Raw genomic sequence first — 128,484 nt, 5'->3', positions numbered from 1 at the left:
TCTTTCTTTCAAACTATTCGCCATTTCCCGCGTTAGCGAGGTAGCGTTAAGAACAGAGAACTGGGCCTTTGAGGGAGTATCCTCACCTGGCCCCCTTCTCTGTTCCTTCTTTTGGAAAAATGAAAAAAAAAACAATGAGAGGGGAGGATTCCCAGCCCCCCGCTCCCTCCCCTTTTAGTCGCCTTCTACGACACGCAGGGAATACTTCCCACGTATTCCCTGCGTGTTGTAAAAGGCGACTGAAAGGGAAGGGATCGGGGGGCTGGAAATCCTCCCCTCTCATTTTTGATTTTCCAAAGGAAGGAACAGAGAAGGGGGCCAAGTGGGGATTTCCCTCAAAGGCTCAGTCCTCTGTTCCTAAAGCTATCTCGCTACCGCGGGAAATGGCGAATAGTATAAAATATATATATATATATATATATATATATATATATATATATATATATATATATATATATATATAAAGAATACTTCCCACGTATTCCCTGCGTGTCGTAGAAGGCGACGAAAAGGGAAGGGAGCGAGAGGCTGGAAATCCACCCCTCATTTTTTTTTTTTCCAAAAGAAGAAACAGAGAAAGGGGCCAGGTGAGGATATTCCCTCAAAGGCCCAGTCCTCATCCTCTGTTCTTAACGCTACCTCGCTAATGCGGGAAATGGCGATTAGTATTAAAAAAAAAAGATATATATACATGGTAGAGGATGTGTGGATCAGGTGTTTGCTTTGAGGAATGTATGTGAGAAATACTTAGTAAAACAAATGGATTTGTATGTAGCATTTATGGATCTGGAGAAGGCATATGATAGAGTTGATAGAGATGCTCTGTGGAAGGTATTAAGAATATATGGTGTGGGAGGCATGTTGTTAGAAGCAGTGAAAAGTTTTTATCGAGGATGTAAGGCATGTGTACGTGTAGGAAGAGAGGAAAGTGATTGGTTCTCAGTGAATGTAGGTTTGCGGCAGGGGTGTGTGATGTCTCCATGGTTGTTTAATTTGTTTATGGATGGGGTTGTTAGGGAGGTGAATGCAAGAGTTTTGGAAAGAGGGGCAAGTATGAAGTCTGTTGTGGATGAGAGAGCTTGGGAAGTGAGTCAGTTGTTAACTGATGATACACCGCTGGTGGCTGATTCATGTGAGAAACTGCAGAAGCTGGTGACTGACTTTGGTAAAGTGTGTGAAAGAAGAAAGTTAAGAGTAAATGTGAATAAGAGCAAGGTTATTAGGTACAGTAGGGTTGAGGGTCAAGTCAATTGGGAGGTAAGTTTGAATGGAGAAAAACTGGAGGAAGTAAAGTGTTTTAGATATCTGGGAGTGGATCTGGCAGCGGATGGAACCATGGAAGCGGAAGTGAATCATAGGGTGGGGGAGGGGTCGAAAATCCTGGGAGCCTTGAAGAATGTGTGGAAGTCGAGAACATTATCTCGGAAAGCAAAAATGGGTATGTTTGAAGGAAGAGTGGTTCCAACTATGTTGTAAGGTTGCGAGGCGTGGGCTATGGATAGAGTTGTGCGCAGGAGGGTGGATGTGCTGGAAATGAGATGTTTGAGGAAAATGTGTGTTGTGAGGTGGTTTGATCGAGTAAGTAATGTAAGGGTAAGAGAGATGTGTGGAAATAAAAATAGCGTGGGTGAGAGAGCAGAAGAGGGTGTTTTGAAATGGTTTGGAGACATGGAGAAAATGAGTGAGGAAAGATTGACCAAGAGGATATATGTGTCGGAGGTGGAGGGAACGAGGAGAAGTGGGGGACCAAATTGGAGGTGGAAAGATGGAGTGAAAAAGATTTTGAGTGATCGGGGCCTGAACATGCATGATGGTGAAAGGACGGCAAGGAATAGAGTGAATTGGATCGATGTGGTATACCGGGGTTGACGTGCTGTCAGTGGATTGAATCAGGGCATGTGAAGCGTCTGGGGTAAACCATGGAAAGTTGTGTGGGGCCTGGATGTGGAAAGGGAGCTGTGGTTTCGGGCATTATTGCATGACAGCTAGAGACTGAGTGTGAACGAATGGGGCCTTTGTTGTCTTTTCCTAGCGCTACCTCGCACACATGAGGGGGGAGGGGGATGGTATTCCATGTGTGGCGAGGTGGCGATGGAAATGAATAAAGGCAAGCAGTGTGAATTGTGTGTATGGGTATATATGTATGTGTCTGTGTGTGTATATATATGTGTACATTGAGATGTATAGGTATGTATATTTGCGTGTGTGGACGTGTATGTATATACATGTGTATGGGGGTGGGTTGGGCCATTTCTTTCGTCTGGTTCCTTGCGCTACCTTGCAAACGCGGGAGACAGCGACAAAGCAAAATAGAAAAATAAATAATAATTCATAAATCAGATATACAATCATCGAGGAAACATGGAGAATGACTGGACGTTTAGCATCTGACGTGTGAAGAAAGAGGAAATACGTAGAATATTTAGAGAGAGAGAGAGAGAGAGAGAGAGAGAGAGAGAGAGAGAGAGAGAGAGAGAGATGTGGGTTGGTTTATTTCCTGTGTTGTCACTTGGCGGTTCTCAAGCATTGTATCCATACAACGCTAGACACTCAACTTGACTTGTTGATTCCTATTGTCAATTAATTGTTACTTGTATTTTCAAAGTATATCTATTGATATTAAATTTTTTTGCTGTGAGTGTCATGTTGTATATGAACAATGAACAATTGATGAAAATGTTGTAAATTGTGGTAACATCTGTCATCCGTTCACTTGTTTTTCAAATTGTGTCCTGGACAGATTATGTACAATATATATCCTCTGATGTATATATGTATAATATACAGTACATATGTACTTTGTTGTAAATATCCTCTGATGTATATATGTGTTATGTACAGTACATTCATACTTTGTTGTAAATATCCTCTGATGTATATATGTGTTATGTACAGTACATATATACTTTGTTGTAAATATCCTCTGATGTATATATGTGTTATGTACAGTACATTCATACTTTGTTGTAAATATCCTCTGATGTATATATGTGTTATGTACAGTACATTCATACTTTGTTGTAAATATCCTCTGATGTATATATGTGTTATGTACAGTACATATATACTTTGTTGTAAATATCCTCTGATGTATATATGTGTTATGTACAGTACATTCATACTTTGTTGTAAATATCCTCTGATGTATATATGTGTTATGTACAGTACATTCATACTTTGTTGTAAATATCCTCTGATGTATATATGTGTTATGTACAGTACATTCATACTTTGTTGTAAATATCCTCTGATGTATATATGTGTTATGTACAGTACATATATACTTTGTTGTAAATATCCTCTGATGTATATATGTGTTATGTACAGTACATTCATACTTTGTTGTAAATATCCTCTGATGTATATATGTGTTATGTACAGTACATTCATACTTTGTTGTAAATATCCTCTGATGTATATATGTGTTATGTACAGTACATATATACTTTGTTGTAAATATCCTCTGATGTATATATGTGTTATGTACAGTACATTCATACTTTGTTGTAAATATCCTCTGATGTATATATGTAACCATAATATCATAACTACATCTCACACAACATTTGTTGTCTTTACATGGTCACATTGCATCACAATAGCGGCTTGACTCAGGCCCAACCGCCACACCCCACCTCATCTTCCTCTCTGGATTAATAATAATGATAATTATCATTTTTTTATCAATAGAAAAGATTCAGTTATTGACATTCATCATTCCTGTTCCACTTTAATAACGACTCATAATTTCAGGAAGTCTTTTTAGAGTAACTTTCCTATTCATTCCAATCTTCGTATTTTGCAAAACATGTAAACTTATGTAACAGTGACTTGAGCTGGATATGACATCCAAGATCATGTCATGAACATGTCATACTATCTATCTATTAGATGATGACACCCAAGATCATGTCATGAACATGTCATACTATCTATCTATTAGATGATGACATCCAAGATCATGTCATGAACATGTCATACTATCTATCTATTAGATGATGACATCCAAGATCATGTCATGAACATGTCATACTATCTATCTATTAGATGATGACACCCAAGATCATGTCATGAACATGTCATACTATCTATCTATTAGATGATGACATCCAAGATGAACATATGTCATACCATCTATCTCCTAGATCAGTGTAACGTATAATGTTCAATAATAGTGGAAGGAAGAAGTGATTTGGTCATAAACTCGATTGTTTTATAACTTGTTCTTATGATGAGATGGTCTTGCCTGACCAACAACCAAACCTGGTTAGGTTAGCCCTCATCCTCTACTACTGCCTTCCTAACCTAATCTATCAGCATGTCAGTCATTTCTAAGGTTATCAGCATATCAGTGACTCCTGAGTTTATCAGCATATCAGTGACTCCTGAGTTTATCAGCATATTAGTCATTTCTAAGGTTATCAGCATGTCAGTCATTTCTAAGGTTATCAGCATGTCAGTCATTTCTAAGGTTATCAGCATGTCAGTCACTCCTGAGTTTATCAGCATGTCAGTCATTTCTAAGGTTATCAGCATGTCAGTGACTCCTGAGTTTATCAGCATGTCAGTCATTTCTAAGGTTATCAGCATATTAGTCATTTCTAAGGTTATCAGCATGTCAGTCATTTCTAAGGTTATCAGCATGTCAGTCATTTCTAAGGTTATCAGCATGTCAGTCACTCCTGAGTTTATCAGCATGTCAGTCATTTCTAAGGTTATCAGCATGTCAGTGACTCCTGAGTTTATCAGCATATCAGTCATTTCTAAGGTTATCAGCATATCAGTCATTTCTGAGTTTATCAGCATATCAGTCATTTCTGAGTTTATCAGCATGTCAGTCATTTCTGAGTTTATCAGCATGTCAGTCATTTCTGAGTTTATCAGCATGTCAGTCATTTCTGAGTTTATCAGCATATTAGTCATTTCTAAGGTTATCAGCATATCAGTCATTTCTGAGTTTATCAGCATATTAGTCATTTCTAAGGTTATCAGCATATCAGTCATTTCTGAGTTTATCAGCATATCAGTCATTTCTAAGGTTATCAGCATGTCAGTCATTTCTGAGTTTATCAGCATATCAGTCATTTCTGAGTTTATCAGCATGTCAGTCATTTCTGAGTTTATCAGCATATCAGTCATTTCTGAGTTTATCAGCATATTAGTCATTTCTAAGGTTGTCAGCATATCAGTCATTTCTGAGTTTATCAGCATGTCAGTCATTTCTGAGTTTATCAGCATATTAGTCATTTCTAAGGTTGTCAGCATATCAGTCATTTCTGAGTTTATCAGCATATCAGTCATTTCTGAGTTTATCAGCATGTCAGTCATTTCTGAGTTTATCAGCATGTCAGTCATTTCTGAGTTTATCAGCATATTAGTCATTTCTAAGGTTATCAGCATGTCAGTCATTTCTGAGTTTATCAGCATGTCAGTCATTTCTGAGTTTATCAGCATATCAGTCATTTCTAAGGTTATCAGCATGTCAGTCATTTCTGAGTTTATCAGCATGTCAGTCATTTCTAAGGTTATCAGCATGTCAGTCATTTCTAAGGTTATCAGCATATCAGTCATTTCTGAGGTTATCAGCATGTCAGTCATTTCTAAGGTTATCAGCATGTCAGTCATTTCTGAGGTTATCAGCATGTCAGTCATTTCTGAGGTTATCAGCATGTCAGTCATTTCTAAGGTTATCAGCATGTCAGTCATTTCTGAGGTTATCAGCATATCAGTCATTTCTAAGGTTATCAGCATGTCAGTCACTCCTGAATTTGTCAGCATGTCAGTCACTTTCATATTATAATTTCATTGCAACAATTTTGTTCATCGTTTTTATTGCTTAAAGAAAAATAATTTATTTGTCGTCATATGCACATAGATATACATATACATATTTGTAGTCATATATATATATATATATATATATATATATATATATATATATATATATATATATATATATATATATATATATATATATATATATTATCCCTGGGGATAGGGGATTAAGAATACTTCCCACGTATTCCCTGCGTGTCGTAGAAGGCGACTAAAAGGGGAGGGAGCGGGGGGCTGGAAATCCTCCCCTCTCGTTTTTTTTTTAATTTTCCACAAAAAGGAACAGAGGAGGGGGCCAGGTGAGGATATTCTGAAAAAGGCCCAGTCCTCTGTTCTTAACGCTACCTCGCTAACGCGGGAAATGGCGAATAGTTTGAAAAAAAAAAAAAAAATATATATATATATATATATATATATATATATATATATATATATATACACACAAGTACATATTCATGCTTGCTGCTTTCATCCATTCCGTCGCCATATATATAACAAGTATCGATTTGTAGCTGATATTCTGCTTCAAGGGAAGTTTTTCGTTGGTGTTATATAAGTTGAGAATTTGTAAATAGTATGAGAAATTGTGGGTAATAAGTTTCCTTGTTCTCTTTGATGTATATCATTATCATGATCATCATGAGACATCATTGTTTTAATGTGTAACTCTAGTGTGAGCCAGAAGGACTCAAGGACAAGTTCATACAAGACAAAGTGCATGGCGCGCGCGCGCGCGCTCCTCCACCTCTGTTGTCAAATGTTATCGTCACAAAATAGATTTATATTGTTGTGTGTTTAACATACTCTTACACAATAATCCAAAACTTTAACTTAATGAATATACTGAACATATAATTATATGCCATATTTAGAGGTATTTGTCGTATTTGGAAGTATTTGTCAAGAAATATATTATTTGAATGAGTGAATTTGAGAACGTTTCTGGTACACTGCCCAGTAAACTAGGCCACGTGGTATTTGATCTTACACTTTGCCATTGACATCCTTTATAATCACTTGACATACTTAAAGAATAATACAGACACTAGAAATATTTTATATTATGTCATTACATTTATTTTGTCATGTAACAATTATGTAAATAGTCAGTTATTGTTGGCGGCGGAATACATTGTTGTTGCGTCATGTTTCCCGCCAGGCCAGGTCCTCCTTCCCGCCAACATTCAATGGTTGATATCCAGCAGCGGCAGCAGCAACTATTACTTCACTCTCCCTCTCTGGTGACTCCCTCAACTTAGAAGGTCATTTTCAAGCAGCTGGCAATGCCTTACAACGTCCTCTCAGAGAAAGTCAACAACATCACCGTCCAGGATAAAGAGAATGAGGTGAGTAGTCACCTTGTGGTGTACTCCAACTGCCTTATTGTCTACTACATGACATCACATGACCTGCTTCCTCTTAAATCACCAAGAATACTTTATATATATATATATATATATATATATATATATATATATATATATATATATATATATATATATATATATATATTGTGCTACAATCTGTGAAACTCGTAAATGTACATACATTTTGTTAGGTAGAGTTAACATAACGTAGGTAAATAATTTTCTTTATATTTAATGTTATTTACTTGTAAGTGAGTCACAAGAGTTACTTCTAATGTGCTATAAATACAGCCACCACGGGAGACTTGCTCCTACCAACCACTCAACATTTTCTTATTGCTTCAAGCTCCATCTGATTCTTTATGTACATCACCATGTACACTTACGTGCATGACTATGTACACTTACGTGCATGACTATGTACACTTATGTGCATGACTGTGTACACTTATATGCATGACTGTGTACACTTATGTACATGACTATTTACACTTGTGTGCATGACTATGCACACTTTTGTGCATGACCATGTATACTTATATGCATGGCATGTACACTTTCGTAACACGATGAAAATATTGCTATTATATCAAGTAAAAGTGTTTCTTGTGAGGCTTAGCTAGTTAGTTAGTTAATTAGTTAGTTTTAGGTTAAATTTAGCTCCATGGGAAGATACCAGTTTTCTGTGTTCGGTTAGGAGATGTACCCAACCTATCCTCTATAAGTTATCCTAGCCAAGATAAACCCAACCTATCCTCTATAAGTTATCCTAGCCAAGATAAACCCAACCTATCCTCTATAAGTTATCCTAGCCAAGATAAACCCAACCTATCTATAAGTTATCCTAGCCAAGATAAACCCAACCTATCCTCTATAAGTTATCCTAGCCAAGATAAACCCAACCTATCTATAAGTTACCCTAGCCAAGATAAAGCCAACCCATCCTCTGTAAGTTATCCTAGCCAAGATAAACCCAACCTATCCTCTATAAGTTATCCTAGCCAAGGCAAACCCAACCTATCCTCTATAAGTTATCCTAGCCAAGATAAACCCAACCTATCTATAAGTTATCCTAGCCAAGATAAACCCAACCTATCCTCTATGTTATCCTAGCCAAGATAAACCCAACCTATCCTCTATAAGTTATCCTAGCCAAGATAAACCCAACCTATCCTCTATAAGTTATCCTAGCCTAGATAAACCCAACCCATTATAACTTATCCTTGCCTAGATAAACCCAACACATTATAAGTTATCCTACCTAAGTTAAGCCCAACCTATCCTCTATAAGTTATCCTAGCCAAGATAAAGCCAACCCATCCTCTGTAAGTTATCCTAGCCAAGATAAACCCAACCTGTCCTCTATAAGTTATTCTAGTCAAGATAAACCCAACCTATCCTCTATCAGTTAACCTAGCCAAGACAGTCCCAACCTGTCCTCTAAGTTAACCTAACCAAGACAAACCCTACCTATCCTGTATATTATGTACAAGATAACCTAGCAAAGACAATCCCAGTGTATCCTATATTATATATAAGCAAAAATAACCAAAAAAAATGCTGTATGCTCCATTTTATTTCTTATTTTCAGAATATTACCCGAGTTATAGAAAGTCATGGAACAGCTTAATGATGTTGTTTTAGTTATTACTGACTGTGATACTTAGGTTTGTTGCAATTTTAATGTTCTGAAGTGGCTTCATGAACAGTACAGTTAGATGCTTGCATTAGAACTCCCACTTCAGTTGACTGTGTATGTCAAATAAATTTTTTCCATTTTCTCAAGTTTCACAACATTAACTTAATTATGAGTCAGTTTTAGTTACGCATTACTGATAGCTTCAAATATTGATTTTATTTTGCGGTACTAGTATAATATTTGGAGAAAAATGTAATGTGGAGCAGCTGCTGTCATACACAATAGGACATGGATTATGTATGCTTATTTGTGTGTCATGACGGATGGTAGGTGAGACTTGGAGATTCTGTTGATTTTACGTGTGTTACTTACTGTAATTAAATCCACATATTTCCTGATGTGATAAATGAAAGTACTCGTATTCATTTTCTTTTTCCAGTGGTGATATATATATTTTATTATACTTTTTTATTTTGCTTTGTCATTGTCTCCCGCTTTTGCGAGGGAGCGCAAGGAAACAGACAAAAGAACAGCCCCGTCCACCCACACACACATGTATATACATACACGTCCACACACGCAAACATACATACCTATACATCTCAATGTACACATGTATATACACACGCAGACATATACATATAAACACGTGTACATAATTCGTACTGTCTGCCTTTATTTATTCCCATTGCCACCTCGCCACACATGGAATAACAACCCCCCCTCCCCCCCTCATGTGTGCGAGGTAGCGCTAGGAAAAGACAACAAAGGCCCCATTCGTTCACGCTCAGTCTCTAGCTGTCATGTAATAATGCACCGAAACCACAGCTCCCTTTCCACATCCAGACCCCACAGAACTTTCCATGGTTTACCCCAGACGCTTCACATGCCCTGGTTCAATCCATTGACAGCACGTTGACCCCGGTATACCACATCGTTCCAATTCACTCTGTTCCTTGCATGCCTTTCACCCTCCTGCATATTCAGGCCCCGATCACTCAAAATCTTTTTCACTCCATCTTTCCACTTCCAATTTGGTCCCCCACTTCTCCTCGTTCCCTCCTCCTCTGACACATATATCCTCTTGGTCAATGTTTCCTCACTCATTCTCTCCATGTGACCAAACCATTTCAAAACACCCTCTTCTGCTCTCTCAACCACCCTTTTTATTTCCACACATCTCTTACCCTTACATTACTTACTCGATCAAACCACCTCACACCACATATTGTCCTCAAACATCTCATTTCCAGCACATCCACCCTCCTGCGCACAACTCTATCCATAGCCCACGCCTCGCAACCATACAATATTGTTGGAACCGCTATTCCTTCAAACATACCCATTTTTGTTTTCCGAGATAATGTTCTCGACTTCCACACATTCTTCAAGACTCCCGGAATTTTCGCCCCCTCCCCCACCCTGTGATTCACTTCCGCTTCCATGGTTCCATCTGCTGCCAGATCCACTCCCAGATATCTAAAACACTTTACTTCCTCCAGTTTTTCTCCATTCAAACTTCCCTCCCAATTTACTTGACCCTCACCCCTACTGTACCTAATAACCTTGCTCTTATTCACATTTACTCTTAACTTTCTTCTTTCACACACTTTACCAAACTCAGTCACCAGCTTCTGCAGTTTCTCACATGAATCAGCCACCAGCACTGTATCATCAGCGAACAACAACTGACTCACTTTCCAAGCTCTCTCATCCACAACAGAGTGCATACTTGCCCCTTTTTCCAAAACTTGCATTCTTCTCCCTAACAACCCCATCCATAAACAAATTAAACAACCATGGAGACATCACACACCCCTGCCACAAACCTACATTCACTGAAAACCAATCACTTTCCTCTCTTCCTACACGTACACATGCCTTACATCCTCGATAAAAACTTTTCACTGCTTCTAACAACATGCCTCCCACACCATATATTCTTAATACCTTCCACAGAGCATCTCTATCAACTCTATCATATGCCTTCTCCAGACCGATAAATGCTACATACAAATCCATTTGCTTTTCTAAGTAATTCTCACATACATTCTTCAAAGCAAACACCTGATCCACACATCCTCTACCACTTCTGAAACCACACTGCTCCATCCAAACCTGCTGCCTTGCCGGCTTTCATCTTCCGTAAAGCTTTTACTGCCTCTTCTCTGTTTACCAAGTCATTTTCCCTAACCCTCTCACTTTGCACACCACCTCGAACGAAACACCCTATATCTGCCACTCTATCATCAAACACATTCAACAAACCTTCAAAATACTCACTCCATCTCCTTCTCACATCACCACTACTTGTTATCACCTCCCATTAGCCCCCTTCATTGAATTTCCCATTTGTTCCCTTGTCTTATACACGTTACCTCCTTCCAAAACATCTTTTTATTCTCTAAAATTTAATGATACTCTCTCACCCCAACTCTCATTTGCCCTCTTTTTCACCTCTTGCACCTTTCTCTTGACCTCCTGCCTCTTTCTTTTATACATCTCCCACTCATTTGCATTACTTCCCTGCAAAAATTATCCAAATGCCTCTCTCTGCTTTCACTAATAATCTTACTTCTTCATCCCACCACTCACTACCCTTTCTAATCAACCCACCTCCCACGCTTCTCATGCCACAAGCATCTTTTGCGCAAGCCATCACTGCTTCCCTAAATACATCCCATTCCTCCTCCACTCCCCTTACCTCCTTTGTTCTCACCTTTTTCCATTCTGTACTCAGTCTCTCCTGGTACTTCCTCACACAAGTCTCCTTCCCAAGCCCACTTACTCTCACCACTCTCTTCACCCCAACCTTCTCTCTTCTTTTCTGAAAACCCCTACAAATCTTCACCTTCACCTCCACAAGATAATGATCAGACATCCTTCCAGTTGCACCTCTAAGCACATTAACATCCAAAAGTCTCTCTTTCGCATGCCTATCAATTAACTCGTAATCCAATAACGCTGTGGCCATCTCTCCTACTTACATATGTATACTTATGTATATCTTGCTTTTTAAACCAGGTATTCCCAATCACCAGTCCTTTTTCGACATAAATCTACAAGCTCTTCACCATTTCCATTTCCAACACTGAACACCCCATGTATACCAATTATTCCCTCAACTCCCACATTACTCACCTTTGCATTCAAATCACCCATCATTATAACCTGGTCTTATAGATCAAAACCACTAACACACTCATTTAGCTGCTCCCAAAACACTTGCCTCTCATGATCTTTCTTCTCATGCCCAGGTGCCTATGCACCAATAATCACCCACCTCTCTCCATCAACTTTCAGTTTTACCCATATCAATCTAGAGTTTACTTTCTTACACTATCACATACTCCCACAACTCCTGTTTCAGGAGTAGTGCTACTCCTTCCCTTGCTCTTGTCCTCTCTAACCCCTGACTTTACTCCCAAGACATTCCCAAACCACTCTTCCCCTTTACCCATGAGCTTCGTTTCACTCGGAGGCAAAACATCCAGGTTCCTTTCGTCAAACATACTACCTATCTCTCCTTTTTTCTCATCTTGCTTACATCCTCACACATTTAGACACCCCAATCTAAGCCTTCGAGGAGGATGAGCACTTTTCCCCTTTTAGAAAGTTAAAATACTAGGAGGGGAGGGTTTCTGGCCCCCCGCTCCCGTCCCCTTTAGTGGCCTTTTACAACACGTGAGGAATACGTGGGAAGTATTCTTTCTCCCCTATCCCCATATATTAAGAATATATGGTGTGGGAGGCAAGTTGCTAGAAGCAGTGAAAAGTTTTTATCGAGGATGTAAGGTATGTGTACGTGTAGCAAGAGAGGAAAGTGATTGGTTCTCAGTGAATGTAGATTTGTGGCAGGGGTGTGTGATGTCTCCATGGTTGTTTAATTTGTTTATGGATGGGGTTGTTAGGGAGGTGAATGCAAAAGTTTTAGAAAGAGGGGCAAGTATGCAGTCTGTTGTGGATGAGAGAGCTTGGGAAGTGAGACAGTTGTTGTTTGCTGATGATACAGCACTGGTGGCTGATTCATGTGAGAAATTGCAGGAGCTGGTGACTGAGTTTGGTAAAGTGTGTGAAAAGAAGAAAGCTGAGAGTAAGTGTGAATAAGAGCAAGGTTATTAGGTACAGTAGGGTTGAGGGTCAAGTCAATTGGGAGGTAAGTTTGAATGGAGAAAAACTGGAGGAAGTGAAGTGTTTTAGATATCTGGGAGTGGATTTGGCAGTGGATGGAACCATGGAAGTGGAAGTGTATCATTGAGCGTGGGAGGGGTCGAAAATTCTGGGAGCGTTGGAGAATATGTGGAAGTCAAGAACATTATCTAGGAAAGCAAAAATGGGTATGTTTGAAGGAATAGTGGTTCCAACAATGTTATATGGTTGCAAGGCATGGGCTATGGGTAGAGTTGTGCGGAGGAGGGTGGATGTGCTGGAAATGAGATGTTTGAGGACAATATGTGGTGTGACGTGGTTTGATTGAGTAAGTAATAATAGGGTAAGAGAGATGTGCGGTAATAAAAAGAGTGTGGTTGAGAGAGCAGAAGATGGTGTTTTGAAATGGTTTGGTCACATGGAGAGAATGAGTGAGGAAAGATTGACCAAGAGGATATATGTGTCAGAGGTGCAGGGAATGAGAAGTGGGAGACCGAATTGGAGGTGGAAAGATGGAGTGAAGGAGATTTTGAGTGATCAGGGCCTAAACATGCAGGAGGGTGAAAGGCGTGCAAGGAATAGTGTGAATTGGAACGATTTGGTATACCGGGGTGGAGGTGCTGTCAATGGATTGAACCAGGGCATGTGAAGCGTCTGGGGTAAACCATGGAAAGTTCTGTAGGGCCTGGATGTGGAAAGGGAGCTTTGCTTTCGGTGCATTATTACATGACAGCTAGAGACTGCGTGTGAACGAATGGGGCCTTTGTTGTCTTTTCCTAGAGCTACCTCACTCACATGAGGGGGGAGGGGGTTGTTATTCTATGTGTGGCGAGGTGGCGATGGGAATGAATAAAGGCAGACAGAATGAATTATGTACATGTGTATATATGTATGTCTCTGTGTGTATATATATGTATACGTTGAGATGTATAGGTATGTATATTTGCATGTGTGGACGTGTATGTATATACATGTGTATGGGGTGGGTTGGGCCATTCTTTCGTCTGTTTCCCTGCACTACATCGCTAATGCAGGAGACAGACACAAAGCAAAATATAAATGAAAATTAATGAATATATATTAAGAGTAAATGTGAATAAGAGCAAGGTTATTAGGTACAGTAGGGTTGAGGGTCAAGTCAATTGGGAGGTGAATTTGAATGGAGAAAAACTGGAGGAAGTGAAGTGTTTTAGATATCTGGGAGTGGATCTGGCAGCGGATGGAACCATGGAAGCGGAAGTGGATCATAGGGTGGGGGAGGGGGCGAAAATCCTGGGGGCCTTGAAGAATGTGTGGAAGTCGAGAACATTATCTCGGAAAGCAAAAATGGGTATGTTTGAAGGAATAGTGGTTCCAACAATGTTGTATGGTTGCGAGGCGTGGGCTATGGATAGAGTTGTGCGCAGGAGGGTGGATGTGCTGGAAATGAGATGTTTGAGGACAATGTGTGGTGTGAGGTGGTTTGATCGAGTGAGTAACGTAAGGGTAAGAGAGATGTGTGGAAATAAGAGCGTGGTTGAGAGAGCAGAAGAGGGTGTTTTGAAGTGGTTTGGGCACATGGAGAGGATGAGTGAGGAAAGATTGACCAAGAAGATATATGTGTCGTAGGTGGAGGGAACAAGGAGAAGAGGGAGACCAAATTGGAGGTGGAAAGATGGAGTGAAAAAGATTTTGTGTGATCGGGGCCTGAACATGCAGGAGGGTGAAAGGAGGGCAAGGAATAGAGTGAATTGGAGCGATGTGGTATAACGGGGTTGACGTGCTGCCAGTGGATTGAAGCAAGGCATGTGAAGCGTCTGGGGTAAACCATGGAAAGCTGTGTAGGTATGTATATTTGCGTGTGTGGACGTATGTATATACATGTGTATGGGGGGGGGTTGGGCCATTTCTTTCGTCTGTTTCCTTGCGCTACCTCGCAAACGCGAGAGACAGCGACAAAGTATAATAAAAAAATATAATATATATATATATATAATCCCTGGGGATAGGGGTGAAAGAATACTTCCCACGCATTCCTCGCGTGATCGAGTAAGTAACGTAAGGGTAAGAGAGATGTGTGGAAATAAAAAAAAGAGCGTGAGAGGGTGAAGGCATGTACAGAGTATCAGATTGGGGAAGATCAGTGTGGTTTCAAACCACCTCACACCACATATTGTCCTCAAACATCTCATTTCCAGCACATCCACCCTCCTGCGCACAACTCTATCCATAGCCCACGCCTCGCAACCATAGAACCTAGTTGGAACCACTATTCCTTCGAACATACCCAATTTTGCTTTCCGAGATAATGTTCTCGACTTCCACACATTCTTCAAGGCTCCCAGAATTTTCGCCCCCTCCCCCACCCTATGATCCACTTCCGCTTCCATGGTTCCATCCGCTGCCAGATCCACTCCCAGATATCTAAAACACTTTATTTCCTCCAGTTTTTCTCCATTCAAACTTACCTCCCAATTGACTTGACCCTCAACCCTACTGTACCTAATAACGTTGCTCTTATTCACAGTTACTCTTAACTTTCTTCTTTCACACACTTTACCAAACTCAGTCACCAGCTTCTGCAGTTTCTCACATGAATCAGCCACCAGCGCTGTATCATCAGCGAACAACAACAGACTTCATACTTGCCCCTCTTTCCAAAACTCTTGCATTCACCTCCCTAACAACCCCATCCATAAACAAATTAAACAACCATGGAGACATCACACAACCCTGCCGCAAACCTACATTCACTGAGAACCAATCACTTTCCTCTCTTCCTACACGTACACATGCCTTACATCCTCGATAAAAACTTTTCACTGCTTCTAACAACTTGCCTCCCGCACCATATATTTTTAATACCTTCCACAGAGCATCTCTATCAACTCTATCATATGCCTTCTCCAGATCCATAAATGCTACATACAAATCCATTTGCTTTTCTAAGTATTTCTCACATACATTCTTCAAAGCAAATACCTGATCCACACATCCTCTACCACTTCTGAAACCACACTGCTCTTCCCCAATCTGATGCTCTGTACATGCCTTCACCCTCTCAATCAATACCCTCCCATATAATTTACCAGGAATACTCAACAAACTTATACCTCTGTAATTTGAGCACTCACTCTTATCCCCTTTGCCTTTGTACAATGGCACTATGCACGCATTCCGCCAATCCTCAGGCACCTCACCATGAGTCATACATACACTGAATAACCTTACCAACCAGTCAATAATACAGTCACCCCCTTTCATCTTCTGCAAAACTTTTACTACCTCTTCTCTGTTTACCAAATCATTTTCCCTAACCCTCTCACTTTGCACTCCACCTCGACCAAAACACCCTATATCTGCCACTCTATCATCAAAATCATTCAACAAACCTTCAATATACTCACTCCATCTCCTTCTCACATCACCACTACTTGTTATCACCTCCCCATTTGCGCCCATATATATATCCCTGGGGATAGGGGAGAAAGAATACTTCCCACACATTCCTCACGTGTTGTAGGAGGTAACTAAAGGGGACAGGAGTGGGGGGCTGGAAACTCTCCCCTCCTTGTATTTTAACTTTCTAAAAGGGGAAAGAGAAGGAGTCATGCAGTGAGTGCTCATCCTCCTTGAAGGCTCAGATTGGGGTGTATAAATGTGTTTGTATGTAATCAAGATGAGTAAAAAGGAAAGATAAGTAGTATGTTTGAGGAAAGGAACCTGGATGTTTTGGCTCTGAGTGAAACGAAGCTCATGGGTAATGAGGAAAGGAACCTGGATGTTTTGGCTCTGAGTGAAGTGAAGCTCATGGGTAATGAGGAAAGGAACCTGGATGTTTTGGCTCTGAGTCAAACGAAGCTCACGGGTAAAGGGGAAGAGTGGTTTGGGAATGTCTTGTGAGTAAAGTCAGGGCTTAGTGAGAGGACAAGAGCAAGGGAAGGAGTAGCGCTACTCCTGAAACAAGAGTGGGGGGAGTATGTGATAAAGTGTAAGAAAGTACACTCTAGATTGATATAGGTAAAACTGAAAGTGGATGGAGAGAGACGGGTGATTATTGATACATATATACCTGGGCATGACAAGAAAGATCATGAGAGGCAAGTGTTTTAGGAACAACTGAGTGTGTTAGTAGTTTTGATGCATGACACCAGGCGATCGTGATGGATGATTTGAATGCAAAGGTGAGTAATGTGGCAGTTGAGGGAATAATTGGTATACATAGGGTGTTTAGTGTTGTAAATGGAAATGGTGAAGAGCTTGTAGATTTATGTGCTGAAAAAGGACTGGTGATTGGGAATTCCTGGTCTATGAAGAGAGATATACATAAGTATACGTATGTAAGTAGGAGAGATGGCCAGAGAGCGTTATTGGATTACTCGTTGATTGATAGGCGCGTGCGAAAGAGAATTTCGGATGTTAATGTGCTGAGAGGTGCAACTGGAGGGATGTTTGATTATTATCTTGAGGTGAAGATGAAGATTTGTAGAGGTTTTCAGAAAAAAAGAGAGAATGTTAGGGTGAAAAGAGTGGTGAGAGTAAGTGAGCTTGGGATGGAGACTTGTGTGAGGAAGTATCAAGAGAGACTGAGTACAGAATGGAAAAAGGTCGGAACAAAGGATGTAAGGGGAGTGGGGGAGAAATGGGATGTATTTAGGGAAGCAGTGATGGCTTGCGCAAAAGATACTTGTGGCGTGAGAAGCGTGGGAGGTGGGTAGATTAGAAAGGGTAGTGAGTGGTAGGATGAAGAAGTAAGATTATTAGGGAAAGAGAAGAGAGGCATATGGACGATTTTTACTGGGAAAAAATGGAATTGACTGGGAGATGTATAAAAGAAAGAGGCAGGAGGTCAAGAGAAAGGTGCAAGAGGCGAAAAAGAGGGCAAATGAGAGTTAGGGTGAGAAAGTATCATAAAATTTTAGAGAGAATAAAAAGTTGTTTTGGAAGGAGGTAAATAAAGTGCGTAAGACGAGGAAACAAATGGGAACTTCAGTAAAAGGGTCAAATGGGGAAGTGATAACAAGTAGAGGTGATGTGAGAAGGAAATGAAGTGAGTATTTTGAAGGTTTGTTGAATGTGTTTGCTGATAGAGTGGCAGATATAGGGTGTTTTGGTCGAGGTGGTGTGCAAAGTGAGAGGGTTAGGGAAAATGATTTGGTAAATAGAGAAGAGGTAGTAAAAGCTTTGTGGAAGACAGCTGGTTTGGGTGGTATTGCAGTGGAATTTATTAAAAAGGGGGGTGACTGTATTGTTGACTGGTTGGTAAGGTTATTCAGTGTATGTATGACTCATGGTGAGGTGCCTGAGGATTGGTGTAATGCGTGCATAGTGCCATTGTACGAAGGCAAAGGGGATAAAAGTGAGTACTCAGATTTCAGAGGTATAAGTTTGTTGAGTATTCCTGGTAAATTATATGGGAGGGTATTGATTGAGAGGGTGAAGGCATGTACAGAGCATCAGATTGGGGAAGAGCAGTGTGGTTTCAGAAGAGGTAGAGGATGTGTGGATCAGGTGTTTGCTTTGAAGAATGTATGTGAGAAATACTTAGGAAAGCAGATAGATTTGTATGTAGCATTTATGGATCTGGAGGAGGCATATGATAAGAGTTGATAGAGATGCTCTGTGGAAGGTTGAGAAATACTTAGGAAAGCAGATAGATTTGTATGTAGCATTTATGGATCTGGAGGAGGCATATGATAAGAGTTGATAGAGTTGCTCTGTGGAAGGTATTAAGAATATATGGTGTGGAAAGTAAGTTGTTAGAAGCAGTGAAAAGTTTTTATTGAGGATTTAAGGCATGTGTACGTGTTGGAAGAGAGCAAAGTGATTGGTTCTCAGTGAATGTAGGTTTGTGGCAGGGGTGTGTGATATCTCCATGGTTGTTTAATTTGTTTATGGATGGGGTTGTTAGGGAGGTGAATGCAAGAGTTTTGGAAAGAGGGGCAAGTATGCAGTCTGTTGTGGATGAGAGAGCTTGGGAAGTGAGCCAGTTGTGTTCGCTGATGATACAGTGCTGGTGGCTGATTCATGTGAGAAACTGGAGAAGCTGGTGGCTGTGTTTGGTAAAGTGTGTAAAAGAAGAAAGCTGAGAGTAAATGTGAATAAGAGCAAGGTTATTAGGTACAGTAGGGTTGAGGGACAAGTCATTTGGGAGGTAAGATTGAATAGAGAAAAACTTGAGGAAGTAAAGTGTTTTAGATATGTGGGAGTGGACTTGGCAGTGGATGGAACCATGGAAGCGGAAGTGAATCATAGGGTGGGGGAGGGGGCGAACGTTCTTTGAGTGTTGAAGAATGTGTGGAAGTCGAGAACATTATCTTGGAAAGCAAAAATGGGTATGTTTGAAGGAATAATGTTTCCAACAATGTTGTATGGTTGCGAGGCGTGGGCTATGGATAGAGTTGTGCGGAGGTGGGTAGATGTGCTGGAAATGAGTTGTTTGAGGACAATATGTGGTGTGAGGTGGTTTGATCGAGTAAGTAATGTAAGGGTAAGAGAGATGTGTGGTAATAAAAAGAGTGTGGTTGAGAGAGCAGAAGAGGGTGTTTTGAAATGGTTGGTCCTTGGACAGAATGAGTGAGGAAAGATTGACCAAGAGGATATATGTGTCAGAGGTGGAGGGAACGAGGCTAAGTGGGAGACCAAATTGGAGGTGGAAAGATGGAGTGAAGGAGATTTTGAGTGATTGGGGCCTGAACATGCAGGAGGGTGAAAGGCATGCAAGGAATAGATTGAACTGGAATGCTGTGGTATACTGTGGTTGACGTGCTGTCAATGGATTGAACCAGAGCATGTAAAGTGTCTGGGGTAAACCATCGAAAGTTTTGTGGGGCCTGGATGTGGAAAGGGAGCTGTGGTTTCGGTGCATTATATATGGCAGCTAGAGACTGAGTGTGAACGAATGTGGCCTTTGTTGTCTTTTCCTAGTGCTACCTCGCGCACATGCTGGGGTAGGGGATTGCCATTTCATATGTGGCGAGGTGGCGACAGGAATGAATAAGGGGAGACAGTGTGAATTATATACATGTGTATATATGTATATGTCTGTGTGTATATATATATGTATATGTTGAGATCCATAAATCCATGTAGCATTTATGGATCTGGAGAAGGCATATGATAGAGTTGATAGAGATGCTCTGTGGAAGGTATTAAGAATATATGGTGTGGGAGGCAAGTTGTTAGAAGCAGTGAAAAGTTTTTATCGAGGATGTAAGGCATGTGTACGTGTAGGAAGAGAGGAAAGTGATTGGTTCTCAGTGAATGTAGGTTTGCGGCAGGGGTGTGTGATGTCTCCATGGTTGTTTAATTTGTTTATGGATGGGGTTGTTAGGGAGGTAAATGCAAGAGTTTTGGAAAGAGGGGCAAGTATGAAGTCTGTTGGGGATGAGAGAGCTTGGGAAGTGAGTCAGTTGTTGTTCGCTGATGATACAGCGCTGGTGGCTGATTCATGTGAGAAACTGCAGAAGCTGGTGACTGAGTTTGGTAAAGTGTGTGAAAGAAGAAAGTTAAGAGTAAATGTGGATAAGAGCAAGGTTATTAGGTACAGTAGGGTTGAGGGTCAATTCAATTGGGAGGTGAGTTTGAATGGAGAAAAACTGGAGGAAGTGAAGTGTTTTAGATATCTGGGAGTGGATCTGGCAGCGGATGGAACCATGGAAGCGGAAGTGGATCATAGGGTGGGGGAGGGGGCGAAAATTCTGGGAGCCTTGAAGAATGTGTGGAAGTCGAGAACATTATCTCGGAAAGCAAAAATGGGTATGTTTGAAGGAATAGTGGTTCCAACAATGTTGTATGGTTGCGAGGCGTGGACTATGGATAGAGTTGTGCACAGGAGGATGGATGTGCTGGAAATGAGATGTTTGAGGACAATGTGTGGTGTGAGGTGGTTTGATCGAGTAAGTAACGTAAGGGTAAGAGAGATGTGTGGAAATAAAAAGAGCGTGGTTGAGAGAGCAGAAGAGGGTGTTTTGAAATGGTTTGGTCACCTGGAGAGAATGAGTGAGGAAAGATTGACCAAGAGGCTATATGTGTCGGAGGTGGAGGGAACGAGGAGAAGAGGGAGACCAAATTGGAGTTGGAAAGATGGAGTGAAAAAGATTTTGTGTGATCGGGGCCTGAACATGCAGGAGGGTGAAAGGAGGGCAAAGAATAGAGTGAATTGGAGCGATGTGGTATACCGGGGTTGACGTGCTGTCAGTGGATTGAATCAAGGCATGTGTATGGGGGTGGGTTGGGCCATTTCTTTCGTCTGTTTCCTTGCACTACCTCGCAAACGCGGGAGACAGCGACAAAGCCAAAAAAAAAAAAAAAAATATGTTGAGATATATAGGTATGTATTTGTGCGTGTGTGGACGTGCATATATATACGTGTATGTGGGTTGGTTGGGCCATTGTTTCGTGTGTTTCCTTGCGCTACTTTGCTATCGCGGGAGAGAGCGACAAAGTATGATATATGAAATATGAATAAGATATTTATTTATTTATTTTGCTTTGTCGCTGTCTCCCGCGTTTGCGAGGTAGCGCAAGGAAACAGATGAAAGAAATGGCCCAACCCACCCTCATACACAATGTATACACACACATGTCCACACATGCAAATATACATACCTATACATCTCAATGTACACATATATATACATACACAGACACATACATATATACCCATTCACACAATTCACACTGTCTGCCCCCATTCACTCCCATCGCCACCTCGCCACACATGGAATACCATCCCCCTCCCCCCCTCATGTGTGCGAGGTAGCACTAGGAAAAGACAACATAGGCCCCATTCGTTCACACTCAGTCTCTAGCTGCCGCGCAATAATGCCCGAAACCACAGCTCCCTTTCCACATCCAGGCCCCACACAACTTTCCATGGTTTACCCCAGACGCTTCACATACCCTGATTCAATCCACTGACAGCACGTCAACCCCGGTATACCACATCGATCCAATTCACTCTATTCCTTGCCCTCCTTTCACCCTCCTGCATGTTCAGGCCCCGATCACACAAAATCTTTTTCACTCCATCTTTCCACCTACAATTTGGTCTCCCACTTCTCCTCGTTCCCTCCACCTTCGACACATATATCCTCTTGGTCAATCTTTCCTCACTCATTCTCTCCATGTGCCCAAACCATTTCAAAACACCCTCTTCTGCTCTCTCAACCACGCTTTTTTTTTTTTCCACACATCTGTCTTGCCTTTTCATTACTTACTAGATCAAACTGCCTCACACCACATATTATCCTCAAACATCTCATTTCCAACACATCCATACCCCTCTGCACAACTCTACCTATAGCCCATGCCTTGGAACCATATAACATTGTTGGAACCACTATTCCTTCAAACACATATTATTGCTTTTTGAAATAATGTTCTTGCCTTCCACACATTTTTCAACGCTCCCAAAACTTTTGCCCCCTTCCCCACCCTGTGACTCACTTCCGCTTCCATGGTTCCATCTGCTGCGAAATCCACTCCTAGATATGTAAAACACTTCACTTCCTCCATTTTTTTTCCATTCAAACTGACCTCCCAACTGATTTGTTCCTCCACCCTACTGAACCTAATAACCGTGTTCTTATTCACATTTACTCGCTGATTTTTCCTTTCACACTTTACCTAACTCAGTCACCAACTTCTACAGTATGGTTCATGTTGAAAAGCCTGAGGATTGGCGGAACTTGAGGAAGAAGTAGTAGGTAGGTATATAACGAAAAGCCTCTGTGGCTTGTTAAGAGTGGGGCACAAAAGCTGAGAAGCGGCATTGGAGTTCAGCTTTGGAGACTTGCTGTGGCCACCCCTGTGAACGAGTTCCCGGACTGAATGGCCATCAAATATAAATATCATAGATGAAGAGATTTATACCCCTACACCACTTCACATATTTATTTACCTTCAGTTGAGATATCTCCCTATGTCTGGTTTTCCATTAGCTGCTGTGCATTTTAATCCTTATGCAGAGAATATGGTCTGTATGGAGCCTCAGCTCTGAACTTTACTTTCTAATTGTTTCTGCACCTTCAGATCCCAGCAGTTATTCAGTTTCTTTTAGCCATTGTATCTTTGTTTACAGTAAAATACTTATGACACTAGTCCTTGATACTTATTTCTTTTATGTGCTAGGGATTTACTGCACTTTATATGAAAAATTAAGCCACTGCTCTTATGAGGGTGAGTATGGGTGTTTAGATGTATAGAAGTCCTGATGTATGGATGTAAAGCATAGACAATGTAGGAGAATGTGCACAGAAGGGTGGATGTGTTGGAAGTTACATGTTTGAAGACAGTGATGTGAAGTGTGTTCGATTAAGTAATAGAAGGGGTTAGCGAGAGGTATGTTATTAAAAGAAATGCAGTTAAGAGGTGAAGTGTGTGCTGAAATAGTATGGACATATGGAGAGAATGAGTGATGAGAGGTTGACAGAGAATGTATGTGAGAAGTGGAGGGAAAAAGGAGAAGGGGAGATGTACATGGAGATTAAAGGATGGAGGGAAAAGTTTTTTGAATGGTTGAAGCCAAAACATGCAGGAGAATGAAGTGCTTAGGGGATGGGATACTGTGAATGGAAGTGATGTGTTGTCAGTAGATAGAATGAGGGCACATGAAGCAGTTTTAGGGGAACCCCAGAGAGGTTGGTGGGGCCTGGATTTGGACAAGGGGATGTGGTTTCTATGCATTAATACATGACAGCTGATGCAAGCATACGAGGCTTTTTCTTTGGCGTTTCCTGGCACTACCTTGTTCATGGAGGAAATGGCGAATAAGTTTAGAAAAATGTACGGGAGTATGCTGAAAGTGAGCTCGAGCAATACGAAGACTAGTTATTGAGAGAGATTGGTGAATGACTGGTAGGTATGGATAAGTTTGGGTGTTTTTGAAGTAAAGTTCAGTAATGGTAGTTTTAGGAAAGCTGAAGTTGAGAATGATGGTATAAAGAATAATCAGTTGCTCCATAAGCTATGTTCAATATGAAAAATTTAAGTACACAGGAGAGTGAGAAGTTTCCATGACAAGTGTCCTTCCAGCCCTGACTGCTGAATGTTAAACACTAGTATGGTATGGTCTTGTATAAGTCACAGTACAGTAGATGATTGACTTGTAAAGAAGATAAAGCTAATAATACAGTTGAAGAAATGTACAAGGAAGAAGGCAAACAAGAGGTGGAAGGTAGATGCTGCAAGACTGAAATAGGTATAAGTAGGTAGTAGTTGCTGGGCATTCACCAATCAGGGAAGTATGTTACCAGTATTACCCATTTGGGTATTGGGAGGTTTAGTGACAGTTGCGTAGAGTCAGCACTTCAGTGGTCGTCAGGTTGCACTCGACTGACTCAGGTAGCTGTCTTTTCTTTCTGCCTAACCCACATGTGGACTGCTGGCATTCTGTACACAAACATAGTCTCTCTTTGTCATACTCAACACTCGACAACACTTACACAAACATAGTCTCTCTTTGTCATACTCAACACTCGACAACACTTAACTTGCACAGCTCATTCTTTGTTACTACATTTTCCTGAGGTGAGCATTATGCATCAGGAACATTTAGGCAGGTAGGCAGGAGCCTTTGGAATATTGGGTAGGAACATAAGGCAGGAGCCCCTGCATACACTGAGCCAAAGATACCCTCTTCCAGTGGCCTGTTAGGGTGAGGCATAAAGGCTAAGACTCTATTGTTGTGATCACCCCTTTGTGGGAATTCTAGTTGGGAACAGGCATCAGAGACATAGATAGATAGGGTAGAATAGGGCTAGAGGTATTTTAGATGAATATGCTAGAGTAATGTAAGCATTTTGTATATTGAGGTGATTTTAGCAGAGATGCCAGTGTTGCTTGACATTCAACTTAGTGTGTAAAGTGAAGAGAAGTTTCATAGTTAATTTTATTGTAGCTAGGCTTGAAGATGTGTAATTTAAAAGGTTAGATATGCCTAATCCACCTTTTGAGAGTTGATGATCTACATAGTATTTTTATTGATGCTATTTTAATTTCCTTTTGCTGATATTTATGATTAAGTACATCAACAGATCTATATTACAGGTCTTGAAGCCTATGAATGTGAGTAATGTATTCAAGTCAAAGAATGGTTCACCCATCAAGGATAAGGCAAATGAGATCAGTTCGCCCATCAAGGATAAGGTGAAGAATGAGACCAGCAAGGTAAGGTATTTCATGCATGGAATCATTCTCAGTAGAAAGAATGATTCTTACTTGTCTGAGCCAAAAAAATAGTATTTACTCTGGTCATTTGATTCTATTTATTGAAGGGCAGCCTATTGTAAAGTATATCTGCTGTTGTTTATACTTGTTTGATAATGCTGATAATAGATCTGGGACCTTGACTGCTGCTCCTGCATATGGCTGCCATGCCTTCCCACCCTGGCCACCACACTCTTTCTCATCACCATTACACCCTCCCACTCTGGCCACCACACCCTTCCTCACCACCATTGTACCCTCCCACCCTGGCCACCACAGTCTTTCTCATCACCATTACACCCTCCCACTCTGGCCACCACACCCTTCCTCACCACAATTGTACCCTCCCACCCTGGCCACTACACCTTTCGTCACCACCATCACACCCTCCCACCCTGGCCACCACTTCCTTTGTCATCACCCTTTCACCCTGGCCACCACACCCTTTGTCATCACCCTCCCACCCAGGCCACCACACTCTTCTCACCACCATCATACCCTCCCACCCTGGCCACCATACCCTTCCTCACCACCATCATACCCTCCCACCCTGGCCACCACACCCTTCCTCACCACCATCATACCCTCCCACCCTGGCCACCACCATTACATTACACTCTCCCACCCTCACCATCATCATGTCCTTCCACCCTGGCCACCACACCCTACTTCACTCTGGCCATGCCTTCTTACCCTACCACCTTGACTCTCATACTCAACCTCACCACCACCAATTGTTAGGTCCATGGCTACCACATCATCCCTCACCATCACCACTTCCTCCCTGGCTATCATGTACTTCCTCATTGGTTAACAGACTCTTCCTCTACCAACACACTATTCTGTGCATGTTCAGGTCCCAATTGCTCAAAAATCTTTTTCATTTCATCCATCCATCCATCAACAAAATTTGGTCTGCTTCTCCTTGTTCCCTCCACTTTTGATACAAACATCCTCTTTGTCAAGCTTTCCTTGCTTATTCTCTCCATATGTTGAGGGACAAGTCAATTGGGAGGTAAGTTTGAATGGAAAGAAAATGGAGGAAGTAAAGTGTTATAGATATTTGGGAGTGGATTTGGCAGTGGATGGAACCATGGAAGCGGAAGTGAGTCACAGGGTGGGGGAGGGGCGAAAGTTCTTGGAGCATTGAAAGGTGTGGAAGGCGAGGACATTATATCCAAAAGCAAAAATGGGTATGTTTGAATGAATAGTGGTTCCAACAATGTTATATGGTTGCGAGGCTTGGGTTATAGATAGGGTTGTGCGGAGGAGGTTGGTTGTATTGGAAATCAGAAATTGAGGACAATATGTGGTGTGAGGTGGTTTGATCGAGTAAGAAATGAAAGGGTAAGAGAGATGTGTGGTATTAAAAAGAATGTGGTTGAGAGAGCAGAAGAGGGTGTATTGAAATAGTTTGGTCACATGTAGAGAATGAGTGAGGAAAGATTGACAAAGAGGATGTATGTGTCGGAGGTGGAGGGAACGAGAAGTGGGAAACCAAATTGGAAGTGGAAGGATGGAGTGAAAAAGATTTTGAGCAATCGGGGCATGAACGTGCAGAAAGTTGAAAGGTGTGCAAGAAATAGAGTGAATTGGAACGATGTTGTATACCGGGGTTGACGTGCTGTCGATGGGTTGAACCAGGGCATGTGAAGCGTATAGGGTAAACCATGGAAAGTTTTGTGGTGCTTGGATGTGGAAAGGGAGCTGTGGTTTCGGTGCATTATTACATGACAGCTAGAGACTGAGTGTGAACGAATGTGGCCTTTGTTGTCTTTTCCTAGCGCTACCTTGCACACATGAGGGGGGAAGGGGTTGTTATTTCATGTGTGGTGGGGTGGCGATGGGAATGAATAAAGGCAGACAGTATGAATTATGTACGTGTATATATGTCTGTGTGTGTATATATATGTTTCATGTTGAGATGTATAGGTAGGTATATTTGCGTGTGTGGATGTGTATGTATATACATGTGTATGTAGGTGGGTTGGGCCATTCTTTCATCTGTTTCCTTGCGCTACCTTGGTAACACGGGAGACAGCGACAAAGCAAAATAAATTAATAATATTTATTTATTATTATATATATACCCAGGGATATATATTTATTTTTATTTTTATATCTGGGGACAGGGGAGAAAGAATACTTCCCACGCATTCCTCACGTGTCGTAGAAGGCGACTAAAGGGGATGGGAGCAGGGGGATAGAAACCCTCCCCTCCTTGTATTTTAAATTTCTAAAAGGGGAAACAGAAGGAGTCAAGCGGGGAGTGATCATCCCCCTCGAGGCTCAGATTGGGGAGTCTAAATGTGTGTGGATGTAACCAAGATGAGAAAAAAGGAGAGATAGGTAGTATGTTTGAGGAAAGGAACCTGGATGTTTTGGCTCTTGAGTGAAACGAAGCTCAAGGGTAAAGGGGAAGAGTGGTTTGGGAATGTCTTGGCAATAAAGTCGGGTTAGTGAGAGAACAAGAGCAAGGGAAGGAGTAGCACTACTCGTGAAAGAGGAGTGGTGGGAGTATGTGACAGAGTGCAAGAAAGTAAACTAGATTGATATGGGTAAAACTGAAAGTTGATGGAGAGAGATGGGTGATTATTGGTGCATATGCACCTGGGCATGAGAAGAAAGATCATGAGAGGCAAGTGTTTTGGGAGTAGCTGAATGAGTGTGTTAGTGGTTTTGATGCACAAGACTGGGTTATAGTGATGGGTTATTTGAGGGCAAAGGTGAGTAATGTGGAAGTTGAGGGAATAATTGGTATACATGGGGTGTTCAGTGTTGTAAATGGAAATGGTGAAGAGCTTGTAGATTTATGTGCAGAAAAAGGACTGGTGATTGGGAATACCTGGTTTGAAAAGAGAGATATACATAAGTATATGTATGTAAGTAGGAGAGATGGCCAGAGAGAGTTATTGGATTGTGTGTTAATTGATAGACGCATGAAAGAGAGACTTTTGGATGTTAATGTGCTGAGAGGTGCAACTGGAGGGATGTCTGATCATTATCTTGTGGAGACGAAGGTGAAGATTTGTAGAGGTTTTCAGAAAAGAAGAGAGAATGTTGGGGTGAAGAGAGTGGTGAGAGTAAGTGAGCTTGGGAAGGAGACTTGTGTGAGGAAGTACCAGGAGAGACTGAGTACAGAATGGAAAAAAGTGAGAACAAAGGAGGTAAGGGGAGTGGGGGAGGAATGGGATGTATTTAGGGAAGCAGTGATGGCTTGCGCAAAAGATGCTTGTGGCATGAGAAGCGTGGGAGGTGGGCAGATCAGAAAGGGTAGTGAGTGGTGGGATGAAGAAGTAAGATTATTAGTGAAAGAGAAGAGAGAGGCATTTGGACGATTTTTGCAGGGAAATAATGCAGATAAGTGGGAGATGTATAAAAGAAAGAGGCAGGAGGTCAAGAGAAAGGTGCAAGAGGTGAAAAAGAGGGCAAATGAGAGTTGGGGTGAGAGAGTATCACGAAATTTTAGGGAGAATAAAAAGATGTTTTGGAAGGAGGTAAATAAAGTGCGTAAGACAAGGGAACAAATGGGAACTGCAGTGAAGGGCGCAAATGGGGAGGTGATAACAAGTAGTGGTGATGTGAGAAGGAGATGGAGTGATTTTGAAGTGAGTATTTTGATGATAAGAGTGGCAGATATAGGGTGTTTTGGTTGAGGTGGTATGCAAAGTGAGAGGGTTAGGAAGAATGATTTGGCAAACAGAGAAGAGATAGTAAAAGCTTTGCGGAAGATGAAAGCTGGCAAGGCAGTGGGTTTGGATGGTATTGCAGTGGAATTTATTAAAAAGGGGGTGACTGTATTGTTGACTGGTTGGTAAGATTATTTAATGTATGTATGATTCATGGTGAGGTGCCTGAGGATTGGTAGAATGCTTACATAGTGCCATTGTACAAAGGCAAAGGGGACAAAGGTGAGTACTCAAATTACAGAGGTATAAGTTTGTTGAGTATTCCTGGTAAATTATATGAGAGGGTATTGATTGGGAGGGTAAAGGCATGTACAGAGCATCAGATTGGGGAAAAGCAGTGTGGTTCCAGAAGTGGTAGAGGATGTGTGGATCAGGTGTTTGCTTTGAAGAATGTATGTGAGAAATACTTAGAAAAGCAAATGGATTTGTATGTAGCATTTATGGATCTGGAGAAGGCATATGATAGAGTTGGTAGAGATGCTCTGTGGAAGGTATTAAGAATATATGGTGTGGGAGGCAAGTTGTTAGAAGCAATGAAAAGTTTTTATCGAGGATGTAAGGCATGTGTACATGTAGGAAGAGAGGAAAGTGATTGGTTCTCAGTGAATGTAGGTTTGCGGCAGGGGTGGGTAATGGCTCCATGGTAGTTTAATTTGTTTATGGATGGGGTTGTTAGGGAGGTGAATGCAAGAGTTTTGGAGAGGCAAGTATGCAGTCTGTTGTGGATGAGAGAGCATGGGAAGTGTCAGTTGTTGTTCGCTGATGATACAGCACTGGTGGCTGATTCATGTGAGAAACTGCAGAAGCTGGTGACTGAGTTTGATAAAGTGTGTGAAAGAAGAAAGCTGAGAGTAAATGTGAATAAGAGCAAGGTTATTAGGTACAGAAGGGTTGAGGGTCAAGTCAATTGGGAGGTAAGTTTGAGTGGAGAAAAACTGGAGGATGTGAAGTGCTTTAGATGTCTGGGAGTGGATTTGGCAGCGGATGGAACCATGGAAGCGGAAGTGAATCATAGGGTGGGGGAGGGAGTGAAAATTCTGGGAGCGTTGAAGAATGTGTGGAAGTCGAGAACATTATCTCGGAAAGCAAAAATGGGAATGTTTGAAGGAATAGTGGTTCCAACAATGTTGTATGGTTGCGAGGCGTGGGCTATGGATAGAGTTGTGCGGAGGAGGGTAGATATGCTGGAAATGAGATGTTTGAGCACAACATGTAGTGTGAGGTGGTTTGATCGAGTAAGTAATGTAAGGGTAAGAGAGATGTGTGGAAATAAAAAGAGTGTGGTTGTGAGAGCAGAAGAGGGTGTTTTGAAATGGTTTGGTCACATAGAATGAGTGAGGAAAGATTGTCCAAGAGGATATATGTGTCAGAGGTGGAGGGAACGAGAAGTGGGAGACCCAATTGGAGGTGGAAAGATGGAGTGAAAAAGATTTTAAGTGATCGGGGCCTGAACATGCTGGAGGTTGAAAGGCGTGCAATGAATAGCGTGAATTGGAACGATATGGTATACCAGGGTGGATGTGGTGTCAATGGATTGAACCAGGGCATGTGAAGTGTCTGGGGTAAACCATGAAAAGTTCTGTGGTGCCTGGATGTGGAAAGGGAGCTGTGGTTTTGGTGCATTATTACATGACAGCTAGAGACTGAGTGTGAACGAATGGGGCCTTTGTTGTCTTTTCCTAGCGTTACCTCGCGCACATGCGGTGGGAAGGGGGTTGTTATTTCATGTGTGGTGGGGTGGTGATGGGAATGAATAAAGTCAGACAGTATGAATTATGTACATGTGTAAATATGTTTGTCTGTGTGTGTATATATATGTATACTTTGAGATGTTTAGGTATGTATATTGCGTGTGTGGAAGTGTATATATATATACATGTGTATGTGGGTGATTTGGGCCATTTCTTTCGTCTGTTTCCTTGCACTTCCTCGCTAACGCGGGAGACAGCAACAAAAATGAATAATGATATATAACGTGTATGTTGGGGAGTTGGGCTATTCTTTCGTCTGTTTCCTTGTGCTACCTCGCTAACGCGGGAGACAGCAACAGAGTAAAATAAAAAGATACACATGTACATATATATACTTGCTGCCTTCATCCATTCCCGTCGCCACTTTGCCACCCATAAAATAGCTTTCCCTACCCCTCCTCCAGCGAGGTAGCACCAGGAAGACAAAAAAAGCCATATTCGTTCACTCTCAGTCTCTAGCTGTCATGTGTAATGTACCAAAACCACAGCTCCCTTTCCACATCCATGCCCCACAGACCTTTCCATGGTTTACCCCAGACGCTTCATATGCCCAGATTCAATCCATTGACAGCACATCGACCCTGGTATACCACATTGTCCAGTTCACTCTATTCCTTGTACGCCTTTCACCCTCCTGTATGTTCAGGCCCTGATTGCTGAAAATCATTTTTACTCCATCCTTCCACCTCCAGTTTGGTCTCCCACTTCTTCCCTCTGCTTCTGACACATATATCTTCTTTGTCAGTCTTTCCTCACTCATTCTCTTCATGTGTCCAAACCATTTCAACACCCTCTTCCGCTCTCAACTATACTCTTTATATTACCACACATCTCTCGTACCCTTTCATTACTTACTAGATCAAACCAGCTCACACCTCATATTGTCCTCAGACATTTCATTTCCAACACATCCACCCTCCTTTGCACAACCCTATCTATAGCTCACGCCTTACAACCATATGACATTGTTGGAACCAATATTCCTTCAAACATGCCCGTTTTTGCTCTCTGAGATAACATTCTTGCCTTCCATACATTCGTCGATGCTCCCAGAACCTTTGGCCACTTCCCCACCCTGTGACTCACTTCCGCTTCCATGGTTCCATCCGCTGTTAAGTCCACTTCCAGATATCTAAAACACTTCCTCCAGTTTTTCTTCTTTCAAACTTACCTCCCAATTTACTTGTCCCTCAACCCTACTGAACCTAATAACCTTGCTGTTACTCACATTTACTTTCAACTTTTTCACACACTTTACCAAACTCAGTCACCAACTTTTCCAGTTTCTCACCTAAATCAGCTACCAGCACTGTGTCATCAGTGAACAGCTAGCTGAGTGTTAGTAGATTTTTTTTTCTTTTGTGCACTATCTCATGATATATAGGTTAGTGATGATGTTTCCTTTGGGGTGGCACTAGCATTGGATGAAGGTAATTATGAATATATACATGTGTATATGTGCATCTATGTATGTATATATGTGTGTATATGAGTCGATGGGTCATTCATTGTCTTTTTCATGGTGCTACTTTGATAATGCTGGAAATGGCGATCACGTATAATGAAATAAAGGAATATTGATAAGTGAATGTAAATAGAATATAATACTGTATGTAGTTGTTTGCTTTATGGATCATTTTGGGTTGTGTATGTATAGATAAAGGCATTGCATATTTTAGTAGTATAATTGGACAAATGTAATTTTTGGAATACCATATCACCCTTAAAAGTTTTTAAAGATGAAGATGATGTAAAAAGAATTTGTATGTTATTTAGGCTCATGGTTGAAATTTTTCAGGTAATTGCAATTGATAAGGAGGTAGAGCCTCTTTTGAGGGATAATCCTGGTCGCTTTGTTATTTTCCCCATCAAATATCAAGATATCTTCCAGATGTACAAGAAGGCTGTAGCATCTTTCTGGACTGTTGAAGAAGTGGACCTGTCAAAGGTAAATTTCTTTTTCAATTATAGATGGTTTTGGTGCATTGCACATGACTGCTAGATAATGTTGAAGATGTGGACCTGTCAAAGGTTAATTTCTTTTTCAATGAGGGATGGTTGTGGTACATTGCACGTGACTACTAGAGAATGCTGAAGAGGTTGACTTCTCAAAAGTAGATTTCTTTTTCAATGAGGGATGGTTTTTGTGCATTGCACATGGCTGCTAGAGAATGGATGAAACTGAATGTGGCCTTTCTTCATCTTTTCCTGATACCACATTTGTGATGTGAGGAACTGCAGTCAAGTATAGAAAATTTAGAAATGCAGTAAAGCATTATACAATTTTAATTTTGTCTCCTTATACCTGGAAGGATTGTATGAAGTTATGCAAATGGTATTGGAGGTAAAAATAATTTTTGCAGATGAACCCCATTCAATCTATCAGTTGATGTGCGAACCTAAAACTTTTTTTGCATTTGAACAGTTGCAGTTGATCCGGCTAATAGAATAGATATCTTATTTTTATTTGTAGATTTAAGATTTTTGTAATACTTATGTTTCTATGTAGTGAAACTTATATCAAACAAAATCTTTCAATTGCAAATTTAGTTTTTTAATAACCAAAACACTTTAGTGTAGTTTTATTTAATGGCAAAACAGTTTTGTTTTAAAAAGTTTATAGACATGTTAACCTGTCCTGAAAATTCATTTGAGCATATATTTAAAAGCTATTTATTATTTATTATTTATCCCTGGGGATAGGGGAGAAAGAATACTTCCCACGTATTCCCTGCGTGTCGTAGAAGGCGACTAAAAGGGGAGGGAGCGGGTGGCTGGAAATCCTCCCCTCTCGTTTTTTTTTTTAATTTTCCAAAAGAAGGAACAGAGAAGGGGGCCAGGTGAGGATTTTCCCTCTAAGGCCCAGTCCTCTGTTCTTAATGCTACCTCGCAAATGCGGGAAATGGCGAATCGTATGAAATAAAAAAAAAAAAAATTTATTATTTAACTTTGAAATGAATATGCTAAACAGTAACTTTTCAGAAACGGTAAGGACGTAATATGCTATTATTATTATTATTATTTTGCTTTGTCGCTGTCTCCCGCGTTAGTGAGGTAGCGCAGGGAAACAGACGAAAGAAATGGCCCAACCCACCCCCATACACATGTATATACATACACGTCCACACACGCAAATATACATACCTATACATCTCAATGTACACATATACATATACACACAGACATATACATATATACACATGTACATAATTCATACTGTCTGCCTTTATTTATTCCCATCACCACCTCGCCACACATGGAATAACATCCCCCTCCCCCCTCGTGTGCGAGGTAGCGCTAGGAAAAGACAACAAAGGCCCCATTCGTTCACACTCTGTCTCTAGCTGTCATGTAATAATGCCCGAAACCACAGCTCCCTTTCCACATCCAGGCCCCACAGAACTTTCCATGGTTTACCCCAGACGCTTCACATGCCCTGGTTCAATCCATTGACACCACGTCCACCCCGGTATACCACATTGATCCAATTCACTCTATTCCTTGTACGCCTTTCACCCTCCTGCATGTTCAGGCCCCGATCACTCAAAATCTTTTTCACTCCATCTTTCCACCTCCAATTTGGTCTCCCACTTCTCCTCGTTCCCTCCACCTCTGACACATATATCCTCTTGGTCAATCTTTCCTCACTCATTCTCTCCATGTGACCAAACCATTTCAAAACACCCTCTTCTGCTCTCTCAACCTTGCTCTTTTTATTTCCACACATCTCTCTTACCCTTACATTACTTACTCGATCAAACCACCTCACACCACATATTGTCCTCAAACATCTCATTTCCAGCACATCCACCCTCCTGCGCACAACTCTACCCACAGCCCACGCCTCGCAACCATACAACATTGTTGGAACCACTATTCCTTCAAACATACCCATTTTTGCTTTCCGAGATAATGTTCTCGACTTCCAAACATTCTTCAAGGCTCCCAGAATTTTCGCCCCCTCCCCCACCCTATGATTCACTTCCACTTCCGTGGTTCCATCCGCTGCCAGATCCACTCCCAGATATCTAACACTTTACTTCCTCCAGTTTTTCTCCATTCAAACTTACCTCCCAGTTTACTTGACCCTCAACCCTACTGTACCTAATAACCTTGCTCTTATTCACATTTACTCTTAACTTTCTTCTTTCACACACTTTACCAAACTCAGTCATCAGCTTCTGCAGTTTCTCACATGAATCAGCCACCAGCGCTGTATCATCAGCGAACAACAACTGACTCACTTCCCAAGCTCTCTCATCCACAACAGACTGCATACTTTCCCCTCTTTCTCAAAACTCTTGCATTCACCTCCCTAACAACCCCATCCATAAACAAATTAAACAACCATGGAGACATCACACACCCCTGCTGCAAACTTACATTCACTGAGAACCAATCACTTTCCTCTTTTCCTACACGTACACATGCCTTACATCCACGATAAAAACTTTTCACTGCTTCTAACAACTTGCCTCCCACACCATATATTCTTAGTATCTTCCACAGAGCATCTCTATCAACTCTTATCATATGCCTTCTCCAGATCCATAAATGCTACATACAAATCCTTTTGCTTTTCTAAGTATTTCTCACATACATTCTTAAAAGCAAACACCTGATCCACACATCCTCTACCACTTCTGAAACCACACTGCTCTTCCCCAATCTGATGCTCTGTACATGCCTTCACCCTCTCAATCAATATTCTCCCATATAATTTACCAGGAATACTCAATAAACTTATACCTCTGTAATTTGAGCACTCACCTTTGTCCCCTTTGCCTTTGTACAATGGCACTATGCAAGCATTCTGCCAATCCTCAGGCACCTCACCATGAATCATACATACATTAAATAACTTTACCAACCAGTCAAGAATACAGTCACCCCCTTTTTTAATAAATTCCATTGCAATACCATCCAAACCTGCTGCCTTGCCGGCTTTCATCTTCCGCAAAGCTTTTACTACCTCTTCTCTGTTTACCAAATCATTTTCCCTAACCCTCTCACTTTGCACACCACCTCGACCAAAACACCCTATATCTGCCCCTCTATCATCAAACACATTCAACAAACCTTCAAAATACTCACTGCATCTCCTTTTCACATCACCATTGTTCCCATTTGCTCCCTTGTCTTACGTGCTTTATTTGCCTCCTTCCAGAACATCTTTTTATTCTCCCTAAAATTTAATGATACTCTCTCACCCCAACTCTCATTTGCCCTCTTTTTCACCTCTTGCACCTTTCTCTTGACCTCCTACCTCTTTCTTTTATACATCTCCCACTCATTTGCATTTTTCCCTGCAAAAATCGTCCAAATGCCTCTCTCTTCTCTTTCACTAATTATCTTACTTCCTCATCCCACCACTCACTACCCTTTCTAATCAACCCTCCTCCCAAGCTTCTCATGCCACAAGCATCTTTTGTGCAAGCCATCACTGCTTCCCTAAATACATCCCATTCCTCCCCCACTCCCCTTACCTCCTTTGTTCTCACCCTTTTCCATTCTGTACTCAGTCTCTCCTGGTACTTCCTCACACAAGTCTCCTTCCCAAGCTTACTTACTCTCACCACCCTTTTCACCCCAACATTCTCTCTTCTTTTCTGAAAACCCATACAAATCTTCACCTTCGCCTCCACAAGATAACGATCAGACATCCCTCCAGTTGCACCTCTCAGCACATTAACATCCAAAAGTCTCTCTTTCACGCGCCTGTCAATTAACATGTAATCCAATAACGCTCTCTGGCCATCTCTCCTACTTACATACGTATACTTATGTATATCTCGCTTTTTAAACCAGGTATTCCCAATCACCAGTCCTTTTTCAGCACATAAATCTACAAGCTCTTCACCATTTCCATTTACAACACTGAACACCCTATGTATACCAATTATTCCCTCAACTGCCACATTACTCACCTTTGCATTCAAATCACCCATCACTATAACCCGGTCTTGTGCATCAAAACCACTAACACACTCATTCAGCTGCTCCTAAAACACTTGCCTCTCATGATCTTTCTTCTCATGCCCAGGTGCATATGCACCAATAATCACCCATCTCTCTCCCATCAACTTTCAGTTTTACCCATATTAATCTAGAATTTACTTTCTTACATTTTATCACATGCTCTTGTCCTCTCAGTAACCCCTGACTTTACTCCCAAGACATACCCAAACCACTCTTCCCCTTTACCCTTGAGCTTCGTTTCACTCAGAGCCAAAACATCCAGGTTCCTTTCCTCAAACATATTACTTATCTCTCCTTTTTTCTCATCTTGGTTACATCCACACACATTTAGACACCGCAATCTGAGCCTTCGAGGAGGATGAGCACTCCCCGCGTGACTCCTTCTGTTTCCCCTTTCAGAAAGTTAAAATACAAGGAGGGGAGGGTTTCTGGCCCCCTGCTCCCGTCCCCTTTAGTCACCTTCTACGACACATGAAGAATGCGTGGGAAGTATTCTTTCTCCCTTATCCCCAGGGATAATGTGTAAATATAATCACTTATTTGCAGGTTGTTTTGATAATATATGATTTTTCATAATTTAATGATAAAGACAGTGTTTCAGTTTACGATTTCTGTAATCAGGATGTACTACACTGTTCTGGAAACTGATCTGGTGAGCACATTCACAAGAAATAATGGCATTTTCTTTGAATGGCAACAAATCTTTTCTATTTTATACCAACAAACATATATGTGTCGGAGGTGGTGGGAACGAGGAGAAGTGGGAGACCAAATTGGAGGTGGAAAGATGGAGTGAAAAAGATTTTGTGTGATCGGGGCCTGAACATGCAGGAGGGTGAAAGGAGGGCAAGGAATAGAGTGAATTGGATCGATGTGGTATACCAGGGTTGACATGCTGTCAGTGGATTGAATCAGGGCATGTGAAGCGTCTGGGGTAAACCATGGAAAGCTGTGTAGGTATGCATATTTGCGTGTGTGGACGTATATATATACATATGTATGGGGGGTGGGTTGGGCCATTTCTTTCGTCTGTTTCCTTGCGCTACCTCGCAAACGCGGGAGACAGCGACAAAGCAAAAAAAAAAAAAAGGAAAAAAAAAAATAAAATAAAATAAATAAAATATATATATATATATATCCCTGGGGATAGGGGAGAAAGAATACTTCCCACGTATTCCCTGCGTGTCGTAGAAGGCGACTAAAAGGGGAGGGAGCGGGGGGCTGGAAATCCTCCCCTCAATTTTTTTTTTAATTTTCCAAAAGAAGGAACAGAGAAGGGGGTCAGGTGAGGATATTCCCTCAGTGGCCCAGTTTCTGTTCTTAACGCTACCTCGCTAACGCGGGAAATGGCAAATAGTTTGAAAAAAAAAAATTTACAGTTACCATATTAAAAGCATCGACCTACCTCACACTGCATTCATGTATTGCTTTTCCATCATGTTAACCTTCTTCTGTCCTGTATCTTCAAATTTAGCCATCTTTGTCTTAACAGGCTGACTTCTTACAGACATCCCTCAGTGCGCCCAAGACCTTTGCTGCCTCTCTCACCCAATGACTCACTAAAGCATCCATGGGTCCCTTTACTGCTAAGTCTGCTCTCATGTATCGAAAGCACTTCACTTCTTCCAGGTTATCCCCATTCACACTTACACTCAAATTATTGTCCAGGCTCATTTTTGCTTCTCATCATAGTATTTATGTTCATGCTTTTCTTTCAAACTTGTTTGCTTTTTCTCATATTAGTAAGGTAGTGCCAGAAACAGATGAAGAAAATGCCTCATTCATGCACATTCATTCTTTAACTGTCATGTGTTATGCACATTCACTAAGTTTTTTCCAGAAAAAAATGCAGGGAGGATTATGAAAGGAAGGTAACAAAGCTTAGATGAAAGTGAAGTGAATGTAGGGATGCAGTCATGTGTGAATGAGGTGTTTAAATTGTTTAGATAAATACTATTAAAGGTTATAGAATTAGTAGTTGGATACAAGGTCATGAGATATGGGAATAAAAAGGGCAATGCATGTTGGACAGTAGAGATTAGAAATGCTGTGGAAGAGAAGAAAAAGGCATATATGGAAGTTCAGCAAAGGAGGAGGGAAGAATGCAAAATATGTAAGTGAAATGTTAAGAAGCTGATGGAGGAAAACAAAGAAAGTGTAGATGAAGATTTTGGAAAGAAGTTAAGTGAAAAGTTTCAGGATAAGAAACTATATTGGAAGGAGGTGAAAAAGGAAAGAGGTGGATATAAGATAAGAAATGTTGATGTGAGAAGTAAGGAAGGGAAATAGCTGAATCAAAAGGAGGAAGTGAAAGGAAGAGGGAAAGAGTATTTTGAAGAACTGATGACTGTAGTAGAAGGGGAGGCAGCAGTTGTTACATGCATGGGTATGGAAGAGGGACAGAAGTGGATACAAGTGCAGGGGCCAATAGCAAAGAGGAAGGTAAGGACAATAATGAGGCTGAAGGTAGGAAAGGCACAAGGAATGGATAGGATTGCGGTTGAAATGCTGAATTATGGAGGAGAAAGTGTGATAGAGTGGATGCATTTTATATGTAATTTAGCATGGAAATAAGATTGTGCTTGAGGATTGGGTGGAATCTATTTTCATCCCTTTATTCAAAGGTAAAGGTGCTAAGGATGTATGTAGCAGTTATAGGGAATAAGTCTTATGTATACCAAGAAATATGAGTAATGGAAGTGACTGAATGCAGAATAAATGAAGAGCAAAAGGGGGTTTTAGAAAGGATAGGGTATCAGATTTTTAAAGTAAAGATGACCTGGACAAGTATTTAGCGAAAGGTAAGGAGTAGTATGCAACTTTTATGGATCTAGAGAAAGCGTATGACAGTTGAGTGGAATAATTTATGGGATGTGTTATAGAGGGACAACTGTTGGATGGTGTGAAAGCCCTCTGTAGAGGAGCCAATGCATGTGTAAGAGTGGATGGAGAGTTGAGCGAAAGTTTTGGGATACATTGTGTGATGCAGGGCTGTGTGACTTCACCTGGGAGCATTGAAGAATGTGTGGAAGGTAAGAACGTTATCTTGTAGCTCAAAAAAGGGTATGGTTGAAGGAATTGGTGTTCCAACAATGTTATATGGTTGTGAGGCATGGGCTATAGACAGGGTTGTGCGGAGGGTGTATGCATTGGAAAGGAAATGTTTGAGGACAATATGTGGTGTGAGGTGGTTTGATCAAGTAAGTAATGAAAGGGTAAGAGAGATGTGTGGTAATAAAAAGAGTGTGGGTGAGAGAGCAGAAGAGCATGTGTTGAAATGGTTTGGATACATGTAGAGAATGAGTGAGGAATTTTTGACAAAGAGGATATATGTGTCGGAGGTGGAGGGAAGAAGGAGAAGCAGGAGACCAAATTGGAGGTGGAAGGATGGAGTGAACAAATTTTGAGTGATTGGGGCCTGAATTTGCAGGAGGGTGAAAGTGTGCAAGGAATAGAGTGACTTGGAATGATTTGGTATACCGGGGTCAACGTGCTGTCAATGGACTTAACCAGGACTTGTGAAGCGTCTGGGGTAAACCATGGAAAGTTTTGTGGGGCCTTGATGTGGAAAGTGAGGTGTGGTTTCGATGCATTACACATGACAGCTAGAGACTGAGTGTGAACAAATGTGGCCTTTTTTGTCTTTTCTTGGCGTTACCACGCTGGGAGGGTGGGATACTTTTTGTGTGTTGGGGATTGCGATGGGAATGGATGAAGGTAGCACGTATAAATATGTACATGTATATGTATATGGGGATGGGGAGAAAGAATACTTCCCACGCATTCCTCAGGTGTCGTAGAAGGCGACTAAAGGGGATGGGAGCGGGGGGTTAGAAAACCTCCCCTCCTTGTATTTTAACTTTCTAAAAGGGGAAATAATAGGACTCACACGGGAAGTGCTCATCCTCCTCGATGGCTTAGATTGGGGTGTCTAAATGTGTGTTGATGTAACCATGATGAGAAAAAAGGAGAGATAGGTAGTATGTTCGAGGAAAGGAACCTGGATGTTTTGGCTCTGAGTGAAACGAAGCTCAAGGGTAAAGGGGAAGAGTGGTTTGGGAATGTCTTGGGAATAAAGTCAGGGGTTAGTGAGAGGACAAGAGCAAGGGAAGGAGTAGCACTACTCATGAAAGAGGAGTGGTGTGAGTATGTGATAGAGTGTAAGGAAGTAAACTCTAGATTGATATGGGTAAAACTGAAAGTTGATGGAGAGAGATGGGTGATTATTGGTGAATATGCACCTGGGCATGAGAAGAAAGATCATGAGAGGCAAGTGTTTTGGGAGCAGCTGAATGAATGTGTTAGTGGTTTTGATGCACGAGACTGGGTTATAGTGATGGGTGATTTGAATGCAAAGGTGAGTAATGTGGCAGTTGAGGGAATAATTGGTATACATGGGGTGTTCAGTGTTGTAAATGGAAATGGTGAAGAACTTGTAGATTTATGTGCTGAAAAAGGACTGGTGATTGGGAATACCTGGTGTAAAAAGAGATATACATAAGTATACGTATGTAGGTAGGAGAGATGGCCAGAGAGCGTTATTGGATTACGTATTAATTGATAGGTGCTCGAAAGAGAGACTTTTGGATGTTAATGTGCTGAGAGGTGCAACTGGAGGGATGTCTGATCATTATCTTGTGGAGGCGAAGGTGAAGATTTGTGGGGGTTTTCAGAAAAGAAGAGAGAATGTGGGGGTGAAGAGAGTGGTGAGAGTAAGTGAGCTTGGGAAGGAGACTTGTGTGAGGAAGTACCAGGAGAGACTGAATACAGAATTGAAAAAGGTGAGAACAAAGGACGTAAGGGGAGTGGGGGAGGAATGGGATGTATTTAGGGAAGCAGTGATAGCTTACGCAGATGCTTGTGGCATGAGAAGCGTGGGAGGTGGGCAGATTAGAAAGGGTATTGAGTGGTGGGGTGAAGAAGTAAGATTATTAGTGAAAGAGAAGATAGAGGCATTTGGACGATTTTTGCAGGGAAATAATGCAAATGAGTGGGAGATGAATAAAAGAAAGAGGCAGGAGGTCAAGAGAAAGGTGCAAGAGGTGAAAAATAGGGTAAATGAGAGTTGGGGTGAGAGAGTATTATTAAATTTTAGGGAGAATAAAATGTTTTGGAAGGAGGTAAATAAAGTGCGTAAGAGAAGGGAACAAATGGGAACTTCAGTGAAGGGGGCTAATGGGGAGGTGATAACAAGTAGTGGTGGTGTGAGAAGGAGATGGAGTGAGTATTTTGAAGGTTTGTTGAAAGTGTTTGATGATAGAGTGGCAGATATAGGGTGTTTTGTTCGAGGTGGTGTGCAAAGTGAGAGGGTTAGGGAAAATGATTTGCTGAGCAGAGAAGAGGTAGGAAAAGCTTTGCGGAAGATGAAAGCTGGCAGGGCAGCGGGTTTGGATGGTATTGCAGTGGAATTTATTAAAAAAGGGGGTGGCTGTATTGTTGGTAAGGTTATTTAATGTATGTATGATTCATGGTGAGGTGCCTGAGGATTGGCAGAATGCTTGCATAGTGCCATTGTACAAAGGCAAAGGGGATAAGAGTGAGTGCTCAAATTACAGAGGTATAAGTTTGTTGAGTATTCCTGGTAAATTATATAGGAGGGTATTGATTGAGAGGGTGAAGGCATGTACAGAGCATCAGACTAGGGAATAGCAATGTGGTTTCGGAAGTGGTAGAAGATGTGTGGATCAGGTGTTTGCTTTGAAGAATGTATGTGAGAAATACTTAGAAAAGCAAATGGATTTGTATGTAGCATTTATGGATCTGGAGAAGGCATATGATAGAGTTGGTAGAGATGCTCTGTGGAAGGATTTAAGGATATATGGTGTGTGAGGCAAGTTGTTAGAAGCAGTGAAAAGTTTTTATCGAGGATGTAAGGCATGTGTACGTGTAGGAAGAGAGGAAAGTGATTGGTTCTCAATGAATGTAGGTTTGTGGCAGGGCTGTGTTGTCTCCATGGTTGTTTAATTTGTTTATGGATGGGGTTGTTAGGGAGGTGAATGCAAGAGTTTTGAGAAAGAGGGAAAGAAGGGCAAGTATGCAGTCTGTTGTGGATGAGAGAGCTTGGGAAGTGAGTCAGTTGTTGTTCGCTGATGATACAGCCCTGGTGGCTGATTCATGTAAGAAACTGCAGAAGCTGGTGACTGAGTTTGGTAAAGTTTGTGAGAGAAGAAAGTTAAGAGTGTATATGAAAAAGATCAAGGTTATTAGGTACAGTAGGGTTGAGGGTCAAGTCAGTTGGGAGGTAAGTTTGAATGGAGAAAAACTGGAGGAAGTAAAGTGTTTTAGATATCTGGGAGTGGATCTGGCAGTGGATGGAACCATGGAAGCGGAAGTGGATCATAGGGTGGGGGAGGAGGCGAAAATCCTGGGAGCCTTGAAGAATGTGTGGAAGTCGAGAACATTATCTCGGAGAGCAAAAATGGGTATGTTTGAAGGAATAGTGGTTCCAACAATGTTGTATGGTTGCGAGGCGTGGGCTATGGATAGAGTTGTGCGCAGGAGGATGGATGTGCTGGAAATGAGATGTTTGAGGACAGTGTGTGGTGTGAGGTGGTTTGATCGAGTAAGTAACGTAAGGGTAAGAGAGATGTGTGGAAATAAAAAGAGCGTGGGTGAGAGAGCAGAAGAGAGTGTTTTGAAATGGTTTGGGCACATGGAGAGAATGAGTGAGGAAAGATTGACCAAGAGGATATATGTGTCGGAGGTGGAGGGAACGAGGAGAAGAGGGAGACCAAATTGGAGGTGGAAAGATGGAGTGAAAAAGATTTTGTGTGATCGGGGCCTGAACATGCAGGAGGGTGAAAGGAGGGCAAGGAATAGAGTGAATTGGATCGATGTGGTATGCCGGGGTTGACGTGCTGTCAGTGTATTGAATCAGGGCATGTGAAGCGTCTGGGGTAAACCATGGTTAGCTGTGTAGGTATGTATATTTGCGTGTGTGGACGTATGTATATACATGTGTATGGGGGTGGGTTGGGCCATTTCTTTCGTCTGTTTCCTTGTGCTACCTCGCAAACGCGGGAGACAGCGACAAAGCATAAAAATATATATATATATATATATTTTTTTTTTTTTTTTTTTTTTATACTTTGTCGCTTTCTCCCGCGTTTGCGAGGTAGCGCAAGGAAACAGACGAAAGAAATGGCCCAACCCCCCCCCCCCCCCATACACATGTACATACACACGTCCACACACGCAAATATACATACCTACACAGCTTTCCATGGTTTACCCCAGACGCTTCACATGCCTTGCTTCAATCCACTGACAGCACGTCAACCCCTGTATACCACATGACTCCAATTCACTCTATTTCTTGCCCTCCTTTCACCCTCCTGCATGTTCAGGCCCCGATCACACAAAATCTTTTTCACTCCATCTTTCCACCTCCAATTTGGTCTCCCTCTTCTCCTCGTTCCCTCCACCTCCGACACATATATCCTCTTGGTCAATCTCTCCTCACTCATTCTCTCCATGTGCCCAAACCATTTCAAAACACCCTCTTCTGCTCTCTCAACCACGCTCTTTTTATTTCCACACATCTCTCTTACCCTTACGTTACTTACTCGATCAAACCACCTCACACCACACATTGTCCTCAAACATCTCATTTCCAGCACATCCATCCTCCTGCGCACATCTCTATCCATAGCCCACGCCTCGCAACCATACAACATTGTTGGAACCACTATTCCCTCAAACATACCCATTTTCGCTTTCCGAGATAATGTTCTCGACTTCCACACATTTTTCAAGGCTCCCAAAATTTTCGCCCCCTCCCCCACCCTATGATCCACTTCCGCTTCCATGGTTCCATCCGCTGACAGATCCACTCCCAGATATCTAAAACACTTCACTTCCTCCAGTTTTTCTCCATTCAAACTCACCTCCCAATTGACTTGACCCTCACCCCTACTGTACCTAATAACCTTGCTCTTATTCACATTTACTCTCAACTTTCTTCTTCCACACACTTTACCAAACACTATCCCTGGGGATAGGGGAGAAAGAATACTTCCCACGTATTCCCGGCGTGTCGTAGAAGGCGACTAAAAGGGAAGGGAGCGGGGGGCTGGAAATCCTCCCCTCTTTTTTTTTTTTTTTTTTTTTTTTTTTTCCAAAGAAGGAACAGAGAAGGGGACCAGATGAGGATAGTCCATCACAGGCCCAGTCCTCTGTTCTTAACGCTACCTCGCTAGCCCGGGAAACGGCGAATGGTATGAAAGAAAGAAAGATATATATATATATATATATATATATATATATATATATATATATATATATATAAGTCAATTGGGAGGTGAGTTGGAATGGAGAAAAACTGGAGGAAGTGAAGTGTTTTAGATATCTGGGAGTGGATCTGTCAGCGGATGGAACCATGGAAGCGGAAGTGGATCATAGGGTGGGGGAGGGGGCGAAAATTTTGGGAGCCTTGAAAAATGTGTGGAAGTCGAGAACATTATCTCGGAAAGCAAAAATGGGTATGTTTGAGGGAATAGTGGTTCCAACAATGTTGTATGGTTGCGAGGCGTGGGCTATGGATAGAGATGTGCGCAGGAGGATGGATGTGCTGGAAATGAGATGTTTGAGGACAATGTGTGGTGTGAGGTGGTTTGATCGAGTAAGTAATGTAAGGGTGAGAGAGATGTGTGGAAATAAAAAGAGCGTGGTTGAGAGAGCAGAAGAGGGTGTTTTGAAATGGTTTGGGCACATGGAGAGAATGAGTGAGGAGAGATTGACCAAGAGGATATATGTGTCGGAGGTGGAGGGAACGAGGAGAAGAGGGAGACCAAATTGGAGGTGGAAAGATGGAGTGAAAAAGATTTTGTGTGATCGGGGCCTGAACATGCAGGAGGGTGAAAGGAGGGCAAGAAATAGAGTGAATTGGAGTCATGTGGTATACAGGGGTTGTCGTGCTGTCAGTGGATTGAAGCAAGGCATGTGAAGCGTCTGGGGTAAACCATGGAAAGCTGTGTAGGTATGTATATTTGCGTGTGTGGACGTGTGTATGTACATGTGTATGGGGGGGGGGGTTGGGCCATTTCTTTCGTCTGTTTCCTTGCGCTACCTCGCAAACGCGGGAGACAGCGAAAAAGTATAAAAAAAAAAAAAAAAAAAAAAAATATATATATATATATATATATATATATATATATATATATATATATATATATATATATATATATATGTATGGGAAACAGAAGAAGGAGTCACGCGGGGAGTGCTCATCCTCCTCGAAGGCTCAGATTGGGGTGCCTAAATGTGTGTGGATGTAACCAAGATGTGAAAAAAGGAGAGATAGGTAGTATGTTTGAGGAAAGGAACCTGGATGTTTTGGCTCTGAGTGAAACGAAGCTCAAGGGTAAAGGGGAAGAGTGGTTTGGGAATGTCTTGGGAGTAAAGTCAGTGGTTAGTGAGAGGACAAGAGCTAGGGAAGGAGTAGCAGTACTCCTGAAACAGGAGTTGTGGAAGTATGTGATAGAATGTAAGAAAGTAAATTCTCGATTAATATGGGTAAAACTGGAAATTGATGGAGAGAGATGGGTGATTATTGGTGCATATGCACCTGGGCATGAGAAGAAAGATCATGAGAGGCAAGTGTTTTGGGAGCAGCTGAATGAGTGCGTTAGTGGTTTTGATGCACGAGACCGGGTTATAGTGTTGGGTGATTTGAATGCAAAGGTGAGTAATGTGGCAGTTGAGGGAATAATTGGTATACATGGGGTGTTCAGTGTTGTAAATGGAAATGGTGAAGAGCTTGTAGATTTATGTGCTGAAAAAGGACTGATGATTGGGAATACCTGGTTTAAAAAGCGAGATATACATAAGTATACTTATGTAAGTAGGAGAGATGGCCAGAGAGCGTTATTGGATTACGTGTTAATTGACAGGCGCGCGAAAGAGAGACTTTTGGATGTTAATGTGCTGAGAGGTGCAACTGGAGGGGTGTCTGATCATTATCTTGTGGAGGCTAAGGTGAAGATTTGTATGGGTTTCCAGAATAGAAGAGTGAATGTTGGGGTGAAGAGGGTTGTGAGAGTAAGTGAGCTTGGGAAGGAGACTTGTGTGAGGAAGTACCAGGAGAGACTGAGTACAGAATGGAAAAAGGTGAGAACAATGGAAGTAAGGTGAGTGGGGGAGGAATGGGATGTATTTAGGGAATCAGTGATGGATTGCGCAAAAGATGCTTGTGGCATGAGAAGAGTGGGAGGTGGGTTGATTAGAAAGGGTAGTGAGTGGTGGGATGAAGAAGTAAGAGTATTAGTGAAAGAGTAGAGAGAGGCATTTGGACTATTTTTGCAGGGAAAAAATGAAATTGAGTGGGAGATGTATAAAAGAAAGAGACAGGAGTTCAAGAGAAAGGTGCAAGAGGTGAAAAAAAGGGCAAATGAGAGTTGGGGTGAGAGAGTATCATTAAATTTAAGGGAAAATAAAAAGATGTTCTGGAAGGAGGTAAATAAAGTGCGTAAGACAAGGGAGCAAATGGGAACTTCAGTGAAGGGCGCAAATGGGGAGGTGATAACAAGTAGTGGTAATGTGAGAAGGAGATGGAGTGAGTATTTTGAAGGTTTGTTGAATGTATTTGATGATAGAGTGGCAGATATAGGGTGTTTTGGTCGAGGTGGTGTGCAAAGTGCGAGGGTGAGGGAAAATGATTTGGTAAACAGAGAAGAGGTAGTAAAAGCTTTGCGGAAGATGAAAGCCGGCAAGGCAGCAGGTTTGGATGGTATTGCAGTGGAATTTATTGAAAAAGGGGGTGACTGTATTGTTGACTGGTTGGTAAGGTTATTTAATGTATGTATGACTCATGGTGAGGTGCCTGAGGATTGGCGGAATGCGTGCATAGTGCCATTGTACAAAGGCAAAGGGGATAAGAGTGAGTGCTCAAATTACAGAGGTATAAGTTTGTTGAGTATTCCTGGCAAATTATATGGGAGGGTATTGATTGAGAGGGTGAAGGCATGTACAGAGCATCAGATTGGGGAAGAGCAGTGTGGTTTCAGAAGTGGTAGAGGATGTGTGGATCAGGTGTTTGCTTTGAAGAATGTATGTGAGAAATACTTAGAAAAGCAAATGGATTTGTATGTAGCATTTATGGATCTGGAGAAGGCATATGATAGAGTTGATAGAGATGCTCTGTGGAAGTTGTTAGAAGCAGTGAAAAGTTTTTATCGAGGATGTAAGGCATGTGTACGTGTAGGAAGAGAGGAAAGTGATTGGTTTTCAGTGAATGTAGTTTTGCGGCAGGGGTGTGTGATGTCTCCATGGTTGTTTAATTTGTTTATGGATGGGGTTGTTAGGGAGGTGAATGCAAGAGTTTTGGAAAGAGGGGCAAGTATGAAGTCTGTTGGGGATGAGAGAGCTTGGGAAGTGAGTCAGTTGTTGTTCGCTGATGATACAGCGCTGGTGGCTGATTCATGTGAGAAACTGCAGAAGCTGGTGACTGAGTTTGGTAAAGTGTGTGGAAGAAGAAAGTTAAGAGTAAATGTGAATAAGAGCAAGGTTATTAGGTACAGTAGGGTTGAGGGTCAAGTCAATTGGGAGGTGAGTTTGAATGGAGAAAAACTGGAGGAAGTGAAGTGTTTTAGATATCTGGGAGTGGATCTGGCAGCGGATGGAACCATGGAAGCGGAAGTGGATCATAGGGTGGGGGAGGGGGCGAAAATTCTGGGGGCCTTGAAGAATGTGTGGAAGTCGAGAACATTATCTCGGAAAGCAAAAATGGGTATGTTTGAAGGAATAGTGGTTCCAACAATGTTGTATGGTTGCGAGGCGTGGGCTATGGATAGAGTTGTGCGCAGGAGGATGGATGTGCTGGAAATGAGATGTTTGAGGACAATGTGTGGTGTGAGGTGGTTTGATCGAGTAAGTAATGTAAGGGTAAGAGAGATGTGTGGAAATAAAAAGAGCGTGGTTGAGAGAGCAGAAGAGGGTGTTTTGAAATGGTTTGGTCACATGGAGAGAATGAGTGAGGAAAGATTGACCAAGAGGATATATGTGTCGGAGGTGGAGGGAACGAGGAGAAGAGGGAGACCAAATTGGAGGTGGAAAGATGGAGTGAAAAAGATTTTGTGTGATCGGGGCCTGAACATGCAGGAGGGTGAAAGGAGGGCAAGGAATAGAGTGAATTGGAGCGATGTGGTATACCGGGATTGACGTGCTGTCAGTGGATTGAATCAAGGCATGTGAAGCGTCTGGGGTAAACCATGGAAAGCTGTGTAGGTATGTATATTTGCGTGTGTGGACGTATGTATATACATGTGTATGGGGGTGGGTTGGGCCATTTCTTTCGTCTGTTTCCTTGTGCTACCTCGCAAACGCGGGAGACAGCGACAAAGTATAAAAAAAAAAAAAAATTATGGATCTGGAGAAGGCATATGATAGAGTTGATAGAGATGCTCTGTGGAAGGTATTAAGAATATATGGTGTGGGAGGAAAGTTGTTGGAAGCAGTGAAAAGTTTTTATCGAGGATGTAAGGCATGTGTACGTGTAGGAAGAGAGGAAAGTGATTGGTTCTCAGTGAATGTAGGTTTGCGGCAGGGGTGTGTGATGTCTCCATGGTTTTTTAATTTGTTTATGGATAGGGTTGTTAGGGAGGTGAATGCAAGAGTTTTGGAAAGAGGGGCAAGTATGAAGTCTGTTGGGGATGAGAGAGCTTGGGAAGTGAGTCAGTTGTTGTTCGCTGATGATACAGCGCTGGTGGCTGATTCATGTGAGAAACTGCAGAAGCTGGTGACTGAGTTTGGTAAAGTGTGTGGAAGAAGAAAGTTAAGAGTAAATGTGAATAAGAGCAAGGTTATTAGGTACAGTAGGGTTGAGGGTCAAGTCAATTGGGAGGTGAGTTTGAATGGAGAAAAACTGGAGGAAGTGAAGTGTTTTAGATATCTGGGAGTGGATCTGGCAGCGGATGGAACCATGGAAGCGGAAGTGGATCATAGGGTGGGGGAGGGGGCGAAAATTCTGGGGGCCTTGAAGAATGTGTGGAAGTCGAGAACATTATCTCGGAAAGCAAAAATGGGTATGTTTGAAGGAATAGTGGTTCCAACAATGTTGTATGGTTGCGAGGCGTGGGCTATGGATAGAGTTGTGCGCAGGAGGTTGGATGTGCTGGAAATGAGATGTTTGAGGACAATGTGTGGTGTGAGGTGGTTTGATCGAGTAAGTAACGTAAGGGTAAGAGAGATGTGTGGAAATAAAAAGAGCGTGGTTGAGAGAGCAGAAGAGGGTGTTTTGAAATGGTTTGGTCACATGGAGAGAATGAGTGAGGAAAGATTGACCAAGAGGATATATGTGTCGGAGGTGGAGGGAACGAGGAGAAGAGGGAGACCAAATTGGAGGTGGAAAGATGGAGTGAAAAAGATTTTGTGTGATCGGGGCCTGAACATGCAGGAGGGTGAAAGGAGGGCAAGGAATAGGATGAATTGGAGCGATGTGGTATACCGGGGTTGACATGCTGTCAGTGGATTGAATCAAGGCATGTGAAGCGTTTGGGGTAAACCATGGAAAGCTGTGTAAGTATGTATATTTGCGTGTGTGGACGTATGTATATACATGTGTATGGGGGTGGGTTGGGCCATTTCTTTCGTCTGTTTCCTTGCGCTACCTCGCAAACGCGGGAGACAGCGACAAAGTATAAAAAAAAAAAAATTATGGATCTGGAGAAGGCATATGATAGAGTTGATAGAGATGCTCTGTGGAAGGTATTAAGAATATATGGTGTGGGAGGAAAGTTGTTGGAAGCAGTGAAAAGTTTTTATCGAGGATGTAAAGCATGTGTACGTGTAGGAAGAGAGGAAAGTGATTGGTTCTCAGTGAATGTAGGTTTGCGGCAGGGGTGTGTGATGTCTCCATGGTTGTTTAATTTGTTTATGGATGGGGTTGTTAGGGAGGTGAATGCAAGAGTTTTGGAAAGAGGGGCAAGTATGAAGTCTGTTGGGGATGAGAGAGCTTGGGAAGTGAGTCAGTTGTTGTTCGCTGATGATACAGCGCTGGTGGCTGATTCATGTGAGAAACTGCAGAAGCTGGTGACTGAGTTTGGTAAAGTGTGTGGAAGAAGAAAGTTAAGAGTAAATGTGGTTTGGGCACATGGAGAGAATGAGTGAGGAAAGATTGACCAAGAGGATATATGTGTCGGAGGTGGAGGGAACGAGGAGAAGAGGGAGACCAAATTGGAGGTGGAAAGATGGAGTGAAAAAGATTTTGTGTGATCGGGGCCTGAACATGCAGAAGGGTGAAAGGAGGGCAAGGAATAGAGTGAATTGGAGCGATGTGGTATACCGGGGTTGACATGCTGTCAGTGGATTGAATCAAGGCATTCAAAGCGTATGGGGTAAACCATGCAAAGCTGTGTAGGTATGTATATTTGTGTGTGTGGACGTATGTATATACATGTGTATGGGGGGGTTGGGCCATTTCTTTCGTCTGTTTCCTTGCGCTACCTCGCAAACGCGGGAGATAGCGACAAAGTATAATAATAATAATAATATATATATATATATATATATATATATATATATATATTTTTTTTTTTTCATACTATTCGCCATTTCCCGCATTTGCGAGGTAGCGTTAAGAACAGAGGACTGGGCCTTAGAGGGAAAATCCTCACCTGGCCCCCTTCTCTGTTCCTTCTTTTGGAAAATTAAAAAAAAAACGAGAGGGGAGGATTTCCAGCCACCCGCTCCCTCCCCTTTTAGTCGCCTTCTACGACACGCAGGGAATACGTGGGAAGTATTCTTTCTCCCCTATCCCCAGGGATAATATATATATATATATATATATATATATATATATATATATATATATATATATTTTTTTTTTTTTTTTTTTTCAAGCTATTCGCCATTTCCCGCATTAGCGAGGTAGCGTTAAGAACAGAGGACTGGGCCTTGAGGGAATACCCTCACCTGGCCCAATTCTCTGTTCCTTCTTTTGGAAAATTAAAATAAAAACGAGAGGGGAGGATTTCCAGCCCCCCGCTTCCCTCCCCTTTTAGTCACCTTCTACGACACGCAGGGAATACGTGGGAAGTATTCTTTCTCCCCTATCCCAGGGATAATATATATATATATATATATATATATACATATATATATATATATATATATATATATATATATATATATATATATATATATATATATATATATGCTCAAATTACAGAGGTATAAGTTTGTTGAGTATTCCTGGTAAATTATATGGGAGGGTATTGATTGAGAGAGTGAAGGCATGTACAGAGCATCAGATTGGGGAAGCGCAGTGTGGTTTCATATATATATATATATATATATATATATATATATATATATATATATATATATATATATATATATATATATATATACTTAGAAAAGCAAATGGATTTGTATGTAGCATTTATGGATCTGGAGAAGGCATATGATAGAGTTGATAGAGATGCTCTGTGGAAGGTATTAAGAATATATGGTGTGGGAGGCAAGTTGTTAGAAGCAGTGAAAAGTTTTTATCGAGGATGTAAGGCATGTGTACGTGTAGGAAGAGAGGAAAGTGATTGGTTATCAGTGAATGTAGGTTTGCGGCAGGGGTGTGTGATGTCTCCATGGTTGTTTAATTTGTTTATGGATGGGGTTGTTAGGGAGGTAAATGCAAGAGTCTTGGAAAGAGGGGCAAGTATGAAGTCTGTTGGGGATGAGAGAGCTTGGGAAGTGAGTCAGTTGTTGTTCGCTGATGATACAGCGCTGGTGGCTGATTCATGTGAGAAACTGCAGAAGCTGGTGACGGAGTTTGGTAAAGTGTGTGGAAGAAGAAAGTTAAGAGTAAATGTGAATAAGAGCAAGGTTATTAGGTACAGTAGGGTTGAGGGTCAAGTCAATTGGGAGGTGAGTTTGAATGGTGAAAAACTGGAGGAAGTGAAGTGTTTTAGATATCTGGGAGTGGATCTGTCAGCGGATGGAACCATGGAAGCGGAAGTGGATCATAGGGTGGGGGAGGGGGCGAAAATTTTGGGAGCCTTGAAAAATGTGTGGAAGTCGAGAACATTATCCCGGAAAGCAAAAATGGGTATGTTTGAAGGAATAGTAGTTCCAACAATGTTGTATGGTTGCGAGGCGTGGGCTATGGATAGAGTTGTGCGCAGGAGGATGGATGTGCTGGAAATGAGATGTTTGAGGACAATGTGTGGTGTGAGGTGGTTTGATCGAGTAAGTAACGTAAGGGTAAGAGAGATGTGTGGAAATAAAAAGAGCGTGGTTGAGAGAGCAGAAGAGGGTGTTTTAAAATGGTTTGGGCACATGGAGAGAATGAGTGAGGAAAGATTGACCAAGAGGATATATGTGTCGGAGGTGGAGGGAACGAGGAGAAGAGGGAGACCAAATTGGAGGTGGAAAGATGGAGTGAAAAAGATTTTGTGTGATCGGGGCCTGAACATGCAGGAGGGTGAAAGGAGGGCAAGGAATAGAGTGAATTGGAGCGATGTGGTATACAGGGGTTGACGTGCTGTCACTGGATTGAATCAAGGCATGTGAAGCGTCCGGGGTAAACCATGGAAAGCTGTGTGGGTATGTATATTTGTGTGTGTGGACGTGTGTATGTACATGTGTATGGGGGGGGTTGGGCCATTTCTTTCGTCTGTTTCCTTGCGCTACCTCGCAAACGCGGGAGACAGCGACAAAGTATAAAAAAAAAAAAAAATATATATATATATATATATATATATATATATATATATGCTCAAATTTTTTTTTTTTTTTTTTTTTTTTTTTTTTTTTTCCAAAAGAAGGAACAGAGAAGAGGGCCAGGTGAGGATATTCCCTCAAAGGCCCAGTCCTCTGTTCTTAACGCTACCTTGCTATCGCGGGAAATGGCGAATAGTATGAAAAAAAAAAAAAAAAAAAAAAAATGCTCAAATTACAGAGGTATAAGTTTGTTGAGTATTCCTGGTAAATTATATGGGAGGGTATTGATTGAGAGGGTGAAGGCATGTACAGAGCATCAGATTGGGGAAGAGCAGTGTGGTTTCATATATATATATATATATATATATATATATATATATATATATATATATATATTCACACTGTCTGCCTTTATTTATTCCCATCGCCACCTCGCCACACATGGAATACCATCCCCCTCCCCCCTCGTGTGCGAGGCAGCGCTAGGAAAAGACAACAAAGGCCCCATTCGTTCACACTCAGTCTCTAGCTGTCATGCAATAATGCCTGAAACCACAGCTCCCTTTCCACATCCAGGCCCCACACAACTTTCCATGGTTTACCCCAGACGCTTCACATGCCCTGATTCAATCCACTGACAGCACGTCAACCCCGGTATACCACATCGATCCAATTCACTCTATTCCTTGCCCGCCTTTCACCCTCCTGCATGTTCAGTCAAAATCTTTTTCACTCCATCTTTCCACTTCCAATTTGGTCTCCCACTTCTCCTCGTTCCCTCCACATCCGACACGTATATCCTCTTGGTCAATCTTTCCTCACTCATTCTCTCCATGTGCCCAAACCATTTCAAAACACCCTCTTCTGCTCTCTCAACCACGCTCTTTTTATTTCCGCACATCTCTCTTACCCTTACATTACTTACTCAATCAAACCACCTCACACCACACATTGTCCTCAAACATCTCATTTCCAGCACATCCACCCTCCTGCGCACAACTCTATCCATAGCCCACGCCTCGCAACCATACACCATTGTTGGAACCACTGTTCCTTCAAACATACCCATTTTTGCTTTCTGAGATAATGTTCTCGACTTCCACACATTCTTCAAGGCTTCCAGGATTTTCTTCCCCTCCCCCACCCTATGATTCACTTCCGTGTGTGAATTGTGTGCATGGGTATATATGTATGTGTCTGTGTGTGTATATATATGTGTACATTGAGATGTATAGGTATGTATATTTGCGTGTGTGGACGTGTATGTATATACATGTGTATGGGGGTGGGTTGGGCCATTTCTTTCGTCTGTCTCCTTGTGCTACCTCGCAAACGTGGGAGACAGCGACAAAACAAAATGAAAATAATAAAATATTTATATATATATAGGGGCAAGTATGAAGTCTGTTGGGGATGAGAGAGCTTGGGAAGTGAGTCAGTTGTTGTTCGCTGATGATACAGCGCTGGTTGCTGATTCATGTGAGAAACTGCAGAAGCTGGTGACTGAGTTTGGTAAAGTGTGTGAAAGAAGAAAGTTAAGAGTAAATGTGAATAAGAGCAAGGTTATTAGGTACAGTAGGGTTGAGGGTCAAGTCAATTGGGAGGTGAGTTTGAATGGAGAAAAACTGGAGGAAGTGAAGTGTTTTAGATATCTGGGAGTGGATCTGGCAGCGGATGGAACCATGGAAGCGGAAGTGGATCATAGGGTGGGGGAGGGGGCGAAAATTCTGGGAGCCTTGAAGAATGTGTGGAAGTCGAGAACATTATCTCGGAAAGCAAAAATGGGTGTGTTTGAGGGAATAGTGGTTCCAACAATGTTGTATGGTTGCGAGGCGTGGGCTATGGATAGAGTTGTGCGCAGGAGGATGGATGTTCTGGAAATGAGATGTTTGAGGACAATGTGTGGTGTGAGGTGGTTTGATCGAGTAAGTAACGTAAGGGTAAGAGAGATGTGTGGAAATAAAAAGAGCATGGTTGAGAGAGCAGAAGAGGGTGTTTTGAAATGGTTTGGGCACATGGAGAGAATGAGTGAGGAAAGATTGACCAAGAGGATATATGTGTCTGAGGTGGAGGGAACGAGGAGAAGAGGGAGACCAAATTGGAGGTGGAAAGATGGAGTGAAAAAGATTTTGTGTGATCGGGGCCTGAACATGCAGGAGGGTGAAAGGAGGGCAAGGAATAGAGTGAATTGGAGCGATGTGGTATACCGGGGTAGACGTGCTGTCAGTGGATTGAATCAAGGCATGTGAAGCGTCTGGGGTAAACCATGGAAAGCTGTGTAGGTATGTATATTTGCGTGTGTGGACGTATGTATATACATGTGTATGGGGGTGGGTTGGGCCATTTCTTTCGTCTGTTTCCTTGCGCTACCTCGCAAACGCGGGAGACAGCGACAAAGTATAAAAAAAAAAAAAAAAATATATATATATATATATATATATATATATGCTCAAATTACAGAGGTATAAGTTTGTTGAGTATTCCTGGTAAATTATATGGGAGGGTATTGATTGAGAGGGTGAAGGCATGTACAGAGCATCAGATTGGGGAAGAGCAGTGTGGTTTCAGAAGTGGTAGAGGATGTGTGGATCAGGTGTTTGCTTTGAAGAATGTATGTGAGAAATACTTAGAAAAGCAAATGGATTTGTATGTAGCATTTATGGATCTGGAGAAGGCATATGATAGAGTTGATAGAGATGCTCTGTGGAAGGTATTAAGAATATATGGTGTGGGAGGAAAGTTGTTAGAAGCAGTGAAAAGTTTTTATCGAGGATGTAAGGCATGTGTACGTGTAGGAAGAGAGGAAAGTGATTGGTTCTCAGTGAATGTAGGTTTGCAGCAGGGGTGTGTGATGTCTCCATGGTTGTTTAATTTGTTTATGGATGGGGTTGTTAGGGAGGTAAATGCAAGAGTTTTGGAAAGAGGGGCAAGTATGAAGTCTGTTGGGGATGAGAGAGCTTGGGAAGTGAGTCAGTTGTTGTTCGCTGATGATACAGCGCTGGTGGCTGATTCATGTGAGAAACTGCAGAAGCTGGTGACTGAGTTTGGTAAAGTGTGTGGAAGAAGAAAGTTAAGAGTAAATGTGAATAAGAGCAAGGTTATTAGGCACAGTAGGGTTGAGGGTCAAGTCAATTGGGAGGTGAGTTTGAATGGAGAAAAGCTGGAGGAAGTGAAGTGTTTTAGATATCTGGGAGTGGATCTGGCAGCGGATGGAACCATGGAAGCGGAAGTGGATCTTAGGGTGGGGGAGGGGGCGAAAATTCTGGGAGCCTTGAAGAATGTGTGGAAGTCGAGAACATTATCTCGGAAAGCAAAAATGGGTGTGTTTGAAGGAATAGTGGTTCCAACAATGTTGTATGGTTGCGAGGCGTGGGCTATGGATAGAGTTGTGCGCAGGAGGATGGATGTGCTGGAAGTTTCAGTTTTCTAAATTGTTTCTTACATTTTTCATATGTATATATATGTATGTGTGTGTGTGTGTATATGTGCGTGTGGGTGTGTGTGTGTGTGTATGTGTATATATATATATGAATATTATCCCTGGGGATAGGGGTGAAAGAATACTTCCCACGCATTCCTCGCGTGTCGTAGAAAGCGACTAGAGGGGACGGGAGCGGAGAGCCAGAAATCCTCCCCTCTTTGTATTTTTTTTAACTTTCTAAAATGGGAAACAGAAGAAGGAGTCACGCGGGGAGAGCTCATCCTCCTCGAAGGCTCAGATTGGGGTGTCTAAATGTGTGTGGATGTAACCAAGATGTGAAAAAAGGAGAGATAGATAGTATGTTTGAGGAAAGGAACCTGGATGTTTTGGCTCTGAGTGAAACGAAGCTCAAGGGTGAAGGGGAAGAGTGGTTTGGGAATGTCTTGGGAGTAAAGTCAGGGGTTAGTGAGAGGACAAGAGCAAGGGAAGGAGTAGCAGTACTCCTGAAACAGGAGTTGTGGGAGTATGTGATAGAATGTAAGAAAGTAAATTCTCGATTAATATGGGTAAAACTGAAAGTTGATGGAGAGAGATGGGTGATTATTGGGGCATATGCACCTGGGCATGAGAAGAAAGATCATGAGAGGCAAGTGTTTTGGGAGCAGCTGAATGAGTGCGTTAGTGGTTTTGATGCACGAGACCGGGTTATAGTGATGGGTGATTTGAATGCAAAGGTGAGTAATGTGGCAGTTGAGGGAATAATTGGTATACATGGGGTGTTCAGTGTTGTAAATGGAAATGGTGAAGAGCTTGTAGATTTATGTGCTGAAAAAGGACTGATGATTGGGAATACCTGGTTTAAAAAGCGAGATATACATAAGTATACTTATGTAAGTAGGAGAGATGGCCAGAGAGCGTTATTGGATTACGTGTTAATTGACAGGAGCGCGAAAGAGAGACTTTTGGATGTTAATGTGCTGAGAGGTGCAACTGGAGGGATGTCTGATCATTATCTTGTGGAGGCTAAGGTGAAGATTTGTATGGGTTTTCAGAAAAAAAGAGTGAATGTTGGGGTGAAGAGGGTGGTGAGAGTAAGTGAGCTTGGGAAGGAGACTTGTGTGAGGAAGTACCAGGAGAGACTGAGTACAGAATGGAAAAGGGTGAGAACAATGGAAGTAAGGGGAGTGGGGGAGGAATGGGATGTATTTAGGGAAATATATATATAGATATATATATATATGTGTATGTCTGTGTGTGTATATGTGTGTATACGTTGAGATGTATAGGTGTGTATATGTGGTGTGTGTGGATGTGTGTGTGTATACGTGTGTGTGTGGGTGGGTTGGGCCATTCTTTCGTCTGTTTCCTTGGGCTGCCTCGCTGGCGCGGGGGACGGCGACGGGGCAAAGTGAATAAATAGATAAATATATATATGGGAGAAAGAATACTTCACACGTATTCTCTGCATGTCGTAGAAGGCGACTAAAAGGGAAGGGAGCGGGGGGCTGGAAATCCTCCCCTCTCATTTTTTTTTAAATTTTCCAAAAGAAGGAACAGAGAAGGGGGCCATATGAGGATATTCCCTCAAAGGCCCAGTCCTCTGTTCTTAACGCTACCTCGCTAATGCGGGAAATGGCGAATAGTATGAAAAAAAGAAAAAAAAAATATATATATATATATATATATATATATATATATATATATATATATATATATATCTGCCACTATCATCAAACACATTCAACAAACCTTCAAAATACTCACTCCATCTCCTTCTCACATCACCACTACTTGTTATCACCTCCCCATTTGCGCCCTTCACTGAAGTTCCCATTTGCTCCCTTGTCTTACGCACTTTATTTACCTCCTTCCAGAACATCTTTTTATTCTCCCTAAAATTTAATGATACTCTCTCACCCCAACTCTCATTTGCCCTTTTTTTCACCTCTTGCACCTTTCTCTTGACCTCCTGTCTCTTTCTTTTATACAACTCCCACTCAATTGCATTTTTTCCCTGCAAAAAATCGTCCAAATGCCTCTCTCTTCTCTTTCACTAATACTCTTACTTGTTTTGGTCGAGGTGGTGTGCAAAGTGAGAGGGTTAGGGAAAATGATTTGGTAAACAGAGAAGAGGTAGTGAATCTTTGCGGAAGATGAAAGCCGGCAAGGCAGCAGGTTTGGATGGTATTGCAGTGGAATTTATTAAAAAAGGGGGTGACTATTGTTGACTGGTTGGTAAGGTTATTTAATGTATGTATGACTCATGGTGAGGTGCCTGAGGATTGGCGGAATGCGTGCATAGTGCCATTGTACAAAGGCAAAGGGGATAAGAGTGAGTGCTCAAATTACAGAGGTATAAGTTTGTTGAGTATTCCTGGTAAATTATATGGGAGGGTATTGATTGAGAGGGTGAAGGCATGTACAGAGCATCAGATTGGTTTCAGAAGTGGTAGAGGATGTGTGGATCAGGTGTTTGCTTTGAAGAATGTATGTGAGAAATACTTAGAAAAGCAAATGGATTTGTATGTAGCATTTATGGATCTGGAGAAGGCATATGATAGAGTTGATAGAGATGCTCTGTGGAAGGTATTAAGAATATATGGTGTGGGAGGAAAGTTATTAGAAGCAGTGAAAAGTTTTTATCGAGGATGTAAGGCATGTGTACGTGTAGGAAGAGAGGAAAGTGATTGGTTCTCAGTGAATGTAGGTTTGCGGCAGGGGTGTGTGATGTCTCCATGGTTGTTTAATTTGTTTATGGATGGGGTTGTTAGGGAGGTAAATGCAAGAGTTTTGGAAAGAGGGGCAAGTATGAAGTCTGTTGGGGATGAGAGAGCTTGGGAAGTGAGTCAGTTGTTGTTCGCTGATGATACAGCGCTGGTGGCTGATTCATGTGAGAAACTGCAGAAGCTGGTGACTGAGTTTGGTAAAGTGTGTGGAAGAAGAAAGTTAAGAGTAAATGTGAATAAGAGCAAGGTTATTAGGTACAGTAGGGTTGAGGGTCAAGTCAATTGGGAGGTGAGTTTGAATGGAGAAAAACTGGAGGAAGTGAAGTGTTTTAGATACCTGGGAGTGGATCTGGCAGCGGATGGAACCATGGAAGCGGAAGTGGATCATAGGGTGGGGGAGGGGGCGAAAATTCTGGGGGCCTTGAAGAATGTGTGGAAGTCGAGAACATTATCTCGGAAAGCAAAAATGGGTATGTTTGAAGGAATAGTGGTTCCAACAATGTTGTATGGTTGCGAGGCGTGGGCTATGGATAGAGTTGTGCGCAGGAGGATGGATGTGCTGGAAATGAGATGTTTGAGGACAATGTGTGGTGTGAGGTGGTTTGATCGAGTGAGTAACGTAAGGGTAAGAGAGATGTGTGGAAATAAAAAGAGCGTGGTTGAGAGAGCAGAAGAGGGTGTTTTGAAGTGGTTTGGGCACATGGAGAGAATGAGTGAGGGAAGATTGACCAAGAGGATATATGTGTCGGAGGTGGAGGGAACGAGGAGAAGAGGGAGACCAAATTGGAGGTGGAAAGATGGAGTGAAAAAGATTTTGTGTGATCGGGGCCTGAACATGCAGGAGGGTGAAAGGAGGGCAAGGAATAGAGTGAATTGGAGCGATGTGGTATACCGGGGTTGACGTGCTGTCAGTGGATTGAATCAAGGCATGTGAAGCGTCTGGGGTAAACCATGGAAAGCTGTGTAGGTATGTATATTTGCGTGTGTGGACGTATGTATATACATGTGTATGGGGTGGGTTGGGCCATTTCTTTCGTCTGTTTCCTTGCGCTACCTCACAAACGTGGGAGACAGCGACAAAGCAAAAAAAAAAAAAAAAAAAGAATATATATATATATATATATATATATATATATATATATATAGGTATAAGTTTGTTGAGTATTCCTGGTAAATTATATGGGAGGGTATTGATTGAGAGGGTGAAGGCATGTACAGAGCATCAGATTCGGGAAGAGCAGTGTGGTTTCAGAAGTGGTAGAGGATGTGTGGATCAGGTGTTTGCTTTGAAGAATGTATGTGAGAAATACTTACAAAAGCAAATGGATTTGTATGTAGCATTTATGGATCTGGAGAAGGCATATGATAGAGTTGATAGAGATGCTCTGTGGAAGGTATTAAGAATATATGGTGTGGGAGGAAAGTTGTTAGAAGCAGTGAGAAGTTTTTATCGAGGATGTAAGGCATGTGTACGTGTAGGAAGAGAGGAAAGTGATTGGTTCTCAGTGAATGTAGGTTTGCGGCAGGGGTGTGTGATGTCTCCATGGTTGTTTAATTTGTTTATGGAGGGGTTGTTAGGGAGGTAAATGCAAGAGTTTTGGAAAGAGGGGCAAGTATGAAGTCTGTTGGGGATGAGAGAGCTTGGGAAGTGAGTCAGTTGTTGTTCGCTGATGACACAGCGCTGGTGGCTGATTCATGTGTGAAACTGCAGAAGCTGGTGATTGAGTTTGGTAAAGTGTGTGGAAGAAGAAAGTTAAGAGTAAATGTGAATAAGAGCAAGGTTATTAGGTACAGTAGGGTTGAGGGTCAAGTCAATTGGGAGGTGAGTTTGAATGGAGAAAAACTGGAGGAAGTGAAGTGTTTTAGATATCTGGGAGTGGATCTGGCAGCGGATGGAACCATGGAAGCGGAAGTGGATCATAGGGTGGGGGAGGGGGCGAAAATTCTGGGAGCCTTGAAGAATGTGTGGAAGTTGAGAACATTATCTCGGAAAGCAAAAATGGGTATGTTTGAAGGAATAGTGGTTCCAACAATGTTGTATGGTTGCGAGGCGTGGGCTATGGATAGAGTTGTGCGCAGGAGGATGGATGTGCTGGAAATGAGATGTTTGAGGACAATGTGTGGTGTGAGGTGGTTTGATCGAGTGAGTAACGTAAGGGTAAGAGAGATGTGTGGAAATAAAAAGAGCGTGGTTGAGAGAGCAGAAGAGGGTGTTTTGAAGTGGTTTGGGCACATGGAGAGGATGAGTGAGGAAAGATTGACCAAGAGGATATATGTGTCGGAGGTGGAGGGAACAAGGAGAAGAGGGAGACCAAATTGGATCTGGAAAGATGGAGTGAAAAAGATTTTGTGTGATCGGGGCCTGAACATGCAGGAGGGTGAAAGGAGGGCAAGGAACAGAGTGAATTGGAGCGATGTGATATACCGGGGCTGACGTGCTGTCAGTGGATTGAATCAAGGCATGTGAAGCGTCTGGGGTAAACCATGGAAAGCTGTGTAGGTATGTATATTTGCGTGTGTGGACGTATGTATATACATGTGTATGGGGGGGGTTGGGCCATTTCTTTCGTCTGTTTCCTTGCGCTACCTCGCAAACGCGGGAGACAGCGACAAAGTATAAAAAAAATATATATATATATATATATATATATATATATATATATATATATATATATATATATATATATATGTATATATATATATTTAACTTTCTAAAATGGGAAACAGAAGGAGTCACGCGGGGAGTGCTCATCCTCCTCGAAGGCTCAGATTGGGGTGCCTAAATGTGTGTGGATGTAACCAAGATGTGAAAAAAGGAGAGATAGGTAGTATGTTTGAGGAAAGGAACCTGGATGTTTTGGCTCTGAGTGAAACAAAGCTCAAGGGTAAAGGGGAAGAGTGGTTTGGGAATGTCTTGGGAGTAAAGTCAGGGGTTAGTGAGAGGACAAGAGCAAAGGAAGGAGTAGCAGTACTCCTGAAACAGGAGTTGTGGGAGTATGTGATAGAATGTAAGAAAGTAAATTCTCGATTAATATGGGTAAAACTGAAAGTTGATGGAGAGAGGTGGGTGATTATTGGTGCATATGCACCTGGGCATGAGAAGAAAGATCATGAGAGGCAAGTGTTTTGGGAGCAGCTGAATGAGTGTGTAGTGGTTTTGATGCACGAGACCGGGTTATAGTGATGGGTGATTTGAATGCAAAGGTGAGTAATGTGGCAGTTGAGGGAATAATTGGTATACATGGGGTGTTCAGTGTTGTAAATGGAAATGGTGAAGAACTTGTAGATTTATGTGCTGACAAAGGACTGATGATTGGGAATACCTGGTTTAAAAAGCGAGATATACATAAGTATACTTATGTAAGTAGGAGAGATGGCCAGGCAGCATTATTGGATTACGTGTTAATTGACAGGCGCGCGAAAGAGAGACTTTTGGATGTTAATGTGGTGAGAGGTGCAACTGGAGGGATGTCTGATCATTATCTTCCGGAGGCTAAGGTGAAGATTTGTATGGGTTTTCAGAAAAGAAGAGTGAATGTTGGGGTGAAGAGGGTGGTGAGAGTAAGTGAGCTTGGGAAGGAGACTTGTGTGAGGAAGTACCAGGAGAGACTGAGTACAGAATGGAAAAAGGTGAGAACAATGGAAGTAAGGGGAGTGGGGGAGGAATGGGATGTATTTAGGGAATCAGTGATGGATTGCGCAAAAGATGCTTGTGGCATGAGAAGAGTGGGAGGTGGGTTGATTAGAAAGGGTAGTGAGTGGTGGGATGAAGAAGTAAGAGTATTAGTGAAAGAGAAGAGAGAGGCATTTGGACGATTTTTGCAGGGAAAAAATGCAATTGAGTGGGAGATGTATAAAAGAAAGAGACAGGAGGTCAAGAGAAAGGTGCAAGAGGTGAAAAAAAGGGCAAATGAGAGTTGGGGTGAGAGAGTATCATTAAATTTTAGGGAGAATAAAAAGATGTTCTGGAAGGAGGTAAATAAAGTGCGTAAGACAAGGGAGCAAATGGGAACTTCAGTGAAGGGCGGAAATGGGGAGATGATAACAAGTAGTGGTGATGTGAGACGGAGATGGAGTGAGTATTTTGAAGGTTTGTTGAATGTGTTTGATGATAGAGTGGCAGATATAGGGTGTTTTGGTCGAGGTGGTGTGCAAAGTGAGAGGGTTAGGGAAAATGATTTGGTAAACAGAGAAGAGGTAGTGAAAGCTTTGCGGAAGATGAAAGCCGGCAAGGCAGCAGGTTTGGATGGTATTGCAGTGGAATTTATTAAAAAAGGGGGTGACTGTATTGTTGACTGGTTGGTAAGGTTATTTAATGTATGTATGACTCATGGTGAGATGCCTGAGGATTGGCGGAATGCGTGCATAGTGCCATTGTACAAAGGCAAAGGGGATAAGAGTGAGTGCTCAAATTACAGAGGTATAAGTTTGTTGAGTATTCCTTGTAAATTATATGGGAGGGTATTGATTGAGAGGGTGAAGGCATGTACAGAGCATCAGATTGGGGAAGAGCAGTGTGGTTTCAGAAGTGGTAGAGGATGTGTGGATCAGGTGTTTGCTTTGAAGAATGTATGTGAGAAATACTTAGAAAAGCAAATGGATTTGTATGTAGCTTTCATGGATCTGGAGAAGGCATATGATAGAGTTGATAGAGATGCTCTGTGGAAGGTATTAAGAATATATGGTGTGGGAGGAAAGTTGTTAGAAGCAGTGAAAAGTGTGTATATATATATATATATATATATATATATATATATATATATATATATATATATATATATATATATTCACCTCTTGCACCTTTCTCTTGACCTCCTGTCTCTTTCTTTTATACTTCTCCCACTCAATTGCATTTTTTCCCTGCAAAAATCGTCCAAATGCCTCTCTCTTCTCTAATACTCTTACTTCTTCATCCCACCACTCACTACCCTTTCTAAACAGCCCACCTCCCACTCTTCTCATGCCACAAGCATCTTTTGCGCAATCCATCACTGATTCCCTAAATACATCCCATTCCTCCCCCACTCCCCTTACTTCCATTGTTCTCACCTTTTTCCATTCTGTACACAGTCTCTCCTGGTACTTCCCCACACAGGTCTCCTTCCCAAGCTCACCTACTCTCACCACCTTCTTCACCCCAACATTCACTCCTCTTTTCTGAAAACCCATACTAATCTTCACCTTAGCCTCCACAAGATAATGATCAGACATCCCTCCAGTTGCACCTCTCAGCACATTAACATCCAAAAGTCTCTCTTTCGCACGCCTGTCAATTAACACGTAATCCAATAACGCTCTCTGGCCATCTCTCCTACTTACATAAGTATACTTATGTATATCTCGCTTTTTAAACCAGGTATTCCCAATCATCAGTCCTTTTTCAGCACATAAATCTACAAGCTCTTCACCATTTCTATTTACAACACTGAACACCCCATGCATACCAATTATTCCCTCAACTGCCACATTACTCACCTTTGCATTCAAATCACCCATCACTATAACCCGGTCTCGTGCATCAAAACCGCTAACACACTCATTTAGCTGCTCCCAAAACACTTGCCTCTCATGATCTTTCTTCTCATGCCCAGGTGTATATGCACCAATAATCACCCACCTCTCTCCATCAACTTTCAATTTTACCCATATTAATCGAGAATTTACTTTCTTACATTCTATCACATACTCCCACAACTCCTGTTTCAGGAGTATTGCTACTCCTTCCCTTGCTCTTGTCCTCTCACTAACCCCTGACTTCACTCCCCAGACATTTCCAAACCACTCTTCCCCTTTACCCTTGAGCTTCGTTTCACTCAGAGCCAAAACATCCAGGTTCCTTTCCTCAAACATACTACCTATCTCTCCTTTTTTCACATCTTGGTTACATCCACACACATTTAGGTGCAAGAGGTGAAAAAAAGGGCAAATGAGAGTTGGGGTGAGAGACTATCAGTAAATTTTAGGGAGAATAAAAAGATGTTCTGGAAGGAGGTAAATAGGGTGCGTAAGACAAGGGAGCAAATGGGAACTTCAGTGAAGGGCGTAAATGGGGAGGTGATAACAAGTAGCGGTGATGTGAGAAGGAGATGGAATGAGTATTTTGAAGGTTTGTTGAATGTGTCTGATGACAGAGTGGCAGATATAGGGTGTTTGGGTCGAGGTGGTGTGCAAAGTGAGAGGGTTAGGGAAAATGATTTGGTAAACAGAGAAGAGGTAGTAAAAGCTTTGCGGAAGATGAAAGCCGGCAAGGCAGCAGGTTTGGATGGTATTGCAGTGGAATTTATTAAGAAAGGGGGTGACTGTATTGTTGACTGGTTGGTAAGGTTATTTAATGTATGTATGACTCATGGTGAGGTGCCTGAGGATTGGCGGAATGCGTGCGTAGTGCCATTGTACAAAGGCAAAGGGGATAAGAGTGAGTGCTCAAATTACAGAGGTATAAGTTTGTTGAATATTCCTGGTAAATTATATGGGAGGGTATTGATTGAGAGGGTGAAGGCATGTACAGAGCATCAGATTGGGGAAGAGGAGTGCGGTTTCAGAAGTGGTAGAGGATGTGTGGATCAGGTGTTTGCTTTGAAGAATGTATGTGAGAAATACTTAGAAAAGCAAATGGATTTGTATGTAGCATTTATGGATCTGGAGAAGGCATATGATAGAGTTGATAGAGATGCTCTGTGGAAGGTATTAAGAATATATGGTGTGGGAGGCAAGTTGTTAGAAGCAGTGAAAAGTTTTTATCGAGGATGTAAGGCATGTGTACGTGTAGGAAGAGAGGAAAGTGATTGGTTCTCAGTGAATGTAGGTTTGCGGCAGGGGTGTGTGATGTCTCCATGGTTGTTTAATTTGTTTATGGATGGGGTTGTAAGGGAGGTAAATGCAAGAGTCCTGGAAAGAGGGGCAAGTATGAAGTCTGTTGGGGATGAGAGAGCTTGGGAAGTGAGTCAGTTGTTGTTCGCTGATGATACAGCGCTGGTGGCTGATTCATGTGAGAAACTGCAGAAGCTGGTGACTGAGTTTGGTAAAGTGTGTGGAAGAAGAAAGTTGAGAGTAAATGTGAATAAGAGCAAGGTTATTAGGTACAGTAGGGGTGAGGGTCAAGTCAATTGGGAGGTGAGTTTGAATGGAGAAAAACTGGAGGAAGTGAAGTGTTTTAGATATCTGGGAGTGGATCTGTCAGCGGATGGAACCATGGAAGCGGAAGTGGATCATAGGGTGGGGGAGGGGGCGAAAATTTTGGGAGCCTTGAAAAATGTGTGGAAGTCGAGAACATTATCTCGGAAAGCAAAAATGGGTATGTTTGAGGGAATAGTGGTTCCAACAATGTTGTATGGTTGCGAGGCGTGGGCTATGGATAGAGATGTGCGCAGGAGGATGGATGTGCTGGAAATGAGATGTTTGAGGACAATGTGTGGTGTGAGGTGGTTTGATCGAGTAAGTAACGTAAGGGTAAGAGAGATGTGTGGAAATAAAAAGAGCGTGGTTGAGAGAGCAGAAGAGGGTGTTTTGAAATGGTTTGGGCACATGGAGAGAATGAGTGAGGAGAGATTGACCAAGAGGATATATGTGTCGGAGGTGGAGGGAACGAGGAGAAGAGGGAGACCAAATTGGAGGTGGAAAGATGGAGTGAAAAAGATTTTGTGTGATCGGGGCCTGAACATGCAGGAGGGTGAAAGGAGGGCAAGAAATAGAGTGAATTGGAGTCATGTGGTATACAGGGGTTGACGTGCTGTCAGTGGATTGAAGCAAGGCATGTGAAGCGTCTGGGGTAAACCATGGAAAGCTGTGTAGGTATGTATATTTGCGTGTGTGGACGTGTGTATGTACATGTGTATGGGGGGGGGGTTGGGCCATTTCTTTCGTCTGTTTCCTTGCGCTACCTCGCAAACGCGGGAGACAGCGACAAAGTATTAAAAAAAAAAAAAAAAAATATATATATATATATATATATATATATATATATATATATATATATATATATATATATATATATATATATATATATATATATCCATCCCTAGGGATAGGGGAGAAAGAATACTACCCATGTATTTCCTGCGTGTCGTAGAAGACGACTAAAAGGCGAGGGAGCGCGTGGCTGGAGATCCTCCCCTCTCTCTCTCTCTCTTTTTTCTTTTTTTTCTTTTTTAATTTTCCAAAAGAAGGAACAGAGAAGGGGGACAAGTGAGATTATTACTTCAAAGGCCCAGTCCACTGTTCTTAATGCTATCACGCTGACACGGGAAATTGCGAATAGTATGAAAGAAAGAAAAAGAAATATATATATAGCAACTTCCCAGGTGATAGGGGAGAACGAATACTTCCTATGTGTTCCCTGCATGTGTTAGAAGGCGACTAGGCGACTAAAGGGGGACAGAGCGGGTGGCTGTAAATCCTCCCCTCCTGTCTTTTACTTTTCAAAAAAAAGAAACATAGAAGGGGACAAGGTGAGGATATTCCCTCTAAGGTTCAGTCCTCTGATGTTAGTGTTACCTCGCTAATGCGGTAAATGGTGAATTTGTATGTAATATAGAGCACATGACGTGATGGGATTGGGTGAGGAATAAGACATATTTAGGGGACCAGTGATGAATTGCACAAAAGATGCATGTGGCACGAGATAGGTAGGAGGTGGGCAGATTAGAAGGGTAGTTAGTGGTGGGATGGAGCAGTAAGGTTGTCTGTGAAAGAGAGAAGAGAAGCGTTTGGATGATACTTGCAGGGAAGTAGTGCAAGTATGTATAAAAGATATATAAAAGAAAGTGGCAGAAGGTAAAGAGAAAGGTGCAAGAGGTGAAAAAGAGGGCAAATGAAAGTTGGGGTGAGAGTGTATCATTAAATTTTAGAAAGAATAGGAAGATGTTTTGGAAAGAGTAAATAACGTGTATGACAAGAGCATACACATGTTATTTGAAGAGGGCAAGTAGGGAGGTAATAACAGGTAGTAATGAAATTAGGAGTGAGTATTTTGAGGGTTTGTTGAACGTGTTTGATGATAGAGTGGCAGATATTGGGTGTTTTGGTCGGGGTGGTGTGCGAAGTGAGAGGGTCAGGGAGAATGGTTTGGTAAAGAGAGAAGAGGTAGTGAAAGCTTTGCAGAAGATGAAATCCGGCAAGGCTGTGGTTTTTGATATTGTAGTGGAATTTATTAAAAAAGGGGTGACTGTGTTGTTGATTGATTGATGAGGATTTTCAGTGTATGTGTGGATCGTGGTGAAGTGCCTGCAGATTGGCGGAATGTATGTATAGTGCCATTGTACAAAGGCAAAGAGAATAAAGAAGAGTGTTCAAACTACAAAGGCATAAGTCTGTTTAGTATTGGGAAATTATGTGGGAGAGTATTGATTGAGAGGATGAAGGCATAATAATAATGGAATAATAATAATAATAATAATGGGAATACTAAATAATGACATCACGAATAAGAATCTGCATTTGTTGGAAAATGCTACGCTACAGTTTTGAAGTAATATTCATGACATTAGCTAAAATTTGATTTTGCATCAGACAAAGCTTTGTTGACCAGTGTAATTGAAGTAGTTCAAAGAATCTGTCGTGGTTAAGTTTGTTGGCAAGTCTTGAATACTTGGTATGTGTGTGTGGCCATTTGCTTTAATAAGATAAAAGTTCTGACTTCAAGGCATGAAAATATCCAATATACTGAGGTATTTGTTCCTATACCAGCATATGGAAGATTAATATGCATCTCTGCCTTGAATACAGGGAAAGGCAACATAATATACAAGCATAGGATTCAACGGGTATAATTGAAGTATTATAACTGGAATGACTGAGTTAAACCAGAATAAATTTTCTTCATTTCAGGATATCGGAGACTGGGAAAAGCTTAAGGATGAGGAACGTCACTTTATCTCACATGTTCTTGCATTTTTTGCGGCCTCTGATGGAATAGTCAACGAGAACCTGGTAGAACGGTTTTGTCAAGAGGTGCAGGTACCAGAAGCAAGATGTTTTTATGGTTTCCAGATTGCCATGGAAAATATCCACAGTGAGATGTACAGTCTACTCATCAACACTTATGTTAAAGATTCAGAAGAACAACAAAGGTTATTTAATGCTATAGAAACCCTGCCATGTGTTAAGAAGAAGGCTGACTGGGCTCTTAGGTGGATTGCTCATGACACTGCTACATACTCAGAACGTATTGTTGCCTTTGCAGCCGTTGAGGGTATTTTTTTCAGTGGTTCTTTTGCTGCAATATTCTGGCTTAAGAAACGTGGTTTGATGCCAGGTCTAACCTTTAGTAATGAGCTTATCTCAAGGGATGAGGGTTTACACACAGACTTTGCATGCCTGATGTTTAAGCATCTTGTGAACAAACCTTCTCAGAAACACATCCAGTATATCATCGATGATGCTGTAAAAATTGAACAAGAGTTCCTTACGGATGCTCTGCCAGTGAATCTGATTGGCATGAATTGTGTATTAATGCGACAGTACATAGAATTTGTTGCTGACCGTCTTCTCCTTGAGCTGGGATGTGAGAAACTGTACAAGGTAGAAAATCCCTTTGACTTTATGGAGAATATATCTCTTGAGGGAAAAACAAATTTCTTTGAAAAGAGGGTTGGAGAATATCAAAAGTGTGGTGTAATGAGTTCAACCGAACAGCGCAATTTCACACTAGATGCTGATTTTTAGCAGATTTACCTCTTAACTTTTTTTTTAATCAAAATGATGTTACTGCTTTACCAATAGCATTAGGAATGAAGAAACAGTGGCTAGTTTTGCAGATCTAATCTTTTAGTTCTCATTTATGTCACACCAAGATCAAAAACTCCCAGTCATAGGCAGGCTTCATAAACCAGTATTTTATCTTGACCTCTCTTTTTAAAGGAAGGGTTGGGCAAAAGTAGGTTTAGTTGTAGGGGTAGAATTTACTGAGGTGCGTTGGTTGTTGAGCTAAAGCGCATGATTTAGAGATGAGCTGTATAGGATCTTGGGGAGGAGGGAAGTATGGGAAGGACTAAACCCTTTACTTGGTATAACTTCTTAACTGATAGGTGCCAGAATTGCTATAGGTTAGTCAGGGCTTCCTTATTTTATGGTGCCATCATCATGGTACATTATCCATTCCCTTCTGACTGAGTTTAGTTCTCCCTGGTGCCACATTGCTTGATGTTTTTATCAAAGGAAAGATCTCTGTTTGGGATGTTTCAGTAGTTTATTTCCAATCTGCTGTGTGAGATGCCAGTGTTGGTTGGAGAGTGTGGACAAGTTCAACATGATGAAGGCCTTTAGGTAGGTGAAGTAAGGGTCCAGGTAATTCTACATTTCCTTTGCTGCACTTTCTTGCTGGTCCCTCTGCATAAATTGTAGGGAAGAGGACCAGGCTTAGGAGGTGTAGATAAGCTTGGGTTGAATGAAGATGGTAGGGTTGAATGAAGATGGTATGGACATTTATGAGCTCAATTGCAGGATGTCATGTGATTTCGACTAGCAGAAATGGTGCAGACATTATGAGGAAGATTTGGTGTCTGGGCAGTGCTGACATGACTTGCAGTTTACACTGTTGTCGACAGTGATACCATGAAGTTTCAATTGAAGTGTCCGGCTACCTTGAAAATGGCAGGGCTAAATGTGATGACTGTGGCAAGTTATTTTCTGCACCAGGTGATATGCATCATCTGTCTTGGTGTGGTTGATGGTGATGTTGTTGGCCACAGTCTGCTCCTGAATGTAGTTGTTGTTGTGCTAAATGGCATTGCATTGAAGCAGGAGAGTTGTTGATGGTGATGGCAAAGGTTTAGTCATCTGTGGGGTTTTAGCAGTGGTTTTTGTCTCAAATCATGTAATTACATGAAATTTGTCTTGTGCTTTTTTCATAGATAGTTAAGAAGTTTCACTCAACATAGAAATCTCATTAACTAAATTTCCAAACCTTAAGCAACCAGGAGTACCAATGAAACTAATTTACCCATTAGTGATTATTGTTAAACTGGCAGTTATAAAAGCTTTTTGATACCTAGCCTTCCGTTATTTCGTTGATTTGAGTCTTCTTGAGGGTAGCTTTTGTTATTTGTTATTCAGTAAATTCAATTCAGTTCAGTTCTTTCATTGTCACAGGCTTACAGGAAGATAAAGTTCGAAGCTCATGACAAAAGGTCTGTACTGAAGAGATGAACAATATGTTCCCCAGACTGTAGGTCTATTATACAGCAAGACTGTACAGTGATATGCTATACAAGACAGTATGACTAGGTTTGGTTAGATGAAGATTTGTGAAATATTCTGATTACAAAATGTCTGATGGGAAGAATGGAAATAGCTAATCCTACTTATCAGTCACCCTCAAGTATCCTAACAGTGTTGGATCCTCTAAATAAAGCCTTTCCAGTCCCTTTCCTTTGCAGCCTTCTTGACATCATTTGCCTGTTTGGCTATTTGCTGTAAGATGGTATAGTTGTTCGGTATCTGATTGAGCAGGTAAACCTGCTTGACTGTTTTATAGGCCTTATTGATTTTGTTAACTGCTTCATCTCCATTGTACCACTAGTGAGAGGAGAGGGCACAAGACCTCACTGCCGACCTCTACCCATCCAGATTTTGGTCACTTTGAATTACTTTATAGCTTTATATCATAATTTTTTGTTTATTTCTAATAGTGCACTGGTATTCTGTACCCATGATTTAATACAATTCTTAATAACCTTTGTCAATTTATGTTTTGAATGTGAATTACAGTTTCCATACCAACATGTGACTGATAATGAGATAACTAACTGTATAACAGCTGTATAAAATAAATCTATAATTTTAGTATCAATTTTAAGGTTGCCGAGCTTCTTAACAAAGTACATTCTAGAATTTACCTTTTTGTACAGTGGCTCCACAAGTTTATTGAAAGAAAAGTCATTATCAGTGATAGTATCAAGATATTTATATTCCTTCACAGATTCTACAAGTTTGCCACTAATGTTTATATAAGGGTACCTGAGCAACTGGTAAGGTACTATGATTTATGAGTATTTCTTTTGTTTTCTGAACATTAAGTTCAAGGTCAGTATCATTACACCATAACCTAAAATGTTCTACTTGCATTTGATGCATATCATCATCATTAGTATGTTGACTCTTTTAGAGCTGCATCATCTGCACATTGTAGAAGCTAACAGTTGGCATCACAACAGCAAGTCACAAGTGCAGAGGATGAACAATACAGGTGGCCACGGCCCTGTTGTCAACCAGTATTATAATTATCTGATTTTTCATTAAGATATTTAAGATACTGTGACCTTCCTGTAAGGAAAGAATTAATCCAGAGAATTACGTTAGAGTATAAATTCATGTCATTCTCTTTTTGCATCATTTCATGAGGCTGAATGGTGTTAAACGCACTAGAAAAATTACAAAAAGTATCTTTACCAAATGTTTTATATTGGTAGCATTAGATTTGTCCATATGCTCAAGTATTTAATCAATAAAGGACAGAATTCCATCTTCTACACTTTGATTTTGCATAAAAGGGAACTGAAAGTGATCGGTAAGATGTTGGACCTGTTGGCAAAGTCTAATTTTCTTGATTTTCTTTACATATTTCATTGTAATTGAAGTTAGAGCAACCAGTTGACAATCATTTTTACAAGTAGGCGGAGATTTCTTAGGTATTGGTATCAATTTCGATGCTTTCCATATGTTGGTATACGAACATTATTCAAAGATTTGAAAGATCTTGCATAAGATAGATGTCAATGGTTCTTCAAACAGCTTCAAAATATGTCCATTAATTCTGTCTTGGCCAGCAGCCTTACCAGTCTTATTAAACTGCAAACCTTGTATGTTCCTCATCCTTTAAAGTAACAGTATGTTGAACATTCATGTATTGATGCGTTACAATTACTTATGCATTCATTAGAAGATTGAATTTCATTAAATCTTAAATAAAAAAAAACATTGAGATCGTTAAAAAAATCATTATCATTATGTATACCATAAACAATTCCTCATTCCAGCCATTAGGCTAATGCCTTCACATGCTGATTTTGTATCACTTAAACAGCTTTTCCACCTTTGATTTATATATATTTTTACATACAGTAATGGTTTTGTCAATTTCCTTTTAATGTCTTTACAGTTTTATCATTAGCAGCATGAATACACCTTTTATTTAATAATTGATAAGGTCGATCAGGTAGGGCAGCCCCATCTTGGTGCCCTGTGGTAAACTGCAGTTTAGGAGTGAGCTTGATGTGTCTCCCTTAAAAGCCTGGTCAGGAATTCTGGCTCTCAATACCAGAATCCTCCATAGTCTGTGGTCGACTGCTGTCTACCAAATTGAAGATGAGTAGTGCTCCAGCAGCGGTCTTGTGCCTCTCCAAGTTGCAATAAATTAAATCTAGGAGGCTGAGAGGTCAGTGAGTGGCGTAGGAGACTTTAGTTTTCAGACTGCTAAGGTTCAAATGAATCGGCCATGTCAGTATAGATTTTTATTTGTGTGTGTTAGTAATGTTTTGATGCAGAACCATTTTCATAATGGTTATGTTTTGATTATCATTATAAAGAATTTATAAGCACAAATTTAATGGAAATATAAATGATCTGTACATTATGTAAATTTGAGGTTTTATTTCTCATTAAATATTAAGTTTTTTATAATGTTTTATTTATGATCCTGATATTGGCTTTGGTGTGACTTGAAAAAAAAAGCCTGTGTCAACGAGTGGGATTAGGTGATATTATACTTAGAATATGTTGGCCTTAACCTTTACAGTAAGTTAAGCGAGTCTAGAAAAATCCATCATGCAAAAGAAGGACGAACCCGTAAATTGGCTTAGAAAAGTAAATACACAAAGTAATGGAACTACGTTTGTGTTGGCTGAGTAGAAGGAAAAGGTGTGGCTAACTTAACCTTGAGATAAGAAGAGAGGTTATGTTCTGTATTTTCTCTTGCAAAAAAAAGGTTTTGAATAACTTTAATATTATTCTTTTTATACTTGTCCCCATATTGTGGTAGTACCAGGAACAGATGTAGTTTTCTCATTCTTTGAATACGTCATCTCCCCAATGAAACAACATGCCACATCTGATACAACTTTCCAGGTGTACTCGGCTGACTTGTATATCTCTAATTTAAACATTCACTTCTATCTTCATATCCTTTATACAGTGGTACTATAGAATCATTCTTCAAGTCTTGAGGTGCCTCAACTGAAGCTATACATACATTAAAAATCATAACTAACAAAACAACATGTTCACAGTCACCTTTCCCAAAAAATTCAACTGCAAAGTAGTGGGGGACTGGAATCCTCCCTCTTGTATTTCCAACTGGAGCTAAGTAGGGAGTGCTCATCCTCTTCCTCAAAGGTTAAGGCTGGGGTATTTAAATATGTGGATGTAACAAAGATAAGAGAGAAGAGATAGGTGGTATGTTTGTGGAAAGGAAACTGGTGTTTTGGCTCCGAATGAAACAAAGATTAAGGGTAAAGGGGAAGAAGGGTTTGGAAAAGTCGGGAGTAAAGTCGGGTTGGTGAGAGGCCAAGAGCTAAGGAGGGAGTAGAACTACTGAAGCAGTTGTGGAAATGTGTGATAGAGTGTAAGGAAGTAAATTAAGACTGATGTGGATGTGATTGAAAGTATGACAAAAGATGGGTGAATATTAATGCACCTGCACTGGCCATTCGAAGAAAGATCATGAAAGGCAAGTGTTTTTGGAACTGTGTGTCACCAGTTTTGTAGTAAGACTGCTTATTATTGGTGGGTGATTTGAATGTGGTGAGAAATGTGGCAGAGGAGGGTATAGTTGTGGCTTTGGGGAGTTCAGTGTTACGAATGGAAATGGTGAACAGCTTGTGAAGTGGTGTGCTAAAAAAGAAATGGTGATTAGGAATACCTGGATTAAAAAGAGGGACACAAGTATACATATATGAGTAAGAATGATGGTTAGCGGGCATTACTAGATTACATATTAATTGATGGGTGTGTAAATGAGAGACTTTTGGATGTAATAATGGCGGTTATTGTTGATTGGCTTGTTAGGATATTCAGTGTATGTATGGGTCATGAGGTGCCTGAGGATTGGGGTAATGCATGTATAGTGAGTGTTCGAATTACAGAGGCATAACTTTGTTGAGTATTCCTGGTAAGTTGTCTGATGAGAGGGTGAACAGTGTGGTTTCAGAAGTGGTAGAGGATGTGTGGATCAGGTGTTTGCTTTGAAGAATGTATGTGAGAAATACTTAGAAAAACAAATGGATTTGTATGTAGCATTTATGGATCTGGAGAAGGCATATGAGAGGGTTGATAAAGATGCTTTGTGGAAGGTATTAAGAATATATGGTGTGGGAGGTAAGTTGTTAGCAGTGAGGTTTTCATTAACGGTTTACGGCTTGTGTACAGGTAGCAAAATAGTGAATTCTTTCAAGTGAAAGTTGGTCTTTGGCAAGGGTATGTGATGCCACTATGGCTGTTCAATTTGTTTGTGGAAGGGGTAGTGAGGGGGTTAAATGCAAATCTTGGAGAAAGGGGCGAATTTGAAATATGTGCTATGAGAGGACCTGGAAGTGAGTTATTGTTTGCAGATGGTACAGCACTGGTAGCGGATTCAACAATCTGTAGACACTGGTGTGAAAGGAGAAAGTTGAGAGTGAATTAGAGTAAAAATAATGCTATTAGGTTTAGCAGAGTTGAGGGGACAGCTTAGTTTGGGGTGTGACTTTGAATGGAGAAAAATTGGAGGATAAATGTTATAGATACCTGGGAGTGGACAGAGAAGTGATTGAAACAATGGAAATGGTAATGGAGGGATGAGGCAAATGTTCTGGAAGTGCTTAAGGATGTGTAGAAAGAAAGAACATTATATGGGAGGGCAAACATGGGTATGTATGAAGAATAGTAATCCCGACAATATGGGTAAAGGTATGGGCTACAGATAAGGCTGTGTGGAGGAGGTTGTATATGCTGGAATTAGAATGTTTGAAGGCACGTGTTGTGGGGTGATTTGATTAAGTAATGAAAGGGTAAGAGGTGTGTGGAAATAAAAAGGATTTGATTTAGAGAGCAGAAGAGGGTATGCTGGAATGGTTTGGACATGGAGAGAATGATTGAGGAAAAACTGACAAAGAGGATAAATGTGTCAAAGGTGGAGAGAACAAGAGAAGCGGGAGACCACATTCAAGATGGAAGGATGGAGTGAAAAATATTTTGAGCGATTAAGACCTGAACATGCAGGGGGATGAAATGCATTCATAGGATAGAGTGAATTGGAACGATGTGGTACACGGGTCAACGTGCTGTCAATAGACAACCAAGGCATGTGAAGCGTCTGGGGTAAACCATGGAAAGTTCTGTGGGGCTGTGTGTGGAAAGGGAGCTGTGGTTCCAGTGCATTATACATGACAGCTACAGACTGAGTGTGAACGACTGTGGCCTTTGTTGTCTTTTCCTAGCCCTACCTCGCTGAAGCGGGGGTAACAATGCTGTTTTCTGTGGGTTGAGGTAGCGACAGGAATGGGTGAAGGCAAGTATATATATATATATATATATATATATATATATATATATATATATATATATATATATATATATATATATATATATATATATATATATATATATATATATTTTTTTTTTTTTTTTTTTTTTCCCTGTCTCCCGCGTTTGCGAGGTAGCGCAAGGAAACAGACGAAAGAAATGGCCCAACCCACCCCCATACACATGTATATACATACGTCCACACACGCAAATATACATACCTACACAGCTTTCCATGGTTTACCCCAGACGCTTCACATGCCTTGATTCAATCCACTGACAGCACCTCAACCCCGGTATACCACATCGCTCCAATTCACTCTATTCCTTGCCCTCCTTTCACCCTCCTGCATGTTCAGGCCCCGATCACACAAAATCTTTTTCACTCCATCTTTCCACCTCCAATTTGGTCTCCCTCTTCTCCTCGTTCCCTCCACCTCCGACACATATTCTCTTGGTCAATCTTTCCTCACTCATTCTCTCCATGTGCCCGAACCATTTCAAAACACCCTCATCTGCTCTCTCAACCACGCTCTTTTTATTTCCACACATCTCTCTTACCCTTACGTTACTTACTCGATCAAACCACCTCACACCACACATTGTCCTCAAACATCTCATTTCCAGCACATCCATCCTCCTGCGCACAACTCTATCCATAGCCCTCGCCTCGCAACCATACAACATTGTTGGAACCACTATTCCTTCAAACATACCCATTTTTGCTTTCCGAGATAATGTTCTCGACTTCCACACATTCTTCAAGGCTCCCAGAATTTTCGCCCCCTCCCCCACCCTATGATCCACTTCCACTTCCATGGTTCCATCCGCTGCCAGATCCACACCCAGATATCTAAAACACTTCACTTCCTCCAGTTTTTCTCTATTCAAACTCACCTCCCAATTGACTTGACCCTCAACCCTACTGTACCTAATAACCTTGCTCTTATTCACATTTACTCTTAACTTTCTTCTTTCACACACTTTACCAAACTCAGTCACCAGCTTCTGCAGTTTCTCACATGAATCAGCCACCAGCGCTGTATCATCAGCGAACAACAACTGACTCACTTCCCAAGCTCTCTCATCCCCAACAGACTTCATACTTGCCCCTCTTTCCAAAACTCTTGCATTTACCTCCCTAACAACCCCATCCATAAACAAATTAAACAACCATGGAGACATCACACACCCCTGCCGCAAACCTACATTCACTGAGAACCAATCACTTTCCTCTCTTCCTACACGTACACATGCCTTACATCCTCGATAAAAACTTTTCACTGCTTCTAACAACTTGCCTCCCACACCATATATTCTTAATACCTTCCACAGAGCATCTCTATCAACTCTATCATATGCCTTCTCCAGATCCATAAATGCTACATACAAATCCATTTGCTTTTCTAAGTATTTCTCACATACATTCTTCAAAGCAAACACCTGATCCACACATCCTCTACCACTTCTGAAACCACACTGCTCTTCCCCAATCTGATGCTCTGTACATGCCTTCACCTTCTCGATCAATACCCTCCCATATAATTTCCCAGGAATACCCAACAAACTGTAATTTGAGCACTCACTTTTATCCCCTTTTCCTTTGTACAATGGCACTATGCAAGCATTCCGCCAATCCTCAGGCACCTCACCCTGAGCCATACATTCATTAAATAACGTTACCAACCAGTCAACAACACAGTCACCCCCTTTTTAATAAATTCCACTGCAATACCATCCAAACCAGCTGCCTTGCCGGCTTTCATCTTCTGCAAAGTTTTAACTACCTCTTTTCTGTTTACCAAATCATTCTCCCTAACCCTCTCACTCTGCACACCACCTCGACCAAAACATCCTATGTCTGCCACTCTTATCATATAACACAATCAACAAACCTTTAAAATACTCACTCTATCTCCTCACATCACCACTAATTGTTATCACCTCCCCATTTGCCCCCTTCACTGAAGTTCCCATTTGTTCCCTTGTCTTACGCACTTTATTTACCTCCTTCCAGAACATCTTTTTATTCTCCCTAAAATTTAATGATACTCTCTCACCCCAACTCTCATTTGCCCTCTTTTTCACCTCTTCCACCTTTCTCGTGACCTCCTGCCTCTTTCTTTTATACATATCCCACTCATTCGCATTATTTCCCTGAAAAAATCGTCCAAATGCCTCTCTCTTCTCTTTCACTAATAATCTTACTTCTTCATCCCACCACTCACTACCCTTTCTAATCTGCCCACCTCCCACGCTTCTCATGCCACAAGCATCTTTTGCGCAAGCCATCACTGCTTCCCTAAATACATCCCATTCCTCCCTCACTCCCCTTACGTCATTTGTTCTCACCTTTTTCCATTCTGTATTCAGTCTCTCCTGGTACTTCCTCACACAAGTCTCCTTCCCAAGCTCACTTACTCTCACCACTCTCTTCACCCCAACATTCGCGCAAAAGAGAGACTTTTGGATGTCAATGTGCTGAGAGCTGCAACTGGAGGGATGTCTGATCATTATCTTGTGGAGGTGAAGGTGAAGATTTGTAGAGGTTTTCAGAAAAAAAAGAGAGAATGTTGGGGTGAAGAGAGTGATGAGAGTAAGTGAGGAAGTGAGGAAGTACCAGGAGAGACTGAGTAGAGAGTGGAAAAAGGCGAGAACAAAAGACGTAAGGGGAGTGGGGGAGGAATGTGATGTATTTAGGGAAGCAGTGATGGCTTGCGCAAAAGATGCTTGTGGCATGAGAAAAGTAGGAGGTGGGCAGATTAGAATGGGTAGTGAGTGGTGGGATGAAGAAGTAAGATTGTTAGTGAGAGAGAAGAGAAAGGTATTTGGACGATTTTTGCATGGAAATAGTCCAAATGAGTGGGAGATGTATAAAACAAAGAGACAGAAAGTCAAGAGAAATGTCCAATAGGTGAAAAATAGGGCAAATGAGAGTTGGGGTGAGTATCGTTAAAATTTATGGAGAATAAAAAGATTTTTTGGAAGGAGGTAAATATACTGCGTACGACAAGAGAACAAATGGGAACATTGGTTATGGGGACAAATGGGGAGTAGTGACAAAGTGAGAAGATGGAGTGAATATTTTGAAGGTTTGTTGAATGTGTTTGATGATAGAGTGGCAGATATAAGGTGTTATGGTTGGGGTGGTGTGTGAATTGAAAGGGTCAAACAGAATGGTTTGGTGAACAGGGAAGAGGTATTGAGAGCTTTGCGGAAGAAGAAAGACGGAAAGGTGGCAGGTTTGGATGGTATTGCAGTGGAATTCATTAAAAAAGGGGGTGACTGTGTTGTTGACTGGTTGGTGAGGATATTCAGTGTATGTATGGATCATGGTGAGGTGCCTGAGGATTGGCGGAATGCATGCATAGTGCCACCGTACAAAGGCAAAGGGGTTAAAGGTGACTTCAAATTACAGAGGCATAAGTTTTTTGAGTATTCATGGAGAATTACATGGGAGGGTATTGATTGAAAGAGAGAAGGCATGTACAGAGCATCAGATTGAGGAAGAGCAGTGTGGTTTCAGAAGTGGTAGAGGATGGGTGAATCAGGTGTTTGCTTTGAAGAATGTATGTGAGAAATACTTAGAAAAACAGATGGATTTATATGTAGCATTCATGGATCTGGAAAAGGCATATGATAGAGATGCTCTGTGGAAGGTATTAAGAATATGTTGTGTGAGAGGTAACTTGCTAGAGGCAGTGAAAAGTTTTTATGAAGGATGTAAGGCATGTGTATGAGTAGGAAGAGAGGAAAGTGACTGGTTCCCAGTGAATGTCAGTTTGCGGCAGGGGTGTGTGATGTCTCCATGGTTGTTTAATTTGTTTATGGATGGGATTGTTAGGGAGGTGAATGCAAGAGTTTTGGAGAGAGGGGCAAGTATACAGTCTGTTGTGGATGAGAGGGCTTGGGAAGGAGTCGGTTGTTGTTCGCTGATGATACAGCGCTGGTGGCTGATTCGTGTGAGAAACTGCAGAAGTTGGTGACTGAGTTTGGTAAAGTTTGTGAAAGGAGAAAGCTGAGAGTAAATGTGAATAAGAGCAAGGTAATTAATTTCGGTAGGGTTGAGGGTCAAGTTAATTGAATGGAGAAAAACTGGAGGAAGTGAAGTGTTTTAGATATCTGGGAGTGAATTTGGCAGCGGATGGAACCATGGAAGCGGAAGTGAATACAGGGTGGGGGAGAGGGCGAAGGTTCTGGAAGTGTTGAAGAATGTGTGGAAGGCGAGAACGTTATCTTGGAGAGCAAAAATAGGTATGTTTGAAGGAATAGTGGTTCCAAAAATATTATATGGTTGCGAGGCATGGTCTACAGTTAGGGTTGTGCCGAGGAGGCTGGATGTGTTGGAAAGGAAATGTTTGAGGACAATATGTGGTGTGAGGTGGTTTGATCGAGTAAGTAATGAAAGGGTAAGAGAGATGTGTGGTAATAAAAAGAGTGTGGTTGAGAGAGCAGAAGAGGGAGTATTGAAATGATTTAGTCATATGGAGAGAATGAGCGAGGAGAGATTGACAAAGAGGATATATGTGTCAGAGGTGGAGGGAACGAGAAGAATTGGGAGACCAAATTGGAAGTGGAAAGATGGAGTGAAAAAGGTTTTGAGTGATCGGGACCTGAACATGCAGGAGGGTGAAAGGCGTGCAAGGAACAGAGTGAATTGGAACGATGTGGTATACCGGGGTCGACGTGCCGTCAATGGATTGAACCAGGGCATGTGAAGCGTCTGGGGTAAATCATGGAAGGTTTTGTGGGGCGTGGATGTGGAAAGGGAGCTTTGGTTTCGGTGCATTATACATGACAGAGACTGAGAGTGAACGAATGTGGCCTTGGTTGTCTTTTCCTAGCGCTACCTCGTTCGCGTGGGGCGGGTGGGGGGTGCTGTTTTTTTTTCATGTGACGGGGTGGCGACGAGAATGGATGAAGGCAACAAGTATGGATATGTACAAGTGTATATATGCATATGTCTGTGTATGTATATGTCTGATTTGGGTGAGAAACCGCAGAAGCTGGTGACTGAGTTTGGTAAAGTGTGTGAAAGAAGAAAGCTGAGATTAAATGTGAATAAGAGCAAGGTTATTAGGTACAGTAGGGTTGAGGAATAAGTCAATTGGGAGGTAAGATTGAATGGAGAAAAACTAGAGGAAGTGAAGTGTTTTAGATATCTGGGAGTATATTTGGCAGCTGATGGAAACGGAAGTGAGTCACAGGGTGGGGGAAAGGGCGAAAGTTCTGGGAGCGTTGAAAAATATGTGGAAGGCGAGAAAATTATCTTGGAAAGCAAAAATGGGTATGTTTGAAGGAATAGTGGTTCCAAAAATGTTATATGGTTGCGAGGCGTGGGCTGTAGATAGAATTGTGCGGAGGAGGGTGGATGTGTTGGAAATGAGATGTTTGAGGACAATATGTGGAGTGACGTGGTTTGATCGAGTAAGTAATGAAAGGGCAAGAGAGATGTGTGGTAATAAAAAGAGTATGGTTGAGAGAGCAGAAGAGGGTGTTTTGAAATGGTTTTATCACATGAAGAGAATGAGTGAGAAAGATTTGAGAAAGAGGATATATGTGTCAGAGGTGGAGGGAACGAGAAGAAGTGGGAGACCAAATTGGAGGTGGAAAGATGGAGTGAAAAAGATTTTGAGCGATCGGGGCCTGAACATGCAGGAGAGTGAAAGACGTGCAAGGAACAGAGTGAATTGGAACGATGTGGTATACCGGGGTCGACGTGCTGTCAATGGATTGAACCAGGGCATGTGAAGCGTCTGGGGTAAACCATGGAAGGTTTTGTGGGGCGTGGATGTGGAAAGGGAGCTGTGGTTTTGGTGCATTATACATGACAGTTAGAGACTGAGAGTGAACGAATGTGGCCTTGGTTGTCTTTTCCTAGCGTTACCTCGTGCACATGCGGGGGGAGGGGGTTGTCTTTTCATGTGTGGCGGGGTGGCGACGGGAATGAATAAAGGCAGCAAGTATGAATTATGTACATGTGTATATATGTATATGTATATATATGTATACGTTGAAATGTATCGGTATGTATATGTGCGTGTGTGGACGTGTATGTATATACATGTGTGTGTGGATGAGTTGGGCCATTTTTTCGTCTGTTTCCTTGCGCTACCTCTCTCTCTCTCTCTCTCTCTCTCTCTCTCTCTCTCTCTCTCTCTCTCTCTCTCTATATATATATATATATATATATATATATATATATATATATATATATATTGTCATTATCATTATTTCATTTTATTATACTTAGTCGCTGTCGCCCGCGTCAGCGAGGTAGCGCAAGGAAACAGACGAAAAAATGGCGCACCCATCCATATACACATGTATTTACATACACGCCCACGCACTCACATATACATATCAATACATTTCAACGTAAATATATATATATATATATATATATATATATATATATATATATATATATATATATATATATATATATATATATATTGGAAAGGATCACAATTTTGCGCGTGATCAAGATATTCCTATGAGTCCACGGGGAAAATGAAACACGATAAGTTCCCAAGTGCACTTTCATGCAATAATCACATCATCAGGGGAGACACAAAAGAGAAATAAAAGTCAATTGATATACATCGAAGAGACGAAGCTAGGACGCCATTTAGTAAACATGTGATTGTCCAAGACAGGCAACGAGCGTATCATAACCTTATTATGTGGACAAGAAGGTAAACTGTTTACAAATCTTATCAACAATAAATATACTGGAAAGGACAAAAGCAAAGAAAGGAGTAGCACTACTCTTGAAACAGGAGTGGTGGGAGTATGTGATAGTGTAAGAAAGTAAAATCTAGATTGATATGGGTAAAACCGAAAGTGGATGGAGAGAGATGGCTGACTATTGGTGTATATGCACCTGGGAATAAGAAGAAAAATAATAAGAGGCAAGTATTTTGGGAGCAGCTGAGTGAGTGTGTTAGCAGTTTTGATGCACGAGACCGGGTTATAGTGATGAGTGATTTGAATGCAAAGGTGGGTAATGTGGCAGTTGAGGGGAATAATTGGCGTACATGGGGTGTTCAGTGTTGTAAATGGAAATGAAGAGCTTGTAGATTTGTGCGCTGAGAAAGGAGTGGTGATTGGGAATATCTGGTTTAAAAAGAGAGATATACATAAGTATACGTATGTAAGTAGGAGAGATGGCCAGAGAGCGTTATTAGATTACGTGTTAATTGATAGGCGTGCGAAATAGAGACATTTGGATGTTAATGTGCTGAGAGGTGCAACTGGAGGGATGTCTGATCATTCTCTTGTGGAGGTGAAGGTGAAGATCTGACGAAGTTTTCATAAAAGAAGAGAGAATGTTGGGGTGAAGAGAGTGGTGAGAGTAAGTGAGCTTGGGAAGGAGACTTGTGTGAGAAAGTACCAGGAGAGACTGAGTACAGAATGGAAAAAGGTGAGAACAAAGGGCATGAGGGGAGTGGGGGAGGAATGGGATGTATTTAGGGAAGCAGTGATGGTTTGCGCAAAAGATGCTTGTGGCATGAGAATTGTGGGAGGTGGGCAGATTAGAAAGGGTAGTGAGTGGTGGGATGAAAAAGTAAGATTATTAGTGAAAGAGAAGAGAGAGGCATTTGGACGATTTTTGACGGGAAATAATGCAAATGAGTGGGAGATGTATAAAAGAAAGAGGCAGGAGGTAAAGAGAAAGGTGCAAGAGGTGAAAAAGAGGGCAAATGAGAGTTGGGGTGAGAGAGCATCATTAAATTCTAGGGAGAATGAAAAGATGTTTTGGAAGGAGGTAAATAAAGTGCGTAAGGCAAGGGAACAAATGGGAACGTCAGTGAAGGGGGCTAATGAGGAGGTGATAACGAGTAGTGGTGATGTGAAAAAGAGATGGAGTGAGTATTTTGAAGGTTTGTTGAATGTGTTTGACGACAGAGTGGCAGACATAGGGTGCTTTGGTCGAAGTGGTGTGGAAAGTGAGAGGGTTATGGAGAATGATTTGGTAAAGAGAGAGGAGGTAGTAAAAACTCTGCAGAAGATGAAAGTCGGCAAGGCAGCGGGTTTGGATGGCATTGCAGTGGAATTTATTAAAAAAGGGGGTGACTGTTGTTGACTGGTTGGTAAGGTTATATAATGTATGTATAACTCATGGTGAGGTGCCTGAGGATTGGCGGAATGCTTGCATAGTGCCATTGTAGAAAGGAAAAGGGGATAAAAGTGAGTGCTCAAATTACAGAGGAATACGTTTGTTGAGTATTCCTCGGAAATTATATGGGAGGGTATTGACTGAGAGGGTGAAGGCATGTACAGAGGATCAGATTGGGAAAGAGCAGTGTGGCTTCATAAGTGGTAGAGGATGTCTGGATCAGGTGTTTGCTTTGAAGAATGTATGTGAGAAATACTTAGAAAAGGAAATGGATTTATATGTAGCATTCATGGAACTGGAGAAGGCATATGACAGAGTTGATAGAGATGCTCTGTGGAAGTAATTAATAATATATGGTGTGGGAGGCAAGTTGTTAGAAGCAGTGAAAAGTTTTTATCGAGGATGTAAGGCCTGTGTTCGAGGAGGAAGAGAGGAAAGTGATTGGTTCTCAGTGAATGTCGGTTTGCGGCAGGGGTGTGTGATGTCTCCATGGTTGTTAATATTGTTTATGGATGGGGTGTTAGGGAGGTGAATGGAAAAGTTTTGGAGAGGGGCAAGTATGCAGTCTGTTGTGGATGAGAGAGTTTGGGAAGTGAGTCAGTTGTTGTTCGCTGATGATACGACGCTGGTGGCTGATTCATGTGAGAAACTGCAGAAGCTGGTGACTGAGTTTGGTGAAGTGTGTGAGAGAAGAAAGCTGAGAGTAAATGTGAATAAGAGCAGGGATATTAGGTACAATAGGGTTGAGCGACAAGTCAATTGGGAGGTAAGTTTGAATGGAGAAAAAGTGAAGGAAGTGGAGTGTTTTAGATATCTAGGGGTGGATTTGGCAGCGGATGGAACCATGGAAGCTGAAGTGATTCACAGGGCGGGGGAGGGAGCGAAAGTTCTGGGAGTGGTAAAGAATGTGTGGAAGGCGAGAACATTATCTCGGAAAGCAAAAATGGGCATGTCTGACGTAATAATGGTTCCAACAATGTTATATGGTTGCGAGGCGTGGGTTATAGATAGAGTTGTGGGGAGGAGGGTGGATGTGTTGGAAATGAGATTTTTGAGGACAATATGTTGTGTGATGTGGTTTGATCGAGAAAGTAATGAAAGGGTAAGAGAGATGTGTGGTAATAAAAAGAGTGTGGTTGAGAGAGCAGAAGAGGGTGTTTTGAAATGGTTTGGTCACATGGAGAGAATGAGTGAGGAAAAATTGACAAAAGGGATGCCTGTGTCAGAGGTGGAGGGAATGAGGAGAAGTGGGAGACCAAATTGGAGGAGGAAGGATGGAGTGAAAAAGATTTTAAGTGATCGGGGCCTGAACATGCATGAGGGTGAAAGGCGTCCAAGAAATAGAGTGAATTGGAACGATGTAGTATACGGGGGTCGACGTGCTATCAATGGATTGAACCAGGGCATGTGAAGCGTCTGGGGTAAACCATGGAAAGTTTTGTGAGGCCTGGACGTGGAAAGGTAACTGTGGTTTGGGTGCATTATATATAACAGATAGAGACTGAGTGTGAACGAATGTGGCCTTTGTTGTCTTTTCCTAGTGCTACCTCGTGCACATGCAGGGCGAGGGGGTTGTCATTTCATTTGTGGCGGGGTGGCGACGGGAATGATTAAGGGCAGACAGTATGAATTATGTACCTTTTTATACATGTATATGTCTATATATATCTTTTTTTTTTTTTTTGCCGCTGTCTCTCGCGTTTGCGAGGTAGCGCAAGGAAACAGACGAAAGAAATGGCCCAACCCACCCCCATACACATGTATATACATACGTCCACACACGCAAATATACATACCTACACAGCTTTCCATGGTTTACCCCAGACGCTTCACATGCCCTGATTCAATCCACTGACAGCACGTCAACCCCGGTATACCATATCAATCCAATTTACTCTATTCCTTGTCCTCCTTTCACCCTCCTGCATGTTCAGGCCCCGATCACACAAAATCTTTTTCACTCCATCTTTCCACCTCCAATTTGGTCTCCCACTTCTCCTTGTTCCCTCCACCTCCGACACATATATCCTCTTGGTCAATCTCTCCTCACTCATTCTCTCCAGGTGCCCAAACCATTTCAAAACACCCTCTTCTGCTCTCTCAACCACGCTCTTTTTTATTTCCACACATCTCTCTCACCCTTACGTTACTTACTCGATCAAACCACCTCACACCACACATTGTCCTCAAACATCTCATTTCCAGCACATCCATCCTCCTGCGCACAACTCTATCCATAGCCCACGCCTCGCAACCATACAACATTGTTGGAACCACTATTCCTTCAAACATACCCAATTTTGCTTTCCGAGATAATGTTCTCGACTTCCACACATTCTTCAAGGCTCCCAGAATTTTCGCCCCCTCCCCCACCCTATGATCCACTTCCGCTTCCATGGTTCCATCCGCTACCAGATCCACTCCCAGATATCTAAAACACTTTACTTCCTCCAGTTTTTCTCCATTCAAACTTACCTCCCAGTTGACTTGACCCTCAACCCTACTGTACCTAATAACCTTGCTCTTATTCACATTTACTCTTAACTTTCTTCTTTCACACACTTTACCAAACTCAGTCACCAGCTTCTGCAGTTTCTCACATGAATCAGCCACCAGCGCTGTATCATCAGCGAACAACAACTGACTCACTTCCCAATCTCTCTCATCCCCAACAGACTTCATACTTGCTCCTCTTTCCAAAACTCTTGCATTCACCTCCCTAACAACCCCATCCATAAACAAATTAAACAACCATGGAGACATCACACACCCCTGCCGCAAACCTACATTCACTGAGAACCAATCACTTTCCTCTCTTCCTACACGTACACATGCCTTACATCCTCAATAAAACTTTTCACTGCTTCTAACAACTTGCCTCCCACACCATATATTCTTAATACCTTCCACAGAGCATCTCTATCAACTCTATCATATGCCTTCTCTAGATCCATAAATGCTACATACAAATCCATTTGCTTTTCTAAGTATTTCTCACATACATTCTTCAAAGCAAACACCTGATCCGCACTTCCTCTACCACTTCTGAAACCACACTGCTCTTCCCCAATCTGATGCTCTGTACATGCCTTCACCCTCTCAATCAATACCCTCCCATATAATTTACCAGGAATACTCAACAAACTTATACCTCTGTAATTTGAGCACTCACTCTTATCCCCTTTGCCTTTGTACAATGGCACTATGCACGCATTCCGCCAATCCTCAGGCACCTCACCATGAGTCATACATACATTAAATAACCTTACCAACCAGTCAATAATACAGTCACCCCCTTTTTTAATAAATTCCACTGCAATACCATCCAAACCTGCTGCCTTGCCAGCTTTCATCTTCCGCAAAGCTTTTACTACCTCTTCTCTGTTTACCAAATCATTTTCCCTAACCCTCTCACTTTGCACACCACCTCGACCAAAACACCCTATATCTGCCACTCTATCATCAAACACATTCAACAAACTTTCAAAATACTCACTCCATCTCCTTCTCACATCACCACTACTTGTTATCACCTCCCCATTTGCACCCTTCACTGAAGTTCCCATTTGCTCCCTTGTCTTACGCACTTTATTTACCTCCTTCCAGAACATATCCCTAAAATTTAATGATACTCTCTCACCCTAACTCTCATTTGCCCTCTTTTTCACCTCTTGCACCTTTCTCTTGACCACCTGTCTCTTTCTTTTATACATCTCCCACTCAATTGCATTTTTTCCCTGCAAAAATCGTCCAAATGCCTCTCTCTTCTCTTTCACTAATAATCTTACTTCTTCATCCTACCACTCACTACCCTTTCTAATCAACCCACCTCCCACTCTTCTCATGCCACAAGCATCTTTTGCGCAATCCATCACTGATTCCCGAAATACATCCCATTCCTCTCCCACTCCCCTTACTTCCATTGTTCTCACCTTTTTCCATTCTGTACTCAGTCTCTCCTGGTACTTCCTCACACAAGTCTCCTTCTCACCACCCTCTTCACCCAATCATTCACTCTTCTTTTCTGAAAACCCATACAAATCTTCACCTTAGCCTCCACAAGATAATGATCAGACATCCCTCCAGTTGCACCCCTCAGCACATTAACATCTAAAAGTCTCTCTTTCACGCGCCTGTCAATTAACACGTAATCCAATAACGCTCTCTGGCCATCTCTCCTACTTACATACGTATACTTATGTATATCTTGCTTTTTAAACCAGGTATTCCCAATCACCAGTCCTTTTTCAGCACATAAATCTACAAGCTCTTCACCATTTCCATTTACAACACTGAACACCCCATGTATACCAATTATTCCCTCAACTGCCACATTACTCACCTTTGCATTCAAATCACCTATCACTATAACCCGGTCTCGTGCATCAAAACCACTAACACACTCATTCAGCTGCTCCCAAAACACTTGCCTCTCATGATCTTTCTTCTCATGCCCAGGTGCATATGCACCAATAATCACCCATCTCTCTCCATCAACTTTCAGTTTTACCCATATATATATATATATATATATATATATATATATATATATATATATATATATATATATATATATATATACACATACATATATATATATATATATATATATATATATATATATATATATATATATATATATATATTTTTTTTTATACTTTGTCGCTGTCTCCCGCGTTTGCGAGGTAGCGCAAGGAAACAGACGAAAGAAATGGCCCAACCCCCCCATACACATGTATATACATACGTCCACACACGCAATTATACATACCTACACAGCTTTCCATGATTTACCCCAGACATTTCACATGCCTTGATTCAATCCACTGACAGCACGTCAGCCCCGGTATACCACATCGCTCCAATTCACTCTATTCCTTGCCCTCCTTTCACCCTCCTGCATGTTCAGGCCCCGATCACACAAAATCTTTTTCACTCCATCTTTCCATCTCCAATTTGGTCTCCCTCTTCTCCTTGTTCCCTCCACCTCCGACACATATATCATCTTGGTCAATCTTTCCTCACTCATCCTCTCCATGTGCCCAAACCACTTCAAAACACCCTCTTCTGCTCTCTCAACCACGCTCTTTTTATTTCCACACATCTCTCTTACCCTTACGTTACTCACTCGATCAAACCACCTCACACCACACATTGTCCTCAAACATCTCATTTCCAGCACATCCATCCTCCTGCGCACAACTCTATCCATAGCCCACGCCTCGCAACCATACAACATTGTTGGAACCACTATTCCTTCAAACATACCCATTTTTGCTTTCCGAGATAATGTTCTCGACTTCCACACATTCTTCAAGGCCCCCAGAATTTTCGCCCCCTCCCCCACCCTATGATCCACTTCCGCTTCCATGGTTCCATCCGCTGCCAGATCCACTCCCAGATATCTAAAACACTTCACTTCCTCCAGTTTTTCTCCATTCAAACTCACCTCCCAATTGACTTGACCTCAACCCTACTGTACCTAATAACCTTGCTCTTATTCACATTTACTCTTAACTTTCTTCTTCCACACACTTTACCAAACTCAGTCACCAGCTTCTGCAGTTTCTCACATGAATCAGCCACCAGCGCTGTGTCATCAGCGAACAACAACTGACTCACTTCCCAAGCTCTCTCATCCCCAACAGACTTCATACTTGCCCCTCTTTCCAAAACTCTTGCATTTACCTCCCTAACAACCCCATCCATAAACAAATTAAACAACCATGGAGACATCACACACCCCTGCCGCAAACCTACATTCACTGAGAACCAATCACTTTCCTCTCTTCCTACACGTACACATGCCTTACATCCTCGATAAAAACTTTTCACTGCTTCTAACAACTTTCCTCCCACACCATATATTCTTAATACCTTCCACAGAGCATCTCTATCAACTCTATCATATGCCTTCTCCAGATCCATAAAAGCTACATACAAATCCATTTGCTTTTCTAAGTATTTCTCACATACATTCTTCAAAGCAAACACCTGATCCACACATCCTCTACCACTTCTGAAACCACACTGCTCTTCCCCAATCTGATGCTCTGTACATGCCTTCACCCTCTCAATCAATACCCTCCCATATAATTTACCAGGAATACTCAACAAACTTATACCTCTGTAATTTGAGCACTCACTCTTATCCCCTTTGCCTTTGTACAATGGCACTATGCACGCATTCCGCCAATCCTCAGGCACCTCACCATGAGTCATACATACATCAAATAGCCTTACCAACCAGTCAACAATACAGTCACCCCCTTTTTTAATAAATTCCACTGCAATACCATCCAAACCTGCTGCCTTGCCGGCTTTCATCTTCCGCAAAGCTTTCACTACCTCTTCTCTGTTTACCAAATCATTTTCCCTAACCCTCTCACTTTGCACACCACCTCAACCAAAACACCCTATATCTGCCACTCTATCATCAAACACATTCAACAAACCTTCGAAATACTCACTCCATCTCCTTCTCACATCACCACTACTTGTTATCACCTCCCCATTTGCGCCCTTCACTGAAGTTCCCATTTGCTCCCTTGTCTTACGCACTTTATTTACCTCCTTCCAGAACGTCTTTTTATTCTCCCTAAAATTTAATGATACTCTCTCACCCCAACTCTCATTTGCCCTTTTTTTCACCTCTTGCACCTTTCTCTTGACCTCCTGTCTCTTTCTTTTATACATCTCCCACTCAATTGCATTTTTTCCCTGCAAAAATCGTCCCAATGCCTCTCTCTTCTCTTTCACTAATACTCTTACTTCTTCATCCCACCACTCACTACCCTTTCTAATCAACCCACCTCCCACTCTTCTCATGCCACAAGCATCTTTTGCGCAATCCATCACTGATTCCCTAAATACATCCCATTCCTCCCCCACTCCCCTTACTTCCATTGTTCTCACCTTTTTCCATTCTGTACTCAGTCTCTCCTGGTACTTCCTCACACAGGTCTCCTTCTCAAGCTCACTTACTCTCACCACCCTCTTCACCCCAACATTCACTCTTCTTTTCTGAAAACCCATACAAATCTTCACCTTAGCCTCCACAAGATAATGATCAGACATCCCTCCAGTTGCACCTCTCAGCACATTAACATCCAAAAGTCTCTCTTCCGCACGCCTGTCAATTAACACGTAATCCAATAACGCTCTCTGGCCATCTCTCCTACTTACATAAGTATACTTATGTATATCTCGCTTTTTAAACCATGTATTCCCAATCATCAGTCCTTTGTCAGCACATAAATCTACAAGCTCTTCACCATTTCCATTTACAACACTGAACACCCCATGTATACCAATTATTCCCTCAACTGCCACATTACTCACCTTTGCATTCAAATCACCCATCACTATAACCCGGTCTCATGCATCAAAACCACTAACACACTCATTCAGCTGCTCCCAAAACACTTGCCTCTCATGATCTTTCTTCTCATGCCCAGGTGCATATGCACCAATAATCACCCATCTCTCTCCATCAACTTTCAGTTTTACCCATATATATATATATATATATATATATATATATATATATATATATATTTTTTTTTTCTTTTATACTTTGTCGCTGTCTCCCGCGTTTGCGAGGTAGCGCAAGGAAACAGACGAAAGAAATGGCCCAACCCCCCCATACACATGTATATACATACGTCCACACACGCAAATATACATACCTACACAGCTTTCCATGATTTACCCCAGACATTTCACATGCCTTGATTCAATCCACTGACAGCACGTCAGCCCCGGTATACCACATCGCTCCAATTCACTCTATTCCTTGCCCTCCTTTCACCCTCCTGCATGTTCAGGCCCCGATCACACAAAATCTTTTTCACTCCATCTTTCCATCTCCAATTTGGTCTCCCTCTTCTCCTTGTTCCCTCCACCTCCGACACATATATCATCTTGGTCAATCTTTCCTCACTCATCCTCTCCATGTGCCCAAACCACTTCAAAACACCCTCTTCTGCTCTCTCAACCACGCTCTTTTTATTTCCACACATCTCTCTTACCCTTACGTTACTCACTCGATCAAACCACCTCACACCACACATTGTCCTCAAACATCTCATTTCCAGCACATCCATCCTCCTGCGCACAACTCTATCCATAGCCCACGCCTCGCAACCATACAACATTGTTGGAACCACTATTCCTTCAAACATACCCATTTTTGCTTTCCGAGATAATGTTCTCGACTTCCACACATTCTTCAAGGCCCCCAGAATTTTCGCCCCCTCCCCCACCCTATGATCCACTTCCGCTTCCATGGTTCCATCCGCTGCCAGATCCACTCCCAGATATCTAAAACACTTCACTTCCTCCAGTTTTTCTCCAATCAAACTCACCTCCCAATTGACTTGACCTCAACCCTACTGTACCTAATAACCTTGCTCTTATTCACATTTACTCTTAACTTTCTTCTTCCACACACTTTACCAAACTCAGTCACCAGCTTCTGCAGTTTCTCACATGAATCAGCCACCAGCGCTGTGTCATCAGCGAACAACAACTGACTCACTTCCCAAGCTCTCTCATCCCCAACAGACTTCATACTTGCCCCTCTTTCCAAAACTCTTGCATTTACCTCCCTAACAACCCCATCCATAAACAAATTAAACAACCATGGAGACATCACACACCCCTGCCGCAAACCTACATTCACTGAGAACCAATCACTTTCCTCTCTTCCTACACGTACACATGCCTTACATCCTCGATAAAAACTTTTCACTGCTTCTAACAACTTTCCTCCCACACCATATATTCTTAATACCTTCCACAGAGCATCTCTATCAACTCTATCATATGCCTTCTCCAGATCCATAAAAGCTACATACAAATCCATTTGCTTTTCTAAGTATTTCTCACATACATTCTTCAAAGCAAACACCTGATCCACACATCCTCTACCACTTCTGAAACCACACTGCTCTTCCCCAATCTGATGCTCTGTACATGCCTTCACCCTCTCAATCAATACCCTCCCATATAATTTACCAGGAATACTCAACAAACTTATACCTCTGTAATTTGAGCACTCACTCTTATCCCCTTTGCCTTTGTACAATGGCACTATGCACGCATTCCGCCAATCCTCAGGCACCTCACCATGAGTCATACATACATTAAATAACCTTACCAACCAGTCAACAATACAGTCACCCCCTCTTTTAATAAATTCCACTGCAATACCATCCAAACCTGCTGCCTTGCCGGCTTTCATCTTCCGCAAAGCTTTCACTACCTCTTCTCTGTTTACCAAATCATTTTCCCTAACCCTCTCACTTTGCACACCACCTCAACCAAAACACCCTATATCTGCCACTCTATCATCAAACACATTCAACAAACCTTCGAAATACTCACTCCATCTCCTTCTCACATCACCACTACTTGTTATCACCTCCCCATTTGCGCCCTTCACTGAAGTTCCCATTTGCTCCCTTGTCTTACGCACTTTATTTACCTCCTTCCAGAACGTCTTTTTATTCTCCCTAAAATTTAATGATACTCTCTCACCCCAACTCTCATTTGCCCTTTTTTTCACCTCTTGCACCTTTCTCTTGACCTCCTGTCTCTTTCTTTTATACATCTCCCACTCAATTGCATTTTTTCCCTGCAAAAATCGTCCAAATGCCTCTCTCTTCTCTTTCACTAATACTCTTACTTCTTCATCCCACCACTCACTACCCTTTCTAATCAACCCACCTCCTACTCTTCTCATGCCACAAGCATCTTTTGCGCAATCCATCACTGATTCCCTAAATACATCCCATTCCTCCCCCACTCCCCTTACTTCCATTGTTCTCACCTTTTTCCATTCTGTACTCAGTCTCTCCTGGTACTTCCTCACACAGGTCTCCTTCTCAAGCTCACTTACTCTCACCACCCTCTTCACCCCAACATTCACTCTTCTTTTCTGAAAACCCATACAAATCTTCACCTTAGCCTCCACAAGATAATGATCAGACATCCCTCCAGTTGCACCTCTCAGCACATTAACATCCAAAAGTCTCTCTTCCGCACGCCTGTCAATTAACACGTAATCCAATAACGCTCTCTGGCCATCTCTCCTACTTACATAAGTATACTTATGTATATCTCGCTTTTTAAACCATGTATTCCCAATCATCAGTCCTTTGTCAGCACATAAATCTACAAGCTCTTCACCATTTCCATTTACAACACTGAACACCCCATGTATACCAATTATTCCCTCAACTGCCACATTACTCACCTTTGCATTCAAATCACCCATCACTATAACCCGGTCTCATGCATCAAAACCACTAACACACTCATTCAGCTGCTCACAAAACACTTGCCTCTCATGATCTTTCTTCTCATGCCCAGGTGCATATGCACCAATAATCACCCATCTCTCTCCATCAACTTTCAGTTTTACCCATATATATATATATATATATATATATATATATATATATATATATTTTTTTTTTCTTTTATACTTTGTCGCTGTCTCCCGCGTTTGCGAGGTAGCGCAAGGAAACAGACGAAAGAAATGGCCCAACCCCCCCATACACATGTATATACATACGTCCACACACGCAAATATACATACCTACACAGCTTTCCATGATTTACCCCAGACATTTCACATGCCTTGATTCAATCCACTGACAGCACGTCAGCCCCGGTATACCACATCGCTCCAATTCACTCTATTCCTTGCCCTCCTTTCACCCTCCTGCATGTTCAGGCCCCGATCACACAAAATCTTTTTCACTCCATCTTTCCATCTCCAATTTGGTCTCCCTCTTCTCCTTGTTCCCTCCACCTCCGACACATATATCATCTTGGTCAATCTTTCCTCACTCATCCTCTCCATGTGCCCAAACCACTTCAAAACACCCTCTTCTGCTCTCTCAACCACGCTCTTTTTATTTCCACACATCTCTCTTACCCTTACGTTACTCACTCGATCAAACCACCTCACACCACACATTGTCCTCAAACATCTCATTTCCAGCACATCCATCCTCCTGCGCACAACTCTATCCATAGCCCACGCCTCGCAACCATACAACATTGTTGGAACCACTATTCCTTCAAACATACCCATTTTTGCTTTCCGAGATAATGTTCTCGACTTCCACACATTCTTCAAGGCTCCCAGAATTTTCGCCCCCTCCCCCACCCTATGATCCACTTCCGCTTCCATGGTTCCATCCGCTGCCAGATCCACTCCCAGATATCTAAAACACTTCACTTCCTCCAGTTTTTCTCCATTCAAACTCACCTCCCAATTGACTTGACCTCAACCCTACTGTACCTAATAACCTTGCTCTTATTCACATTTACTCTTAACTTTCTTCTTCCACACACTTTACCAAACTCAGTCACCAGCTTCTGCAGTTTCTCACATGAATCAGCCACCAGCGCTGTGTCATCAGCGAACAACAACTGACTCACTTCCCAAGCTCTCTCATCCCCAACAGACTTCATACTTGCCCCTCTTTCCAAAACTCTTGCATTTACCTCCCTAACAACCCCATCCATAAACAAATTAAACAACCATGGAGACATCACACACCCCTGCCGCAAACCTACATTCACTGAGAACCAATCACTTTCCTCTCTTCCTACACGTACACATGCCTTACATCCTCGATAAAAACTTTTCACTGCTTCTAACAACTTTCCTCCCACACCATATATTCTTAATACCTTCCACAGAGCATCTCTATCAACTCTATCATATGCCTTCTCCAGATCCATAAAAGCTACATACAAATCCATTTGCTTTTCTAAGTATTTCTCACATACATTCTTCAAAGCAAACACCTGATCCACACATCCTCTACCACTTCTGAAACCACACTGCTCTTCCCCAATCTGATGCTCTGTACATGCCTTCACCCTCTCAATCAATACCCTCCCATATAATTTACCAGGAATACTCAACAAACTTATACCTCTGTAATTTGAGCACTCACTCTTATCCCCTTTGCCTTTGTACAATGGCACTATGCACGCATTCCGCCAATCCTCAGGCACCTCACCATGAGTCATACATACATTAAATAACCTTACCAACCAGTCAACAATACAGTCACCCCCTTTTTTAATAAATTCCACTGCAATACCATCCAAACCTGCTGCCTTGCCGGCTTTCATCTTCCGCAAAGCTTTCACTACCTCTTCTCTGTTTACCAAATCATTTTCCCTAACCCTCTCACTTTGCACACCACCTCAACCAAAACACCCTATATCTGCCACTCTATCATCAAACACATTCAACAAACCTTCGAAATACTCACTCCATCTCCTTCTCACATCACCACTACTTGTTATCACCTCCCCATTTGCGCCCTTCACTGAAGTTCCCATTTGCTCCCTTGTCTTACGCACTTTATTTACCTCCTTCCAGAACGTCTTTTTATTCTCCCTAAAATTTAATGATACTCTCTCACCCCAACTCTCATTTGCCCTTTTTTTCACCTCTTGCACCTTTCTCTTGACCTCCTGTCTCTTTCTTTTATACATCTCCCACTCAATTGCATTTCTTCCCTGCAAAAATCGTCCAAATGCCTCTCTCTTCTCTTTCACTAATACTCTTACTTCTTCATCCCACCACTCACTACCCTTTCTAATCAACCCACCTCCCACTCTTCTCATGCCACAAGCATCTTTTGCGCAATCCATCACTGATTCCCTAAATACATCCCATTCCTCCCCCACTCCCCTTACTTCCATTGTTCTCACCTTTTTCCATTCTGTACTCAGTCTCTCCTGGTACTTCCTCACACAGGTCTCCTTCTCAAGCTCACTTACTCTCACCACCCTCTTCACCCCAACATTCACTCTTCTTTTCTGAAAACCCATACAAATCTTCACCTTAGCCTCCACAAGATAATGATCAGACATCCCTCCAGTTGCACCTCTCAGCACATTAACATCCAAAAGTCTCTCTTCCGCACGCCTGTCAATTAACACGTAATCCAATAACGCTCTCTGGCCATCTCTCCTACTTACATAAGTATACTTATGTATATCTCGCTTTTTAAACCATGTATTCCCAATCATCAGTCCTTTGTCAGCACATAAATCTACAAGCTCTTCACCATTTCCATTTACAACACTGAACACCCCATGTATACCAATTATTCCCTCAACTGCCACATTACTCACCTTTGCATTCAAATCACCCATCACTATAACCCGGTCTCATGCATCAAAACCACTAACACACTCATTCAGCTGCTCCCAAAACACTTGCCTCTCATGATCTTTCTTCTCATGCCCAGGTGCATATGCACCAATAATCACCCATCTCTCTCCATCAACTTTCAGTTTTACCCATATATATATATATATATATATATATATATATATATATATATATATATATATATATATATATATATACATATATATATATATATATATATATATATATATATATATATATATATATATATATATATATATATCCAGATTTACCCCAGACATTTCACATGCCTTGATTCAATCCACTGACAGCACGTCAGCCCCGGTATACCACATCGCTCCAATTCACTCTATTCCTTGCCCTCCTTTCACCCTCCTGCATGTTCAGGCCCCGATTACACAAAATCTTTTTCACTCCATCTTTCCATCTCCAATTTGGTCTCCCTCTTCTCCTTGTTCCCTCCACCTCCGACACATATATCATCTTGGTCAATCTTTCCTCACTCATCCTCTCCATGTGCCCAAACCACTTCAAAACACCCTCTTCTGCTCTCTCAACCACGCTCTTTTTATTTCCACACATCTCTCTTACCCTTACGTTACTCACTCGATCAAACCACCTCACACCACACATTGTCCTCAAACATCTCATTTCCAGCACATCCATCCTCCTGCGCACAACTCTATCCATAGCCCACGCCTCGCAGCCATACAACATTGTTGGAACCACTATTCCTTCAAACATACCCATTTTTGCTTTCCGAGATAATGTTCTCGACTTCCACACATTCTTCAAGGCCCCCAGAATTTTCGCCCCCTCCCCCACCCTATGATCCACTTCCGCTTCCATGGTTCCATCCGCTGCCAGATCCACTCCCAGATATCTAAAACACTTCACTTCCTCCAGTTTTTCTCCATTCAAACTCACCTCCCAGTTGACTTGACCTCAACCCTACTGTACCTAATAACCTTGCTCTTATTCACATTTACTCTTAACTTTCTTCTTCCACACACTTTACCAAACTCAGTCACCAGCTTCTGCAGTTTCTCACATGAATCAGCCACCAGCGCTGTGTCATCAGCGAACAACAACTGACTCACTTCCCAAGCTCTCTCATCCCCAACAGACTTCATACTTGCCCCTCTTTCCAAAACTCTTGCATTTACCTCCCTAACAACCCCATCCATAAACAAATTAAACAACCATGGAGACATCACACACCCCTGCCGCAAACCTACATTCACTGAGAACCAATCACTTTCCTCTCTTCCTACACGTACACATGCCTTACATCCTCGATAAAAACTTTTCACTGCTTCTAACAACTTTCCTCCCACACCATATATTCTTAATACCTTCCACAGAGCATCTCTATCAACTCTATCATATGCCTTCTCCAGATCCATAAAAGCTACATACAAATCCATTTGCTTTTCTAAGTATTTCTCACATACATTCTTCAAAGCAAACACCTGATCCACACATCCTCTACCACTTCTGAAACCACACTGCTCTTCCCCAATCTGATGCTCTGTACATGCCTTCACCCTCTCAATCAATACCCTCCCATATAATTTACCAGGAATACTCAACAAACTTATACCTCTGTAATTTGAGCACTCACTCTTATCCCCTTTGCCTTTGTACAATGGCACTATGCACGCATTCCGCCAATCCTCAGGCACCTCACCATGAGTCATACATACATTAAATAACCTTACCAACCAGTCAACAATACAGTCACCCCCTTTTTTAATAAATTCCACTGCAATACCATCCAAACCTGCTGCCTTGCCGGCTTTCATCTTCCACAAAGCTTTCACTACCTCTTCTCTGTTTACCAAATCATTTTCCCTAACCCTCTCACTTTGCACACCACCTCAACCAAAACACCCTATATCTGCCACTCTATCATCAAACACATTCAACAAACCTTCGAAATACTCACTCCATCTCCTTCTCACATCACCACTACTTGTTATCACCTCCCCATTTGCGCCCTTCACTGAAGTTCCCATTTGCTCCCTTGTCTTACGCACTTTATTTACCTCCTTCCAGAACGTCTTTTTATTCTCCCTAAAATTTAATGATACTCTCTCACCCCAACTCTCATTTGCCCTTTTTTTCACCTCTTGCACCTTTCTCTTGACCTCCTGTCTCTTTCTTTTATACATCTCCCACTCAATTGCATTTTTTCCCTGCAAAAATCGTCCAAATGCCTCTCTCTTCTCTTTCACTAATACTCTTACTTCTTCATCCCACCACTCACTACCCTTTCTAATCAACCCACCTCCCACTCTTCTCATGCCACAAGCATCTTTTGCGCAATCCATCACTAATTCCCTAAATACATCCCATTCCTCCCCCACTCCCCTTACTTCCATTGTTCTCACCTTTTTCCATTCTGTACTCAGTCTCTCCTGGTACTTCCTCACACAGGTCTCCTTCTCAAGCTCACTTACTCTCACCACCCTCTTCACCCCAACATTCACTCTTCTTTTCTGAAAACCCATACAAATCTTCACCTTAGCCTCCACAAGATAATGATCAGACATCCCTCCAGTTGCACCTCTCAGCACATTAACATCCAAAAGTCTCTCTTCCGCACGCCTGTCAATTAACACGTAATCCAATAACGCTCTCTGGCCATCTCTCCTACTTACATAAGTATACTTATGTATATCTCGCTTTTTAAACCATGTATTCCCAATCATCAGTCCTTTGTCAGCACATAAATCTACAAGCTCTTCACCATTTCCATTTACAACACTGAACACCCCATGTATACCAATTATTCCCTCAACTGCCACATTACTCACCTTTGCATTCAAATCACCCATCACTATAACCCGGTCTCATGCATCAAAACCACTAACACACTCATTCAGCTGCTCCCAAAACACTTGCCTCTCTTGATCTTTCTTCTCATGCCCAGGTGCATAAGCACCAATAATCACCCACCTCTCTCCATCAACTTTCAGTTTTACCCATATTAATCGAGAATTTACTTTCTTACACTCTATCACATACTCCCACAACTCCTGTTTCAGGAGTATTGCTACTCCTTCCCTTGCTCTTGTCCTCTCACTAACCCCTGACTTTACTCCCCAGACATTCCCAAACCACTCTTCCCCTTTACCCTTGAGCTTCGTTTCACTCAGAGCCAAAACATCCAGGTTCCTTTCCTCAAACATACTACCTATCTCTCCTTTTTTCACATCTTGGTTACATCCACACACATTTAGGCACCCCTATATATATATATATATATATATATATATATATATATATATATATATATATATATATATATATATATATATGGTTTAAAAAGCGAGATATACATAAGTATACTTATGTAAGTAGGAGAGATGGCCAGAGAGCGTTATTGGATTACGTGTTAATTGACAGGCGTGCGAAAAAGAGACTTTTGGATGTTAATGTGCTGAGAGGTGCAACTGGAGGGATGTCTGATCATTATCTTGTGGAGGCTAAGGTGAAGATTAGTATGGGTTTTCAGAAAAGAGGAGTGAATGTTGGGGTGAAGAAGGTGGTGAGAGTAAGTGAGCTTGGGAAGGAGACCTGTGTGGGGAAGTACAAAATGGAAAAAGGTGAGAACAATGGAAGTAAGGGGAGTGGGGGAGGAATGGGATGTATTTAGGGAATCAGTGATGGATTGCGCAAAAGATGCTTGTGGCATGAGAAGAGTGGGAGGTGGGCTGTTTAGAAAGGGTAGTGAGTGGTGGGATGAAGAAGTAAGAGTATTAGTGAAAGAGAAGAGAGAGGCATTTGGACGATTTTTGCAGGGAAAAAATGCAATTGAGTGGGAGAAGTATAAAAGAAAGAGACAGGAGGTCAAGAGAAAGGTGCAAGAGGTGAAAAAAAGGGCAAATGAGAGTTGGGGTGAGAGATTATCAGTAAATTTTAGGGAGAATAAAAAGATGTTCTGGAAGGAGGTAAATAGGGTGCGTAAGACAAGGGAGCAAATGGGAACTTCAGTGAAGGGCGTAAATGGGGAGGTGATAACAAGTAGTGGTGATGTGAGAAGGAGATGGAATGAGTATTTTGAAGGTTTGTTGAATGTGTCTGATGACAGAGTGGCAGATATAGGGTGTTTTGGTCGAGGTGGTGTGCAAAGTGAGAGGGTTAGGGAAAATGATTTGGTAAACAGAGAAGAGGTAGTAAAAGCTTTGCGGAAGATGAAAGCCGGCAAGGCAGCAGGTTTGGATGGTATTGCAGTGGAATTTATAAAAAAAGGGGGTGACTGTATTGTTGACTGGTTGGTAAGGTTATTTAATGTATGTATGACTCATGGTGAGGTGCCTGAGGATTGGCGGAATGCGTGCATAGTGCCATTGTACAAAGGCAAAGGGGATAAGAGTGAGTGCTCAAATTACAGAGGTATAAGTTTGTTGAGTATTCCTGGTAAATTATATGGGAGGGTATTGATTGAGAGGGTGAAGGCATGTACAGAGCATCAGATTGGGGAAGAGCAGTGCGGTTTCAGAAGTGGTAGAGGATGTGTGGATCAGGTGTTTGCTTTGAAGAATGTATGTGAGAAATACTTAGAAAAGCAAATGGATTTGTATGTAGCATTTATGGATCTGGAGAAGGCATATGATAGAGTTGATAGAGATGCTCTGTGGAAGGTATTAAGAATATATGGTGTGGGAGGCAAGTTGTTAGAAGCAGTGAAAAGTTTTTATCGAGGATGTAAGGCATGTGTACGTGTAGGAAGAGAGGAAAGTGATTGGTTCTCAGTGAATGTAGGTTTGCGGCAGGGGTGTGTGATGTCTCCATGGTTGTTTAATTTGTTTATGGATGGGGTTGTTAGGGAGGTAAATGCAAGAGTCCTGGAAAGAGGGGCAAGTATGAAGTCTGTTGGGGATGAGAGAGCTTGGGAAGTGAGTCAGTTGTTGTTCGCTGATGATACAGCGCTGGTGGCTGATTCATGTGAGAAACTGCAGAAGCTGGTGACTGAGTTTGGTAAAGTGTGTGGAAGAAGAAAGTTAAGAGTAAATGTGAATAAGAGCAAGGTTATTAGGTACAGTAGGGTTGAGGGTCAAGTCAATTGGGAGGTGAGTTTGAATGGAGAAAAACTGGAGGAAGTGAAGTGTTTTAGATATCTGGGAGTGGATCTGTCAGCGGATGGAACCATGGAAGTGGAAGTGGATCATAGGGTGGGGGAGGGGGCGAAAATTTTGGGAGCCTTGAAAAATGTGTGGAAGTCGAGAACATTATCTCGGAAAGCAAAAATGGGTATGTTTGATGGAATAGTGGTTCCAACAATGTTGTATGGTTGCGAGGAGTGGGCTATGGATAGAGTTGTGCGCAGGAGGATGGATGTGCTGGAAATGAGATGTTTGAGGACAATGTGTGGTGTGAGGTGGTTTGATCGAGTAAGTAACGTAAGGGTAAGAGAGATGTGTGGAAATAAAAAGAGCGTGGTCGAGAGAGCAGAAGAGGGTGTTTTGAAATGGTTTGGGCACATGGAGAGAATGAGTGAGGAGAGATTGACCAAGAGGATATATGTGTCGGAGGTGGAGGGAACGAGGAGAAGAGGGAGACCAAATTGGAGGTGGAAAGATGGAGTGAAAAAGATTTTGTGTGATCGGGGCCTGAACATGCAGGAGGGTGAAAGGAGGGCAAGAAATAGAGTGAATTGGAGTCATGTGGTATACAGGGGTTGACGTGCTGTCAGTGGATTGAAGCAAGGCATGTGAAGCGTCTGGGGTAAACCATGGAAAGCTGTGTAGGTATGTATATTTGCGTGTCTGGACGTGTGTATGTACATGTGTATGGGGGGGGGGGTTGGGCCATTTCTTTCGTCTGTTTCCTTGCGCTACCTCGCAAACGCGGGAGACAGCGACAAAGTATAAAAAAAAAAAAAAAAAAAAAAAATATATATATATATATATATATATATATATATATATTTCCCTGGGGATAGGGGAGAAAGAATACTTCCCACGTATTCCCTGCGTGTCGTAGAAGGCGACTAAAAGGGAAGGGAGCGGGGGGCTGGAAATCCTCCCCTCTCGTTTTTTTTTTTTTTTTTTTTTTAATTTTCCAAAGGAAGTAACAGAGAAGAGGGCCAGGTGAGGATATTCCCTCAAAGGCCCAGTCCTCTGTTCTTAGCGCTACCTCGCTATCGCGGGAAATAGCGAATAGTATGAAAAAAAAAAAATGTATATATATACATATATATATTTATTTTATCCCTGGGGATAGGGGAGAAAGAATACTTCCCACGTATTCCCTGCGTGTCGTAGAAGGCGACTTAAAGGGAAGGGAGCAGGTGGCTGGAAATCCTCCCCTCTCGTTTTTTTTTTTAATTTTCCAAAAGAAGGAACAGAGAAGGGGGCCAGGTGAGGATATTCCCTCTAAGGCCCAGTCCTCTGTTGATAACGCTACCTCGCTAATGCAGGAAATGGCGAATAGTATGAAAGAAAAAGAAAGAAATATATATATATATATATATATATATATATATATATATATATATTTTTTTTTTTCATACTATTCGCCATTTCCCGCATTAGCGAGGTAGCGCTAAGAACAGAGGACTTGGCCTTTGAGGGAATATCCTCACCTGGCCCCCTTCTCTGTTCCTTCTTTTGGAAAAAAAAAGAAAAAAAAGAAAAAAAAAAAAAAAAAAAAAAAAACGAGAGGGGAGGATTTCCAGCCCCCCGCTCCCTTCCCTTTTAGTCGCCTTCTACGACACGCAGGGAATATGTGGGAAGTATTCTTTCTCCCCTATCCTCAGGGATATATATATATATATATATATATATATATATATATATATATATATATATATATATATATTATCCCTGGGGATAGGGGAGAAAGAATACTTCCCACGTATTCCCTGCGTGTCGTAGAAAGCGACTAAAAGGGGAGGGAGCGGGTGGCTGGAAATCCTCCCCTCTCATTTTTATTTAATTTTCCAAAAGAAGGAACAGAGAAGGGGGCCAGGTGAGGATTTTCCCTCTAAGGCCCAGTCCTCTGTTCTTAACGCTACCTCGGAAATGCGGGAAATGGCGAATAGTATGAAAAAAAAAAAAAGAAAAAAAAAAAAAATATATATATATATATATATATATATATATATATATATATATATATACGTTGAGATTATAGGTATGCATATGTGCGTGTGTGGACGTGTATGTATATACATGTGTATGTGGGTGGGTTGGGCCATTCTTTCATGTTTCCTTGCGCTACGTTGCTAACGCAGGACACAGCGACAAAGTATAATAAAAAGATTTTTTTGAAAGAGGTAAATAAAATGCATGACAAGAGAACAAATAGGAACATTGGTGAAAGAGGCTTTTGTGGAGGTAGTAACAAGTAGTGGTGAAGCGAGAAGGAGATGGAGTGAGTATTTAGAAGGTTTGTTGAACATGTTTCAGGATAGTGGTGCATGGTGTGGGAGGTAAGTTGCTAGAAGCAGTGAAAAGTTTTTATCAAGGATGTAAGGCATGTGTACATGTAGGAAGAGAGGAAAGTGATTAGTTCCTAGTGAATGACGATTTGCGGCAGGGGTGCGTGATGTCTCCATGGCTGTTTAATTTGTTTATGGATGGGGTTGTTAGGGAGGTGAATGCAAGAGCTTTGGAGAGAGGAGCAAGTATGCAGTCGGTTGTGAATGAGAGTTGATGGAAAGTGAGTCAGTTGTTGTTCGCTGATGATACAGCGCTGGTGGCTGATTCGGGTGAGAAACTGCAGAAGTTGGTGACTGAGTTTGGGAAAGTGTGTGAAAGAAGAAAGCTGAGAGTTAATGTAAATAGGAGCAAGGTTATTAGGTACAGTAGGGTTGAGGGACAAGTCATTTGGGAGGTAAGTTTTATTGGAGAAAAAGTGTAGGAAGTGAAGTGTTTTAGATATATGGGAGTGGATTTAGCAGCGGATGGAACCATGGAAGTGCAAGTGAGTCATAGGGTTGGGGAGGGGGTGAACGTTCTGGAAGCACTAAAGATTGTGTGGAAGGCGAGAGCGTTATCTTGGGGAGCAAAAAATGGGTATGTTTGAAGGAATAGTTGTTCCGACAATGTTATATGGTTGCGGGGCGTGGGCTATAGAGTTGTGCGGAGGAGGGTGGATGTGTTGGAAATGAAATGTTTGAGGACAATATGTGGTGTGAGGTGGTTTGATCGAGTGAGTAATGAAAGGGTACGAGATGTGTGGTAATAAAAAGTGTGGTTGAGAGAGCAGAAGAGGGTATATTGAAATTGTATGGTCACATGGAAAGAATGAGTGAGGAAAGATTGACAAAGAGGATATATGTGTCAGAGGTGGAGGGAACGAGGAGAAGTGGGAGCACAAATTGGAGGTGGAAGGATGGAGTGAAAAGATTTTGAGTGATCGGGGCCTGAACATGCAGGAGGGACAAAGGTATGCAAGGAATAGAGTGAATTGGAATGATGTGGTATACCGGGGTCGACGTGCTGTCAATGGATTGAACCAGGAAATGTGAAGCGTCTGGAGTAAACAATGGAAAGTTTTGTGGGGCCTGGATGTGGAAAGGGAGCTGTGGTTTCGGTGCATTATTACATGACAGCTAGAGACTGAGTGTGAACGAATGTGGCCTTTGTTGTCTTTTCCTAGCACTACCTCTTGCGTGCGCAGGGGGAAGGGGGTGCCATTTCATGTGTGGCAGGGTAGCAACGAGAATGGATGAAGGCAGCAAGTATGAATTTGTACATGTGTATACATGTATATGTCTGTGTATGTATATGTGTATACGTTGAAATGTATAGGTATGTACATGTGCATGTGTGGGCATTTATGTATATATACATGTGTCTGTGGGTGGGTTGAGCCATTCTTTCGTCTCTTTCCTTGCGCTACCTTGCTAACGCGGGAGACAGCGACAAAGTATAATAAAATAAATAAATAAGTACATATGAATTAATGGAGTGATACGAGATGAAAGTAGAACTAGGGAAACATTGTGCGGAGGTGGAGGGAGTGTGGTAGTAAGATATGGGGTTCTATTGACAAGCTTGTTTGCGGATGATATTGTGTTGTTTGCCGAGAGTGAAGATGAGCTGCAATTAAAGGTAAATGTAAGTAAAAGTAAAGTAATGATGTTTGAAACACCAAGAAAGTATGAATCATAATAAACACCATGAAAATATGAATTATAGGAAACACCATGAAAGTACGAATTATAGGAAAACTATGAAAGTATGAATTATAGGAAACACCATGAAAGTATGAGCTATAGGAAACACCATGAGAGTATGAATTATATGAAAGTATGTATCACAGGAAACACAAGGAAAGTATGAATTATAGTGACATCTGCTTGAGCCAGCACTTCAGTGGTTGTCAAGTTGCACTTCTTCTGACATAGGTAGCTCTATTCTTTCTGCCTCACTGACACATGGACTACTGGCATTCTGTCCACAAACGTACAATCTCTCCTTGTAGATAGTCATGCAGCATAACACCTGAAGACTGTCAAGGGTTAAGAAAAGACTGGAACTCTGGCAGACAACACTTGTCTCAGGTTACACATTACAGGTTCAAAGGCCAGGTAACAACTGCTCAATGTAGTTCATACCAACACCACCCTCTCCTCACACGTATACCCTGGTATGCTCAGTAGTATGGTGGCGGCTAATCCCAAGCCGTGATTCAGTGGTATGACCGATAACGTCGGTTGCATGTCATCACGAATCACTGAATCACGTCACGTGATATCGTGCATGCCCAACTAAGTTACAGCTATACAACAAGAGTCATACACAACACTTGACATTTAACTCACACAGCTCATTCTTCATAACTTTAGTTTTACCTGCAGTGAACACTATATGTTAGCCTTGCCTTTTTGCAAAACGTTTGGAGTAGTAGAGAGAAGTAGTAGGTAGGAACATTAGGTAGAAACATTAGGTAAAAGTAGTAGATAGGAGCATTAGGTAGAAGTAGTCATTAGGAACATCAGGTAGGAGCCTCAGCAAAACACTGTGTTAGAGTTGTCTTCTGCCAGTGACCTGTTATGGTGAGGTACAAAGGTGAAGAAGTGGCATTGGGGTTCACTAGTTATGGTGGCTTGATTGCCGTGGCCAACTCTTTGAGGGAGTTCCAATTGGAAAAGGCATCAGATGTCGATAGATAGACAGAATGGTTTGGGCATGTGGAAAGAATGCAAGATTGTGAGTTTGTGAGGAGAGTGTATGATAGTACAAAAAAGGGTTGGTGTGAGATGAAGACCACTTGTGACATTGGCAAACACAATGGATGAGTACTGAAGGGAGAGAAATGGTGGAAGAATATGTGGGATGTTGTAGGGGAGGGAGGCATGTAAGGACATGGATGAGCAGATTCTTGCTGTGGCCACCCTCCTGTAAGGAGTTCCCAGAGGGAATGGGCATCAGAGACACTGAAAGATAGATGGACCTGCAATCTACTTTAAGGATGCAGTCATACTTTAATATGAGTTTTGATAATGTGAAGGTCATGAGTGTTGAGGAATGACAATGATTTCATCAACTTATAAAAAACTTAGACAAGCTCCATAGTTGGCCACATACATGAATGATGTTCTTTTTCTCTTTATGTTGAAGGCTCTAGTCTCAGACAAAAGTCTTCATCAAGGCTGGGCCTTAATTGTGATATATACAGAATTATGAAACAGAAAAAGAAGAGACAAGGAAAAGTATTTACAAATTTTGGAGGAAACGAAAAACCTGTCTTTTGAAATGTGCCAGGCCATAGTTATTGGGAAAGACATGAGAAGGTAGAGAGTTCCAAAGCTTTGACGTCTAGGGAAAGAAGCAGGTGTCAAAACGGTCTACCCTTGAGTTACCTATGGCCACATAGTAATCATGTGACGCAACAGCTTGCTGAGTATTTCCTGGTCTAGCTAGTGGTGTTAGGACACAAGCAGCCAGCTCTCAAGAGCAAAACCAAAGTTATACCTACAGAGGAGGTAGAGTAAAGCAACATTGCGGTGTAAGGCAAGAAGGTCAAGTTTGGAAGTTAGCCTGGGACAGTTTATAAGTCGGACCACATTCAACTCAAGTCAGTCAAGATGAATGTGAAAGCAGCACTCCATATAAGGATGAATCAATCTCTTATATAAACGGAGCAAGTGTTCAGAGGAGAAGTAGTTTTGACTTTCAGGACACCCAAATTCTTAGAAAGAGACTTGGCTATTCCCATAATGTGGGGTTTCCAAGAAAGAGTGAAGGTTACAGTAATACCAGATATGTTTGCTGAGTCAAAAGGTGGAATTACAGAACCGTCAAAGATGAGACGAGAGTTGTGAGTTTTTGATAGAGAGATGGGTAGAGATTGGGTCTTGGAAGCATCAAACTTAACAAGATTTTGTCTGCTCCACTGAGATATCCTGTCCAAGACTGAGTTTATTGAGAAAGATGTGTCAAGGTGAGATGCAGATCGAGTGAGAGAAGAGGGAGCAGAATTGAAGGATGTAGACAAATACAGAGTTGAGTTGTCAGCATATGAGTGCACTGGATTATTAGTGGAGTGGAAATCATTGAAAAAAAGGAGAAAAAGTGTAAGGGACTGGACAGAACCTTGTGGGACACCACTGTTGATGGAGAAAAGGGGGAGACTGATCCATCAACAACCACAGAGATAAGTTGGCCAGAAAGGAAGCTAGATTTGAAGGAGCAAAGTGAGGTAGGGAAGCCAAAAGAGGGGAGCTTAAACATAAGGCCCTGATGCCACACCCTGTCAAGGACAATTACACACGACTACCCCAAATCTTTCAGGGATGATGAACAGATATTAGTAGGATAGGAAAGAATATCACCACTGGACCTCACCTTACGGAAGCCATGCTGGTGATCAGAGAGAAGGCAGTGATTTTCAAGATGTCTACGAATATGAGAGTTGAGGATGGATTTAAAGACTTTGGAAATGGTAGATGTCAAAGCAGTAGGACTATAGTTAGAAGGGTCAGAAGGGTCACCCTTCTTAGGGTTGGGATATATCAATGCATGCTTCCTTTTTTTTTTTTTTTTTTTTTTTTTTATACTTTGTCGCTGTCTCCCGCGTTTGCGAGGTAGCGCAAGGAAACAGACGAAAGAAATGGCCCAACCCCCCCCCCATACACATATACACACGTCCACACACGCAAATATACATACCTACACAGCTTTCCATGGTTTACCCCAGACGCTTCACATGCCTTGCTTCAATCCACTGACAGCACGTCAACCCCTGTATACCACATGACTCCAATTCACTCTATTTCTTGCCCTCCTTTCACCCTCCTGCATGTTCAGGCCCCGATCACACAAAATCTTTTTCACTCCATCTTTCCACCTCCAATTTGGTCTCCCTCTTCTCCTCGTTCCCTCCACCTCCGACACATATATCCTCTTGGTCAATCTCTCCTCACTCATTCTCTCCATGTGCCCAAACCATTTCAAAACACCCTCTTCTGCTCTCTCAACCACGCTCTTTTTATTTCCACACATCTCTCTTACCCTTACGTTACTTACTCGATCAAACCACCTCACACCACACATTGTCCTCAAACATCTCATTTCCAGCACATCCATCCTCCTGCGCACATCTCTATCCATAGCCCACGCCTCGCAACCATACAACATTGTTGGAACCACTATTCCCTCAAACATACCCATTTTTGCTTTCCGAGATAATGTTCTCGACTTCCACACATTTTTCAAGGCTCCCAAAATTTTCGCCCCCTCCCCCACCCTATGATCCACTTCCGCTTCCATGGTTCCATCCGCTGACAGATCCACTCCCAGATATCTAAAACACTTCACTTCCTCCAGTTTTTCTCCATTCAAACTCACCTCCCAATTGACTTGACCCTCACCCCTACTGTACCTAATAACCTTGCTCTTATTCACATTTACTCTCAACTTTCTTCTTCCACACACTTTACCAAACTCAGTCACCAACTTCTGCAGTTTCTCACATGAATCAGCCACCAGCGCTGTATCATCAGCGAACAACAACTGACTCACTTCCCAAGCTCTCTCATCCCCAACAGACTTCATACTTGCCCCTCTTTCCAGGACTCTTGCATTTACCTCCCTTACAACCCCATCCATAAACAAATTAAACAACCATGGAGACATCACACATCCCTGCCGCAAACCTACATTCACTGAGAACCAATCACTTTCCTCTCTTCCTACACGTACACATGCCTTACATCCTCGATAAAAACTTTTCACTGCTTCTAACAACTTGCCTCCCACACCATATATTCTTAATACCTTCCACAGAGCATCTCTATCAACTCTATCATATGCCTTCTCCAGATCCATAAATGCTACATACAAATCCATTTGCTTTTCTAAGTATTTCTCACATACATTCTTCAAAGCAAACACCTGATCCACACATCCTCTACCACTTCTGAAACCGCACTGCTTCCTAGGAGAAGGAAAAGTTTTGGTTTTTTGAAACAGAACAGAAGAGCAAGCACTGGTGCAAGTTCAGAGGCACAATCTTTCAGTACACGGAGATGGATGCCATCAGGACCATAAGCCTTGCTTGTGTCCAGGGAAAGAGGCGCTTTTCAGACAGTCTGAAAAGAGATTACGGGAAAAGGCATAGGATTAGTAAGAGGAGCATCGGGGTTGAAGGAATGCTAGTCTTCCAAGGTGGAGTTGAGGAGAACCGGGAACCAAAAAGAGTTGTTTCGTCTAAGGGAGAGACAGCTATAGTACTGCCAGAACAGAAAAGTGAAGGAAAGGTAGAGTGACAGAAGTTGTTAGAGATGGCCTATGCTAAAGACCAGAAGACCTATCAGTGGATGATGAGGTGAGGTTATAGCACTTCCTTTGAATAAAAGAATGCTTCACCTCACAGATAACACGCTTGCAGCAATTTTGAGCATATAAAAGCTGATTGGGAGCCAGAGGAACAAAAGTTTTTCCAAGCCAGATATGCTTGAACCCTTGCCTGAATGGCTTCAGAACAGGAATGGTTGAACCATGGATCGGATGAAGTGGTTGTCTTGAAGGAAGAGGGAAGAAGTGCTTCCATTCCTGCAAGAATAACATCTGCTATGCATTTGGCAGAGACAGAAGCATCACCACATAAGAGACAGTAATTTACCCAAGGAATGTCAGAAATGATGTTAAGAAAGTTATTCCAGTCAGCTTTGCCAAGGTGCCAGTATTTATGCTTAGAAGGGGCTGCTGGAGGGAGAGGTGCCATTAGAAGAGATACATATATGAGAGTGTGATCAGATGAACTAAAATGGACGAGGTTGTGTGTTTAAGGCAGCAGGGACTAGAGGTGAAAAATAAATCCAGAATATTAGGAGAATGGTCATGGCAGTCAGGAATATGGGTAGGGTGGGAGATGATTTGCTCTAATTCATTGAGAATGAAGAACGGGAGGGCTTCAATCCCTCTTCCATCTATATGGGAGGAATTCAACAATCCCCTATGGTGAACAATGAATCCCCGAGGTAGATCATCTCGGCTTGTGGGTTAGAGGATATCACAATCTCGAGGCAGGAGTTTAGATAGCTGAAGAAGGATGTAAAATATGTAGAATTAAGAGAGCAGTAGGCAAGACACGGGAAATGTGTGGTGGTAGGGAGACAGACCATGAGCCACAAAACATCAAAGTTTGGAGACTCAAGGTCCTCAAGGCATACAACAGGTGTGTTGATGTTGGACTAAGCACAAGCACCAGCTCTCTATCGATATCTCTGATCCCTGTTCCTTCCTAGAACTTCCTCAAGGGGGTAGCCATGGCAAAGGGGTTTCAATAAGTAGTGAGCTCCTGTGATGTTTCTTAGCCTTTAGCGCCTCACCCTTAACAGGCCACTGGCGGAGGACAACTTTAATGCAGTGTTTGCAGAGGCTCCTAACTAATATTCTTACAGACTACTTTTACCCACTGCTCCTGTCTAATATTCTTACCTATTACTACTACTACCAAATGCTACTGCCTAATTGTTCCTAACTACTGCTTCTATCTTATGTTCTTACCTACCACTTCTACCTAATGCTCCAGCCTAAATGTTCCTACCTACTACTTCTACCTAATGTTCCTGCCATTTTGCCAATGGCAGGGAAGTGCAAAGTGTTCACTGCAGGAAAATCTAGAGCCGCAGAGAAAGTGCTGTGTGAGTTAAGTATTAAGTTTTACATGTGATAAAGAGAGATTGTATGTTCGTTGACAATGCCAGTGGTCCATGTGTGGGTGAGGCAGAGGGAAAAGACAGCTACCTGGGTTAAAAGGAGTGCAATTTGACAACCACTGAAGTGCTGGCTCACTACGCAGCCATCTCTAACTCTTGATACTCAGGCGGGTAGTACTGGTAATATACCACCCTGGTCACTGGCTACCTACCAACTACTTACCTACAAGACAATGATGATGATGTTAAATCCGCACAAATGTGCAACATAGTGAAAAGATAGTCTCCCTTTGCATCAATTCACCCAACACGGTGTTCTAGTGACAGGCTGGGTACCATGTTACCCCATGCTCCTGTTTCACACTTCATGAAGCTTCTTTCATCCCAGATTTAATCATATGTGGGATTTCTTTCACTATGTTCCATCACTTCAGTGATATGAAGAAGCAGTTTAGAGGCTACAAATTTGTCCATCATGGATGAGATGAATATGGACAGACTATTCTTTTAAGCTTAAAATTGTTTGACGCTGGTGACTACAAATATTTTCTGTTGAAAAAAGTAAAGAGATTAACAATGACAGCATCAAATCAAACAAGAGACTTGTCAGAAGAGGTATAATTTTATTGTACCAAAGTTAAAAATGACAAATAAGCTAATTTTCTGTTTCTTAACAATACCCTGTTTCCTAGAATGATTGTGGCTTTCTTTTGTGTGATGCACTGTAAAACATGGTATATTATGAACATCTTTCTTGAAAAAATAAATCAATTATTGTGAGTAGATTATTTGAACTAACAAAAGTAATCAAAAATATATAATTGGGTATAATAAGAAATAGCTTCCACTTAAAATGCAAGCATACATCAAAATCATCTCTAATCAACAAAAATACCACATTATCAATTACATGAGGGACATTTGAAATGAATATTGCTCTGATCAAAAATAAAAGAATTACTGTTCCTAAGAGTCATGTAGGATTATTTACCACTATAAATTCCCTGTGATGGACTGCTGCTGACATAATTTTGAGCTCAATAGTATATGTAATCTATTAAATCTATGAATACCAGTCCTCTACCCAAATCAGTGATGATTATTATATATAAACTTCTTAAAACTAGCCCATGCTGTACTTAAGTACATAAACAATTGCCATAACATGAATCACTTGACAGAAAAACATACAAATGAATTCTTGAAAATGAAAAACAAATGTGGATCAATTAACAAGTTATACAGAAGGTGGGCATGGACTAAAAAAGGGATGAAAAAGCAAGTGGCAAACTGGAGCACTAAAAGTACCATATAACATCGCAACAGGTTAAGCTTTTCTAAAATTATCCAGGAATCTGCTTGTGTAACACAAGAGGACAGAGGTAACAGATGACATCTTATCTGAGGCCTCTGGTATTGGAATTATATAATGTCATGTGCTTTGGTAAGATGTCTGAAGATTAACAGCTTGAAAAACAAGATACCAAAAGGCTTGGCTAGATTTGATTCTTGAACACTAACAAAGTTCCTTCCCTTTAGGTCATCTTTGTCTTTCCAAAGATTAGAATATCTCCCCTATGCAAAATGCTTAGCTTTGATGAAAAACCTATATTTATCAATTCCAATTGATTAAGTCCTTTGTCCCCTTAGTTATATGTACCATGACAGTGTGTCATTTCTCATTCCAGTGGGAAGTTCCCTTATTCATCATGTAACTATGGGTTCCCAATGTCCTTAATACTACCAATCTCTACATGGAGTGCTTTGATCTTCTATGACTGACACTTGCCCTTTCCGTCTTCACTAAATGTATCAAACATTTGCCCTCTTGCTTGAAGATCCTAAACTCATCTTGTTGTTTCAAATTTCTTTAAAAATGTGTCTTTTTCCAGTAAATCTACATAGGAGCATTCATCTTAATTCCAAATTGGTCTTCCTCGCAATAGTAGTCTACAAATGTAACCTCCATTTTTTTATACATATATTGACATTGGTATCAACATTTACAGGTAAGAAATGCCCTCTCTGCATTTGTCTTTAATGCTTTTATCATCTCAGACTTTAAAGTAATTTGAATCTAAATTCTTAATACTTGATTTACTGTTTTTTGACAATGGATGGTCTGTCTTTCCATTACGTAACAAACTTTCATACCAAAGATAAACTCTCACTCTCCCTTAGTCAAAGACTAAACTAAAAGAAAAAAATGATTACATTTCACTTCAGAATTAAAAGTTTCTCTTTGCCAATTACCATAGTTTACATATATATAACCTCCACGCATGCACAGACAATGCTTTATTCCCACATAAGTGATTTTGATCACTTCTTCATGTGTCCTCTGCCAAAAAATTCCAACTGCTACTCATCACACTCAATTTCTTTATAAGAAATAGCCCACATCCATATCAAGCCATTAAACTAAGTCCTTGTTTTGCTTCTCTTAAATTTATCCTCTCTTGTTACATTAATAAACACTTCTAGTTTTTGCCAGGTCACACATCTAGACATATGCTTTTCCATGTGCTCTAACATTTCTGTGTGCTTCCCTCACTCCCTTTCCATTTCATTCCTTGAAACTTCTTACAAACATTTTTAAAGCTTATTCACATAAAAATTTTGGTATATTCTCCAACACCATTTTCTGACTCAATTCATTTCTACTCTGGCTTTCAAAAGCATATCAATTCCTACACCTCTGTGTAGGATGAACAGTTTGGTTCATCTTCCTTTTAAAGGCTCTCTAAACTTTGAATGGCTCATGAGGGAAAAATTTCCGCTTCACTACATGGATGTTCTTGTTGCACAGGCAGATAACATAGGTGTGGTTGGTGTAGGTTACTGAAAGATGACAATACATTAATTAAGAAAATTTTAAACATTTGAGTCTAGATAGATAACTTTGCAGCATGCACTAACACATAAATCGACACAAACTGTTTCACCCACATGTGGTGTCATTGTCTTGGCTCATTGGTTCTCATTCAAGTGGTCCCAGGTAAGTACCAAGCAATGTGGGTGAAGCAGTTTATATACAAAGCAATACAAAGGAATGCAAACAGCAACAGACCACTGGGTCCTTTTGAGGCTGTTTATGATACAAGAAGAGATCAAAAATTCATTGATTAGTGCAGTAAAAGTTAGAAGGCATATGGAAAATTCAAATAGAATAACCTATAAATTGTAACTGTAACTATGAAGGTACAAACAATGAAAGTTGAGGACTTGAAGTGAAGTATTTGTCAAGTATATTTTTAAATGCATCTATAGCACTGCTTTTCAGCCACTTTAATTTCCATATAGTTTCAAATGTTAACATTCCTACCAAAAAATAAAAATACTTCATCTCATACAAGTTTGTATCCATTACTGAGTAAAATCGGATTTATCAAGTCTTATGTAACTTGAGAGATAAGATTATCAGAGCCTCTGATAAATTTAAATACTTGTACAGGTCCACAAATTTTCGGTACACTTGGTTCCAAAGCCTTGCCGGAGTAATCATTTTGCTGGACCAACCATGATCATGTAATAATAATTCATCAACACACCTCTAATCCATTAATCATACATCTCCCATGCATCTAAAGTATACCATGGACTGCTAGAAATTCGAATTAAACAAATATTAAATGCTTGAGCACCCTAAGATGGTAAGTCTGTCCTTAGATTGAATCCTGTGTGGTCTTCTTCGTCTTTTGTTGTTAGTGTTTTCCTAAATGTGCATCGCCAGAATAATGCATTTCTTCTGCATTATACACCTGCTTAGGACCAAGGTGCTTGTCAGCTACGAGTTTCGCATATTCATCCACATACTCGGCAGCTCCTTCGTGATTTGCAGACCACTTTTCTCTACACACTTTATTCATGGAAATTCCATGATGCTTCTTGAATCTTTGAAGGCATTCTTCACTACAGTCACACTCATGTTGTAATTCAAGTTCTTTATGGGAAAACTTAGCCACGTTCCTTATCATGCTACCTGACAAGTCCACTCCATCACACCGATGCTGTTGAAACAATTCCATCATCACTTGATCTTGCTCAGTCCTCTTACCATCTTTCATAGTTTTTCTAATTGTCATTTGCTTCTTGAAACCGCTGTCTGCATAGAATTTCAATATTTTCTCCCTTTGCTTCTTTATATCATAAACAGTTGATAAATCAATACTGTAGATGTCACACAGCTTATGCACCGAAACACCATGGTCCATTTTTTTCAACAGTTCTACTTTATCTTGGATCGATATGGACTGGTGTTTACGTTTGACACAACTGACACTCTCATGTGTCTTAGAAGCTATAGCTAAGGTTAAATCTAAGCAAAGTAGGCTAAGAATCTCACAGAATTGTGGTATCACCACCAAAAAGGGCAGTGTAAAGAATGTAAATAAGCGCGCTCTATATATAATGCCATCAGTGGCCGCCCAGTAAACTATTCTGGTGGCTTCAGTAATTTCAAGTTCCCTTACGTAATTCTGTCTGGACTAAAGGAGGTCCTGAACCATCAGTTGCCGGAAACTCAGTGGTGTACCTGTATTAGATCACCTCTAAATCTTCTCCAAGCTGACTAGATTCAAGTCATTCAATCTCATCTCATGGGATTTCTCTGTCCAGGAATCATCTTAGTGGCTCAGTGTTGTACTATCTCCAGTCTGTCTGTCATTTTTTTTAGGTAAGGTAACCAAAACTGAAGACAATATTCAAGATGTGGATGACCAAATGAGTTGTGAAGAGTAAGGATGATTTCCCTGGACTTAAATTCAAAGGTTCTACCTATGAATCCAAAAATTTTGTTTGCTCTTTTCACTGCTTCTGTGCACTGCTTATTTGGTTTTAGGTCATCAGAAATTATCATGCCCAAGTCTTTTTCCTCATTTACCTTTTGCAGTTAAGCATAATTCACCTGTTGCTTGCCTTTTCATTTTTACTACCAATAAGTTAAACTTTGCACTTATTGGTATAAAAAATCATTTGCCACTCATAAGCCCATTGGAGCTATAAACAATCAAGTTCATTTGTAGATACATTTCCCAGCTTTATATCATCAGCAAATTTTGGTAGCTTGCAATACAGCCCATTATCAATATCATCAATATTATATTTTGTATTTTGTATTATACTTTGTCGCTGTCTTCTGCATTGGCGAGGTACCACAAGGAAACAGAGGAAAAAATGGCCCAACCCACCTACATACACATGCATATACATACACGTCCACACATGCACATATACATACCTACACATATGCATATACATATATACATATTCATGCTTGCTGCATTCATCCATTTCCGTCTCCACCCTGCCACACATGAAATGGCACCCCCACCCCTGAGTGTGCGTGAGGCAGCGCTAGGAAAAGACAACAAAAGCCACATTCATTCACACTCAGTCTCTCGCTGTCATGTGTAATGCATCGAAACCACAGCTCACTTTCCACATCCAGGCCCCACAAAACTTTCCATGATTTACCCTAGACTCTTCACATGCCCTGGTTCAATCTATTGACAACACGTCGACTGAGGTATACCATATCGTTCCAATTCACTCTATTCCTTGCATGCCTTTCACCCTCCTGTATTTTCAAGCCCCAATTGCTTAAAATCTTTTTCACTCCATCCATCCTCCTCCAATTTGCTCTCCCACTTCTCCTCGTTCCCTCCACCTCTGACACATATATCCTCTTTGTCAATCTTTCCCCACTCATTCTCCCTGTGACCAAACCATTTCAATACACCCTCTTCTGCTCTCTCAACCGCACTCTTTTTATTACCACACATCTCTCTTACCCTTTCATTACTTAGTTGAATAAACCACCTCACACTACATATTGTCCTCAAACATCTCATTTCCGACACATCCACCGTCCTCCACACAACCCTATCTATAGCCCATGCCTTTCAACCATACAACATTGTTGGAACCACTATTCCTTCAAACATATCCATTTTTGCTCTCCGAGATAACAGTCTCGCCTTCCACACATTCTTCAACTCTCCTAGAACCTTTGCCCCTCCCCCACCCTGCGCCTCACTTCCGCTTCCATGTTCCATCCAATGCTAAATCCAATCCCAGATCTCTAAAATGCTTCACTTCCTCCAGTTTTTCTCCATTCAAACTTACCTCCCAAATGACTTGTCGTTCAACCCTACTGAACCTAATAACCTTGCTCTTATTCACATTCACCCTCAGCTTTCTTCTTTCACACACTTTACAAAACTCAGTCTCCCGCTTCTGCAGTTTCTCACCCAAATCAGCCACCAGCGCTGTATCATCAGCAAACACCAACTGACTCACTTTCCAAGCCCTCTCATCCACAACAGACTGCATACTTGCCCCTCTTTCCAAAACTCTGGCATTCACCTCCCTAACAACCCCATCCATAAACAAATTAAACAGCCATGGAGACATCACGCACTCCTGCCACAAACCGACATTCACTGGGAGCCAATCACTTTCCTCTCTTCTAACTCGTACACATGCCTTACATCCTTGATAAAAACTTTTCGCTGCTTCTAGCACTTACCTCCCAAACCATATACTCTTAATACCTTCCAGAGAACATCTCTATCAACTCTATCATATGTCTTCTCCAGATCCATAAATTCTACATACAAATCCATTTGTTTTTCTAAGTATTTCTCACATACATTCTCCAAAGCAAACACCTGATCCACACATCCTCTACCACTTCTGAAACCACACTGCTCTTTCCCAATCTGATGCTCTGTATATGCCTTCACCCTCTCAATCAATACCCTCCCATATAATTTCCCAGGAATACTCAACAAACTTATACCTCTGTAATTTGAGCACTCACCTTTATCCCTTTTGCCCTTGTACAATGGCACTATGCATGCATTCCGCCAATCCTCAGGCACTTTAGCATGATCCATACATACAATGAATGTCCTCACCTACCATTCAACAACAAAGTCACCCGCTTTTCTAATAGATTCCACTGCAATACCATCCAAACCTGCTGCCTTGCCAGCTTTCATCTTCAACAAAGCTTTCACTACCACTTCTCTGTTTACCAAACCATTCTCCCTGGCCCTCTCACTTCGCACACCACCTCATATATTCCTTTGAGTCCATGGGGAAATGAAACACTCCGATAAACGAGTGTTCGGACAGTCACTTGTTTACCAAATGGCGTCCTAGCTACGTCTTTTCATTGTATATCAACTGACTGTTATATTTCTTTGTTGTATCTCCCCTGACGATGTGATTATTACAAGAAAGTGCACTTGGAAAAATATTGTGCTTCATTTCCCTTTCCAAAATATTAATCTTTTTTTATTATACTCAATCGCCGTGTCCCGCATTAGCGAGGTAGTGCAAGGAAACAGACAAAAGAATGGCCCAACCCACCCACATACACATGTATATACATAAACACCCATACACGCACATATACATACTTATACATTTCAACGTATACATACATATACATGTTGGAAAGGCTCACAATTTTGGGCGTGATCATGTATATTCCTACGAGCAAATGGGGAAAATGAAACACGATAAGATCCCATATGCACTTTCGTGTAATAATCACATCATCAGGGGAGATACAAGAAAGAAATATAAGTCAGTTGAAATACAACAGAGACACCATTTGGTAAACCAGTGATTGTCCAAATCTGGGAGTGGATTTGGCAGCAGATGGAACCATGGAAGCAGAATTGAGTCAAAGGGTGGGGGAGGGGGCGAAAGTTGTGAGAGCGTTGAAGAATGTGTGGATGGCGAGAACATTATCTCAGAAAGCATAAATAGGTATGTTTGAAGGAATAGTGGTTTCAACAATGTAATACAGCTGCAAGGCATGGGCTATAGATAGAGTTGTGTGGAGGAGGATGGATGTGTTGGAAAGGAGATGCTTGAGGACAGTATGAGGTGTGAGGTGGTTTGATCGAGGAAGTAATGAAAGGGTATGAGAGATGTGTGGTAATAAGAAAAGAGTGTGGTTGAGAGAGCAGAAGAGGGTATACTGAAATGGTTTGGTCACATGGAGAGAATGAGTGAGGAAAGCTTGACAAAGAGGATATATGTGTCAAAGGTGGAGAGAATGAGGAGAAGTGGGAGACCAAATTGGAGGTGGAAGGATAGAGTGAACAAGATTTTGAGCGATCGGAGCCTGAAAATGCAGGAGGGTGAAAGGCGTGCAAGGAATAGAGTGAATTGGAATGATGTGGTACACCCGGGTCAACGTGCTGTCAATGGATTGAACCAGGGCATGTGAAGCATCTGGGGTAAACCATGGAAAGTTTTGTGAGGCTTGGATGTGGAAAGGGAACTGTGGTTTTGGTGCATTATACATGACTAGACACTAAGTGTGAACAAATGTGGCCTTTGTTGTCTTTTCCTAGCGCTACCTCGCATGCGTGCAGGGGAGGGGGGGTATCATTTTATGTGTGGCGGGGTGGCGATGGGAATGAATAAAAGTAGCAAGCATGAATTGTATACATGTGTATATATGTATATGTCTGTGTATATATATGTATACTTTGAAATGTATAGGTATGTATATGTGCATGTGTGGATGTGTATGTATGTACATGTGCATGTGGGTGGGTTGGGCCATTCTTTTGTCTGTTTCCTTGCGCTACCTCGATAATGCGGGAGACAGCGACAAGTATAAAAATAATAATAAATACAAAAGATGTTTTGGAAGGAAGTAAATAAAGTGCGTAAGACAAGAAAACAAATGGGAACTTCAGTGACGGGGGTTATTGGGAGGTGATAACAAGTAGTGGTGAAGTGAGTATTTTGAAGGTTTGTTGAATGTGTTTGATGATAGAGTGGCAGATATTGGGTGTTTTGGTGGAGGTGGTGTGCAAAGTGAGAGGGTATAGGAGAATAGTTTGGTAATCAGAGAAGAGGTAGTGAAAGCTTTGCGGAAGAGGAAAGCCGGGAAGGCAACGGGTTTGGATGGTATTGCTGTGAAATTTATGAAAAAAGGTGGTGACTGTGTTGTTGAATGTTTGGTAAGCCTGAGGATTGGTGGAATGCATACATAGTGCCATTGTACAAAGGCAAAGGGGATAAAGTGATAGTTCAAATTACAGAGGCATAAATTTGTTGAGTATTCCAGGCAAATTTTATGGGAGGGTATTGAGTGGAGGGTAAAAGTATGTACAAAGCATCAGACTGAGGAAGAGCAGTGTGGTTTCAGAAGTGGTAAAGGATGTGTGGATCAGGTGTTTACTTTGAAGAATGTATGAGAAATACTTAGAAAAACAAATGGATTTGCATGTAGCATTTATGGATCTGGAGAAGGCATATGACAGAGTGATAGAGATGCATTTTGGAAGGAATTAAGAGTGTATGGTGTGGGAGGAAAGTTGCTAGAAGCAGTGAAAAGTTTTTATCGAGGATGTAAGGTATGTGTACAAGTAGGAAGAGAGGAAAGTGATTGGTTCCCAGTGAATGTCGGTTTGCGGCAGGGGTGCGTGATGTCTCCATGGTTGTTTAATTTGTTTATGGATGAGGTGGTTAGGGAAGTGAATGCAAGAGTTTTGGAGAGAGTGGCAAGTGTGAAGTCTGTTGTGAATGAGAGGGCTTGGGAAGTGAGTCAGTTGTTGTTCGCTGATGATACAGCACTGGTGGCTGATTTGGGTGAGAAACTGCAGAAGTTGGTTAATGAGTTTGGTAAAGTGTGTGAAAGAAGAAAGCTGAGCATGAATGTGAATAAGAGCAAGGTTATGAGGTTCAGTAGGGCTGAGGGACAAGTTAATTGGGAGGTAAGTCTGAATGGAGAAAAACTGGAGGAAGTGAAGTGTTTTAGATATCTGGGATTGGATTTAGCAGATGGAACCATGGAAGTAGAAGTGAGTCACAGGGTGGGGGAGGGGGTGAAGGTACTGGGAGTATCAAAGAATGTGTGGAAGGCGAGAATGTTATCTTGGAGAGCAAAACTGGGTATGTTTGAAGGAATAGTGGTTCCAAAAATGATATATGGTTGCAAGGCATGGGCTATAGATAGGGCTGTGCGGAGGGGGGTGGATGTCTTGGAAATGAAATGTTTGAGGACATTATGTGGTGTGAGGCGGTCTGATCGAGTAAGTAATAAAAGGGTAAGAGAGATGTGTGGTAATAAAAAGAGTAAGGTTGAGAGATCAGAAGAGAGTGTATTGACATGACTTGGCCACATGGAGAGAATGATTGAGGAAAGATTGACAAAGAGGATATATGTGTCAGAAGTGGAGGGAATGAGAAGTGGGAGACCAAATTGGAGGTCGAAGGATGGAGTGAAAAAGACTTTAAGTGATTGGGGCTTAAAAATACAGGAGGGTGAAAGGTGTGCAAGGAATAGTGAATTGGAACGATGTCGTATACTGAGGATGACATGCTATCAATGTTCAATATTGAGCCAGGGCATGTGAAGCGTCTGGGGTAAACCATGGAAAGTTTTGTGGTTCCTGGATGTGGGAAGGGAGCTGTGGTTTCAGTGTATTACACATGACAGCTAGAGAATGAGTGTGAATGAATGTGGCCTTTGTTGTCTTCTAAAAGAAAGAACAGAGAAAGTGGCCAAGTGAGTATATTCCCTCTAAGGCTCAGTCCTTTGGGTCTTAATGCTACTTTGCTAGCAAGAGAAATGGTGAATGTGTACAAAAGAAAAGAATATAAGACAAAGAAGCCAGTCCTACAACTGATCTTTGTGGCACTCCACTTGTTATGTCTAACCATTCTGAGGCTAGATCATTAATCGTAAGTCTTTGTTTGAAGCCAGTCAACCAATTAACTATCCACTGTAGTACAACCCCATCAATGCCATGTGACTAAATTTTTGCTGGTAACCTTTGATGGAGAACTCTATCAAAAGTTTTTTGAAAATCTATAGAGATGATACCAGCTCCTTTCATCATATACGTTGATTATATCATAAAACATATCAAGCAGATTTGTCAGACATGAGCAATTAAAAACTATGATGGGAATCATTTATCAAGTGGTGTCCTCCACGTGGTTAACAATTCTAACTTGAATGATGGTTTCCATAATTTTTCCGGCTACAGACATAAAGCTAATAGGATAATAATTCCCGGGCAATGAATCATTGCCCTTTTTGAATATCAGTGTTACTGTGGAAAACTTCCTTCTATCTGGAACTTTTCTCATAGCAAGTGACTTACTGAAGAGGGCAGTCAAGAGCTGAACTATCTCATTTTTCAATTTTTTCATTGTTCTTAAATGAAACTTATCAGAACCTACTTTTTTCTTTTTTTATATATTCTGTTTATTGCTGAAAATATGTCTTTGGCTTTTAGGTCAATTTGTTGAAGAGCATTCCCCTCTTATCAATGAACTGGGATTTGGGACATGGGTTGTGTCTTCAACAGTAAATACTGATGCAAAAAAGTAATTTAATATTTTTACCATGGCTTTGCTGTCTTGAACCACGTCACTGTTTTTCATAGTTAATCGGCCTATTGACTGAGTACGTGTTACTGATACGGGGGAAAAAGACTGGATGAGGTGAGAGAATTTAAGTATTTATGACCTATCTTGGGTAAGGATGGTGATATTGCAAGAGAGATAAAGGAGAGAGCAGTAAAGGGTAAAAGACTCACTGGGTCCCTTAACAGAATAATGAAAGGTAGAATTGAAAGTATGGAAGTGAAGAAAGGATTAAAGGACAGCATAATTCTCCAAACCCTGACTTATGCCGCTGAAATATGAGTCACAGAGGTCAAGAATCTAGGCTATGGAAATGAGCTATTTGAGAGAAACTTGGTATGAATGAAGAAAGAAATGAATGGGTGTGTGAGATATGTGGTATGGCGAGGAATCCAAAAGGAATGAATTATGGAGTGGTAGAATGAGTTTGGGCAAGTAGAAAGAATGCAAGACAGAGCATTAACAAGAAGAGTGTATGACAGTACAAGGAGTTGGTGTGAGTAGAGGACCACCTGTGACATGGGACATGTGGAAGGGTACTAGAGGGAGACAAATGGTGGAAGAATGTGTGGAATGGTGTATGTGAGGGGGGGGGGTCATGTAAGGACAGGAATAAATGGAGACTTTTGCCATGGTCATCCCCTTAATAGGAGTTTCTGGTAGGAAATGACATCAGATATATATAGATAGATAGCACATCTAAACCATTCTACTTTTGCCTTGAGTTTTGTTTCACTCATAGCTAGAATATGCTGGTTCCTCTCCTTAAATAAACCCTCTCTCTCTCCCATCTTCTTGTCTGGAATAACTTCAGATGCCCTAGCTTGAGCCTCTATGAAGGATGAGCTCTCCTTGCTTAGTTCCTTCTTCTTTTCTATCGTTTTAGTAAATGAAATACAAGAAGGGGAGAGTTTCTAGTCCCTGCTCCTGACCACTTTAATTGCCTTTTATAACATTCAGGGAATAAGTGGGAAGAATTCTTTCTCAAAGCATTTATGTTTCTCTTAATGACTATGCCTTTCCAAAACCATAAGTTCATGCCACCCAGAGATGCTTGTGTAGTTTGGTCAACACACATGTGTGAAAATACATTTTCTACAATGAAAAAGAGGGCAAATGAGAGTTGGGGTTAGAGAGTATCACTAAATCTTAGGGAGAATAAAAAGATGTTCTGGAAGGAGGTAAAGTGCATAAGACAAGAGAACAAATGGGAACATGGGTGAAGAGGGCTAATGGGGAGGTGATAACAAGTAGTAGTGATGTGAGAAGGAGATGGAGTGAGTATTTTGAAGCTTTGTTGAATGTGTTAGATGATAGAGTGGCAGATATAGGGGTTTTGGTCGAGGTGGTGTGCGAAGTGAGAGGGTTAGGGAGAATAATTTGGTAAACAGAGAAGAGGTAGTAAAAGCTTTGCAGAAGATGAAAGCTGGCAAGGCACAGAGTTTGGATGGTACTTGCAGTGGAATTCATTAAAAAAAGGGGGTGACTGTGTTGTTGACTGGTTGGTAAGGATAACTAGTGTATGTATGACTTATGGTGAGGTGCCAGAGGATTGGCGGAATGCATCCATAGTGCCATTGTAGAAAGGCAAAGGGGATAAAGGTGAGTGCTCAAATTCCAGAAGTATAAGTTTGTTGAGTATTCCTGGGAAATTATATGGGAAGGTATTGATTGAGAGGGTGAAGGCACGTACAGAGCATTAGATTGGGGAAGAGCAGTGTGGTTTCAGAAGTGGTAGAGGGTGTGTTGATCAGGTGTTTGCTTTGAAGAGTGTATGTGAGAAATACTTAGAAAAGCTAAAGGATTTGTGTTGTAGCACTTATGGATCTGGAGAAGGCATATGATAGAATTGATAGAGATACTCTGTGGAAGGTACTAAGAATATATGGTGTGGTAGGCAAGTTGTTAGAAGCAGTGATAAGTTTTTATTGAGGATGTAAGGCATGTGTACGAGTAGGAAGAGAGGAAAAAGATTGGTTCTCAGTTGGTTTGCGGCAGGGTTGCGTGATGTCTCCATGGTTGTTTAATTTTGTTTATGGATGGGGTTGTTAGGAAGGTGAATGCAAGAGTTTTAGAGAGAGGGGCAAGTATGCAGTTTTTTGTGGAGGAGAGAGCTTGGGAAGTGAGTCAGATGTTGTTCAATGATGATACAGCGCTGGTGGCTGATTCGTGTGAGAAACTGCAGAAGCTGGTGACTGAGTTTGTTAAAGTGTGTGAAAGAAAAAAGCTGAGAATAAATGTGAATAAGAGCAAGGTTATTAGGTACAGTAGGGTTGAGGGACAAGTCAATTAGGAGGTAAGTTTGCTTGGAGAAAAACTGGAGGAAGTAAAGTGTTTTAGATATCTGAGAGTGGATTTGGCAGAGGATGGGACCATGGAAGCGGAAGTGAGTCACAGGGTAGGGGAGGGGGCGAAAGTTCCGAGAGCGTTGAAAAATGTGTGGAAAGTGAGAACATTATCTTGGAAAGCAAAAATGGGTATGTTTGAAGGAATAGAGGTTTCAACAATGTTATATGGTTGTGAGGCATGGGCTGTAGATAGAGTTGTGCAGGGGAGGGTGGATGTGCTGGAAATGAGATGTTTGAGGACAATATGTGTTGTGAGGTGGTTTGATCGAGTAAGTAATGAAAGGGTAATAATAATAATAATAATAATAATAATAATAATAATAATAATAATAATAATAATAATAACAATAATAATAACAATAATAATAAAGGGTAATGTGCGGTAATAAAAAGAGTGTGGTTGAGAAAGCAGAAGAGGGTGTTTTGAAATGGTCTGGTCACATAGAGAGAATGAATGAGGAAAGATTGACCAAGAGGATATATGTGTCAGAGGTGGAGGGAATGAGGTGAAGTGGGAGACCAAATTGGAGGTGGAGAGATGGAGTGAAAAAGATTTTGAGCGATCAGGGCCTGAACTTGCAGGAGTGTGAAAGGCGTGCAAGGAATAGAGTAAACTGGAACGATGTGGTATACCAGGGTCGACGTGCTGTCAATGGATTGAACCAGGGTATGTGAAGCGTCTTGGGTAAACCATGGAAAGTTCTGTGGGGCCTGGATGTGGAAAGGGAGCTGTGGTTTCGGTGAATTATACATGGCAGCTAGAGACTGAGAGTGAATGAATGTGGCCTTTGTTGTCTTTTCCTAGCGCTACCTCGCACGCATGTGGGGGAAAGGGGTTGTCATTTCATGTGTGGTGGGGTGGTGATGAGAATGAATAAAGGCATCAAGTATGAATTATGTACGTCTATATATGTATATGTCTGTGTATGTATATATATGTATATGTTGAAATGTATAGGTATGTATATGAGCGTGTGTGGATGTGTATGTATATACATGTGTATGTGGGTGGGTTGGGCCACTCTTTCGCCTGTTTCCTTGCACTACCTCGCTAATGCAGGAGACAGCGACAAAGTATAATAAATGAACATTTGCTTTGCTTTGTCGCTCTCTTAAAGAAATACTATGCACTACAAAAATGGAGACAGTGCCTGACTTCAGTTATCTAGTTAAAACAAATCAGCACTCTCGATCATCCCATTAAGTAAGCCTCTGCTATTCTTGCCAATATGTGACTGACATGAAATATTAAATCATGTTCTTATTTTGCCAAATTCTGATTTTGCTTTGTTAAATTCTAACATTGTGACAAGTGCAGAAGTGGCATGTTGAGGAAGGATGAAGGGGAATGACAGCCTTCCTGGGCAATGCACCACC

At 41.6% G+C, this 128,484-nt stretch overlaps 2 protein-coding genes across 3 annotated transcripts in view; one reads left to right on the top strand and one right to left on the bottom strand.

Moving 5' to 3' along the window:
- Window positions 1–6,977: 6,977 nt before the first annotated feature.
- Window positions 6,978–74,014, top strand: RnrS (ribonucleoside-diphosphate reductase subunit M2). Its single transcript, XM_071677978.1, has 4 exons — window positions 6,978–7,181; window positions 25,021–25,140; window positions 32,418–32,567; window positions 69,224–74,014. The coding sequence occupies exons 1-4, from the start codon at window positions 7,119–7,121 to the stop codon at window positions 70,058–70,060; spliced, it is 1,170 nt and encodes a 389-aa protein (XP_071534079.1). The 5' UTR covers window positions 6,978–7,118; the 3' UTR covers window positions 70,061–74,014.
- Window positions 74,015–113,953: 39,939 nt separating this feature from the next.
- Window positions 113,954–128,484, bottom strand: part of Lamtor4 (Late endosomal/lysosomal adaptor, MAPK and MTOR activator 4) — a 63,287-nt gene continuing 48,756 nt past the window's right edge. For both annotated transcript variants that reach the window (XR_011714636.1, XM_071677977.1), the window contains one exon: window positions 113,954–116,191. Coding sequence is in view for 1 of the 2 variants with exons in the window: in XM_071677977.1 (XP_071534078.1) it covers window positions 116,094–116,191 (98 nt within the window). In the remaining variant the exon portion in view is untranslated. The remainder of the gene's footprint in view (window positions 116,192–128,484) is intronic.

This window comes from Panulirus ornatus, chromosome 26, assembly GCF_036320965.1.
Source record: "Panulirus ornatus isolate Po-2019 chromosome 26, ASM3632096v1, whole genome shotgun sequence".
Taxonomy (NCBI): Eukaryota; Metazoa; Arthropoda; class Malacostraca; order Decapoda; family Palinuridae; genus Panulirus; species Panulirus ornatus.
This window is presented reverse-complemented; position numbering and strand designations above follow the sequence as displayed.

What these genes read in the sequence shown, in the direction of transcription:
- RnrS (XM_071677978.1), top strand. Translation starts at nt 7,119, where the DNA reads ATGCCTTACAACGTCCTCTCAGAGAAAGTCAACAACATCACCGTCCAG. An exon ending in TGAAGAATGAGACCAGCAAG is followed by an intron (nt 25,141 to 32,417) that starts GTAAGGTATTTC and finishes GAAATTTTTCAG; the next exon opens with GTAATTGCAATTGATAAGGA. An exon ending in AAGAAGTGGACCTGTCAAAG is followed by an intron (nt 32,568 to 69,223) that starts GTAAATTTCTTT and finishes TCTTCATTTCAG; the next exon opens with GATATCGGAGACTGGGAAAA.